Source organism: Sciurus vulgaris (assembly GCF_902686455.1).
Source record: "Sciurus vulgaris genome assembly, chromosome: 9".
NCBI lineage: Eukaryota > Metazoa > Chordata > Mammalia > Rodentia > Sciuridae > Sciurus > Sciurus vulgaris.
In genome coordinates this window covers 120,805,767-120,949,945 of record NC_136469.1, presented here as the reverse complement: position 1 = coordinate 120,949,945, position 144,179 = coordinate 120,805,767, and the positions used below count along the sequence as shown (strand labels likewise).

Here is a 144,179-nt window from a genome sequence, read left to right as displayed (position 1 = left end):
CTGTCTTTCCTACTCCTATCCCTCCTCCCTTTTCTTCATTCCCCTTTGTCTAATCCATTGAACTTCTCTTCTCTCTCCTCTCTTGTTGTGTGTTAGTATCCACATATCACAGAGAACATTCGATCTTTGGTTTTATGGGTTTGGCTTATTTCACTTAGCAGGATAGTCTCTATATCCATATCAATTTACTGGCAAATGGCATGATTTCATTCTTCTTTATGGCTGAGTGATATTACATTGTGTATGCACACCACATTTTCTTTACCCATTCTTCTGTTGAACAGCACCTACTTTTCTCCCATAGTTCAGCAATTGTGAATTGAGCTGCTATAAACATCAATGTGACTGTGTCACTGTAGTATGCTGATTTTAACACTTTTTGATATTTGCCTAGAAGTAGGATGACTGGGTAAAATCATGGTTCCTAAAGAATCTTCATACTCTTTTCCAATTTGCAGCCCCCCTAGTAATGTATGAGTCTACATTTTTCCCCACATCTTCACTAACATTTGTTGCCACGTGTAATAAATGGAAAGATATCAAATTAAAAATCTTCCCAGCAAAGGGAACAATCAAGAGTGTGAAGAGAAAGCCTACAGAATGGGAGAAAATCTTTTCCACCTGCACTTCAAATAGAGAATTAATCTCCAGCATACATAAAGAGGGAAAAAAAGAAACTTCACAGAATAAGAGCAAATAACCTAATCAACAAATAGGCAAAGGAACTGATCACCTCACTGAAGAAGAAATACAAATGGCCAAAAGATAAATGAAAAAATATTCAACATTACTACAATTACAGAAAGGCAAATTAAAATTACACTGAGATTTAATCTCTATTTTTCTTATAAAGTCACATCATTCAGTCCTGCGACATTCATGGAGATGGTCTTACCTTCTTATAGTCGTATCTCAAAGGTTCCAGCTCCAAACACCCTAACCAGATTAGGTTTCCACCTTGATACTTCATAATGAGAAATAAATTTCAATATGAGTTTTGGAGAGGACAGCCATATGTTAAACATAGAAAAGGCTGAAAGTATTTGTTTAACTAACATAAATGGATTTAACGTAAAGATTATGTCTACTAACAAATGATAGTTTATTCTTGTAAAATTATAAATGGTATACATCTAACAGTATGTATTTTATTCTTTATAATGGCTTATATTTTATAAATAAGCTTTTATAGTATATATTTATAATTTTTCTTCTAAAAATTTTAGAAATTTTATTCATATTTTTATATCATAAATTTTTGTGTTTGATGAAATTGTCTATAAAATTTTAGGGGTTTGGAATTTTTAAAAATAAAATGGTTTTCCTTTTTTTCTCTATAATTTTGTCCATACAGCTTTTTATTTCAAATCTTCACATCGATTATTAGAGCTATGAATTCTAAAAGTATTAAAAACTGAAACAATAATTACAGATTAATCAAAAATAGTTTATTTAAAATCTGAGGTCACATGACTTTCTCTTGCCAAGTGAAGTTATTTTCATTTGAGTTTTTTTTTAAAGTTTTATTTTATATTTGATTGCACATACTAATTGCTATGGTTTGGATTGAATTGTCCCTCAAAAGCTCACATGTGTGACAATGCAGGAAGGTTCAGAGGAGAAACGATTGGATTGAAAGAGTCTTAACCCAATCAGTGAATTAATCCCCAATGGGCTATGGGGTATATATTTTGTATCTGGAAAGCACAGTCTCTGCTTCCTTATGATGTGAGCTGCTTCCCTCTGCCACAATCTTCTGCCATGATGTTGTGCCTCACTTTTAAGTCCCGAGGAATGGCACTTCCTGTCTATGAATTGAGACCTCTGAAACTATGAGCCCTCAAATAAACCTTTCCTCCTTTACAGTTGTGCTGGTCAGATCATTTAGTCATAGAAGCAAAATAGCTGACTAAAACAATAATTATACATATTTATGAGATGGAATGGAATGTTTTAATACATGTATACATTGCATAATGATCAAATTAGTATAATAAGCACATAAATCACCACTATCATTTGTAATGTCTTTGTGGTGGGAACAATCAGAATTCTTTCTTCTAGATATTTGAAAGATACAATGTATTACTATTGACTACAATCATCCTCCTGCACAATGGAGCACCCCTATATGTCATTATAACTTTGTATCCAATAAGTGACTTTGCCCCTTCCCAGCCTCTGCTAATCACTCTTCTACTCTCTGCTTCCGTGAGAGCAGTTATTTAAGATTTCACAGTACAGAAAAGAAACATCTGAAGGTATAAAACTCCATGCCAAGAGTAAGTAATCAGACAAATTCAGAATACTCTGTACTAAAACCATGGCATATAAGCATTTATATCTTTAGTATGAAGACTAAAAGATGAAACTACTGGAATAATTAAAACAATAAATTGAGAAATGGGCCACATAATAAAATAAAAATTGACATTCAATATTCAAAATGTGGGAGAGTGCTGTTAAAGTGTACACTTATTTTGCTTCTTTTCTTTACATCTGTGTGTATGTGTGTGTGTGTGTGTATGTGTGTGTGTGTGTGTGTTTATCAGGTCACCAGAGTTTAGTTAGCGATACTCATCTTTTTCAAAGAATCACTCATAGTTTCATGTTATGGTTTATACTTTGAATTCTCTTATTTTATACATATATATATAGAGAGAGAGATAGATGGATAAATACATTCTGATTTTCTGGTTTTTTTTTTCATATTTTCTGGCATCATTCTTTATATATATTACTATTTCCTAATATTTTAATACAAGCTCTTCTAACATTAATTCTATGAATTTTGTCTCAAAAAAACTTAAAGCAATGTATATTTTGTTCTAATAAAGCTTAGACCATGTACCATGGTTTTTAATATGCAATGTCTCAAATTTCATTAAGCAATTCAAAAAATTAATTTTGGATACCTTTTACAATTAAACTGATACTTAGAAAATAATTGAATATTTTCAAATGATTATATTTCTTACAGTTTTGGATTGGTAATGATTCCTAGTTTTAATGCATTTATTGTCATAGTAAGTCACATAAGTTTCATCCTTTGGGGCATGTTAATATTTTCTATGTTAAATAATGTATGTCAGTATCTATAAATGTTTCCACACACTTAAAATGACCTTTTTTGGTGGATTCATTTTTGATTTTTGTCTCATCCATAATCACACCTACAATAGACTTCACCTAACCAAAAAAAAAAAAAAAAAAAAAGAGAGGGAGAAAATTAAAAAAAGAAAATTAATAGAAAAAATAGAAGTACTGAATATTTAATGGTTTTAGAAAAAGTGAAAAAGTAAGTTAATAGTACTTTTTATTTTTCTTTTTTCACTCAGAATGGAATTCAATGAATATATATAAGGAGAATAATTCAATAAACTAAATTACAACACACAAATATGATTAATATTTGAAAATATAATAACTTGTAAAAAAAAGAAAAAAACCCTGCTTAATTAAGCTGACATCTGGATAAATGGTTGCTGGTGTTAGGTTCACCAACAAGCCTGCCTTCTCCATGTCTTTTCAGTCATACAACGAACACAGATCTGAGTATTAACTTTTGTTCAAGGTGTGAAAACTATCAGCCCCTTTTAATTATTAGCAAGGCTATGGATTCTAGCATGACTGTAACATAGTGATAATTAGGCTCCTTAGGCCAGAATTATGGTATGGATTTTCTCCTATATTCAAGTATTTCACTTTTTCAGACCATGTGTTGAAGCTGTTAAGGATGAAGAGAACTAGAAGTAGTATAACCAATATCTGTTTGTCGATTTTTTTTAAATATGTACTGAACTGAACCAAATTAAAATGATTTCTAGTTATTTGTGTTTTTGAAGCCTATTATAACCTTGTAGAAATGAAGAGAAAATTAGGAGGAGAAGCTTTTATTTCAGCACAATTTAATAAATACTCATTTAACATGCACCATTACATTATGAACCATAAATATATTTATTTTTGTGTGGGCAAAAAAGATAACTAAAGCAGGTATGTTAGTTCAATTCCCTAAATGACTTTCCTTTTGCAAACCATTTCACATGGGGCATTCTTTTTAAATAAATAAGATTAAAGAAAGTTTCTTCATATTTTGTCTTTATTTCGCCAAAACACATTAGTGAAACAAATAGAGCTCATAACCCAGTTATCTTACTTGAATGCAAAAAAGTATGTGATGTCAACACAACATAAATGCTTAATTTCTTTTTTGTCTAGAAAAATACAAGTATGGTTAGAAATTCATTTATTCTGCCTTATGGGTATATAAAAATCTGTTAGAATAGTCAAAACTCTCTCCATAACTCATTGCTTAGTATAATAAATTTTTCAAAGACACATACATCAAGTTCAACACCAAATGGCAAACTCAGACAAAGAGGAAGTATTAGAAGGGCTTTTAGAAGTATTTATCTACATATAAAACTACTTCTGGTCTATAACATCATTTTGGTGAGTTGCTATAAATACACATACAGAGATCCATTCTAGAAGAGCAGATTATTTTACTTCTGGTAAGATTTTGAGCAAGCAGGTGATCATTTTTTATTTTGGTGGGGATACTTGGGATTGAATTCAGGGTACTCAACCACTGAGTCACATCCCCAGCCCTATTTTATATGTTATTTAGAGACAGGGTCTCACCGAGTTGCTTAGAGTCTCACCATTGCTGAGGCTGGCTTTGAACTTGGCTCCTCCTGTCACAGCCTCTGGCATTATAGGCATGCACCACCATGCCTGGCCATGTGATCATGGTTTTTAATTCCTTCAAGAGGAATGGATTGAAACCCTCTCTTAGTCTAAGAAGTAAACTAAGACTCAAAGAAGAAAAAGATGTTGTCATGATTCCTAGGGACTGACAATTTTGGAGAACCAAGAATTTGAAATGAAGAGACTAGTTTGATAAATATGATTCCAGTTGATCAGTTAAGTCCTAATTTGACAAATGACTGAACATTACTAAATTCATCAGTTTAGTAAAATGAAGGCATCTTTGTAAAACCTGAAAGTTGATATAGTTATAGGGTATACAAAGAATCTACTGTTTTAATTTTATCTTTTTAATCCTTCCTTTTTTTCACATATGATTTAACATCATATGTGAAAACAAGAGATCACAGATGGTTCTCCATTTATCACATATTTACATATTTTTATATCAAAAGTTTTCAGTAACATAATTTAATTTTTATTGTTTATAAAAATCCTCTAAATCTCTTTAAGTCATATTCAGAGTAACCAGTCATTCATCTGTTATGTAGTCTATTTGTGACACTGGCTATAGAACTACTCTTAGAACTGAATATGCAAAAGGTGACCTGGATGAAAACATCAACCTGGAATTACTTATTGTCATCTATGTGAGTTTTTTTTTTTTTTTTTTTTTTTTTTTTTAAAGAGGAAAATCTATCTAGAAAATATAAAATTGCTTTGAATTCTTAGTTTCTTATGAGGGAGAAATGCTGTAAAAATAAGCATGATAAACATTATTTGACAGGCTGGGATTTAAAGATTTTCCTCAAAAGGGTCACCTTATATTGATTTTCACAGCATTTCCTTTCCACAGAAAAAGAGTAAGGCATGTCTTCTGATTATATCCACACATTCCAGACCTAAAACCATACAACACATTCTTCAATTCAAGAAACCTTGAGATAGGCACTTGATTTCTTTCCAACAGAAATAACTGTCGAAATAAATGTGTTTAAACTGATGTGTTCACTTAAATTAAAGACAGGGTTCCAACTGATACAGATAGTTATTCTGGCTGGGATGTTTGATTGCTCTTGTGTAGGCAATTACAAGGCCACAGGAGAAGTACAAAGTGTCTGACTTCCAATCACAACCTGAGGGTGGCTTGCCCATATCTGACAGTCTTTGATGGAGGAAATCTGGAATGAAAGACTGCAAAAATCAACCCTAAAAGGAGGAAATAGTAATCCAAGTATATAGAAGGGAACATACATAAATGTGCATGTGCAGGCACACACACACACACACACACACACACACACACACACACAGAGAGACAGAGAGAGAGAGAGAGAATGTGAGTGTGTGTTAAGGAACAAGGTGCACTAACTGAAAGAGAAAATACAGATTAGATTTAGTTTTATGCTCAAATACCTTATAGAACCTCATTTTTTGCCTGTTAATTTCTGGGCTCTCTGTCTCCACATTTTCTTCCTCCTCACTTTTCTAAGGCCCCTCCAGGTTTACTGCTTCCACACAGAAGAGCTAATTGAGCTGTTGAATCAGACATGGTATGAATAAGTGATTTTACCCAACATTCATTTATCAATGTCCAAAGAATTGATGAAAGTTTAGTATATTACAAAAATTGTTTTGATTTCTTTTGTTTGTTTTTCCTTTGAGGTTGCTATCTGACAAACTGATAGAAAAGAAGTAAGCAAAATTCTCTGAATTTTGTTTCTAATGTGAATTTCTGACCAATTTGCCTGTACAAATGTACAATTGTTTAAAATACTTTGTAGAAGATAATGTTGCCATGTATGTTCTACTCTGAATTGGCAGTGATTTTGAGTTTTTAATACATGTTTTATTGTTTTCCTGACATGGTTTTTCTATATGTTATTTTTAATGTCATGTGAGAATTTTTTGTCTTCATTAATACCAATATTTCTTCTGCTGGATTTAATGAAAGAAACTCCACTTCATAAAGCAAACAAAGGTAAAAGGTTATGGATTAATAACTTAACATACAATGATATAAAACTTACTTTCAGCCTATCACATAACCTATTTTCCTTAAATTAAAATTTGTTTTAATTATCAGTACCGCTTTCAAAGTGAACTTTCATCCAATTAAAAATGAATTAAGAGATGGAAGGTGGTCTTGATCAAATGTCTCTTTTAGATTGGGAAAACTATTTGAGCTAATTTTTAAAATTTCATTTCTCACTTTCACTGGGTTTACTGAATAATAGTAAACAAAATGAAGACATTAGTGGAATGAGGAGAATTTTGTATTTTTCAAAAGTAATCTTCTGATTAAAGTCAAATGCAAAAATACCATAATGTCAAGTAAGTTTTGAGTTTATAAGAGCCTGAAAGTATAATAATCCATCAAAGACATGAGATAAAATATTCTCGAAAGATTAAAAGATAGCTCCTTCAGCATTTCCTGAAGGCACCTCATGTCTGGGCATATAAGAAACCACCAAAATGAACAGGACCCACATGTGTCAGCCTAAATTAGTTGGCCATATCAACTTTTTTTGAGTTGTCACTCATTATGAACTACATTTTCCATAGTTTGCAACTGACAGAAAACCAGAATTGACCTCAATATGTTTGTTTGTGGAAACCACAGACCAGGAAAATACCAGCTGGTGCTGATTTGAACCAATGAGATGCAATGGAGATAAGTGCTTAAGTTTTAATTCTTTGGCCATATGTAGAAAAAAAGTTCCAAAGTTTTCAACAAAGCTAGAGGGAGAAATAAGCAGACAGAAATATGATGTTATGAGGGGGAAATAACACTTAAAATCTCATCTTATTTCAGCATAGTAATCTTCTAATATACCTGTGGGTATATATCCCAGGATTTTCAGCATGCTTAAAACAACAAAATATTCCTGATTTTTTCTGTGTATTTATACCTATCTGTATATTATGGTTTGAATGTTAGATGTCTCCCAAAACCTCATGTGTGAAACAATGCAAGAAGGTTCAGAGGAGAAATAATTGGATCATAAGAGCCTTAATCCAATCATTGCTTTGATCCTTGATGGGATTACCCGAGTGATGATTGAAGACAGGTTAGGGTGTGGTTGAAGAAGGTGCATCCCTTGGGGTGTGACGTTGGGGTATAAATTTTGTATCTGGTGTGTAGAGTCTCTCTCTGCCACTGATCATCACGTGAGCTGCTTCTCTCCAGTATTTTCGACCACCATGATATTCAGCCTCATCTTGAGCCCTGAGGAATGCAGTCAGCTGCCTATGAACTGACACCTCTGAAACTGAGCCCCCGAATAAACTTTTCCTCCTCTAATATTGTTCTGGTCTGGTCTTTTAGTCAGAGCAGCAAAAAAAAAAAAAAAAAAAAAATTGACTAAAACACTGTATTACCTATCATACAATTTAATCTATAAATTTGTCACAGAGATTATCAATAATGATAAATGAAAAAAATATCAATGTACTGTAATAAAAGTTATGTGAATATGGATTCCCTCAGAAATATGGCAATACTGAGAGAATCCATTCAATATCCAAGACAGCTACTAAGTAACTAATGGAAAGATATCTTATATGGTGTGGATACAATGGAATAAAATGTATGATTCATACGTTCAGTGGGATGCAGAAAGGCTGCACAAGACTTAATCATGCTGCTGGGAATAGTGTGCAGCTTAAAACTTGAGTTATTTGTGAAATTTTACATTTAATATTTTTTATCATAATTAATTGTGGTTACCACGAAACCCTGAAAACAAAAATGTGTATAAAGGAAAACTATTACCTTCTTCCTGCAGATTATGCTCATTCGATGTTACTTCCATATGGAAATCAACTTATAAAGAGAAAAAGTTGATTCTGGCTCATAGTTCAAGAGATTATTGTTCATATTAAGTGACCTCACTGCTTTTAGACCTGTGACAAGGCAGTACATGATAGTGGGAACATGTGGGAAAGTACAACTGCTGACCTCATGGTCAGTAAGAAGCAAAGAGGAACACACTGGGGTCCCACCATCCCCTTGAAGAACAGTTCCCCAGTGACCTAAAGATCTATCTACTAGTAGGAACCAACTCCTAAAGTTTTCAATATCTCTCAGTAGCACTCAGCTGGGACCAAGACTTTAATACGTAGGTCTTGGGGGATATTCAGGATCCAAATTATAGCATTTCACTTCTGGCCTCTGAAGTTTCATGTCATTCTAACAATATGAAACATACTTTGGGTATTCCCATGAAACTCAAGGCAAATTCAGCTGTAAGTCTCTGGAAAAGTAAAATAACAACAACAACAACATACTACTAAGACATGATTAGGACACAAGAACAGGGTAAAAATTCCAGTTCCTAAAATAAATAAATAAATAAGACAATGATAAGCAGAGATTGGACCACAGCAAGATGGAAACCAAATAGCACAAACTTGAAGTCTTAAAGATCCATTTGTAGCATCCACAGCACACTGTGGCAGGATGCGAACTTCCAAAGGCCTTGCAGCTTGTACCCTATGGCTTTGCTGGTGATAGTTCACAAAGTCAGTCTTTTGAGCTGGCTTCTCCTGATGCGTGTAGCTTCCCTTGGCAGGTGTTCCACACTCCTAACATCTCCGTCTCCCTGAGTCTCCACAGTAGCTTCAGGTTTACTCTCATGGCTCTTTTCAGGGCCTCTTTACAAATATTCTGACCCTAAAGTACATAGCCTGGAATCCCAGTCTTTCTTTGATATCTTGGTGGAAGCATCCATGACCCTACATCACTTGCATTTTTCATGCCTGAAAACCAGCCTGTGGACAACACCAAAGCTGACTACCTGCCGAAGCTCTACTTGGGACAGCTTGAACCTCTGCTGCTGTGGCCTCTGAGTGCCTCACCTGGTGCCACCGTGCATTTTTTTCTAAAATGAATTTCTTTGTAAAACAAATTTGCATTCCTACACCTTTAAACCTATGATAAATGAGGTGGCCTTGCAAATTCCTAAAGTTCCCTTGAAGCATCTTTTCTATTGTCCTAGTACAAAGCACTTGGCTTCTTTTTAATATTACTCATTACTACACTTCCCTTGGCTTAAATTTTACACATTATACATGTACTACTTTTCTGGCCGAGAGGAATATCTTTCAAATCTTTTGGCTCTACTCCTCTTTGGTCCCAATTCTTATTGCACATTTGGCTAAAAGCACCCGTAATACCTATGCCACAGCCAAAGTGCTTTACTGTCTTTTAATTTCCTCTTCCAGGTAAACCAGTCCATCACCCTTAAACAGCTTCCTACAAGTTTCTGAAAATGTACAAAATGCACCCAAATCAATTAGCACTGTATAACAAGAGTGGATTCTCGTCCAATTGCTAACAGTGTCTTTATCCTCATCTAAAATCTCAAAAATACAGCCCTTAATGTCTGGGTTTTCAACAACATTCTGATCTTCTGAGTCCCCATTACAAGTGCTCATTAATCTCTGCTTATAATATCTAAGTTTTTTCTAGCCTACTGATCTAAAAGGTCTCCTCTAAACCCATCTGAAAATCTTCTCAACATTTTCTAAAAAATATCTATATTCAGTAGCTTCACTTCTCAATATCGATTTTATGTCTTGGTCAGTTTTCCAACACTACAACAAATACCTGAGCTAATCATCTTATAAAGAAAAAAAAAAAGACTTATTTTGGCTCAGGACTTCCAGAGTTCCAGTCCATGATCATTAGAACCCATTATTTTACGGCATGTGATAAGGTAACATATCTTGGCAAGAGTCATTACAGAGCTGAACCACTCACCTCATGACCTGGAAGTGAAAATGAGAGAGCAAGACACTAGAGTCCTGGTGCTCCTTTAAAGGCATACTCAAGTCACTGGAAGATCGCCCACTAGGCCACACCTCTTCAAGTTTCCACCACCTCCCAAAAGCACCTAGTTGAAGGCCAAGCTTTAAACACCTGTGCTTTGGGGCAAGGGGTAACTACATACCTCAGAGCCAGAAAAATTCCATAAAAATATTTTTCTCTAGCATTTTTCTATAACTTATTGTACTACTAAAAAAAAAAAAAACATAGAGATTAATGTACAATAGATACCCAATGTGATTATTACTATGGTGCAACTGAGATCAATGTCCAAATGCCATAAATTGTCGACCAGTATTTTTGTATGGCATCCTGCTGCTTCTCTCCAGAAAATATGCCTATAATAATTTTCACAAGGAGTTGTCAAGAAAGTATGGAGTCTTTATATCCAATTAACAGTAAGAGCCACTCTTGGATTTTAAACAGAAGGATATTTACATTTATCTACTTGCCACTGTAAAACTTTGAATCATAGCAATTTTCTTCACTTTAGATTTTCATGATCATGTTTACTTCTATGTTTTAACCAATATTGTAACTAATACTGTATTTTTATATATTTCTGTTTACCCACATTTTTGTTTTGATGAATGGATACTATCGTGCTTACACTGAAGTTTTAGTTTTTTACTTATACCTCAAAAAGAACTTGACATATATTATTTCATCCTTGTTTGACCTTGAAATTTTTGTAATACAGTAATTAAAAAATGTTTTGAGGATTAAAATACACTCAGCATTCTTAGGTCAACATATTATTTCCATTTAAACCTATTTAAAATTTTAACACATGATGCCATGGTATAGAAATTATGGGAATTTCCCAAGGAATTTAGATATTTGGTAGTAAAAATAAATGATCTGTCATACTGCCATTGCATTATAATTGAGGGGAAAAGTTTTCTGAAAATTTTGTATGGAGACCTAGTGTGATATTCAATAAGACAATTTCTATTAAATGTTTTAACTTAGAAAAGATATAATTTTCTGTATTTTATGTATTTTTATGAATAGAATAATAGTTGAGATAAAATAAGATGTCAAAAGCAAAAGAATAAATTTATCAGTGGCTACTAAATGAAATATGTATTCTTTTATTTTGGAATTGTCCTCATATTTCTTTATGTGTTGTCCAGTTCACAGAAAGGCAAAATGTTTGTAAAGTTGTGAGGAGGCAAACTTCTCTACACATGCTTTTATGGTTATTGACTTGGGTATTTTTCATATTGTTGTCTTTTTTCTTTTTAATGACTCTGTGGGCAACTAATGTAGCCTCTCCATACATGACTACTTAATGAATCACTGTATTTGATTGACCTTTTTGTTGCTTTGTTAATATCAGAATGATATTTTGCTTTTCTGAATTGGAATGTTCATAAAATGCAAATAAAGCATAAAAATCAAAGAAACAAATGGAGCCTAAAACTAGTTTAGACAATATACTTTGCAAATCTGAGTGTCATCCTAAATCTTCTAATTCTGAGAAGTTAGGTTAGCCATATCACCTTTATGCCTCTTGGGTTCCTCATCTTTGAAGTAGGGTAAAAATCACTACCAGACAATGCTGGGACAAGGACTCAGCTGCACAATCTGCATATAGGTAAACAGTGCTTTCATCAATCTGGGTAGCAGGGTATACAGAATTAATATGGTTCCAGCATCTATAATCGTTCCATTATACTGTGAATGGTGCATACATAGCACCTCACTGTTAGTTAGCATCAGACCATTACCAATGTCAAAGTGACCTTTTCTGATGAACTTTACTATATATAATACTAGAATCATTTTCTGGAACTATGAACTAGAAAGAAGGACCTAGTTAGTAATGGCACTATGCCATGCCAACTTACCCCAAAGCTTCCTCCTCTCTTCGTATATAAAAATAAGCTTTCCAAATGGAAGAAATGTTGAAGCAAATGTAATCCTTAATTAATCCCTAAATCATTCCCCACCCTTCCTAAACAAATTCCTTTTTTCCTATTTCCTAAACCCCAAAAGTATTTATTGCTGCTAGGTGTTGTGGGTCATTCAAACTCTTAATGTTGAGGTATAATAACTCCACTTCTAAAGAGCTTAAAGGAAAAAAGAATGAATGTGTTTGCTCCTGATATACACAGATCAGGTATCTGCAGAGATGTAGAGGTGGCTTCATACACTACTTATCTCAGGATCTGAAACAATATTAGTAGGGTTCTCTCTCTCTCTTCCCATCACTCATTTGTTTCCTGCTGGCTGCTTTCTTCTGGTAGATATTTTCCTTTAGCAGATAGAAAAATTTCAGAAAATACCAGGCTTTTATAATCTTTAAGAGCTATGGCCTAAATAGTACTCACCTGTTTTATAACTTAAAAAGTTCTTATAAAAAAACCTTATTTTCCTTATAATAAATATAAAATCATTATAAATACTTGAAAAGGGAATTTGACCCTTTTGAGATCAATTTTTATATAAATATTTTTGTAGTTGTTTTTGTGGTACTAAGGATTAAACCCAGGGGTGCTCTACCACTGAGCTTTATCTTCATCCTTTTACACTCATTCTTTTGAGTTGCAGACACTTCTGCTTCAGCCTCCTGAGTTGCTGGGGTTTCAGGTACTTATCACCATACTTGGTTTTCTATATTAACGTTTGTGTTCAGGAGATAATGTTCTCCTGAGCCTGCTACCCACCTTTATGACTAACCCAAAACACATACAGCATTTCTCATCTACCCCTCCAAAAAATGAAGGCTGTTATTTCAATATGAGAAGAAAAATTACCACTGTTTATACTTTGCTATAAAATTTCATTACTATTTTATTTTTTATTAAATAATTAGGAATTATTATTATTATTATTCGAAGCCATGTAAAAAAGCAATAATCGGAAAATAGAACTTTCTAAGCCATTCACTTTATCAATTTATTTATGACTATTTCCCTTTACAAAATATGCAAGTATCCAGTGAGAAATTGCCTTACTATCATAATATATGCCCTGCACTGCACCATTGAAAGATTATGAAGTATAATATAATAAAACCCATTAGTCACAGGGTTTATAAGTACATAAGTTTAAATTTTCCCTATAATTGAAATACTAAATAGCTTTTATAGTACAGAAGTAAATTCACATTCTGTATGTGTCAAAAATAAAACTAGATCAAATTTTTAAAAATTGAAGTTTATAACAAATTGGGAGAGTCAAACCCAAAGTGTAAGAAGCCCAGCTCAAGGAAGTCACAACACAATTTATAAAGCATGAAGAAAATTTTGGATGATTGACTGTTGCATGCTAACTTTCTTTTTAAGGCAAGTAGAGCTTTCTTTTAAAGGCAAGTGGATTTATTTTTAAGGCAAGTGGATTGCTTATAGCTGATGAGTTTAATTGCACCGAATAATATTTATGAGGTTATAAAGTTCACAATTCATGTTTTGTTTATGATTAGAGGTAGGGAAAGAAGGGTGTCTTGAGTTTTAATTATGTGGCCACTGGACATTTGATTTTTGAGGCACATCTAAACTGTGGCCTCCATTTTATTTTTAAGTATACATATTTAAATATGTTCATACATATTCATGTATATACAGTCATAAATTTTTATATATATTATGTGAAATAGAATAAAAGAAATTCTATTATTTTTAGCTTTGCTTTATTATTTATTTACTTATTTGTGGTACTGGAGACTGAACTCAGGGATGGTATACCACTGAGCTACATCCTCAACCTTTTAATTTTTTTTTTTTTTTTTTAATTTTGAGACAGGGTCTAAGTTGTGAGCATGCCTTCAAATTTGGGATCCCCTTGCTCCAGCCTCTGACTTTGCTGGGATTACAGATATGCTTCATTATGCCTGACTTAGTTTTTACTTCTTGAGATTTTAGAGGTATTATAAATGACACTTCTACTAACCTGCTGCCCCCAACCATAAAAGGGGAAAAAAACAAAACAAACAAACAAAAAAAAACTCCGAACCAAATGAGAGATAGAAAAGAGACAATAAAATGGAAAACAAAATACTAATTCCAGTGCTGAAAAAGTGGATATATAATAAATATTAGGTTTGTAGACCAATAGGTCAAAGTTAGACATCCTTAATTCACAAGTCACAGGCAGTCTTAGTCTGCACCTGCAAGGGCAGAATCTGTTCTGGTCTGGTTACTTTAGCTGAAGTCCAAGACTTTGGAGGAGTTCATGACCTTGCAACCAATAAGCAAATGTGTTGTCAAGTTCCTTCTCCCAAACTCACTAGTCAGGCACATCACTGTTCTGGTATGGAGAATAATCAATCCTGGCATCACTTCTCCATCATCACAATACGATGCCAATAGAAGGTAGGTTGTCACCTTACAATTTACAGAGTTAGAGCACTATAAGCCTGAAAGAAAATTAGTTGCCCTCTAGTTTAAAACTCTCATTATGTAACTTAAAAATTAGAAGCCAAGAGAATAAGGGAGTTCACCTAAGATTTGGGTTTTTTCAATTTTCTTAGTCATTGCTTTATTTAGTAAATACATTTGCATGCTGGGAAATCAAACTGAATTTAATGTGTAAGAATCTGGTCCAGAAAAACAGTGCCCTAACTTCACGAATCTTTGTTCAGAAGAGGATACTGTGAACCAAATAAGCAGCTAATTTCTTAAAATGTTGTGATCCAGAAAGTTCGCTGTAGTTAGAAAACACATGAATAATTTCAGGGAAAAACTGCTGAAACACCATTCTCAACTAAGGAATGAAGGACAAATTGAATAGATGAAAGAGATGGGGGATGAGATATGGGGTTGTGAACAGTGATGAGGGAACAGGACACATCTGAAGATTAAGTTTGTCTTTTGTAAGGAGAGACAGGAAACAAATAATTGATGGCAACTGGAGAAGTAAAATGTATAATCTTTCATTAACTTTCAAGTTTGCAAGATTATTTCTCTAGAGAATATTTATTGGAATATATGAAACAAAATAATCAAGTAGAGCAGAAAAGCCCAGTCTGAAAGTTCAAGAAAGTTCCTGAAAAGTCAAAGTGTTGGCAAAAACAAAAAATCAAAATCAAAAACAACAACAACAACAAAAAAAAAACACACTGACACATACACACACACACACACACACACACACACACACACACAAAAAACCCACACAAGCACACATTCATGGGGGATAGTGAAATGATTTGTGTCAATAAGAAAATGACAATAAGTAGAGAGAAAGAGTTGTAAACTAAATGAAAGAAATGAAAATATGCATTATTTTGTGTCTGTTACATAAATAGGTATTTAGATAAATTGCACTAATAGTTTCAAACAAATTCCTGACACTTATATTTCCTGGGACTACCTATTTTCTATTTTGCCCTATTTGGTAATAAGTGCCAGTATATGCTTTCTTGGGAGAAGCCATCATTTTTCTTTTCATTTGAATGGGAGGTCAATCTTTCAATATTTCTATTGTTTAATAATCAAGAGGGCGTACGTAGACTCAATTTGATTAATGGGTTTTAACAACACAATAATTATGTTGTCTAACTTGAAACTTTATTCCATCATTCAACCAGGTATTTTCAGTCCACACTTCTGCAATATAATTTGAAGGTCAGATGAGGTTAGATGAAAGACAGTGAGAAATAGATTTATATCACCTGCCTGAAATTTACTTCAGCTCTGATTAATGAAAATCAAAATCAAATTCTCAAATTTGCAAAACAGCATTTGATTCCTAGCAGGGTCCTTTATGATTCAAACACAGAGCTCATTGCAGGCTTTTCTTTTCTATTTATGAATGTCGTACAACAGAAACCCTTGAACTCACCAGGCACCACAGGCCTCTCTGAGTTTATAAGCAGCTATCTTTCTGCCTCTCCCACCTTTCTCTGAGTCAGTTCAAAGATCATATTACCTTAAAATGATTTTTAACCACTCTGGGCAAAGTTTTGTGTTCCTTCATTTCTGTTCTCATGGCATACTACGAATAATCTCTTTACCTTTCTTAGTAGTCATATTACTTGATTACTTTAAAAATTGATTACTTAGGCTCATAAAGAATATGGAATTTGATTAACTACAGTCATCCCTTGTTACTGGTGGGGATTTGGTTCCAGGACCCCTGTGGAAATAAGACCTGAAATGCTCAAGTCATATGTACCAAAAGGTATAGAATTTACAGATAATTTATGCACATTCTCTAATACACTTTATATTTAGAATACTTGTAATACATATGCTTTGTAAATAGTTATGTATATGCTAGGTAAATAGTTCTCATACTGTATCATTTAGAGGAAAGCTCAGAAAATATAGAGAGTGGTTGAATCCACATCCAACTTGCAGAGTTTTTGACATACAGTAAGGATCTGTGGGTTGAATAAATAAATGAATGATGACATCAAAGAAACATGAAGTAAAACTTAACAGATTGCAAACTGGAAAAGTGTCAGTGGTAAACAAAGACTGAAATTTCTATGTATATATGTTATGCAGCACTACACCTGTAGATTTGTGGCTCACAGAAAGCTATGCTGAAGGTAATAAGATTGGAAGAAGTCAACCATTTGTGAGATGAAGATGTCTTACAAAGTTGAGGAAACCTGTGACCAGATTCTTTTTTCTTTTGGCTAATCATACTGAATAGAAAGAAAACAAGTTAGGAAAAAAAGTGTGGGTTTTACCATGACCAAAATAAAAAAAATATATAGTTCCAGATTTTCTTACTTAAATACATGACTGTTTTTCAAAGGATAGGCCTCTAAATAGATGTTTATCTTTCATGCAGCAGGCAATCTCCCACAGATGGATAATCAATACACAAGTATAGGACTCCCTTTATGGAGCTTACACAGGAATATGGATAAGCTTAAGATCAAACTGATGTTTTGGAACCCTTTAAGGGATTTAATATCACAATTTCAATCCATTTTTCCCAGTAATATAGAATTCACTCAAATCTACCAATAGAAGATAAAGCTAAAATACTAAATCTTTTTCTCATATCCTATTATAAATATGCTTCCTTGCACTTTGGTCTGAAAAGAACAGGTGCTCTAAGAGGGCAGGGTCAATATAAAAGTATAAGAGCTAGTCTACCTGAAATTTATATCACAGATTTCATTTATATTACACTTAACATAGGCTTTTATGCCTCTGCCTAAGAAAGAGTGTGACAGGTGTGCTATTGCATGACCTTGCAAGTCTTTAGCTGTAATGATATCTATCAAGAAGAAAAAATATCAAAGTTTTAAAAGAATACATGAATCAGGTTTCTCATATCACAAAAATCATGCAGTTTTATTTTAAGAAGTCTTGGAAATGCAGGAATTCTAGTCACTTTGAAAGATAACTTCAATATCCCTGAGGGCATTTCTGCCTCCTGATATGTCCTTCTCTCCTGATCTGTCCCCTCAGCTTAGCTCCACATGAATGCTACCACTCCAGCTACTTTGCTGCATCCACACGAAATAGAGCCACAGACCACAAACTGATAAAGCATATAAAATATTAACCTTGATCTAGCCATATTGTAAGTATAAAATACACATTAAAAGTGGTTAGTTACATATTCAGCACCTAACTTTATGGTCCTCAATTACAATAAATGCAGAGGAAAGCCATGGGGAATATTTGGTGTAAAAATTTACTGGAGTAGGTTTTAATTATGTTAAAAATAACTTATACAATGTATGCAACAAAATGCAATGTAAAAATAACACATGAAAGTATATATTTTAAAATATCTAATTATTTGATAAATGGTATTATATATGAAATATATATTATTGAACTACATAAATACATAAGATATTTTATGTTTTATTATTATCAATGTAAATGTTTTTGGTTGCCTTTATTGGGCTCACCTTGTTTTTCCTTTTTCATGAACCACAATTTTGTGCTGTCTACTTTTAATATCTGCAAGCAATTATTTTATATAGTTTATTCAGCTATAGAGTTGTCCACAATAATTGGGTTACTTTAGTATAGAGACTCTATCATAACTGGCATCAGAAATTCCACATCTTGTGTTTTCTCCTCTGCTGTAACTACCTTTACTCCCGCCTCCCTTCTTGTTTATCTGTTATGTCTTTTTATATAAATATACAGTCAAATATAGATGCCTATGTAAAACTTTTAGAACTAGTCCACTAACAAAGTATTTTATTCCCTCATGTTCCTCACCATTTTATTCAAAAGGAAATTTTATCTTACATAATCATCGATTTAGTTCTTCTTATTCTTACCCTAAGAGCAAGAACCTTAATTATTTACCTTTCCATGCAACTGAGCTTATGGCACTCTTAAACATAATAAATAAAAGAAAAAAGAATACTGAATTGTCTCATTCACAAGCATTGAAGATTGTTTTCTTCTATGACATTTTTTCAGTCACCAGGTGTCTGGTGAAAGTGAACACAAACTTATAATGTGGCAGCTAATGTTTAGGTATCATTGTTTAAAATACTATTATATTCTACAGATAACATTAAATATAATAATGAAATTTATGAAGAGAGAGAGAAAACAAATTCATAGTCAGACAATTATTTTCTAAGATGACTGCAAATTATTTGCATGTGGATCATCAGTAGTTTTATAAATATGCCACATTCTCTGTTGTTCACATGCCTTCTCTTCCTTTCTAAAATTCAACATAGGTGTGATTCCATTTACAAACCATGAAACACATATACACCATCATCATCATCATCACCTTCCCCCTTTATCATATTTCTGAGACGGTTGCATTTTATACTTATCGTGATGCATTTAATTTGCTGTTTTGTATCTATATCTCTACAATTTGAGCTTTTTGGGTATATAAATCATGTCTTGCTATTGCTTTGATTTATAGACTCTGCCATAGTGTCCAAATCACAATAGGCAATCAAAACTGAAGTATTTGGTCAATAAATAATTCTTACTAAATTAACATATTTCTTTGTGACTATTTTCTTCCTCATATTTATTACTATCCATTCTTAGTATTCCTATTGAGTATTAATTTTTCCATGGGTTTTAATTATCCTTTAAGAATTCTTTGCCACTTCTTTTTGAAATTATTCCAAGAATTTTAATCTCTTTTTTCTTTCTTTACTCCTTTGGTATTGACACTCCTATGTATTACATAGGACTCACAATTAGTTTGTGAAGTATGGTACCCTTTAACCCCACCACCCTGTCTGTATTCAATCACCTATGCCATTCTATGCTAATTTGTATCAGGGAAAATTTATAATAAAACATAGCATACAAATTAGGAATCTATGCCTGGATTTTAGTTTTCCAGGACCCACTTTGCTCGAGGGATATTAAGGTGTCGTGACAGAAACAAAATATTTATAAGGATTCAGAATGTGTGAAAGCAATACTTTCTTCCCTACATCCTTTCGACACTGGGGAAAGCTCTTAATGACTTGAGAAAATGAAGAAATTCAGATATGCTTATAAAGAAAATTTTATGTTTTTCTACTTGTTCAGAAGCCAAAGGTAGCAATGCTCCAGCATGGAATTGTTGGCAAGGTTTGTTATTAGCAGACTGAATCTTAAATGCTATTTCCTGGATTTTGCATGGTATGGAAGGCAAATGATTCAAATATTCAAATACCTATATTTGGGCAAGTGAATAATCAATGTACCCACAAATCTTTAAAAAAAATGGAAAAACCAAACATTTCTAACTTATTTTCTGCATATTAAAGACTAAAGTCAATTATAGATGTTTTCAAAGAAATATTATAGTATAAATACTTACTAACAAGACTTAGTATTTACTTTCACTTATTCCATGACATAGTTCACTCACCCAGATCTAAGCCTATGAGGGAAACCTATCTCCAAATTAAAATTTTATTTCCATCCTATTAGCAGAATGAAGTTTTGAAATGCATTTTACAATAAGATTTATATTCACCCCAAATGCTGATTATTTTTTGTTGCTTAATAAAATGAGGTATCAAAATGACAGAATATTATCCATTGTTGTATTTTAGCATAAACAGATTAAACCACATATTCAAAACAAAGATCAAGGAGACTCTGGACGGTACTACAGTTGGCAGTCTCTTTTTAAACATAGAATGTTGGGCAACACTGCATTTATCATAGCATAGATTTGCTAAATTTCTGAGATCCAAATTTTATCACATGACATTGGCTTTGTAGGAAGACAGAAAAGAAACATTGAATTCTAAAGAAATCAAAAAATTTTAAGGAATTCATTACATTAGCGAGACAATTTAAAAATCATGAAATATGAAAGGTCTTATAGGAACGAGTCTGTCCTATGTGATTTTTTAAAATTACCATTTTGATCTATTTATATGAACCCACAAAACCCAGGATATAATTATACGAATTCCCATTGCCTCCCAAAATTGGCAAAATAACCTGCCCATTAATATTAGTACCAAGAAAATGTTTGTATTGTTTCCCCCTTATACAGCTGGAGGAAGTTAGGCCTTTTTATTCTGTTCATTTTGAGTCTAAGAAGTCATCTTACAAGCACTCTTAAATTAGTTTTAAATTCTCCCCTGAAACTATTTCTATTGCTAATTTTTGGTCAAGAGACCATAAGAGCAATGCCCATTTGTCTTTGCTTTTACTAATATTAGACTCTTGCCACATCTTGACCCCCAGGCTCTACTAGTGATACTAGTGATACTAGTGATAACTAGCAATTTTTGCAGTTTTAAAATAAAATTAAAGTCAGGGCTGATAGCAAACACCTGTAATCCCAGCCACTCAGGAGGCTGAGGCAGGAAGATGGTGAGTTCAAGTCATCTTAGAAAATTAGTGACACTCTGAGTAATAGCGAGATCCTGTCTCAAAATGAAAACCAAAAAGGATTAGGTTTAGTGTTCAAGCACCTCAGTACCAATAATAATAATAATATAATAATAAAAATAAAAATATAACTCAGGAATCCATGGTCTTTCTCCATCGTTTTGCCTCTGCTCTTTCATCTTTTAACTGCTGATGGCCTCTTACACATGCCTCTATTATGTTTGAACACTAAAGGAACTGATTTAATTTATTTCCTGTGGAGCCTCTTTTGTCCACTATATATACTTCTCCTGATACAAACATATGCTAGAAGTGAAGAGAAAGCCATAACTGACATAGCTAAATAATTTTGGATCCCAGCTCTAATTGAGTTATAGAACCTTATTGTATAATTTTATTGTCTTGTTTTTTCTCCCAGAAATATCTATCATATCTATCACCTCTATAAATATAATCTACTATAGTTTCTATTTATATCATCTGTATTAAAAATAACTAATCAAAACTATATCATTAAAATTCATTGAGACAGGTGTAGAAGGGTTTAGACCACCAGGGCAAGATGGCAAGTGGGGAAGTCGGGGGCAGAGCCAGAACAAAGGAGCATGGAGAGAGTCTTCTGATGAGGTCAAATTTCTGCTTGTCGAAGGCACTACTGGTCAAAAGTTGGGGACCCAATCAGAGAAATACTTCCTTACTTGTGCTCCCAAGTGGGGGATCCAATAGGAAAACTAAAACAGACATGTGGACAGAGGGTACACCAACCAGTAATAGTAAGGAGCATGTGGACAAGGAAGGAGATAAGGAAAGGAGGAAACTCCAGAGATCATAAAAAGAACAGGACAAAACTCCCCCACCCATTCCCAGTTCTGAGTCCCCTTCTCTTTGGTGAATTCTACCTCTGTGTAGCTGTCTCTTCAATAGACCTATTTATTGCTTGCTATCTCTGTGTCCTGTCCTTCAATTCTTTGCTGAATGGAGACAATGAACCCAAGAACCCTAGAGGGTAACACTATAGCAGGTGAAAGTTTGATAACAGAAAATAAAAATTAATAAATACCATGCATATAATATTACAGAAATTTAGTTTGTTAATCTCTTTCTCTGAGAAGTTCTCTAATTTAAGTAATCCATAAGTTTGTAACTGGTGTGTATTTGAAACTTATAAGAATGATTCTAGATTAATAGTAGTCAACAGGAAAATGATATTTAGCGCAATGAAGTGTTAACTGAGATAATTTAAACTGATTTACAACTTTCTTTGTAGGAAATATTGTGAAAAAACATATTACAAATTTAAGATATATTGACAAGTGATCTGATAGTTAAGCAATTAACTAATTTCAAATTAATAAGCAACAAATAGATTTGAATTTCTTTACAAATGTCCCTCAGATTCATGCACACTGTTGCTTTGGCTCTGCAAATATTGATGACTTCTAATTTATGTTCTGTCATTCCTTATTTAGCTTTCCCTGTGTTTATTATCTGTTTGCCGTGACCATATCTTTAGATTATAACATTATTGTAGTCCATGATTGTTCTAGAAGACCTCACTGCCCCTAGTTATGATGACACAGAACTTTGGAAAAATCATAAAAATTTCAAAATAAGGCAGATGTGGTAGCACACCCAGTTATTCCAGTGACTCCAGAGGATGAGGCAGAAGGATTGCAAGTTCAAAGCCAGCCTCAGCAACTTGATGAGGCCTAAGGACTTTGTAAAATCCTGTCTCAAAATAAAAAATAAAATAAAATAAATAAAAAGAGCTGAGTATGTGGTTCAGTGGCTAAGTGCCTCTGGGTTCAATCCCTGGTATAAACAAACAAACATCACACACAACCATGGAAATGGAAAGATGTATCACTTTGTGTACAATGAATCAAAATGCAGTCTGTAAAAATTGTAAAAAATAAAATAAAATAATTTAAACAGAAAACAAAATAAATAAATAATACAATTTTCTCCTCTAAAACAATACTCATCTGACATAACAGTAGTATAACATTCATATAGATAAGTTATACACAAGTAGTCAAACTAGGTACATTCACTATTTATATAATTATACACATTATATGATAGGTGATATTTTATTAACATACTAAATTTCAAATTACCTAAACACTGCACTTCAATATTGTTGCTCTTCCTAGAATCATATACCTAAAATATTAGTTATCTTAATAATCAGGGTTCTTTTAATATTGCAATTTTGTTTTTAAATAATAGTCTTTTAGTCAATAGATTATTTTCTTAATAAATGATAATAGTAGCTTTTTCTTCATTGATTTTTTTGTCCATTGAGTATTTGAACATCTTTCCATATTATAAAAATTTTGAGTTCTATTCTGGGCTCAGAAGAGAAAAACAGTTCATTTCTGTGCCCCTCCCACTTAGCAAAATTATATAGCAACTCTGTGGTAAAAGGGGTTACCAGGGAGGAGCTGATTTGCCCTGTGTGGACTATTGTGTATATCCAGTACACTGAGGTCCCTTTGAAATCTGCAATCTTGCCACTCAAGGAACTCACAAGAAATTCTTTGTCCCAGAACAGCTCCACACAAGCAAGATGTTATTATTTATTTTTCAGGTGGCACTCACTCTTTCTAATAATCCATGACAGCCAATGGATCAGCCTCCAGGCACATGTCTTCCAGAATTCTGTCATGTACTCTCCCCAAAGGCAGATCTGAAGCACATCCCACCAAGGTATCAATAGCACCAGGATAGCCTTTGTTTTTTCCTAGTGAAAAATGTGAATGACTCAAGTCTTCAAAAGTGTCAAATGCTTACTATGAGTAAGAGATCATTTTATATTCTGAAAGGGATGGTAGCATTGCAATTTAATAAGCTCTAAGTTAGTGAACTAGTTTGTTCTGCTTTCCTTTTGCATGTATGTGAAGTACAAAGTACATATGCATGAATTCCAGAACATTTATTTTTCTTTTACCTAATGTATAAAATTCCAAATTTTCTTCTTAATGTGAACTTACACTTTGAATATAAAAGAGCTAGTTTAAAACAGAACAAAATAAAATAAATTCGTTTCTTAACAAAATAAAGACAACCTATAACTAGGTCAGCTTCAAGAACAATAGAATTGTTCCATGGATCACAGATTCAGACATACTTTGTCATATGCTCACAGACTTTATTATCTTTTTCTCAGGTTAACAAAGATCTGTCAGTTGAATTCATGAATAGAATTCCCATCCACATCATTGCAAATGCACTGTCTAAGAGTGTTTGCAACTACATTCTTTAGTAGAGCAACACAGATAAACAATGAGGCATTTGCTGCTTTCTTTATCAATTCTATTTATCATCACTTTCTTGCTTTCTGTTCTGCAGCCTTAGATAAAAAGTCACACTTATTGAGTCATTTCGGCAACTATGAAATCCAGATATCAAGATCTAGAATCAATTTTTTAAAATAATCTTCCCAGCCTTTTGTGATTTACTATTAGTCATAAATCACTTTTGATCTATGAAGTGAAAACATATTCTGAAGGTTCTTACATACTAATTTATTGATTTCCAAAAATGCATTTTAAGGTGGTCTAGACTTTGTAATAACTCAGGGAAGTACTAGTGGTATATTAAAAATCTTTTAAATTTAGAACTAATGCTTACTTATATGCCAATGAAAATAAAATATAGTAGTTTGTATTATTAGATAATGTCATTCTACATGTAAATATAAAAAAAGTTAGATACCAATAATGTAAAATTGGTTAATTTAACCTAAATGTAAGAACACAAAAAAAGCTACCTGCCCAAAACTCATGAATGTGATCCTTCATAAAAAGGAGTTACTACTATATTATTAACTTATTCAGACATTGCATATGATCAGGATAATAATCTAATTCACTCGAGTAGAACGTCATAATAAAAATAATCTAAAAAAAAAAGAAAAAGTAGCCATGACACTAAGGCAGAATTGATGTGTTGATTTTATTTTCTAGTTGTGATTTTTAGAGTATGCATCAAGTATTAGAACATAATTTACAACTCATGAAATTTTCAGACTTCTATTGTAAGTAGACAGTAACTTATGGAAACACTTTTTAAGACTAAGTTGATGTAATTTGTTAAACAAAACACTTTTGTGATTTAAAATGATTTTTTGGCTTCCTTTCTTATAATGAATGCAATGAATATGTATGCCATTTCAATGCCTATAGCTGTGCTCTACAGCACTTAATTATAGTCATTATGAAATAAAATTTTCCCTTCAAAAGTAAATAAGATCTGATAGGTTCTTGCTGTAATTATTTTCCTATGAGACCTGATACTTATTTTCTCTGATTCTAAATTCTATTCCATAATTCAATGAACGTTCTTTATTTTTTGACACTATCACTGAAATATAGGATCCCTGAGCCAAAACATATATTAGTTTCAATCACCATATTACACTCCTTGCCAAGAGTTGTTCCAGCCTCATAAATGGTGCTCAATGACCAGTTGTCAAGAGAATAAACAAGGTTAAGCTTTCAATACATGATAAAAACGTGTATATGCATATGTGGACATCTTAATGTCTATTTGTAGTAAGCATGCTTAACTTGTTAGTTTTCAAATGTAAAAGAGCTCCCATTTGAAAATAGAAAACTGAATATAATTTGACTCAAGAAATTGACTCTTTGCTTTGTATACTGTTGTGAAGGGACCAAATGATTTAGAAGGGAGTAAAAAAAATCGTAATGTTAAGTGTTTTACTCTGGGGTGACAGATCAGGAAAAACATCCACAAAAATGCAAACCTCAGGAAATATATTAGAACATTGCAGGTCCATGATGATTTTAAAATGGCCTCCAGTGTTTTTATCTTCCTTCTATCTAGAGGTGGATCTAATTGCCTGCCCCTTGACTTTTAACTGAACCCAGCTGACTCTTCTGTAGCAACACACAGAACTCCTGAAACTAGGCAGAACACGACCTACAGTTTCCACTTTGTTTGCTGACACAGTCATTTTTTGAGCTCTGAATTGCAATATGAGAACTGAAGATCCTGAGTATGGCATATTGAGAAAACACACCTGCAGGAAGTGGAGCCCAATCTTTGTTCATTCTAAGACAGGTGAATGAAGTTGCATCCAAATAAATCCAGTCCTTGACTTTTGAATCATTTCCAGCAAGACATTGAAGTCTCTATCCTCAAGTCCCAGACACTGAGAAACAGAGATAAGCCGTGTCCACTCAGTTTTGTCTTAATTCTTGACCACAAAATTCATGAACGTATGAAACAGTAATTTTGATTTTGATGACAGTATGTGGATATTTTCAGTTATTTAGTAGAAACTGTAAGTAGATACTTTAAAATTTTTTCCAAATAAATGAGATACCAACTACTTTTAAAAAATTATGGGAAAGTGCATGAGCAGTTAGTTAACCACATTAGTAGTCTGTGATTGTTGCTGAAGAGTATTTAGTAGTGAAAATGGGAAGTGATATTTATAGTGATGTTCACCCAAAAGTAGTGATACAGACTGATTATAATGTAGGGCACACATTGGCACTTGTGGAAAATAAAGTCAGAATAGTAATTTGGAACAAAGTTGTGAAGGTCTTTGGTAGTAAATGAGTTCTAGATATGGTATAATATAATATAATGTATCTTCGAGTACAAGTATTTCAATAATTGTAAGGATATAAATATATATCTCCACATATTAACTTCTATATACCTATATATTTAACAAAGGAAAAACATACAAGGAAGTCACACATATATATCAACAAAGACTATACATCAAATTCAAAACTAAAAAAAAAAATTTAAATTGTTATGATGTTTCCTTCAAAAGCTCACAGGTGAAACAATGCAAGCATTTTCAGAGCTGAAATGATTGAATTATGAGACCCTTAAACTAATTACTGCCTTGATCCACTGAGAAGGATTAAGGATTAACTGCTGGTAACTACAGTTAATCTGTAGCTAGAAGAAGAAGGTCTCTGATGGTTTGCCTTTTGCATTTATATTTTTTCCCTGGTGAGCAGAGCACTCTCTCTCTGCTTCTTTATTCCCATTTCCTGAACAGCTTTCCTCTGCCACACCTTGGCCCCAGGGCTATGATGTCAGTTCACCATGGATTGAACCTCTAAAACTGCAAGCCAAAATAAACTTTCCCCACCACAATATTTTTGTCAGGTCTTTTGGTCACAAGAATACAAAAGCTGACTCAAATTTTAACTAAAGGGCTTAAATGAATGTCTCATACCAGATATATTTTATTTTCAAACAATAGTTTTTTTGACTTTTGCCAATTTTGGTTAATTATTATGCATACAATAGAGCTTTTCTTAGTCATTTTTAGCAAGTCAATATTTTACAACTCAGATAAAAATCAGTTAATATGTGATAATTGTTTTAAATTTTACTACATGATTTTTTTACAACTATGAATAATCATAAACTCAAATAGGCATGCATTCATACACCTAGATCAATGCCTTCAATGGCCATCCAGTTAATTTGTTCCTTTCACTCTATAAGCAATTGCAGAACATTACTAAAATGAGACAAAAAAGGGAAGACTTGAGGAATTTTACTAGAATATTCATTAATTTTAACATGTATACAAAAGTTAAGAAAGGTAGGAAATTACCATAGTCTCAAAATCTAAAGAATTTTTTCAATGTTTATAGAAAATGAAAATTTGTTACTTCTTCAGTTTATCTTTCTTGACTTACTAAACATCTCAGAAGCATTTACTATAAAAAAACAAATGCAGTAATATTTGTAATTATGCTAAAATATGTGAAGACGATACAGGAAGTTAGTTGAAATGAAAAAATTAACAATTTCTACAAGATATATCTTTAGGGTTAGAAGAATTTTATTAAGAATTCTTATCATTTTTAACTTATATGCTTTCAAATACAAGACATAAAGTTTTAAACAAAGAAAAGTTCAAGTTATTTTATGTCATTGGGAAACCAGCATAGCTTAAAAAATAAAAAATAGTACACAATAGAAGACACTAACTTCAAAGATGAAAATGAAAATCTAAAGCCTGCTTTTATTCTGCAGTAAATAAAACATGAACTTGGGAGAATTTCTTTCTCCTAAATTGGAATGTTTTATATGAAATAAGAAAGAAAAGATGTTGCATAAATATTTATGTTATACTTGGGTATAAATACATAAAATCTGAAATGTAATCACCCAAATTCTTTCTTAAAGAAGACCAGTGATGGTATTTTGCTGTATCTTTGTTCTTGTTTTTTTTTTTCAATATATATTTTTTATATTTGTATAGACTTTGGAATATATTATTTTTAGACTTTGGAATATATCATTTTCAAAATAGTATGACTACTTCTCATAGTATAACTTAGTTCTCTATAGCATCCTTTAATGCCCACAAATTTTAAATTATGGAGATTTTTTGAAAATAAATTTCATTCTTTGCAAAGCTCATTTCTACCAATAACTTAGGTGAGAAATTTCACATCAATAATAGAGGATTATATCTGATATAATTTATAAGGACTAAATTAAAAATTGTTTCTAAGAATGTGTTGTAAAATTAAAAATTAAAAGTTTCATAAATGTCTGGAAAATAACAAGTGACAACAAAATCTTATCCTGAACTGCTGTTAATTATTACCTTGATGGTAAGAGCATGATTTTGGAACAAGAAAAAAATGCAAGCCTAAACATAGAAGGATTTTTTTCAATAATTGTCTTAAACATATTAGCTTAGGAAGACTAGTATTTGGCATATCTATTAATACACAGTAGTATACATATCATACATGTAGTCTAATTTGCTCTGTGAATATTATTCATGTCAAAAACATATACATCTGACCTATGCCTGTAATCCCAGCAACTCTGGAAGGCTGTGGTAAGAGAATAAGAGTTGGAGACCAGCCTCAGCAACTTAGGGAGTCCTGTCTCGAAATAAAAATAAAATGGTGTGGGGATGTGGCTCAATCATCAAACACCCTTACCAACAAAAATGTATATACATATACATGTGTATATACACATTTACATACATACATACATACATACGCACATACATGCATACACACATTTGTTCTTTATGATCTCAAAAAGTACAGGAGAACAAATAAGCATCAGTTCTACAATTAATGGAAGATTTTCTTGGTCTCAGAGGTGATGCATGACTTAAGCCTCTAACTTAAACTAAAGCCCAGCACCTCCTCAATCAGCAGCAGGAAAATAATTGCAGATAGAATTCTACTGGTATTATTAAAAATAAAATTGCAATGTAATTTCAGATATAGAAGTTTTTCCTATATAATACATCAAACTTAAAAAGTAACAGGTATGAGTTGGGCACTGTGGCACATGACTGTAACCCCAGCAGCTCAGGAGGCTGAGGCAGGAAGATCCCAAATTCAAAGCCAGCTTCAGCAAAAAGCAAGACAGTAAGCAAATCAGTGAGACCCTGTCTCTAAATAAAATGTAAAATAGGGTTGGGAATGTGGTTCAGTGGTTGAGTGTCACTGAGTTCAATCCCCAGTACTTCCCTGCAAAAAAAAAAAAAAAAAAAAAAAAAAAAATTAATAGGTGTGGATATTTGTGGACAAAAAGTAAACTAAAAGGAGGGCACATGTCTCACATTTTTCTTTTCCCCTGCTTAGTTCTTATTCATAAACACTATCTCTGATTATAAAAACACTGATCAGATTCACTAGGATTCTTATCATGCTATGGTAGGGGAAAATAAACAAGGCTCCCAGACTAGATAAGGCCTTGCTGCTTTAGACCAAGCATTTGTAAACTTTTTGTCTAATGACCAGAATAAACATTTTAGGTTTTGTGGAGCAAATGGTCTCTTGCACAATTTGACTCTGCTGTTACCACAGACAATAAAAGCTATAAATGATCATAGTTGAGTTCAGATAAATTTTAATTCTAGAAACTATTTAAATTTCACATGATTTCCATGTGTCACAAGATAATTTTTATAAAGAAATTTGATGGTTAAATATGTGAAAATATTCTTAGTTCATAGGCCCTATAAAATGCAGCATTTACCAATCCCTATTCAACTGCTACATCTAAAAATTTTCTTAATAGAAACTCACACCTTTTCCTAACATATTTTATGTTTTATTTATATGCATGAACTAAAATATTCATATATTTACATTCAATTACATATATATATAAGATTCATTGTTATTCATTGTTATTTTTCACTAGACTAAGCTCCCTGAGGGTTGTAAATTTTCTTTAAATTCATTGTCAGGTATGCAGCAGGTTATCAATAAATATTTGCTAAAAAAATGGTTGAAAATGAAGAAAAATACTTGCACTTTGACCTAGAGACATATTGAGTCCCTTCCATGTGTTTTTTTCTATAAAAAATAATAACAGAAGAATGTGGATAAGTTTTTCAGAGCATTAAGGATAAATGTTGGCGATAAATATATGCTATATTCCAATGTGCTATTATCCATTTTAAGGATAAATACAAGAGAACCTTTTGCATAAGCAAGGTTCTTAATAATATACTAAACATATATCATTATGAAAACATTCAGAATATGTACTCAGATGACTCAAAATGGAAAAGATGACTTTAGGAGATACAGTGATAAAAATAAAGCAGTACATTTAGAATTAATATCCAAAATCCTGAAGGTCATATGTATATGTATATTGAGAGATAATTTTATTCTCTTATTTTAACATTACTTTTTTGATTCCAAGGACATTTTACCCTTAAATTTTGCTATTTTCCCTATCTCTGTACTCAAATCCTAGAACATGTTTGCTTGCTAAGATCATATTTGCTCTTTATTTTATAATAAAAATACCAGTAGTATTGACATCAGTGAAAATTAAGGAATAGGGAATTCTGAAATTCTGTCCTTCCACAAAAATAAAGGATAAACTGGCCAAAACAATCAGAATAAATGTATGCTCTGGAATCTGATCAAAAGGTTATAAAAACCAACTGAATGCTTAAAGAATAAAAAGAGCTGCCAAATTTTGTAAGAGAGCTCCTGTGACTTACAACTTATTCTATTACTACATTCTAGTCCCCAGTCTAATAAGTGGCCTTAAAGTCCACACTTCTTGTGTAGTTTGCAGATACCAAAAGGAATAATATAACTAATTCTGGATGAACTGCAGTCATGTGCCATGACCTATATAGTGGTCTTTTGAAGATCAGCTCAAAGGATTGCCTTCATTTTATCACCTTGGGCATTTTTCCAAGCTGAGGTGGCATCTCAGATGACATTTGCCAAAATATATCAATGAAAATACATTAGCTGCTGCTGTTGGAGGCAAGAAATAACAGTTGGGGAAACTAATATAAAGATCAAGGAGCCTGGAATGGAAGAGTTCAGGGATGGCAATAAGGACACAGTCTTACTATCAGGTTTTGGAAATGTGGATTCAACCAACTAGAGATCAACAATGTGTTTTTAAAAATGTGTCTGTAAACAGCATACACAGATTTTTCTGATCATCATTCCCTAAATAGTATAGCATAATAACTGTTTCCACAGCTTGTTCACATTTTAATAGATTATTATAAATAATCTATAGGTAACTTAAAGTGTAAGAAGAATATGTGTAGGTTATGTGTGCAAATACTATAGCTCTTTATATAAGGTAATTGATCATGGTGGACATTGGTACCTGTTTTGTCAGCTTTTTCATCACTTTGGCCAAAATATTCAACACATAAAATTTAGAAAAGAAAAAGTTTATATGGGGGCTCACAATTTCAGAGGTCTCAATCCATAGATGGCCAGTTCCATTGCTGACATCATGGCAAAAGAGTGCAGTAGAGTAATGGGGCTCAGAACATGACCACAAGGAAGCAGATAGAGAGAGCATTCTTCTCTCCAGAGACAAGTATAAATCCTATAGTCACAATGATCCACCTCCTCCAGTCACATATTATCTGCCCACAGTTACCACCATTAATTGCTATCAGGGTATTTAGGCACAGATTAGGTGAAGGCATTCAAGCCAATCAGTTCATTATGAAAATTCTTGCATTGTCTCACATAACAGGTTTTGGGGAATGCCTTATATCTAAACCATAACCATACCCATGGAGTGATCTGGAGCCAATTTTCCACAGATAATTAGGAAAGAGAATTAATAAAGGTTTTGGAAGTCTTCTGACTACTCTGAGAATTCTTGAAAAGCAGCACAGTTCCAAAGTTGGAGGCAGGCTCAAAAAGACATGAAAAGAGAGGAAGCTATCATTGTTTATCTTCTAAATGAAATTCAGGATGCCTGTAAGCAGGAAGTGAAAGCTAAAGCATGTCATATATAGGTTTGCCTTTTTCAATATGGGCAAAGGTTTTTTTGTTGCTGCTTTTGTAGTTACTTATATTTAATTTATTCCAGGTGTTTAAGGAAATCTCTGTTAAATCATCAAATGATCAGTAAATTAATGAAACAGGAACTTTTGGAGACTCCACATCACAAAAATGTACTGAAAAAATTATTGCAGAAAATCACTTCAGAAACAAATAGCAGCAGAGTTCACTTCCTGCGCTTTTTCAGAGGCATGACGGTTGCCAGTCGCTGACTGGAGTTTCTCTAAGGCCGTTGACTGAAGTGAGGGAACTGGAGGATTCAAGGTTTGGTCAAACAGCTTCATTTTGTGACTTTAGAATGCAGTAGAAAAATTATAGACAGATATAGAAGAAAATGAAGAGAAATTTAAATGAAATTTCAAGTTGAAGTATAGCAGGACATATTTCCTTGAAAGGGTAGTTCCACCTTTAGTTTCTCTTCCCTGGAGAAGTGAAGATTCTGTCTCTCAATCAATTCAATCAAATAATGCAACAGGCCAAAGTGGGTGGAGAGTCACCTCAAGTTCTGCCATTCAAAAGATCCAAGATGGCGGACTAGAGGGTGACTGCATCTCCCATCGCTCCAAAAATCAGAATTTAAGAAGGGGAGGTATTGAGAGACTCAGACCAACATAGAGCCACAGGGTGAGTCTCTCCCACCGGGTGAAACTTGGCCTGGGCAGCAGGCCCAGATAGGGACAGCTTCTTGGAGCAGGACAGGGCAGCAAGAGTCTCCCCAAGTAGCCCTGCTCCCTCCGGCAGCAGGCTGGACCTACGGCCAGCTTCTAGGGGCAGGGCCGCCCAGTGAGAGCTTTTCTGCACAAAGCCAACCCCAAGCCCCAGACCCAGTGGCAGGCCCCGGCCCACAGGCGGCTTCTGGGACCAATGCAGGACAGGGAGTGGCTTTCCCCTAGCAGCCTGGCTCCCTCAGATGGGGGCAGGCCCTGTCTATAGCCAGCTTCTAGGAGCAGGACCGCCCAGTGAGAGGACTTCCACCACACAGAACCAGCCCCCAGCCTAGACCCAGTAGTAAACTAGGGGCAGCATTCTTCGGAAGCACTGCATTATCAAGTTCCTCCAAGACTTCAGGCTACTGAAGGCTGGGAGGTGATATACTGGAAATCTACAGGGACACTATAAGCCAATAAAGGAAATCTGCAATATCTCAGAGTCCCATTGATATCTGACCAATATGAGAAAACAAGAGAAGAAAATGTCCCAAACAAAGCTAGATATATATCAAAAAAACCAAATGACAGCACAGCAGAAGGAATGTCAGAAAGGGAGTTCAGAATGTACATAATTAAAACAATCAGGGAAGCAAACAAGGAGATAAAGAGCACATACAGGCATTGAAGGAAGAGATGAAAGAGCAAGTGCAGGCATTAAATGATCACACCAATCAAAAGTTAAAAGAGCAAACACGGGAAGCAAAAGATCATTTCAATAAAGAGTTACAGATACTGAAAAAAAAACCAAAAACGGAAATCCTTGAAATGAAGGAAACAATAAACCAAGTTAAAAACCCCATAGAAAGCATAACCAATAGGATAGAACATCTGGAAGACAGAACCTCAGACAAAGAAGACAAAATATTTAATCTTGAAAACAAAATTGACCAAACAGAGAAGATGGTAAGAAATCATGAACAGAATCTATGAGAATTATGGGATATCATGAAAATGCCAAATTTAAGAATTATTGGAATTGAGGAAGGCTTAGAGAAACAAACCAAAGGAATGAACAATCTATTCAATGAAATAATATCAGAAAATTTCCCAAATCTGAAGAATGAAATGGAAAACCAGGTACAAGAGGCTTATAGGACTCCAAATAGACAAAATTACAACAGACCCACACCAAGGCACATTATTATGAAAATACCTAACATACAAAATGAAGACAGAATTTTAAAGGCTGCGACAGAAAAGAATCAAATTACATTCAGGGGGAAACCAATAAGAACACCAGCAAATTTTTCAATCCACACTGTAAAAGCTAGAAGAGCCTCGAACAACATTTACCAAGCCCTGAAAGAAAATGGATGTCAACCAAGAATCTTATACCCAGCAAAACTTACTTCCAGATTTGACAACAAAATAAAATCCTTTCATGATAAACAAAAGCTAAAAGAATTTACAAAAAGAAAGTCGGCATTACAGAACATTCTCAGCAAAATATTCCATGAGGAAGAGATGAAAAACAATAATGCAAATCAGCAACGGGAGGAACTAGCCTAAAGGAATAGCCAAATAAAGGAGAAACCAAATCATGTCAAAAAACAAAAATGAGTCAAATGACTGGGAACACAAAGCATATCACAATAATAACCCTGAATGTTAATGGCATAAACTCATCAATCAAAAGACATAGACTGGCAGATTGGATTAAAAAGAAAAATCCAACAATATGCTGCCTGGAAGAGACTCATCTCATAGAAAGAGATACCCACAGACTAAAGGTGAAAGGATGGGAACAAACATACCATGCACACAACACAGCAAAAAAGCTGGAGTATTCATCCTCATTTCAGATAATCTGGACTTTAAGCCAAAACTAGTCAGAAGGGATAAAGAAGGACATTACATACTGCTTAAGGGAAGCATAAATCAGCAAGACATAACAATCATAAATACCTATGTCCCCAACATTGGCTCATCCATGTACATCAAACAAATCCTTCTCAAATTCAGAAATCAAATAGACCACAACACAATAATACTAGGCAATTTTAACACACCTCTCTCACCACAGGATAGATCTTCCAAACAAAAATTGAATAAAGAAACCATAGATCTCAATAACACAATCAACAATTTAGACTTAACTGACTTATATAGAATATACCATCCAACAAAGAACGAATACACTTTCTTCTCAGCAGCACATGGATCCTTCTCTAAAATAGACCATATTTTATGCCACAAAGATACTGTTAGCAAATACAAGAAGATAGAAACAATACTTTGTATTCTATCAGATCATAATGGATTGAAATTAGAAATAAATGTCAAAATAAAAAAACACAAACTTCTCTAATAACTGGAGATTAAATAATACACTATTATATGATGAATGGATAACAGAAGATAACAGGAGGAAAATAAAAAAATTCTTAGAAGTAAACGAGAACAAAGCCACATCATATCAAAATCTCTGGATACTAGGAAAGCAGTACTTAGAGGAAGATTTATTTCATGGAGTGCATTCAAAAAAGATGTGAAAATCAACCAATGAACAACCTAACCCTACAGCTCAAAGCCCTAGAAGATAAGAGGAAACCAACATCAAAAGTAGTAGAAGACAGGAAATAGTTAAAATCAGAGCTAAAATCAATGAAATTGAAACAAAAGAATCAATCGGAAAAATTAACAAAATAAACAGTTGGTTCTTTGAAAAAATAAACAAAATTGATAAACCCTTAGCCACCCTAACAAAGAGAGAGAGAAAGAAAACTCAAATTACTAAACTTCGGAATGAACAAGGAAATATCACTACAGACACGAGTGAAATACAAAACATAATTAGAAGCTATTTTGAAAGTCTATACTCCAACAAAGCAGAAAACCTCGAAGACATCAAAAAGTTTCTAGAGACATATGAATTACCTAAACTGAACCAGGAGGACATACACAACTTAAATAAATCAGTTTCAAGCAATGAAATAGAAGAGGTCATCAAAAGCCTACCAACAAAGAAAACTCCGGGACCAGATGAGTTCTCAGCCGAGTTCTACAAAACCTTTAAAGAAGAGTTCATTCCAATACTCCTCAAAGTATTCCATGAAATAGAAGAGGAGGGAACCCTCCGAAACTCATTCTATGAAGCCAATATCACCCTGATACCTAAAGCAGACAGAGACACATCGAGGAAAGAAAATTTCAGACCAATATCCTTAATGAACATCGACACAAAAATTCCCAGCAAAATTTTAGCAAATCACATAGAAAAATATATTAAAAAGATAGTGCACCACGATCAAGTGGGTTTTGTCCCAGGGATGCCAGGTTGGTTCAACATCTGGAAATCAATAAATGTCATTCACATATCAACAGACTAAAAGTTAAGAATCACATGATTATTTCAATAGATGCAGAAAAAGCATTCAATAAAATACAGTATGTCTTCATGCTCAAAACATTGGAAAAAATAGGGATACTGGGAACATTCCTTAATATTGTAAAGGCCATCTATGCAAAGCCCATGGCCAATATCATTTTAAATGGTGAAAAACTGAAAGCATTCCCCCTAAAAACTGGAACAAGGCAGGAATGCCCTCTTTCACCACTTCTATTCAACATCATCCTTCAAACTCTAGCCATAGCCGTTAGACAAACCAAAGAAATTAAAGGGATATGAATTGGAAAAGAGGAACTCAAACTATCCCTGTTCGCTGATGACATGATAATATATTTAGAGGAACCTGGAAATTCCACAAGAAAACTCTTAGAACTCATAAGTGAATTCAGTAAAGTAGCAGGTTACAAGATCAATGCTCACAAATCCAATGCATTTTTATACATAAGTGATGAATCTTCAGAAAGAGAAATCAGGAAAACTACCCCATTCACAATAGCATCGAAAAAAATAAAATACTTGGGAATCAATCTCACAAAAGAGGTGAAAGACCTCTACAATGAGAACTACAGAATACTAAAGAAAGAAATTAAAGAAAACCTTAGAAGATGGAAAGATCTCCCATGTTCTTGGATAGGCAGAATTAATTTTGTCAAAATGGCCATACTATCTAAAGTGCTATACAGATTCAATGCAATTCCAATTAAAATCCCAATGATGTACCTTACATAAATAGAGCAAGCAATTATGAAATTCATCTGGAAGAATAAGAAACCCAGAATAACTAAAGCACTCCTTAGCAGAAAGAGCAAAGTAGGGGGTATCGCAATACCAGATCTTCAACTTTACTACAAAGCAATGGTTACAAAAACGGCATGGTATTGGTACCAAAATAGACAGGTAGGTCAATGGTACAGAATAGAAGACATGGACACAAACCTAAATAAATACAATTTTCTTATATTAGACAAAGAGGCCAAAATTATGCAATGGAGAAAAGATAGCCTCTTCAACAAATGGTGCTGGGAACACTGGAAATCCATATGCAATAGAATGAAATTAAACCCCTATCTCTCAGGCTGCACAAAAATCAACTCACAATGGTTCAAGGACCTCGGAATCAGACCAGAGACCCTGCATCTTATAGAAGAAAGTAGGTCCAAATCTTCAACATGTTGGATTGGGATTAGACTTCCTTAACAGGACTCCCATAGCACAAGAAATAAAAGCAAGAATCAACCACTGGGATAGATTCAAACTAAAAACTTTCTCTCAGGAAAGGAAACTATCAGTAATGTGAAGAGAGAGCCTACAAAGTGGGAGAAAATCTTTGCCACTCATACTTCAGATGGAGTGCTAATTTCCGGAATCTATAAAGAACTCAAAAAACTCTACACCAAGAATACAAATAACCCAATCAACAAATGGGCTAAGGAAATGAACAGACACCTCACAGAAGAAGATCTACAAGCAATCAACAGATATAAGAAAAATGTTCACCATCTCTAGTAATAAGAGAAATGCAAATCAAAAGTACCTTAAGATTCCATCTTACCCCAATTAGAATGGCAATTATCAAGAACACAAGCAATAATAAGTGTTGGCAAGGATGTCGGGGGAAAAAGGTACACTCATACAATCCTGGTGGGGTTGCAAATTAGTGCAACCACTCTGGAAAGCAGTATGGAGATTCCTCAGAAAGCTTGGAATGGAACCACCATTTGAGCCAGCTATCCCACTCCTTGGCCTATACCCAAAGGACTTAAAATCAGCATACTACAGAGATACAGCCACATCAATGTTCATAGCTGCTCAGTTCACAATAACAAGATTGTGGAACCAACCTAGATGTCCTTCAATTGATGAATGCATAAAGAAACTGTGGTATATATATACCATGGAATATTAATCAGCCATAAAGAATGATAAAATGATGGCATTTGCAGGCAAATGGATGAAATTGGAGAATATCATTCTAAGTGAGATAAGCCAATCTCAAAATACCAAAGGTCGAATGTACTCACTGATAAGCGGATGATGACACATAATGGGGCGTGGGAGGTGTTAGTGTTAGGGTTAGAGTTAGGTTTAGTGTAAGGGTTAGAGAGGGGGCCAAAAATGGAGGAAAGAAGGACTGTATAGAGGGAATAGAGGGGGGAGGGAAAAAATAACAGAATGAATCAAACAACATTACCCTTTGTAAATTTATGATTACACAAATGGTATGCCTTTATTCCACATACAAACAGAGAAACAACATATATCCCATTTGTTTACAATAAAAAAGAAAAAAAATTTAAAAAAGAAACAAATAGCAATAATGATCCATGATAATAGTAGAGGATTTTATTTCCAAAGTTGCCATATTAAAATATTCAAAATATGCATTTTTAAACAAAAATTATGATGTATACAAAGAAAAAATGTGTGGTCCATTAACGGGGGGGAAAAAAACTAATAGAAGTAGTTGTCCAGACTTTGGGCATTTGAGAAGAAGAATTTGCATCTGATATTTTATTTATGCTTAGGAAGTAAATGAAGCTACAGGAAAAAAAAAACACTAAAGGAAAGTAAGAGAAGCTTATTTATGCAAAAGATAAAAAATTAGAAAAAGTAATCAATAAGAGACATACGAAGAATACTTCACCCCACAATAGACAAATAGACCTTTGCAGTTACGCATAGCATATTATCATATTTTAGTTCACAATGAAGTTCTTGATAAGTACAACTGTAAAATTTACATATAATTGCAAAAGACCAAACTGAGCAAAAAAAAACTTCTCTGACTACATGGAATGAAACTGGAAACAAAAAAACAGATGAGAATTTAGAAAATTCACAAATATGTGGAAATTAAACAACATCTTTTAAACAACCAAGAAAAAAATACCCTAAGACAGATGAAAACAAAACCACAATATGATAAAAGATGCGGAATACAGCAAATGTGGGGAGCACAGGAAATTTATAACCATAATTTAAAAAGAAAATATCTCCAATCTAACTTTCTACTTTAAGAAATACAGAGAGAGAGAGAAAGGGGTGATAAACTCATGTTAGTCAAAAGAAAAAAAAATGATGAAATTTTGAATTGAGATAAATGGTAAATAATAGAATTAACATAACCGAAACTTTAATGCTTGAAAAGATCAACAAGTTCAGAAAATTCTAGATAGACTGACCAAGAAAGAGAGAAAGAGGTCGGGGGGGGGGGGGGCCTCAAATTGCTGCAATTTCTTCAAACTGAATGTGAGGCAATATTTTCACTCTTACAGAAATGGAAAATATTAGTAGGCAAAAGTATGAAAAATTGTTTATTAAAACATTAACTAACCTAAATAAAATAAACTATATAGAAAAAAGTCAACTACCTCTTATGAACCAAATAGTAACCCCCCAAAAGTAATGTGGTTAGTTTTAATCCCAATATGTTTATATTAGAGATATGGTCATGATGAAATAATTAAACATAAATGATGTCATAGGATGAAGTTCTCATCCAATGTGAATGAGCTTTTCATAGGAACAAGAAATATCAAAGGTGTGGTCTCTCTCTTCTCTCTTGTCTTCCCCCCATCCTCGTGCACATACTTAGGAGAGACCAACGGACTTCATAGAAGGTGACTGTCCAAAAGTCAAGTCATCACCAAATAATCACTCTGTTTATACTTGACAATGAACTTTCACTTTCTAGAATGTAATAAAATAAATTCATGTTCTTTAATTCACCCAACCTGAACCTTGAGCCTCTCTGTCTCTTGCTTGGTCCACTGTACTCTACCTTCTGAAGGCTACTTTGATCTTCAACTGAGACCCAGGCTGATCTTCACCTTCAATAAATATGGGCTTCTAATGTTAAAATACAATCACCGAGCCTGTGGTATTTTGTTGTAGAAGCTGAACTTGATTAGTATGCTATTAAAGTGCTGTCTCAAGAAAAATAAGAAAATATGAATAAACTTATAAAAATAAAGATCAAATTGGTAATCAAATATTCCCAAAGAAGAAAACACCCAAAACAGATAAATTCATTGGTTAATTCTATTAAATATAAAGAAAAATGTAATCCCAAATCCTTTTCAAATTCAAAATAATTCTGATCTCTATTTAAAAACGATTTATTTCAAGTATTTGTTACAGTAATAGAAAGCTTACAAATAACTCATCAGTCTAAACAAAGAGAGCAAAGAGAAACTATACTTCTTACCTTATTCTATAACATCAGTATTTCTCCACTTCTAAAGTTAGACAATGATATAACAGGGAAAAAAATCAATAGAAAATATTCCCTGTGAAAATAGATGAAAAATTCCTCAAGAAAACACAAAATGAATTAAGCAGCATAGTAAGAGAATTCCAGAGCATGTATTTACTCCATGGTTGCAAGAATGGTTCAAATTATGAGTATTTGCTAAGATAATACACCATGATAATAAATTAAAAAAAAAGACACACAATTACTTAAAGTGATACCAAAAAAGATTTTAAGAACATCCCAAGAGTTTTATGATATCTTAGGAATGGAAGTGAATTCTTTCAATATGAAAAGGGCATTTATGAAGAAAAAAAAAAAAAAACCCTCCAATTCATTATACATAACGATGAAAGAACACAAGCATTTTCTTTTAGATTAGGAACAAGAAAAGGGTGTTTGCTTCTGCTGATTCTATTCATTATTGTACTGGAAGATCTTGTCAAAGAAATTAGACAATAACTAACTAAATAAATACTTATCCAATTGGACAAGAAGAATTAAAACTATTTCTATTTGCAGTTTATATGTATTGAAAATTCTGAAAACAACACAAATCTATTAGACAAATTTAGCAATGCTGCAAGATATGAAATCTACACATAAAATTAATTATATTTCTACATACTATTGAGGAAAATCTAAAAAGAAACTTTTAAAAATCATATGACAAAAACTAGAGTAAAATGTTTAGGAATAAATATAACCAAGGAGTTCCAAAATTTTTGTACTCTGAAGATTACAAAACATTGCTGAAATAAGTTTAAAAAATTTAAAATAAATGTAAAGAGATACTATGTTCATGGATAGAAGAATTAATATTAAAATAATATTCCAGTGTGATCTAAGAATTCACTATAATTCCTATTAAATTCCCAATTGACTGCTTTTATTTAAATCAAATTTAGGCCAATTCTAATGTGAACATGGAATTGAAAGAGACCCTAAATATCTAAACTAATCTTGAAAAAGATCAAAAAACACACATACTTTACAATTTCAAGACTTACTATAGGACTATAGTACATAATATTATCTATATGTGTATATATCTATGTCTCTATAGAGACACACACACAAACACAAAAATGTTATTGTTACAACTCAAAAAGAAAAAGAAACACAACTATGGGTTGGACTTTGTGCTTCAAATTCACATGCTGAAGTCTACCGGCAAGTAGGTTAGAATGCAACCTTTTTGGAAACAGGGTGATTAATTAATTAACATGAAGTTATACTGGAGTATGCTGGACCCCTAATCAAATGTGACTGAAGTCCTCTTATAAAGGGAAAACTTGGACCCAGACATACGCACAAGGAGAAGGGCATATAAACACAAAGGCTATAAGGTCTTTAATAGATCTTTTTGTTAATAGCTCTCAGAAGGAATCAACCCTTCCAACATCTTGATTTCAGACTTCTAGCATCCAGAATAGAGACAATAAATTTCTTGTTTATTCAGTTCTTTGTTATGGCAGCCCTTTAAAATCAATGCCCAATCCAATTAACTAGTTTGCAAAGGATGTAGATAGACATTTCTTCAAAGAACTGCAAATGGTCTATAAGCATTTGAAAAGAGTAATAATATCACAAGTAGTTAGGGAAATCAAAACCAAAATCACAAAGAAAAAACACTTCATATCTACAGGAGTTTTTAAAAAATAGGAAATTAGCAAGTTTTGGTGAGAATGTGAAGATATAACAGCCCTCACACATTGCTATTGGTAGTGTAAAATGTTAGACCCACTGGGGATGACTGTTTTTCAAAAAGTTAAATATGGAATTACCATATGGTCAAACAATTTCATCTCTAGTTATAAGCTCAAGAGAATTAAAAAGAAGTGTTCAAACAAACCCAAAATTATCATAGCAACACTCTTTACAGTAAGCAAAATATAGAAACAGCTTAAATATTTATCAAATAATGAATGAATAAAAACATAGCTATACAATAAAATATTATTCATTCAAAGAGGACTTTCACTTTTACTTGTGACTTTCACAGCCCAGAGTTTCAATTTCATTAAAAGACTGAGACCTAATTGTAGGATTTGGAAATGATTATCCTTCCCAAATATCTGATTTTCCTTACCTTCATCTCTCACCTTTTATTACTATAGGCTAGTTCCTTTACCAAGTACATTATATATGTCTACTCAGGAAAAAAAATCATGTATATGAACAGATTGAAAACACATCTTGAAGAACCAAGAAATCATCAAAAACACATGACAGAGATGTTGGAAATTCAGACTAGGAATTCAGAACAATAATAACCAATATGCTAAAGGTACTAGTGAATGAAGCATATAGTATAAAAGGATAAATGGGCAACCAGGTGCAGAGACACACACCTGTAATTCCAGATTCAGAGTGAGGCAGGAGGATTCCAAATTTGAGACTAGCCATTGCAACTTACTGAGACCCTCAACAACTTAGCAAGACCCTATCTCAAAATAAAAATAAACAAACAAATAAATAAAGCACTGAAGAGTGACACAGTGGTAAAGTTCCCTAGGTCCAATTCAATTACCAATACTAAAGAAAAGAAAAAGAATGGATTGGCAATGTGAATAGAAAGATGAACATAATAATAAGGTATAAATCAAAAACAATGATAGATTTTTATAACTGAAAAAAATGAATAACGCCTTTGATTTGCCTGTTAGTGTACCTGACACAGGTAAGACTACTTCTCTGTGCATGAGACTAACTCAGAGGAAATCTTCAAAAGTAAAAAGCAAACAACAAAAACTGGGGATAAAGGAAAATCAGAGCAGAATATCCAAGGAGTGTAGGACTAGGACTAGCACTGAAGGTATAAAATATGTGTAATAAGAATATTAGAAGGAGAAAGAAACAGGAACTACCAGAAAACAACAATCACTGAGATTTTGTCAAGATCAGACACCAAATGGGCAAGGAACAAATGCATGAAAACATTCATACTCCTTCTCGTTATTCTTCCACACATAATGTAAAAATGCTTGGTTTCCATGACTTGATCACCAAAGTATTCAAAAACCAAAGCATTAATTGATTAAAATAGACTGGTTGAGAAACAGCATTCAGACAGCAAGTATGTTTAGTACTGAGTATGCTAGTTCTTTCATAAGGAATACAGTGGAAAGAGATGATATGATTTTACTTATAATTGGATTTCCATCATGGTGCATGATATATCAAACAATTGCTACAACTTACATGGTAAATAAAATTTACATTTTAAAAAATTTTTGGTGAACCTAGGTTTCCAATCATTTTTTTGACACAGTTCTTTGATAAAACATATATTCAATCATAGCTATTTAAACTTTAACACATCAATATTCCTTGTGCATCAGTTACTATCGCTCTTCTCAAATGTTGTAATGGAATACCCAGGAAACCACTGTGCAGCTGCCTTTCTTTGGTGTACCATACGCACACATTATTAAGCCAAGTCCATCCTTGTTATCTGAAATATTTTATACGACTTCACCCCTTCGTTCTCATGTCCTATTCTGAATTCCATTAATTCTCAGAACTGGTGCTGTAAAATTATTTGATTAATAGGAATCATCAACTATTTAATTTGTATTGAAAGGAAAGCAAGTGAGACGTTAATACCAGAAAATAATAGCTACTATTCGGGAAATGAAATATATATATTTTTTTACTGAGCCAGTGCAAAAATGGTTTATATTTTGTATCAGCAGTATGTAATAAAACTTTGCATTAAATATTAAATATGTTGTAATTAGATTAATGGCATCAAAATCTAAATGATAATTTATAAATATATGTAAAACTATTTACTAAATTCAATAAAAATTCTTTAAAGCTTATTTCATATTGTTCCACAGTGAAAGAAATATGAAAACACAAGAATATGTGACTATGTGACTATTAGTCATTCATCAATATGATCCTGTAAAGAGACTCATTATCATTTTGCTCCCCCAAATTATTAAGATTATCTGAATATAATTGGTCTCAAAAATTCTTAAAATATACTGGAAGCTTTAATTTCTCTTAGGTGTTTGTAAATAAAATGTATTTTAGTATTGGATGACATTATGTTAAAATCTTTTTTCTGAAAAGAAGATACAAAGAAAAACCTGTTTAAAATTAATAAAATAAAGGTGAAATAAATAGTGCACGTATCAGAAATATCTATGTAAATACAATTCATTGAATTTCACCTTTAAACACAGTTTTAACTATTTCATTACATAACTGAAAATCGAAGAAGCCAGAAAGTTCTAAAATCCCACAATTTCCAAAATTAGGTATCATCATATTAATCCTAAGTAGAATCTTTAAATCTTAGTCCAATTTTCACTTTATGTCTGTTGCCAAAAATGTAGAATAAATTTACAGAAAGATGACTACCACTTGCTTCACATTAAAATGTTCCCTTAAAAAGAAAGACTTGATTTGAATACCAGAAAGGAAGATACTAAAGCACAAAAATTGCAATTTTTAGAAAAAAAAATGTAACTAGAAAATGAATCTCAAGCAAAAAGACCACCCAAAGAGTAGGAAAAATATTTACAATCACTATCTATGCAGATAAGTGAAAAAACAAAGGCAGGTATATACACTACTGTATTATTTATTCAAAACTTACATGAAAGTAGAGATCAGAAATGTCAAATGTTCTATAAATCTGAAAAACACACAAATACAAGCTTTTAAAATAAAATTCAGGTAGTTCGAAATTCTGGATTAGTTAAGTGAATTTGAAACATGATGTCTTAAACTCTGCAAATGCTTAGAAACAATATTTGTAATAAACTACAAATATATATTTTTATCATTATAGGCTAAATTTAAATTCAATATTTTTGGTGATAACTTAAATATAATTTACTTTATTTGGTACCAATATGTAATTTCCAAAATTAAAATACTACCTTTTTTTTTTTAAAAGAGCTGAGAATGTAGGCCAATAGTCAAGTACTTGCCTAGCATGGGTGAAGCTCTGGGTTCAATCCTCAGTACCACAACAAACAAACAAAAATAGATAGGGTTAAAAAAAAAAAAAAAAAAAAAAAAAACCTCAAATAAAGACATATGCATGTAAAAATATGCCACAATGAAAGTCAATATTTTCTACAATTAAAATGCACTAATAAAAAGGTCAATGATTTGTTCACAAACCAACAATATTTAAACATGAACCAGATAATTAAGTTCTCATTAATAGGTTTTAATTTAAGAGTTTTAGAATGTATAAAAGAGAAATTTTATGTTTTTCTAAATTCTACCACCTAGAAATAAACATTGGTAACTTTTGGCTGGTATATAGCCTTTATTTCTCAATACGTATTTCTAGGAAAAGAAAAATGATCATTGAAACATGGAGAAAGTAAGTTTCAAATAATTTTAAAATAATATATGCAATAAATACTGTTAGAATACAAAGTAATTAATTTATTTTTAAATTAACCAGGAATGAATTAAAGAACTAAAATTTAATGAGAAAATTTGACTCATTTTCAATAAATGATCAAAGATCTATCATCCCTATTCATTTTTGTGTTGCTGTAAGGGAGAGCAGTATACTCAGTAATTTACCAAAAATAGAAAATTATTTTCTCATGTTTCTGGAGCCTGGGAAGTACCAGATAAGTGCACCAGCCTCTATTTTTATTTTATGGTATTGTATTTGCAGTGCTGTGGATAAAACGCCTTGTGTGTGCTCAGTAAGCACTCTACCACCAAGTCACACCTTACTGCCCAAATGAGTGCTTATATAACAGCACCAGTCCCACTTATGAGAGTGGAGTCCTCATGGTCTAATGTTGGGGGCTATGCCATGCGGACTACACCAAGATGGCACCTGGCAACCAGCCAGAAGTTGTTTTGATCACATCGGTGGTGAGGAAGTCGGTTAACATAAGCACACTCAGGTGCTTTATCATTGGCCGTGTTCAAATGAGTCCACACACACAACACGTGCACAGGTGTTCCCGAGTGCTCCTGCTTCAGCCTGCTCGTTTTGGCCTTGCCATGATTGGGCAGCTGGCTCTTTGCCTGATCTTTGCTTAACTGGTGTGGCCCTGCCCTCCGCCTCCTGGAGGGAATATAAGCAGGCAGTAGGCGAAAGGCAAGAGGAAGCAGCAGCAAGCAGAAAGCAGCAGCAGTAAGCAGCAAGCAGGAGGCAGCAGGCAGAAGGCAGATGGCAGATCTCTGGGTGGAGAACTGAGAACACACCTCTAGGTTGCAGATCACAGATTGTAGTACGCGGGGCATCACTAAGAAGCACCTCAGATAGACAGCACCTTTAGCACGCACCTCTAGTATGCACCTTTAGTTCACAGGATGCAGGACGCACCTCTAAGAAGAAGCAGCAGAACTCTAAGAAGAAACAGATCTCTAATAAGCATAGAAGCCTGTCTTTCTCTAAAACTTCCTCTATAAGCAAAGCCTATCTTCCTCTCAAACCTTTCTTCCTCTAAAAACAAGTAAGCCTCTTTTCCTCTATAAGTTAGGGAACAAGCAAACAAGCAAGGAAGCAGCACAGGAATAAAAGTAGTTTATTTCCAGTCCACCTCCGATAAATACCTGCTCAATTGTTGCTGCAGGTGGTAACAAATATCCGGGGGGGTTGTTGCTGTGGGCCGGGACAGTCTACTCATGTCCTAAAGGTCACACCTTGCAACACTGTTGCAGTGACAACAAAAGTGTCATGTAAGTTTTAGAGTGCCAGCATTCAACCACAGCTCCATTCCTTAAGTAGTCTGTTTTAAAACCTGTTTGTTTATACTTACTCTACCCATTATATAAACATATACTCTATTCATTATATAATCATATATTTCAAATCAATTATGAAATATGTGGAAAATGACACACTTACACTTTCTCTCATCCATTTCTACCTCACCTCCTCCTTTGTCTCAGCAGTTTTACAATGTTTAAGTGCACAGTATTAAAATAACATTTTAAACCATAATTTCTAGCATTCTTCAGTTTGTGTGCTGGTGTACAAATGGATTGGATTTTCAACACCTTCACTCTTTTCATGGCTTCTCCATCAGTGGAACTTCTTTTTCGTGCATCCTTCAGTTCTCAGTGTTTTCATCAAATTTTTCTTTTCATCTCAAGCATGGCTCAAGGTAATTTGTTTTCTTATTGATCAGAGAAGAAGACAACTCAGCTACTTATAAACCTCTGACAACATTTTCTTTTCTGGAGAATTTGGGAGAAATTATCTCTACTCTTTAAAATTTATCATTGTACTGAAAAAAATCTAAAATTTTCTAAATGACTACCAATATCCTGAATGCTTAGTCATTTTACAACAATATATCTTGGTGATAAATCTTATGATATATATTAATATTAGTAGCATGGTATATAAATGTTTCTTCAGTAAGCTAAAATTTGAAGGTTTACTTTTTTCTGTCATCTTCACTGCAAACCCAATTATTTTTACATTGTATTTCTATTATCTATGTTACATAGAAATTATCTCATATTCAATATTTTAGTAACATTTAATTTCAAATAATAATTTTTGGGGTGATTTTCTAAAACTAACCCACCATGCTACTCAATTTGCTTATAGTAATATTTATTTTAATTACATTGCTTAAAAATAGCTTTTATATGTCTCTTTAAATTCTTCCCTGAATTCTACATGATAAAAATAAAACTTATTTTAAAAGATTAACAGCTATGGTAAAGCTAACCCTCATTAGATTGTAATTATTATTTAATATTGAAAGCACAAAAATGTATACATTTATTAACTCAGATCTATTGAGGTAGTTTAACACAAAGATAGAAATGACAGATACTAGGCCATACGCTGGTATATAACGCTGGTATGCCTTCAAAAATACATAAACTATTAATGAAATTAAGATTTTCTATCCTTATAAGGCTTGGAATAGCTCAAAATAGAGCTATCATGTAAAATCTATCAAGGGATTAGAAACTTTGTAATATTTCTTACAGTAATATTTAAAATGGGAATGTTTTGTGTTGGTGATAAACACAACTGTTTTCACTGATGTGTGTGTGTGTGTGTGTGTGTGTGTGTGCGAAAAGTGATCAACTTAGACATGTAGATGTGTGTATGTACGTCTGCATGTAGATTTATTTTCTAGTTCTGTCCCTTGAGAAGGATTAGAAGCAATGATAGTAGAAGGGAAGAAAGACTTTTTCTTTTAACCTCTTATGTTCTGTGTCTTGTTCATAGACTATAAGAGAAAAGCATGCACATTTGATATTAATATTTTCACATTTCCCACAGGCCTTTATATAAAGATGTCAAGATACAAAAGAAATGGATAGGCCCAAGAACTTCTGTATTATTTTACTCTAATAAAAATTGTGGGAAAAGTGACCTTTATGGTTTAGATATGTGATATCCACCAAATACTCCTGTGTGAGAAAATGCATGTTCAGAGGGGAAAAGATTAGATTATGATCTGTAACCTTATCAGTAGATTAATTCACTGATATGGATTTACTGGGCAGTAACTGCAGGTAGGGTATGGTTGGAGAAAGCAGGTCAGTGGGAGTGTGCTTTTGTGTATTTTATTTAGTTCTTGGTGAGCGGATCTCTTTCTCCTCTTCCTGGCTGCCATCTGCCCAGCTGACTTCTTCTGCTAGGCCCTTCTGCCATAATATTCTGCCTTTCCTCCGGCCCAAAGCAATGGAGCTGAGTCTACGGACTGAGACCTCTGAAACTGCGAGCCCCAAATAAACTTTCTCTCCTCTGAGTAGTTCTTGTTGGGTTATTGGTTATAGCAATGGAAAGCTGACTAAAACAGTGACTACAATATATATGGAGGAAACTAATGGAAGATAAGTTTTATTTTAGTATGTTTTATTCTATAGATTAATGTGAGCATTGGTTTCCTGTCTCCAGTGATAAACACGTCCTCCTTTTTCTGGTACAAAAGGGGCAGCATTCTTAAACAAAAAGTATGTCTTATTTTGGGTAAAAAAAAAAAATATGGAGTTCAGAAATGATTCCCTGCATTTGCTGTTTCTTAATAACCTTTAGCTCAAAATAATCAGTATGTCAAAGTGGCATGTTCTGGAGTTCTAATCTTCATCAACATTCAGAGGTAATGAACAACATACCAAGTACTACAATCATTGTTTAAATAAGTGGATCCAATAAGTGTTATAATAAGAGGATCTTGACTACTTAGTTAAATGTTTGATTCTCATGTCAGATGAAGAAAAATACAAAATTATTCTGTAACAAAAGTACAAAATTAGTCTTTGTGCTAGAAAGCAGGGAAAAGTTAAATGCATTGTGGTACATGCCCAAAGCCTAGCCTACAGTATCTGAAATCTTTTGTTGTTTCATCATAGTCCACAAGTACTGAGCCAATAACAGTTTTTTAGGTTATTTTGTGTGTTCCGTACTACTTCCAATAGTAAATTCTATTTGTCTCCATAGACAGACAACACAACATACTCATAGTTTAGAACAAAAGTTTGTATCCATCTAAAGTAGGTGATCCAATACAGTAGTATCAATCTGCAGTGTAAGGTACAGGATCTTTCAGTCATAGTCTCTGTTGAGGTCTATGTCAGGAAAGTCATGCATGATCCAAGATACCCAATCACATCTCTGTTTCATCCAGAAAAAAAGTTACCCTTTGCTTTAATTAATTAATTTATTTATTTTTGTAGCACTGATAATTTAATTTTTTCCAGAAGTTATGCTTCAGTTTTCTACATGATTCTTATTTGCAACAACTTGGTTATATGATCATACACAGTTACTAGTGGATAACTACTACTGGAGGTAGGAAATACACAGATTTTATGCTAAAAGATTAATTTATTTTTACTAAAAGATGATTTTATTACTAAAAACAATGATGAACAGTGATGTTAGGGAGAGTGAATAATGATACCTACTCCAATATTTATTCTTCATTTACTCAAATTCTTCAACATCATTTATTTAGATCTCTCAATTTATTAAAATCCATAAGGTGGCACTAAATATCCTTTTCTCAAAGATAGTTCTGTTATTCAATCTTCTTTAATTGGGTTGTTGTGTATACCTATTGCACAATTGTACCCCTGGGATCTTCAATGTCAATTATCCTATTTGTTTTATTTGATCAGCTTGCTGGTTTCATTGGGAAATGTCTGTTGTCTGTATCATTGCAACTTTTCTTATGAACTGATCAAATTTTTAAGAGAAATAATTTCCAAATTTTAGCTGTTTTTGAAATGATACTCTTTTCTAATTAGATTTGTTTTTATTTATTTTTAATGAGAATAATGGATCTCACCATTTTCTATCATTATATAGAAAGAAAGGAATAGTCACGTTTTACTATTTAACTCCTTATCAAACAGGTTTTCCATAATGCTCTTTTCTCCCCTGGAAATCTCTTCATCTGTTTCCACATAGTGTAGATTTATCCAATCTCTGGGGCATGTGAGTGTTCTGTGGAGTGTATTTTATTCCTTCTTAATGATTACCATTTTCAAATCTGAATTTAACTTCCCTAGGATGCTTAAGCTAATAATATCTTTAACTACCTTTTTCTTCCAAAAATTATTGCTATTATTTTTGCTACTATATTTATCCTTGGAGATGTATAACTTTAAAAGCATTCCTTATACTTATTTTATTGAGGTTTAGAAAATTAATAAAGATAAATGTTCAAACTACTGTCTTTAACTTGAAGCTATTTTTTTCTCATTTCTTAATTCAGAATAACAAAATAAAAATCATTACTGTTTAATAGATCAACACAAAAATCATAATTTCATCTAAATGTCAGTTGACTATTACACATATGGCATGAGTCATCTGGATTGGAAATGTTGTATTCCAAGCTATATCAAGTCTGAGAACAGAGGTTATACTCCTTCATCTTTTCCAGAAAGTTTGAGATATGTTTCTTATTCATGTCCTGCTAAGTCAGTGACATGATATCATCATAGATGACAAACAGATTACTACCTTGCAATTTGTCTTGAGGTTAATAATGACCAAGGCATTGTTTTTGAAACAATCCAAGATTTCCTAGCAACACCATTTTTAAAAGTTCTCAAAGATGAATATGAATCATTATAGTGTCTTTAATGAAAAAAAAGAGTATCAAGTGTTGGCCTTTGATGATGCCTATCCCTTAGTGGTATTTTCCTCCATTATTTATAAATGCTTTGATTCCAAGCCAAATAAATCAGGTTTACACCTTTCTGTGGAATACCTGTGCTTACCATGGTTTAACTGCACAGCAACATTATCTGAAAAACAAACACTTGATATTTTTCGGCTAGTCTAACTTGAAATTGGAAATTTTTGTCTTAGTCTTCCTTTTGAAAAAGCAAATCACAAGGTATTTGCTGTGACTTTGAGGCATTCACATCTGGGTTGAGGCATAAAAAATGAGAAAAGGAAGCAATTCTTTCTTCAGAAACCTTTATTTTCTAAACTATTTATCTATCTACTTATTATTTTAGAAGAAGGAAGCAAAGAAGACATTATTATTATATCTCATTATCCAGCCTTGGTCACATATATAATTAAAGTCCAATTGAAAAACAAAATAAATTAGATTGCATAAACTCTTCCTGAGCAATTACAATTTACCCACTAGATTGGAGTAGGAAAACTTGCTGCATGAAATGAAAGAATACCACCCTCTCTCAAAAAAACTTGAGACACAATGAAGTGTAAACAAAGCAGGAATATCTTCTGAGATCACAGACAACATATTACAACACCCAACAGAATTTTGAAAAAAATATACATTTTTAATCTATGTATTCAAGACAAACCTAAAGAGTAATTATGCTTAAAATACGTAAAAAGTGGAAATTATGAATTACATGTTTATTACTTTATTTTGCTAAAATTTTTGTGTATCTCTCATATTTGCTGATAAGCATATTTATTAATAAAATATATTAAAAACAAAATATGAAATATACCAATTAAATATATACTTAAGTAACATTGTGAATTGTGGGGAATAAGTATCCACGTAGGAAAATCAATCTCTGTGTAATTGGTAGATTGTATAAAAAAGTACCATGATTTAATAAGTACAGCAAAGACTTTACATTTGTTTACATTTTGTAACTTTAAGAATTATGGTTTATTTTTGGCTGTGACAGTCATTAAACCAAATGTTGAAATAAATTAATTTTAATTCAGATTTTGAGTATATTTCATCACAAAGCATTAAAGATTTTAATAATGAAGTCTATTCAAACAAAATGTTGCTCTGAAATGTATTAAAATACAAATAAACACTTGTAAACTATAAATATTGTGATAAGAATATTGTGATATTGTGAGAATAAGATTTTGTTACATTAAAACTATTATAAAATAGCATTTACTTTATTTTCTATGCACCTTACATGATGCATGATATTAATTCAGTCATAGCTAAAAGAAAAAAATAATATATGAAGCCAGAAGGATCTTTATGCCCTAATGTGAAGTTTAATACCTAACCTTGAAAGAAAAGGTAACAGTTTATACAAGTGATTGGAAGAGGCAAATGCATTAACCAACCAGTATCTATTATTTGCTGTGAAGGAAAGTTCTATTTATATTATCAGGAGAAATTTTTTTGAAATCTGCTAAAAGACAAAAGGTTTTTTTGAAGAAAATGTATCTGTGTTCAAAAAAAGTTGACACTTCAATTGACTTGATACCATAGGAGTCTAAAATTTACCTAAAAAGATCCTGCACTTTACTGAAATGAATCTTTTAGGATACATTTCCCCATAAATTATAACCTGTGGTTGCTTTAGGAATTATTTTTACCAATCAAGTATGAGCTCCTTTATTTATTGCTGAAAATTCTATTAGTATGAAAGAATTATTCAAATCCTGGTAGAATAATTTAAATAAAATGTAGAATCTTAACTTGTCACTTTATATATGTCATGTTCTAAAAACATATTTTAATAATATACTGATAAAACTGTAAATGCAAATTTTTTATTTAAAAGTTACACATTTATTTTGGGCAATGGAAAATTTATTTTGGCCAATGGAAAATGTTTTCTAGTGAAATGTACAATCAAAATTCTAAAACCATCAAACTGAAAGAATTTGATTTTTTTTTCATAAAAATAAGCAAATAATGAATTACCTGAAAAAAAAAAAAAAAACAAGAACACTAGCTCATTTCCAATGGCTCCAAAATAAAATAAAATAAAATACCAAGGAGAAATATAACCAAAGAAGTGAAAGATATCTACAGTGAAAATTGTAAACATTAATGGAAGGAATTGAAGAGGTAACAAAGAACTGGAAAGATAATTTGTATTTGTGCATTAGGAGAATCAATATTGTTTAAAAAAAATTAATGAAAGCTGAATCCAGATTCAAGCCATCCCTATAAAAATAATATTATCATTCTTCATAGAACTTAAAAAAATATAAAATTCATATGAATGCTCCAAAAATACCCTAAATAAACAAAGCAATCTTGAGCAAACAGAACAAAGCAGGAGACATATTATTTGACTTCAGAATACACTACAAAGCTATATTAATTAGAATAGCATGGTATTGGCATAAATAGATGCATAGACCAATGGAATGCAATGGAAGACATACAAATAAACACAGATGTCTTGAGTCAACCAATCTTCAGGTGATAAGAACATCTATTAGGGAAAGGATTGTCTTCCATAAATGATTCTGGGGAAATTGGACATTCACACGCACAGCAAAAAAAATTGATCCCTATTTCTCACCAGTTAGAAAAATCAACTGAAAAAGAATCAAGGCCCCAAACTATGAAATGACCAGAAGAAAAAAGAATAAATGCTTCTGGACATTTGAGTAGGCAAGAATTTTCAACTAGATCCAAAAATTAATATTGGTAAAATTGCAAATACTTCAGGATGACTAAAATCAGTAGTATGAAACTCTGTGAGGTATCAGTTTATTACATACTGCTGTAAATTGAAAGGAAAAATAAAAGTAGTTTCCTATTAGAATTTTTTACCTTAATGTGATGAAAATTTTTTGCCAAATGTTCTGGTTAAATTTTATGCATCAACTTTGCCAAGGGATCATAGTCAGTTTTTTGGTCAGTATTAGACCAGGTTTTAACATGAAGATATTTTAGAGATGTGACTAATATGTTAAAACAAAATAGTTTATTTCCACAATCTAGGTGGAACTCATTCAATATACAGAAGGCCTAATGGAGAAAAAAAAAAGCAAAAACAAAACAAAATTGATTTTTCTGAGAGAAGGAGGAATTCTACCTCAAGACTATAACATAGAAATCCTTCCTGAGTTTCAATTCTACTTCCCTACCTTACAAGCTTCAAATTTGAGAATGAAAAATTAACTCTCATCTGAGTTTCCAGTCTGCCAGCCTTCCCTAAAGAATTTATACTTGCCAGGGCCTATTAATGTGTGATCCAATTCCTTAAAATAAATATATATGTATATTGATATATCTATCTTTATCCGATTGGCTCTGTTTCACTGTAGAATCTTAACTTACAGATTTTGGTACTAAGATGGATCTAGAAGAACAAAACCTGAAGAATGAGGGTTTTTGAATTAGTTCTAATATTTCTGTAATAGACTCATTAATCTGATTCTTTTTAAAGACATCAATTATTCTATTTTAAATGGTAAAGGGACACCAATAAACTATGACAATAGAAAAATGCATCATCATTGGATAATCTTAATCAAATACTTAAGGAAGAAGGTTTTGGATGACTATGTATTTCGTTTCTTAGAATATTTTATTTTCAATCTAATGAGCATAATGCAATTGGTTTTTGACCCCTATCAATGATGAACAAAGTGTTGAAAGGAAAGAATAAACTCAGGGCTTCAAGTTCCCAGCATGAAAGTCTTTATTTCTGCCCAGAAGGCAAACCTTATCTCCTGTAGCCATGGAGATGAAATTTCTAAAAACAAAACCCAGAGTCTCATCCTGCCAGTGGCTGAAGTACAAGGCAAATTGAATTTGTTACCTTGCAGGATATCTACTTTTAAAGTAACTACACTGATTGGGCAGGGATGTGGTCCTGAAAATGGGAATGGAACACAGAGGCAGATTCTAGTGTAGGATACTGAAACTATAAATTCTGCTGAGCCCCTGTCTGATAAAGACAAACCTACTCAGCTGAGGAAATTGTAATGTCTTTCCTTTAGATAATTGCTTTATGAGATGCTGCTAATCTTTATCAGGATGCAGCCTTACCAACCCTCTTTCCTGTTGGACCAATAACTAGACTTATGACCCAGACTAAAATGTGAGGTACAAAGTATGATTCATGAGGAACTGTGCTACATGACAAAAGAACTACATGATATTTCCAATTCATACAGCCAGAAATCTAAGAGATGTTCGTGAGATAATATTGGAAAAACATAAATTTGGATCTGACCAAAATTTTTGGTATGGGCCTACTAAACGGAGATTCTGAATTTCATGTTGCATTTTGAAGGACTAGAAAGGTCTGTAACAGCTTGTTTTCTTGGAGGTTAAACTATAAACCAAAGGTAGCCTACACCAATTATGTTGAACTGACCTAACTATTTTAATAGACTGTAGAACAAGTTGTACAAAAGCTTAGGGAGATTGGGATATTAGAGTGGATTTGTTATACAAGCCATGTATACAGACCCTGGGAGAAGACAACTTTCCTTATAACTGAGAAAAAAGTTGGTGAAGGAAGTAAGAAATTACGATGGGGATTGCTGTCACTGAGCTGGTCTCCTTAAAGACAATGGGGATGATTGCTTGTCAGGTTGGTAGAGGTAAAGTGGTGACACCTAATTACAAAAGATAATGCAGATGTGTTTACCATTCTGTCTTTAGCAGAATCAAAGCAGCAATCAGAATATTTTGGCTCATGGGACTGTATGGCATTGGCTAGTTAGTTGATCATGGTATTCCTAGGAGAGAAAAAGATGGGTACCTAATAAATTCTTACTTAATCTATATAAGTATAAGCTCTGATCAAGTGAGCAGAAGTCACACTTAAATCTCTAAAACAAAGCCATAGTCCTTTAATCAATCCCCAGATTCAAATCTGTTATGTAGAACTGAGCACCTTGAAGCACAAGGAAAACAGGTCCCCTTAAGGAAGAACCTTAACACAGAGAACTAATTTTATACTGCTAACATTCTCCACCTTCCATACAAGCTCCTAAAATCTTTTACCAGAGTGACTGTAAACTGGGGAAAGAAAATAACTGGACATTCTGGGAATTTTTAAACTGATGCTAATTCCAGAAGATCTAAAATATCATGATGATTTACTAGTCAGACTAAGAGCTTAAGGAAATCAGGTACTCAATGGAATTTTAGTCCAAGTACATCTTATAGTAAGATTAGTTTGTCCTCAAGCCCATCCTATGATTATTTCCAGTTGCAAAGTGCATAGTTGAAATACTCATACTCAGAAACTGACAGAATGCCCAACATAGTCACTCTGACCAGTACAGTGAGGATTATTATGGTGGAATAGGTCAAACCAAATCCATTAGAACTGCATCTCTATAGAAAAAGAATAAACAAAAAATAATGTCTTTTTCCTAGTGGGATTGCAGAGATCAATGCCACCATCAAGGCCTTGAAGAATACAGTGGTGATCCCTATCACATCTCCACCCATTATACCTTTGGGGCCTGTGCAATGGAGTTATGAAGAGGAAGAAAAGAAAATGAAGTGACAAAGGTATGCTAGGAAAATACTATATAACAAATTATCAGCAATTTAGCACATGAAAACAACACATATGTATTATCTCAGATTTTATGCATCAGAAACTCTGTCATATTTTCACTTTACTCTCTGCCCAAGGCTTCATGATGCTGCAATCAATGTGTAAGCTTTTATCTCCTTTGAGACTCAGAATTCTTTCAATGCTCCCTTGTTATTTGCACTGACTACTAATTCCTTTTGGTGATATTACTCGGGATTGTATATTTTGCCAGTTCTCACCTGGGGTTTTCTGAGACCCTTTGGACTCTCTTTTTGCCATCTGTCTCATTCCATACATCTCTAAAGCATAGCAGAAGGATTTCTCTCTCCTTAAATCTCTGACCTTTTTTAAAGGCTCACCCAGAATAATCTTCATTCTGAATAACTCAAAGTTAGCTGGCTAAAAGCATTAATTACTTTTGCATAATCCCCATGCCACATAATGTAACAGAATTCTGGAAGTGATATCCCAACTTATCCAAGAGTCATGTTCACACTCAGTGGGAAGGGGTTGCATGGAGCATGTACACCAGGGGCTGGGAATCTCAAGACTTTCCTATATTCTGTGACAGAAAAATATAATGCTGAGATAAGTATTTAAAACACAATAGGAAAATAATAAAATCAATTTTTTTCTTTTAGAAATAAGAACAGTTAAATGGGTAGAGCTATATCATTGTCCTAAAGAAATATTTGAAAGTTTGTGATAACTATGACCTTAAGTTCTGATAGATTTATTAAAATAATATCTTTTTAAATATAAAATTCATAAAAATAAGACAATATTGATTTGCAGTAAGATTGCTTACTTCAGAAATAATGTAAGATGATGTGAGGAATTTCAGTAGCATTGATAATTAGGGATGTGAATGGAGGAAAGGGATAAAATGAGTTATCCAAGGTTTTATGGCACACAGAATGACAAGAAGAGAGCAATACAGAAAAAAATTGTTGGTATAAAGAGATATTTAGTGTATGGGTGGAATAAAATTATCATAAAATGTGTGTGTAAAAATAATACAAATGTATTATCTCATGTATTCTGGAGGTCAAAAATCCAAAATGGTTCTCACTAGGCTCAAACCAAACTGTCATCATTTCTATGTTACTTCTAGGTGCTCTAGGAGAGAATCAGTTTTATTTCCTTTTCAACTTGTTTAAGCATCTACTTCCCAGGATAAAATTCTCTTCCATTTTCAAAATCAGCAAAAGTAGTTTGAGTTCCTATTATACCCATTTATCATAACTCCATCTTCTGTCTCTCTTCCAAAATAAAGAACCCTTATGATTGTATTGAATCCACTTGTACAATTCCAGATAATCACTGATTAGCAAAAAATTTGATCTGCAACACTAATTTCCCTTTGCCATATAAGATTGCATATTCACAGCTTCAGAGAATTAGGCTATAGGAATCTTAGTGTGTTTATTATTCTGTCTACCACAAAAAAAAAAAAATAGAGAAACCATTCATATCATAAATATTTTGGTTTATTTTACTTTTTGTTAGTTAACTTTATGTGGCTGTGACGAAAATATCTGACAATAACAACTTAGAGACTGTGTCTTCTTTCTGCCTTGAATATATATCACTTGTTTTACTCTGAAACCTTTTCACTCTCCATGATGTCCAACATTCTCCTAGAATATGTATTTTTTTATTTTACCCCAAATGGTGTCTCCCCTTTATATAGTCCTCATTGTTCTGTGAATTTGTATCTGCTTTCCAAAATAAATCTATTTTTCTGGAAAAAATAAAAGAACAATTTAGAGGAGGTAAAGTTTTCTTTGACTCACAGTTTCAGAGGTACAGTCCATGGTTGACTGACTATTCTTCTGAGGTGAGAGAGTAGATGATGAGGCAGGGAAGCTTTGTGCTCATGGCAGCCAGGAAAAAGAGAGAGAGAGAGAGAGAGAGAGAGAGAGAGAGAGAGAGAATATAAGAGAGAAAGAAAGGAACAAAATATAACCCACTAAGGCATGCCTCCAATAACGTACTTTCATCAGCCACCTGCCTACAGTTACCACCCAGTTATCCATTCCAATTATTAATCCATCAAATGTATTAATCTGCTGATTATGTTACAGCTCTCATAATCCAATAATTTCACCTCTGAACATTTCTGCATTGCCTGACTCATGAACTATTCTGGGGACACCTTGAAATGGAAGTTTTGAGATGAAACTCAATTCACTGCTTCTGCTGGCAAGTAGGGTCTACACCAGCTGCAAGTCTCTTCAGTGGAGAAGTGCTGCAGCTCTTAAAGGTAGGCCATGCCCTCCAGTGCTGCAGGAGACCCCAGTGGCTCAGCATCAATGTCTTCTTTTTTAACTGTTCAGGGTTCTTGTCTTGTGAATTTGAACAATGAACACCACAGACTAGGATGAATGAGTATAACAGCAGAATTTATTAAAGAAGAGAAACAGGAACAGAACTCTTGCAGTCCATGGGGTTTATACAGCACTCAGTTCATTGCTATTGATCCAAATTTATGTTAATTAGAGCTTGGAAATATACTAAGTTTATTGGTCAATTGTTGAGTCCCAACTTTCGTTTGAATCTGCCCCACTTCAAGTTTCTTATGGCCAATGAGCAAGTGGGAGGTTGAGGTCATCAGATGGGGATGCACTACTGGTGGAATGTGCTTCTACAGAAGATATCCTCACTGGGTTGCAGGGTGATGACTCAGTGCCCTTCAGTCCTGGCTCGCTGCACCTCAGGCCCACTGTGTCAGTATGGCGGGCTCCATACTGCCACATGCTCCAACCCATTTGGGCTGCACTCTTCCACCATACTCCACTGCTGCTTCTCAGCAGGGACCAGTGGGCTGGCTGCATGCTTGCAGGGAGCCCTATTGTTCCTCACTTTGAAGAAGTACCCCTAAGTGCTGTTAAGGGAAAGGGTTCAGGCTACTTTAGGCTGAAAGGGACTTTGACAGGAGAATCATAGTCAGTCTCCCACAGGTCACATCTGAGGGCTTCAAGTGGAAAGGGAGCTTGGTTTTGAATTCCATGTGTAAGGCCATTTGAAGTTAAACTTCTGATGTATCAGGGAAGTCCTGAGTTCCAGGGCAGCAGTTGGTGGATGACAAGGTGATTCATACATAGGGTAAATATCATGTTAAGGCAACAATGAACACAACAGTAACAACTACCACAAAAGCAATCTATTAGTCTCTGAAAACCAAGACAGGTAGCTTATTAAAGAAATGTGGTACATATGAGATGGACTATTACTCAACTTTAAAGAAGAATGAAATTATGGCATTTGCTGATAAATGGATGGAGTAGAGAATATCATGCTAAGCAAAATTAGCCAAACCCCCCCAAAACCAATGTTTTCTCTGATATGTGGTTGCAAATTCACAATAGGAGGCAGTGGGGCATAGTAGGGAACAATAGAGTTACTTTATATTGGGTAGAAGAGAGTGAAGGGAGGAGAAGGGGTATTGATCAAGGAATGATAGTAGAGTGAAACACATTATTACCTCATGCAAATATATAACTGTATGACCGATAAAACCCTACAATATGTATCATCAGAAAAATGAGAGATTATACTCCATTTATGTATAATCTATCAAAACGTGTGAATGCATTCTCCTGTCATGTACAACAAATTAGAACAAATTAAAAACATTTAAAATAAAACTTAAGCTGGGTTCTAACATGTCACTGATTTGAGTGGAGATCATATAAGATTTTAGAAACATTAAGAGTTGTTGGATATATATATATATATATATGACAAATAAATATATGAAATAAATCTTTACAGGAAATAAAAATTTGGTAGATTTTGCCAGATATAGCTGACAAAAAGGAAATTACATAGTATCTGTAACACTTTGGAAATTAAAATATAGATTATCCCAGATTTTTATGTTATGACTTAAACAGAAAGAACATGTTCAATCGGGAATATTAGGACTAAAATCTGTCAGCCATTGGTAGACACTGAAATTAAAGGTTCTGATAGCCACTTGTCAGGTATGGGGTCAAGTTCACTTCTACAATCACCACCACTGAAACTCCAGTTAGACAAAACAAGACTGATGGAAAAAATATTAATTTAGATGTGTAAGATTAATGACAAATTCACCAAGAAAACTGAGCTCAAAAGATAGGGATTTCCTAAGAAAAGAAATCATCATAATTACTCTAATAAAGGAGTACATGGAATGTATATCAGATCAGATATATTTAGTTCTTTCCCTTGGTCTCCCCTTTGCAGAATTCCAGAGTACAAGAAAGTTTATAACCATTTGGATTTTAAAGTAACACCTTTTTCTTTGGTCTTAAATTACTTTGGGTAATTGCTTGTGCAAATCTAACTGTAAAATGGTGTTCTAGTTTGTTTCCCTTGGGCCATCTATCCCTGTGCTCCAACTGGTATTTGGATAAGACTTAGAACAGAAAAATATTGGCATTTCTTCCCTGGGTTGGAGAGTCAAAACAATCCCAGTATATGAGTGCTTGTGCCAGATGGTATATTACCCATTTGAAAGGCAAGGGGGAAGAAGCCATCCTTTGACATCCCTCCATTTTCTGAACCAGATTGGGTCATCCCTTGATCCCCTGGGTATCTCAAAACCATTGGCAACCTTCCCTTGATGCCTGTTGATTGGATTAGTTGCTCTTACCAATACAATATCCTTAAAGTTTCCTGTGATTATCAAAACATGAGTGTCCACATAGCGAAGACTGCTAGCTGTATTAGTCACTTTTACCAGCACGAAGTACTCAAAATTTCCTTTATTTCATGTAATCCTCAAAATTTAAGTGACCAAGTATTGCAGACTAATGAAGATTTGGGATGGCACCTTACAAATGCATACTCCAATCCCTTTTCCTTCTGTTATTTCTCTCTTAAAATGAGAGGCACTGGTTTTTCTGTACTGTGTTTACCATAAATTATGGAGGCTATAGATGGGGTTGCATGACCTGGGTGAATTCAAATTGTACTAAGGGAGAGACATGTCACTGAGGGTCATGTGCCCTGGACAAGTTCATAGTCTTTCCTGATGTATTTGCCATTATACTCATTCTTAGAGCCACTGAAGTCCTGTTCCATTTGCTGTAAATATTGAATCTTAAATTGCTTGAGAGTCTTTGTTTGAATTAAATTTGTTTTTCTTTCAAATGTCACAGTTTGGAAACCCAGATAATTGGACATTCCTTGTGGGTAGATGCTTACCAGACACATTAGGATTTGGGTTCTAAAATCTTCTTAAGAACTTGGAAATTCTCAATGACCTTATCCATGGGTGCTGTTGAAACAGCTGGGGTTCAGAGGAGTATAAGAAACTTGAATCTATATGATTCATACTGTGCATGTGAGAGAGAGAGGGGGGTGCAGAGAGAGAGAGAGAACAGGAACAGACCACTTGGATGATGCCCTGGGAATTAGTGGGTTGCCTCTTTCCTAAAGAACTCGGATCAGACTAAAGCTTTGTTTCAGAATTCAAGATATGATGGGTGAGGGCACCTTCCACCATTGAACCAAATCATTGTGGAAGTGAAAGAAAGAAGTGGACACTTGATCTGGTATGTCGATCTGCTTCTTATTCTATGGAGAGAAGCTGAAGAAGAGCTTGACCAACATTCCTATGTAAGGGACCAAGGGAATTAAACAAGCCTTCTTCAGTAAGCTTGTCCCTTGTGCCTTTAGACTGGTGGCTGATGGGTGCCTAGTATTTTTGATAGAGAAAGATGTTTCTGAAAGAAGTATAGAATTATATGGCGCTGTGGTTGTGGCTCAGTGACAGAGTTCTTGCCTACCATTTGCAAGGCACCGGATTCAATTCTCAGCACTGCATATAAAAATATATAAAATAAAGGTCCATTGACAACTAAAAAAAAAAATAAAAATAAAAAAAAAGAAGAATAGAATTCTAGAAAAAAAAGGGACAGTTTCTCTGGTACATTTCACTCATCCTTCCCAAGTGTCCCTTCATGGTTGCCAAAAGATGAAACTAAAGTTTTGAGATCAAACTCAATTCACTGCTTCTGCTGACAGGTGGGATCTGCACAAACTGCAGGACTCTGCCCTGGAGAAGGGTTGCAGATCTTAAAGGTAGGCCATGCCCTCCAGTGTTGCAGCAGAACCCAGAAGCACACTACCACCTTCTTTCATAGTTCAGGGTTCTTATCTTCTGAATTTGAACAGTGCACTCCACAGATAGGTTGAATGTAACAACAGGATTTATTAAAGAACAGAAACTGGAACAGAAATCTTCCAGTGCAAGAGGGGAACAATAGTGGATAGTCTCTCTCTGAGTGTGCTAGTTTAGGGGTTTGTATAGTACTTGGCTCACTGCTATTGGTCCACACAAACTACTTAGGGCTTGGAAATGTATTAATGCTATTGGTCATTTCTTGAGTCCCAACGTTCGTTCAGGTCTTTCCCATTTCCATTTTCTAATTTTATTTAATTGTTTAGACATACATGACATAAGAGTGTATTTTGACATAATATACATACATGGAATACAACCCATTTGAATTAGGATCCCATTCTTCTTGTTGTACATATTGTGGGCTTACACTGGTTGTGTGTTCATATATGAGTAAAGGAAAGTTATATCTAATTCTTTCTACTGTCTTTCCTATTCCCATTTCTCCTTTGTCTAGTCCAATGAACCCTTTATCTTTTCTTCACTATCCTCCTTTATTTTGGGTTAGTATCCATGTATCAGAGAGAACATTTGGACTTTGATTTTTTGGGGACTGGCTTATTTTGTTTAGCTTGATAGTCTTCAGTTCCATCCATTTACATGAAAATGTCATAATTTCATTCGTTTTTATGGCTAATATTCCATTGTGTATACATAACAAAATTTCTTTATCTATTCATCTGTTGAAGAGCACTTAGATTGGTTCCATGGCTTGGCTATTGTGAATTGAGCTACTGTAAACATGCATGTTTCTGTGTCACTGCAGTATGCTGATTTTAAATCCTTTGGAAATATACCAAGGAGTGGGATAACTGGATCAAATGGTGGTTCCATTCCAAGTTTTATAAGTAATTTCCATACTGCTTTCCATAGCAGTTGCACTAATTTGCAGTCCCACCAGTATGGTATGTTCATTTCCATTTTCTTATGGCAGATCAGGAAGCAGGAGGTTGAGGTCCTTGGATGGGGCTGCAGCACTGGTGGTGTGCACTTCTGCAGCAGGCATCCCTACTGTGTTCTTGCTGTGCTACGCAGGGTGACAGGTCAGTGCAACTTGGCTCACCTCAGCACTGGATCAATGCACCTCAGGCCCACCATACCCATATGGTATGTTCCATGTTGCCACTTGCTCCAATCCACTTGGGCCACCACTTCAATGTTCCACCATGTTCCTCTGCTGCTTCTACACAGGAACCAGTAGGTTGGCTACATGACTTGACATACAGGGAGCCATGTCAATATTCAAACTCTAACAAACTTATTGTGAGTTATTTAATGTTGTTTTGTTGTACTAGTTTATTCTCATGGTACTATGACCTTCCTTCTCACTCATCTTAATTCTATATTAATATATTTGACATGTTTTCCATCATTTTAATAGTTACTATGTACTTTTCATAGAAAAATTACTATAATTTTGCCTCTTTAATGTTGAAAACAAATTCATAAGAAAAGCTTCAAAGTCTAATAGTTGCATACTAAATAAAAAATAAATTTCCAGTATGATTTGTGATGTCTATCATCACATGATATATCTTATCTTTTGAGTTATCCTCATGGAATCTTTATATAAAACAGAAAAAATATGTGAACAGTCTATATGTCACTCAAATTCTTTTATTACCTATCCTTTTTTTTTAATAAGTAAGTTACTGGTACTACAAGTTTATATTTTGTCAACATAGGAATTATTTTTGTGTGGGCATTCACCTCTGAACATAAGCATCACAGATGTCGGCAGGTGAATTTTTAATGTTTTATATTTTTATTTTTATTTTTGCAAGTGAACAACTCTATACACAAAGTAAGAGCCTCATTAAAATTTATTGTTTTTGCAAGGTCAAAAAGAAAAACCAGTCAATTCAAATTATGTCTATTGTAGACTAGAAGTAATATGTTATTAAATAACTCCTAGACTCCTTCCCTGAACATTTTATTTTGAAATGTTAAGTGTAAATGACAAAAATGCACATATTACCTGTTCCCCAAACCATTCAGTTATAATTTTAAAATCTAAGTATGTGTTATTTATCTTAAAAATAAAAGAACATCTTTGCTATCAAAATGATTTTACTCCTATATGTTTTATTGAAATGATAACCAAATAGGAGATTTTATAATACTCATTCTATGATATTAGTTCTTTCTGGTATCAAGGGATTTCTGAAAATCCAATTATTAAATGTCTGTGAAAATTTGTGATGATATAAAGGGGACTCTTGAGGAATTTCTTTGACATCCAGGAATTATAAGAACCAAGGATTTAGGGACAAGAACTATAAGTGCTTTTAGAAGAAATAATTTTAAAATCTAAAGTTTTTTCCTCTTGTGTCTCTTTTTATGTGCATTCCCATCAATTCTTTCTCTGTCTCTGTACTTTTATTTTTTTGTCTTTGTATATCTATATCTTATACAAGCATATTTCCTTAACCTCATCCAAAATCTCCATAGTTTCATGTTGCATGTATCCCGTGGTAACTCCTGAGCAGCATCATAACAATTACCTTGAATATATTTGTTCATTCAATTCCTTTGTGTATCTATCATATACTAGTAACTGTTGAAAAGTTTTGAAGTATGTTAATGAAGTAAAACTAGAATCTTGTTCCCATACCTTTTGTTCCAATGGGGAGAGACAGGAACCCAGCAATAGACAATGAATATCAAACCATACATTCTCTCAGGAAATAATGAGCACTATGAAAGAAACTAGAGAAGGCTTTGGTCATCAGCAATGGTTTGAGAGTAAGGTACTATTGAAGTCAAATGATTAGGGAAATTGTCATTTGTGTGTATGCTCAGGTTACTATAAAATTCCTTATTTTGCTGAGATATTTGGGTAGTTTATATGGTACTCTCCAAGAAGTCATGCCCCATCCACATATCTATGAATTGTGAATTTATAAACATACTAAACCATGCATTTTCTAATAAAGGTACTCTTTAGAGGAGACCTCTCCTATAACAAATATGTGTGTATTCATCAAGATTTTTTGCAAATTTACAAAGAGATTGAGATTATATTGAGTTATATAATCTAGTCATACAGGCTAGTCTTTTTGCATGTTTGTATGTGGACATATATTTTCAATCATCTGGGTAAATACCTAGAAGCAGGACTGTTTACCATATGGTAAGTAGGCATATGCCTAAGTATGAGCATACTCATTTCCAGTCACCTACAAAGAATGAATCAGAGAAAATTGAGCATTCTGACTGGTTCCTTGTTTCTCTGAAGTGCTTTTGCTGAAACAAACAAAGGACTTTTAAGTCACCTTGTCAGTAAATTAAATGAGCAGTAGCTTCCCATGCCTCCTTAAGCATATGACCTTGCCCCTGAAAGTTCCTGCCTAAAAGTCAAGAGTGTATTTATGTTGATGTGATTAACAAAATTCTTGGTCACTGGCAACTGAACTCAATCTCCTGCCCCTCTCTCCACTCTCTTACTGTCAATTCATCTCCCCCAGGTCAGGAGATGAACTGAAAGTATAACCTATAATAGACATGTGCAATGGGGATATAAGGTTAAGGGGATATTGTCACCCCTTTTCCTTTTTCCTATCCCATCTAATAAGTTCATGCCTGTTACTATGTGTGATTCATCAGGAATCTCTCCTTTGTGATGGGAAGAACCAGTAACCAAGGACCACAATGGCTACATTGATGATGTAGGCCCTTGCTTTGTAATAGCTGAAGGATTTTTTTTCCACACAATAATTTATAAGTGTGAGTGTTTTTTCAAGTTATTGTATTTAATTTATGTGGGTTTGGGTGATACTGTGATTATTCTGAATAAAAATTATTATTTAATATTCTTACTAAAATATATCCAAATATCATTCTAATTATGAAATGATAAATATATCTCTCTGATCTATTCATCTTCTTTCCTCCCCTCTTCTTCTTTCCTTCCAAACTATCCTCCCCATCTCCTTCTCTCTCTCTCTCTCTCTCTCTCTCACTCTCTCTCTCTCTTTCTCTTTGATCACCTAAATTATTGATCTCCCTCTGTGATCATCTCTTTATCTTCTAAGTTTGGGTAGGTTTTTTTAGAGTCTTTTTATGTGATAAGTTGGAAACCATTAAGTACTTACTCTTTTATTATAGTATCTTTAAGTAATGTCAATATATTCTGCAGGGTTAAATTTCACATTCATATTTCATATTTTCTTTGTTCATTTCAAATGCCTCAAAAATAATTCTTTCTTCATTTATTAGTTTTAATTTAATCTGTAAATGTAAAAGTTGTCCTCTAACCTGTTTATTCTTGTTTTATGCATTCAAAAACCTGGGCTGCTTTGGTAATTTACATAAAGAGATTTTTTATTCTCATTTCTAAATGTAGCTCCTTATTTTTAATCATGTGATGTCTATATGCTTCTTGAGAAGTTTATCATTCTTTCTTTGGTAGAACTGTTTTTTTTATTTGCCTTCTAGGTAGGGGAAGTCCATTTGCTTATCTTTTTTCCACTATAATTTTTTTCTTTTCTATCATAAGGGCACTGAGCTAGGTTTAACAGCAACTTCTAGAGTTGCATCTTTTACATGCAATAAAGAAAAATAAATAAAACCTCAGGTTTGTTTTTAAAGCCACTTGATATAATTTTCATAATTTAAAATGTATTTTATTTCTACTCATCAAACAAGAACGAAGAAAAAACATAATGTAGCACAAATAATAATTATAGGCAAATTATAATGCTGAATCACACATGATTATATACAAATCACAATATTTATTAATACTTACAAAATATATTAAATGTCTACACAAAATGATCCCTAAATTTTCTGATTCTATGGAAACACATCAAAGATGGAATTTGAGAAGCATAAGGACCAGTGTTATATGTGAGAACAGCAAGTAAATTTACAGAAAGGAAAAACATACTTAACATATAATAACCTTAATTAAGATGGCAGGATAATGAATCAATAATAGAGCATTAATGATACATGAGAAAATAGCCCTGAAATGTATGTAAGAATAGAATTTATGCAGAAAGAATTCTCAAAATAAGTAATATATTGTTTATTAATAACTTTTAGAAAAAAATTATCTTCATATGATCACCCCAAAGATATTCCATTTACTTGAAAGTGTTAAATGTAAAACTTTGAGTCTAAAATTACTAGAATTAAATTACTAGATGAAATTTTAAGTAACAAGTTTCATTACTACAATATATTTGCTGAAACTTTTTAAAAAATCAATAAATCTTAATTCCGAAAATTTATGATTAGATGTATCACTTATTGAAATGAAATTAACAATGATGACAGGTGCAGGACTCACTACTCCAAAAAATGGCATTTGTGAAAAAAGCAGATCCAGAAATTTCTCTCTAGAATCAACTCTCAGGCTTCACCCCCAGACTCAGGTCATGAAAGAATTATCCCACCTTCCATCACAGTAGATCACAAGACCTGTATTTTCTTCCTAGACGTGGATGAAAGACATATCTTTATCTCTGAAGACAGAAGGAAATGGACAAAACCTGAACATTCACTATTCACCACTTTTTTCTCAATTTATTGACACTAGATCATACCCGCATTATGCAGTCAGGCTCCTGTACAACTAACTATCTGCTCTTTAGGAACCTTTAGGCTGAGATTTCTTTGAACCATCTGTTTCTTTGGTTCTTCATGTCTGGAGGTTCCTGTGTTACGTAAAACTTACATGAAATAAATTTGTATGCTTTTTATCCTGTTATTCTGCCTTTCATATAGGTTCCTCAGATACAAACCTTGAGATGGGTGAGGAAAAATATTATTTTCTTCATTATAATACATATGAATATTATTTAATTTCTTAGAAAATTTTGTTAGAGATGTTTTTTCTTAAATGAAACAATTAACTAGAAAAGACATAAAGTAAAAATTGAATGAGTTAGGGTAGATTTTAAAGTTCTTATTTCAAATAAATGCATTATTAGAAAAGAATGTGATATTATGATAATATATAGGAAAATAAGTGGATAGAGGCTTTCTATAATTTAATCATCAAAATTTTGGTGTGAGAAAGATATAAAATATACATATATCTTTACATGCACATAAAAATGTCACTGTGGTCATAGTGAGTGTTTGGGAGAAAAAGGAAAAATGAGACAAGAAAATCATAGGGTGAGAAAAAAATCATGTAGATCTTTTTATTTATTAATTTTCTTAGGATTTTTGAGGATCCACAAAAGGACATTGCTAATGAATCAGTCAATATATTTAAATGTCACTAAATAGTGAAATGCAGACCAAAATAATTATATATTTGACCAACTTAACAAGATTTAAAAAAATAGCAAGTACCAATATAGATAAATATATTGACGGTGCTGTCTCTTTGAATGTGATTTCAATTACAATTTTAAAAACATGGGGCAGCATTCCAGTGGTGGGTATGCATGGGCAGTTCTCCAAGGCGAATGGTTGAGAAGTGAACTGGGGGTTTCTAGCTGGGCTCTGGGTGGAGCAAGCTTAGCATGGACAAAAACATGTTGACAACTCTGAAGACCCTCATCATTGGTGAGATTGCGGTGGGCAAATACATTCTGCTCTTTAGGTTTATAGATGATACTTTTGATTCAAAACTTGTAGCATCAGTATAATATTGCAGGTCAAGAGAGGTGTTATATTAGTGTATGAAATCACAAAAAGAGATACCTTTGTTAAAATGGATAATTGCTTAAATGAACTGGAAGTATACTGTACAAGAAATGACAGGATAAACACAATAGTTGAAAATAAATGGCAAGGAAAATAATGCAGTCGATAGAAATTAAGACTTGAAATTTCCCCCAAAACATTTCATGTTATTTATAGAGGCAAATGCAAAAACCTGTGATGGTGTACAATGTGCTTTTGAAGAACTTGTTGAAAAGATCATTCACGAACCTGGACTGTGGGAAAATAAGAACCAGAAAAAAGAATTCAAACTGTCACACAGAGAAGAAAGCCATGGAGGAGGAGCCTGTGGTGGTTATTGTTCTGTGTTATAAATTCTGGGAATTTCTATCTTTTGCACATTTAATCAGACAGTGACATCTTTCTGCCTGTTATTTTAGGATCTTTGCAGTTTTCACGTAACTGTTCTGCATTATGGTCGTAAACATATGCAAGAAATCTTACTCATTGGCTTTCCCAGGTGAAACTCTATGGTAAGAATGCAGTTTGCAATCTACAAATTTTATGTAACATAAAATAGGTGTACATTTATGACTATATTTGAATGATACATTTATCATGTGTAATTTTTTAAAACATTCATCTACCTAGTATCTCTTGATACAAAGTCTTCTTTGTTTTTTTTTCCCATCTTTTTTTTGTTCTACCAATTACTGAATTACTTGGTATGTAGGTGGAACTTCTAAAATTATGGCAGGCATACAAGTTTCCTCAAACCTGTTAGATTTCCTTTCAAGAATAATGAAGAGCATGATTCCACAGCTCTTCTAGGATTTTTCTGGATTCTCTTTTGGTACTAAGTAAATTCTCAGTACAACATGTAGATCAGGTTAATTAATTCATAATTAAATCTCTATTTATTCTAATTATGATTCTAAACTAATAATGATATGCTAAAATTTTTGGCATTATATATTATTGAATTAAATCTATTTATTCATTGATTAGCTCAGTTATTTAACTGGAGTTTTAATCCTCTGATATGTACATTGGTTTCATGATCCTTTGCACAGAGCTTTTAGTTACGTGGCATTTGGCAGAATGTCAGGTTCTACCCTACAGTGGGTTTCAGAAGGACATAAATACTGTATTTATTGTAGCTCCTTTTGACTGACCACTTTTAAAATCAACGTCTTTTTTCATAAACATTGTAGTGCTTCCCCAGGAAACTCAATTGTAGCTTATGTAATGTGAATGAATATCCATACCGAATGACTTCCATATATGTCTAGTTGATATTCAAGAAATATTTCTGTGCTTTGTGGTGTGGTGTGGGAAAAAACAAAACAAAACAAAACAAAGACAACAACACTAACAACACACTAAAGGACTATTTGAGCAAGGCAAACTGCTTTCAGATTCTAGCCTGTGTGGGAAAATGTTACTGCAATGAAACCTTGATAATTTACTATAACATGTAACCAGTCGTTTATCAAAACCACTTACACACACTAATAAATCTTTTCTGCAGGATTCATTTTCCTAAACTCTTGTTATTGTGCGTTGTATATTTTCCACCAATATGTTATATATCTTATATTGATCTCTCCTGGTTTAAGCCCCCTGATATATAGTATGTCTTTTAAGGATGGTCACTGCAATACCTGTCAGTTATATTCTGATATTCATTTCTTAGCACTTTATTCTTTTTTTTTTTTTTTTTTTTTGGTGGTGCTGGTGATTGAACCCAGGGCCTTGTGCATGCTAGGCAAGCACTCTACCGACTGAGCTATATCTCTTGCCCCTTTATTCTTTATGTGCAATTATAAATGATATGCATGTTTACAGTAGCACAATTCAGAATAGTCAAACTAAGGAACCAGACTAGCTGTCCATCAACAGATGAGTGGATAAAGAAAATGTGGTATAGATACAGTATGGAATTTTATTCAGTCATAAAGTAAAATAAAATTAGGTCACTTGTAAGAAAATGGATGGAACTAGTGACTATTGTGTTAAATGAAATAAGACAAATTCAGAAGGTCAAGGGTAGTATGTTTTCTCTCATACTTGTAAGCTAGAGAGAAAAAAAAAAAGAAAAGTAAAGAATGGTTGGACTCGATTTCCTAAAAATCAAAGAGAGATCAGAAAGGAAAGGGACCAAGGAGTGGAAGGGGCATGGGAGGGGGGAAAGTGCTGGGGAGTGATATTGGACAAGTTATATTGTTCTATTGTGTGTTTGTACAAATATGTAACAAGACACCCCAACATTATGTGCAACTATAATGCACCAATAAAAAATGTGGGAAAAAAAATAAAAAGTAAAATACCCTAAATACACTGTGCCTCCTCAGAGAGTCAAATTTAAATGGATACTTCTAAAGCATATCCAAATCCAGAATATAATCAATAATCTTAGTAAATAAAATCTCTCTTGATATGGAGGAAGATAATTTCAAACTATTCATTTTAATTTTTCAGATGATTGGAGATTGTCAGAAACTCTTAGAGCAAAACAGTCAAAACCAACAGGATACTTCAATGTAGAAAGGCAAAAGCAAAGGACAGGAATTAATTGGATGTGAATGGAAACAAGGTGAGGAAAAGGAATCACGGATTAAATCTATGTTCAGCCCAGAGTCAGCTCAGAAAAATTGAAAAAGGCTCCTCCACAGATTTCAGTATTCTATGTTGTGGAAAGATGTTTTGACCAGATAACATCTAAGGTTTTGTCCAGCCTTAAAATCCTATTTGTAGCATTTCAGTTCACCCAGGAAAAAAACTCATTCTTTTTCTTTTTTCCTTTCCCTTGCCTTATACAGCTTATGATACTTAGAAGTTTCAACAAATTTAAGGTGATATACTATGAAAATTAACATATTAGTTCTACATTTCCAAGTATTTACATTTAGCTATTGAAACTAGAAAAGACAGGACAGGCAAAATAAAGGAAGGCCAGTTTTCCTAAAATGAAATGAGGAATGTATTGTTGACTTCTTACATAATAAATATAAAACAAGTTAATTCTTGAATACAACCAGAAATGTTAGTCTTAATGTATTTCTGCCAATTAAGAAATAGCAACAGATTTGACTCTGATGTTCAAAAACTTATTTTTCAATGCATGCATTTTTATTTAACCAACACCTGTGTCTACTAGTTGACAGACCACAGAGTAAATACAGATATATTCCTAAACTTTGAGAATTTATTTACATGATATTAACCTGAAACAATTCTGAGAAATGTGATTATTATCTTCAACTAATCTTGAATTATTTAGAGTTTCTTCTTAACTTATTAATCAAACTTATGAGCGAATACTTAATACCATATTAATAAACTGAGAAAACCCAGGGCAAAATATTCCCCTTTCAAACCTTCTAATAATATTTCCGAATAAGTGTATGAGCCTATTAAGGACCAAACCAAGTAAAAAAGCCATGGCTGTTATAAATAGTTTTATAAAAAAATTATAAAAACAAATTATTTTAATAATCCAACAAAGAATACATGTACTGTTAAATTATTCTTCAATAAAATATTTGTGATAAAGTATTTTGAATTATGGCAAAAATAGGAAGAAATGAAGAAATCAAGCAGAAATCCTTAAAATGAAGGAATCAATAAATGAAATTAAAAATACAATAGAAAATATCACCAACAGACTAGACCATGTAGAAGTAGACAACAAAAGCAACAAAGACAAAATATATAATCTTGAAAATAAAAGTTAGCCACACAGAGAAAATGGTAAAAATCCATGAGCAGAAATTCTAAGCCTTATGGAATAATATGGAAAGACCAAATTTAAGATTTTTTTCAGATTGGGGATGGTGCAGAGATACAAATCAAAGGAATGTGCAATCTCTTCAATGAAATGATATCAGAAAATTTCCCAAAATGCCCAGCACACAGAATAAGGATAGAATTTTAAAGGCTGCAACAGAAAAATATCAGATTACATACAGGGGATAACCAATTTGGATCTCAGCTGATTTCTCAACCCAGACCCTCAAAGCTATGTGGTCCTGGAACAACATGTACCAAGTTCTGAAAGAAAATGGACATGAAACAAGAATTTTATATCCAGCAAATTTAAACTTCAGATTTGAAAATGAAAAAAGGAAAAAGAAAACCTTCCATGATAAACAAATTTGAAAGAATTCACAACTAGAAAGTCTACACTACAGAACATTCTCAGCAAGATATTCCATGAGGAGGAAATGAAAAAAAGAAAAATGGAAACCAACAAAGGGAGGAACTACACTAAAGGAAAAGACAATAAAAGGAGAAAGTAAATCAAATTAAAAATCAGAAATACACCAAAATGAATAGGAATATATATCATATCTTAATAATAACCCTGAATGTTTATTGCCTAAACTCTCAATTTAAAGACATAAAATGGAAGATTGGATGAATAAAAAAAGACCCAACAATATGTTCTCTCCAGAGACTCACCTCATAGGAAAAGATATCTACAGATTGAAAGTGGGAAAAAAAATATATCAATGACTTGGACTGTGCAAACTAGCAGGGGTTTCTATCCTCATATCAGATAAAGTGAACTTTAAGCCAAAGTTAGTCAGAAGAGACATTTCATAATGCTTAAAGAAATTATACATTGACAAGACATAATAATGGTAAATATTTATGACCCAAACAATGGAGCATCTACATATTTCAAACAAACCCTTCTCAAATTCAAGAATTGAATATACTTCAAAACAATAATACTTGGTTACTTTTAACACACCTCTCTCACTATTAGATAGACCTTCAAAACAAAAAAACTATAGAACTAAATAATACAATCAATAATTTGAACCTAACAGATGCATATAGAATATTTCATCCGTTAATGAGCAAATACACATTCTTCCGAGCAGCACATATTTACCTCTCTAAAATTGACCATATCTTACGCCAAAGAAACTCTTAGCAAATACAAAAAATGGAGATATTACACTGCATTCTATCAGATAATAATGGAATTAAGTAGAAATCAATTATTAAATAAAAAAATGGAAGTTACTCCAATACCTAGATACTAAAAAATACTCTATTGAATGATGAATGGATAGCAGAAGAATAATGGATAGCAGAGGAAATTTAAAAATACATAAAAGTAAATGAGAATAGTGATACAACATATCAAAATCTCTGGAATTCTATGAAGGCAGTTCTAAGAGGAAAGCTCATTGCTTTGAGCTCATTCATTTAAGGAATAGAAAGTCTATAAATAAATGATCTAATATTACATCTCAAAATCCTAGAAAAAGAAAAATAAATCAACATGTAAAGCAGAAGACAGGAAACAACTAAAATCAGAGCTGAAATAAAAATGAAAATAAAACAAAACAAACAATTTGCAAAATTGACAAAATGAAAAGTTGGTTCTTTGAAGAAACAAATAAAATCATGCTAATGAAGAGAAAGAGGGCAAAAACTCAAACTAAAATTGATGATGTAAAAGGAAATATCACAATGGATGTTACAGAAATGCAGAAGATAACCAGAAATTATTTTGAAAATGTATACTCCAATAAAATAGAAAAATCTCAAAGATTTTGACAAATTTCTAGAGAAATAAGACCTAGCAAAACTGAACCAAGAGGACATACACAATTTAAACAGATCAATTTCAAGCAATGAAATAGAAGACACCATCAAAAGTCTACCAACCAAGAAAAGCCTAGGTATAGATGAATTCTCGGTCAAATTCTACAAGAACTTCAAAGATGAATTAACACCAATACTCCTCAAATTTTTCCATGAAATATTAAAGGAGTGAACCTTTCCAAACTCATTCTATGAGGCTAGAATCACCTTGATGCCAAAATCAGGTAGGGGAGTGGTAGTGGGGTAGGAAGGATAGTAGAATGAATTGGACATTATTACCCTTTGTACATCTATGATTACATGATCAATGTGATTCTATATAATGCACAACCTGAAGAATGAAAAGTTATACTTTATTTATGTATGATATGTCAAAATGCATTCTATTGTCATGTATAACTAATTAGAACAAATTTTTTAAAAAGTGCATACTTTCTCCTGTGTGTGTGTGTGTGTGTGTGTGTGTGTGTGTGTGTGTATTGTTAGCTATCAAATCCTGGAACTCTCACATACTAGGCAAGTACTCCATTACCAGTCCCTCATTTCTTGACCTGTTGGGTTGTTTAAATCTCCCCAATGCTGAATTAATAACATTGGCATTGATATCCAATATTCTTGACTGATTTTGACCTGAAAGAAAAATTTGCTTAGGTTTTGCCATATAGACGCTACTTGTGTGTCATTTTTTGCCTATCATAATAAATGCTCTGTTGAGGAAAAACAATATTAATCTAAATGGAGGATATTTTTGTCACTTTAAGTAATCTCAGTAATGAATATTTGACAGCAGTCCTAAAATTGTATATAGAAATATTTTCCTAGTATGCTCATAAAATATGTTTTTATAAAACCTTTTAGCCAAAAGTTGTACCTCATTTGTGTATGATGAATCAAAATGGAGTTTGTAAAAATTTAAAAAAATAAATTTAAAAAATAAAAAAATATTATAAATATATAAATGCTCCAACAAAAAAGAACAAAGTGATCCATATGAGTGATAACAGTCATTTTCTAAAATCACTTGTATCTGCTACTTGAAAACCAAGTTATCATGAATTTCAATGTTCAGCATAAGATTTCTTAAGATAAAAATTCTAAAGAAGTAAATTCTTACCACATATGGCTTGATTGCTTGAATTCTGACACTTTCCCAACACTTGAAGAATTTGTTTCTCAATATTTTATTGTAGTGCATATCTAAAAACAATGAACACATTCATTTTTAGGACAGAAAGAAGTACTTCCTGAGTCCAGTGACATCAAAGGCTGCATGAGGATTCTATCCATGGATGCTTCCATGCTGAAATGTTCAGCTGTCTTATTTTTGAAAATGCTATGCTTTTTGACTCAGCGTCAGTCAAAACATAGTAAGACTGTGAGGAATTTCACCACAATTTCTGGATCCATGTTTATTCTGAATATACAAAAGTGGCAATATCACCAGAATTGCTACTAATGTTTTAACTTAGCATTAACTTTCCTTACTTAGCAGAATAAAGAGTAAGGGGAGGAAGGAAAGGAACCCATTACATGTGAAACTTGACCTGCCAGTAAACGTAGCTGCAGTCAAGTTGGATATGATTATTTTGACAAGCTGGACTATTTGAGAAGGCATCAGAAATACAAATGCTTTTGAGGCACAAATACCTGAAACTGAAGGGGAGATGGTCTAAGTGTTAGCAAGGAAAGTCCTTGGAGTTCCAGGGAGGAATGCAACCAATGCAGCCAGAGCTGGAAGGAGAAAAGATTTGCTATGAGGAGCCTCAGACACCAGGGCTCTCTCAGGATTTCTCAGCCAGGTCAAGAAGAAGATCCCAGGGCAAAGGCTGGCCCTCAGTGGACCTGACACTCTTCTTAGAGGGAAATAATCTGAAATTGAATATCATTGCTTCCTCTATCAACATAAAATCTCACACAAGTATTGTCTTGGCCTGAATTCTGCAACTTGAGGGTGTTAGGAACTACCTGAATCCCAACAAAATCTTTCTTGAAAGAATATAATGATAGCACAACTCTCAGTTGCCGTACCAAAATACACATTGCTTTCATTAACATGAATTATTAAAATTATTTCATATGTTCTGTTTATTACTTACAATTATTTTGTTGTTGTTGCTGTTGTTTGGTGATATTAGGGACTGAACCCAACAGCCTTCTACCACTTAGCTATATCCACAGATCTTATATTTTTTAAGACAAGGTCTCATTAGTTTGCCTAGACATGCCTTGAACTTGTTATCCTCCTGCCTTAACCCTCAGAGTAGCTGGGATTATAGTCAGGGCAAAATGCTACAATTGCAGTTTTAAACATTAACCTTAAATATTGTTTTACTAATTAGAGACTCTCTAGGTTTAAAGAAATAATATAACACATATTAGTAGTCATTAGAACCTTCCTATCCACAATGAATATACTCCAGATAAATTAAGTCCCCTAGTAATACGATTAATGTTTTTCATATAATAATGATGTGTCAATCTCATAATCAAATTTGCAGTAGTTGATACATTCACTTTAATTGTTTTTGTAGTGTCCCTGAATTGAAGAAAATATAGAATAATGCAAGAGAAGAAACTTAATTAGATATGCTATTTCTGAAATCTCTGTTATCCATGCCTTGTACACAGGCTTTCTTTTTTACTGTCTTTGATTGACTTCCCCAGATGCACCAATTAAAATGAGAAAGCAAGTAACTCTAGTGTATTAAGAAGTCTTTCCAAGAAAAATTTGGGAAGGTAATAAAGAAAGGGGGCTGAAATGGGAAAGAGGCCAACTCAATAACCACAGAGCAAAGTTCACAAGAAAAGTCCCACCAGGAGTAATTTTGGTGCATACACCCCAGGATGACGGTTTTCTAGGAGAGAAAGCTGAAGTCTATGCTGTTCTGCTGGGTCCACATCCACCATGGACTGGCCCTGGGGCAGCATCATCTCCCAGAACTCAGCCTCCTCTTGCACACATTCCAGGCAGGCTCCCCTCACAATGAGGCTCTTGGATAATGAAATTGGAATATGTTAACATTTTAAACCATGAGATGTGACGCCAAAGGCAAAAATGACAAAAATTATGATTTGCTTTGCTTGACATATTGAACACCTCTTTTAGATCCATATTGAGAAACCCTTGATCTAGGGTATCATTTATTTTAATTTAGATGTTAGCTATAAAAACACACCCACATAGAGCTATAAAAGATAGGCTTTTGAATAAGATTCTTTAAAACACATATTTAGGCACTATAAATTTTGTTGCATCCTAAACATATACCTGGCTTCTTATGAAAACAATATACTATCAGAAAGAAAAAAAATTCATATGCTTGGTTATTTACCATGGCTAAGCAATAAATACATCTAAGTCATTTATAAAGTTTAATAAAATTTGAATATATTACCAAAAGCATACATTCATTAAAAAGAAGGATTAAAGAACCACATTGTTTTGTATTGGAAGAGTCTGTTAGACTTTTAAAAATTAATAATCTGAAATTGAGAGATTTATATTAACTAGATTACCAACATGTGATTAGATAATATAAATTGTTCTTTTAATATCTTAGGTCATACCTATTTTTCATGAAAGCAAATATGAAATCATTCAAACCCCAAAATTTTTTGTAGAATTCAGGATAAAATTGATAGCCTATGGAAGGAATAAATGCTTAAATATTTATTTTGTCCGCACATTCATCAGAATTTTTCAGTACCTTCTGATTTTATGACATTTCACAATTTGCTAAAGAGTTCTTCACTTTTTTTTTTGGTTTTTGGTTGTGCAGTGCTGGGAATAGAAACCAGGGTCTTATGCTTGCCAGGTAAAGGCTATACCACTAAGCAACATTCCCTGGTCCTTTAAAAATCAATTAATTGATTAATTAATTTTAATTGAAAAGTAAAGGGTGCCCCAAAACTCTTCATTGCATTAATTGCTACATTCTGGAAGCACATGAATTTGTGGTATGGTTTAGCCTTCTGCAAGAAATAAGATTGAGTCACTTTCATGTGCTTTCACTTACATGACTTTCCTTTTCTTCAAAATTGAAAGCGTATTCACTGCAAGGATAATTTTGTATTGTGGGGAAGTAAGGTTATATTTTTTTAAAAGATGTATACTGTAGATCAAGCTGAAGAAATCAGACTGAAATTCATACTTTGAGAATATATTTGATGAGCTAATTCCCATAAATAAGAATTAGAAGCTCTGGGCACTGAAAAAATGACAATAGATCTAATTATTTTCCAGCTTTTGCTATTCAGGTAATTCAAAATGGATGAGGATACTGGAACAAATGTGGAGAGATTTCTAAGATTTACCAAATGTAGATATATAATGTACAAAAGATAAATTTGCTAATCAAAATGAGTATATGTTTCAAAAATACCTCTTGTGATATTTTATTCTTAGAATCAATATCCTGGAAACTGCCTTTGTTATTATTTCAAACATGAAACTGTAGCACAAAGAAATCCATTTTAGCACAATACTGGTTAAAATATGTTGTTTATAGAAGCATTTGAACTGAAAATATTGAATGCTTTCTCTGAATCAATCTTGAAATATTATCTGTTGAACTTTGTCAGATTAGTTTATTGGTAATGGTTTACAACTTCCTGGCAGTCTTTTAAAAAGATGAAGTGTATATAAGTTCTCAAGTATTGGACCAATTTCAAAATTCCTGTTCTAAGGGTTGTATTTAAAACTTGATAATCCTGTATTTACTGAAAATACATAGCTTTAGCTCAGACGAAACAAGGGACACTACAATTGAGTTCATTGCCAGTAAGAACATGAAGTAACATAACCATAAGGCTGTACCTATTACCAGTGTCTTGGCCCTACCTATGGATTGTGCAGCCTCATGAGACAGGGGTATAGGTCTTCATGACTGAAGAAGGACCACATAACTATCTTGTCAGCTGTGCTACTTACGTATAACAATTTTATTAGTTCCCTGTTTCATATCTCTATAGCGTACTTTTAATTAGCTTTGAGAGATTAGACTGCAGTCATTAACTGTAGTTGTCGTTGCTGTGGCTTTCTTGACCACACAGCAGATGGTCCCGTGTGCTGCTTCAGCCCTGCTTGCTCTCTAGAGGCCTGAAAATCTCCATAGTTCAAGTGGGTCAGCCTGGCTTCTGCTTCATCTCCTACAGCTTGCTGCTGAGCATAACCATGAACTTAGGGATTTAGTGGCCAGAGTCCACAATGGTTTTTCCACAGAAAATCATGATTCACATTTGAAAATTGAAGGTGTCATGGGTCCAAGATATTCACAAATTTTTCCTTTGATGTGCCGTTTTTGGTTCAAGCACTAAGCAATAATAGACGAAGTACCAAACCGAAAAGTCAGATAGATGAAGTCATATAAACATATTGAAGAGCTGTAGAAGCAACAGAAGTGAAAAGAGGGAAACAGGGCTGAGCTGAAAGTCTGCCAGTTTGGGGATCAGGGAGCAGCCAATGATAACTCACAAACTGGCATCTGCAAGATGAAGAAAATACATTTCTTTAAAGGTAAAAGTGAGCCCAAAAAGGGTATTTGCAAGTCATAGAACATATTCTCATGGTGAAAAAAATATCCCTGATGAAAAAATAAAACAATCATTTCCCAAAACCTTAGACCACAGATTGTAGGAAGCTGTTGTCTATTGAAGAAGGAAGACCTACGCACAGCCAAGTTCAGGAAGTGAACCCAGATGCCCACAGACTGTGTGATTAGGTTGACACGTCCCCAGTGTCACGGCAGGCAGGAACTGTAAAATGCCATCTGGAATGACAGGGAAGAGCACCAGAGTAACAGGGACAGCCTCGAATTTTGTTATCTTTGAATAGTTTATTATAGAAAGAGAAAAAAAAAAAGACAAAGGAAACAAAATAACTGTTTCAAAAGAAAAATGAGAAAGGATGGCTGTGGATTTTTTTAGTGAGTTCATCATGAGAATAAGGTGAGCATAAAGACAGAATCACTGTGTGGCTAGTGTGTTTGGAATGGGTCTAACACATTAAAGGAGTAACCAAATTAAAATGGTTGTTGCCCTCAGAATATCTCAGTGGAAGTGATCCCAGAGAGCAATTCCAAGATGTGAAAAATTGTGCTCTATAGAAAAGCAGCCAACAATCTCCACCATTTGAACACCAAATCACAACTTAATGGTGAAAGAGATGATATTAATGGGAAATTTTTAAGATCTCCAGAATAAGTATATTTAAGATGATTAAGCAACTAAGTGATTTCCATTCATAAAAAAGCAATAGGCCTATAAAATAAGAATAGATACACTTTTTATAAAAGTCAATCTGAATTAATTTCATTATGAAAGTATAGTAATTTGAATAAAAGTTCACATAGAAGGGAGTCGATTTACAGCAAAGAAAATATAAGAGAAAACCTGTAAATTAATCCTCCTGAGAAGTCCATACACAACAAAGGGCTAGAAAATTGCAAAGGAGCATTTATAATCAACATGAATTAATATGAAGAACATAACAATTAACTAATACCTTTTAAAAGTTTATCTCTGGGTCACATAAAAGTTACCTTTTTAACTATTGATGGTATCGGCTACTGTCCCGCAGTACTCTTCTGGAAGACAGGAGTACTAGGAAGATCAGAGCAAGAAATTTCTTTTGTTAATTCTGACCCAATGCTAGGAAAAAAGTGTTAAGAAAGAAAAGAAGTGCAATTTTTCCTGTGGAGATCAGAATAGGGAAGATATCACATTACCAATTCACCCCTTTGATTGAGAGGGAAATTTTTCATGTGCTTGAGTATCAGATGGGCTTAATGTGGTAACATTAGTTCTGTTTTCTTTTTTCCTCTTTTTTCTTTTCTGTTTTAGGTGAGAATACAACCAAATCTTGGCACTAAATTCTATACCAGTGTTTTTTGAATTGTACTGTGGTTCAGACTCACCTGTGGGACTTATTAAAAGTCAGTGGAACCACAACCTGAGTTTTTGATGCAGTGTAATTGCTGGGAGGTCTGAGAATTTGTATTTCTCCAGGTTCCTTGGTGAAGTTGATGCTGCTGCACCAGAGACCACACTTTCAAAACCACAGTGTGTATTATCACTCAAACTTAGAGTTGTGGGAAACGATCGTGCCCAATGTAAATTCACTGATGTTCTTTCCACTATATGTTCTGTCTTTTAACCATAATCAAGTCATTTGATATTGCTTATTTTCTTTCATTTGTACTGTGAATTTGGAAAACATGCAAGTGTTTTTGTTTGGTTGATGGCAATTGGTGTACTTAATTCAACCAATTTTAATGTAATTAATTCAACCAATTTTTAAATTTGTTTTTGTGTTTTCTAATTAGTTGTACATAATGCAACAAATTTTAATAAGAGCAACAAAAGCAGTTGAATCTCTTCAAACTTCCTCATCTCTTTCTCCAAATTTTATCCATTTCACACAAAATCTGAAAGAATATGTATATCTTTGAAAAATCTTGTTTTAAAAGACTTGTTCAGCTCAGTGTATCTCAGTGGTAAAGTGCTTGCCTAGCAAAGGTGAGGCCCTGGGTTTCACTTCCAGTACCACACAAAACAAAAGCAAAATCCTTGTATGATATCATATAATTAGGTTAAATGGTATAGATTACCATAAAAAGTCTTGAAAACACTATTTTTTTCATATATTTCTTCTTATTTTCCTATTTTTCCTTGGTTAACTATTCATCTTTCTTCAAATATTTGGAGATCTGTCTTGTGAAAAATATTCTTTGGCTTAAAAGGAAAAGGAAAGTTTCTCATTAAAAAAGATATAAAATAATATCCCTGTGTGAGCAGGAATAAAGAACTACTTACTGTGTGGAGGAAGGATAGAAAGACTCTCAAGGCTGGTATGGTGATGCACACCTGTAATTCCAACTACTCAGGAGGCTGAGGCAGGAGGATCCAGGATTAAGGCCAGACTTAGCAATTCAGCAAGACCCTGTTACAAAATGAAAAAAAAAAAAAAAAAAATATATATATATATATATATATATGTATATGTACATTACTATATTTTTTATTTTACACACACACACACACACACACACATATATATATTATATATATATATGGGCTGGGGGCATAGCTCAGTTGTGGATATCTTGCCCAGGATGCCAGAGACCCTGGGTTCTATCCTGGATTCAATTCCTATTTCTGCAAATAAAAAATAAAGGGTATCTCATATGGTAAAGGAGTGGTCTGATTAAAGAATTCTTGCCTTCAAAGAAACTGGATAGAAGTGGTTTAAGTGTTGTGAATTTAAGTATTTCAGGAAACATCTTCCAGTTTTCCCTTACATGACCTACTGAAGGTTCAAAAAAGATTGTTAAAATTGTTCTAAAAAACCAATAGTTCTGAAAATAAACTAGTGAGTGTCTTAAGTTTCTTTGAAACAAAGTATCCGTTACTGTAGTAAAGAAATAAAATAGTTTTTTTTGTTTTGCTTATAATTGTTCAGATCTATAAATTAGAGATACTTTGGACAAAAATCATTGAAGGTTATTGGCACTTCAACTATTGAACTGATATTTCTGGAGTCTTCTGTATTAAATCCTGTATTATTCTCCCATAGCAAAAATAAAATATATTCCTTTCTATGCCCAGAAATTGAAACTGCCAGTAAAGAAATATCATAAAATGGGTTGAACTGGTTGTTGAACATTACATCCTAATAAGTGCTTTCTCAGCTTATAAAAACTCACTGTAGTCTTAGGGCAAGACATGGTACTTTGTCATTCATGAGTTTCCCTGGTCCAGATATAAATTTGAAAAACGTAATAATGTGAGAAATAAAAAAAAAAAACCCAGAGGATAGCATATTACTTGAGCAAAGTCACAGAAATTGTACATACACATTCAAACAAAGGCTTCTGATAGAAGAAGATCAAGGAACAGAATTCTTCCAGCTCCCAGAGAAAACTAGGATTAAGTCAGGTGTGTCTAATACACACAACATGCTATTGATTATAGCAGGTTGTGAATTCCTAACCTAATTCAAAATTAGTAAATACATTTTAAATATTATTAAATAAATCAATAAATAATGACAATGGAAATACTACCCCAAATTAAATATCCAGAGAATGTATCTAAATATGAAATGTTAATATGATGAACATATTTAGATTAGTCATTTTTCTATAATTGTTGATCAGGAAGACATAAATCACCCTTGGTATTTCAAATACAGGAAAAAGAATACATAGAATTTCATATATATTTCTCCAACTGTTTAAGGAGCAAAAAGTAAATGTTATCCATAGGCTGCTAACAGATTAAGAGTCAGAAAGAGTTAGAGGATGTTGACCTATCTTGTCTTTTTCTTAGTGCCAGATATCAAGAGTTTTCTTAAGATGATTACACAGCTTTTCTACTCTCTGAACCAGCATATCCACACATTTCATTCTTCTGACCTGAAGGAGAAGCATTTTTGTCTGTTTATAGAATCTGAGGTCACATAGTCATGTACAGTTCTCCAAATGGAATGAGCCAGGGGACGTAGAAGCCATTTTAGAGATCACATTCTCATCATATTTTTAAATCCTCTGCTTTCACGTTGGACTACTAATCTTTCCTCTTGTTTTTGTGTTATTATTTTGACTAAAAGAAACTGGAAAAAAGCACCTGATTTCTATGTTCGATTGCTGTCTGTCCTTCAATACAGAAGGAAAAGACTTGACTCCTCAGAATCCATAATAGTAGGAGATCATCTTACACTCTATGGAAAGCCAAGTAGCAATTGTTAGCACAAAAAGACCCATCAGGACGCAAACCTCATGAGTCATATCAGTTGTTTATTCAGGAAGGGGATCAAGTGATGAGATGGTGCTGGTGAACCCACTTTCTTGGTGGAAAATGAGCCACTGAACAAAGAAGAGACCAGTTTTATACAGGTTATTTTTGAAGGGTGGTCCAGTGAGCATATCAGTTTGGGCACTCAGGAAAATGGTTGATGAGAATTTAAAAATTTGTTCTTGCCAGGTAATATTTTTACCTGGAGAAGAATGGAAAGTACTTATCTCTTTCCCTTCAGGGTCCCATTGTACTGTTACCGGGAAAGGATGTATTTGGGGAAGGATCAATGCTTTGACTTCCTTTCTAGGGACTGTTCTGTCATTGGGAAGAAATGCACTGAGAAAGCTATTGATGTATGGCTTTCTTTTTTACTTCCTTTTCTCAGGCCTCATTATTTTTTGCTTTTGTTTTTGTTTTCATTTTTTATATTTAGTAGGAATAACAGAACGTAGAAGCCAGGATCAGGGTGTCTAAGGGAGTCAAAGAATTATAAATGTGAAACAGAAAGAGGAAGAATAAAATAGCCATTCTTTCACACAGGGACCCTTAACATGGTTCATTAACAGTAAACAGATACATGAATGGAAAGAGAAAGTAGGATAAAATACTAATACCGTTAAGTAAAGGTGTCATTGTGAAAGGTCTGGTGACAGTGTAATTGAAGAAAGAAGGTCAATAGTGAAATTTATATTTGGAAGGTGGACTTCTCCACCTTCTTTTCATTTTATATAATCAATAAATTTATTTTGGTGGGGAGATAGCAAAATAAGAAGAAAATCTAATGAGAATATTACAGTAAAAAAGGACAACACATGTAAGGAGATGCACCATAAACTGAACAAATTCAGTGGAAGGGACTTTGACTCTGAGATGATTTCAAAAAAATGAAAGAAAACCTTTATTCTGCAATATGCCCTCTATGCTAATGATACATTCTGAGGCACTGGGACAAGATTGGGTCTCAATTGATTCAGAATTGAGGTATTTTTTCAAATTTTATATTTAAAAGGCAGGGGTACCAGTTTTACATATTTACATCTATAACTATGTCTAAGTTCATGTCTGTTGACTTTTTCTTTCAACAATTGTAGGGACTACAGACAATTGTTTCTACTTGACTTTTCTTTCCTCTTTTGTTACACAGTGAAGATAATTGAGATTTTCTCATTTCAGATCCTTCAGATTCCCTATTCCTTTTTAACTTTCATCATTCTGTACCTTCTTTTATTACGTATGCTTCCCTTATTCTTTCCTTGCTCCTGGTTTTATATTAAAAAATTGAAAGTAACTATTCGGGAAGTCAAGAAATTCCAAAGAAAGAAAGACTTCAGTAGAAACTATAGTACTGAGTTTTAGGCACTCCAGAATAGATTCTCCATTTAAGGGTGAGAGAAGGATACACTGAGAATACTCACACTTTAATATTGAATATACCTGGGAAAATTTTGATATATTAAAGAATTATATATATATATAAAATATAATTATATAATTATATTTACATAGGTGTCCCAGAGTGGCTGCACCAATTTGCAACTCTAAGGAATGGGCAGACACTTCACAGAAGATAAACAGGTGATCAACAAATATATGAAAAAGTGCTTATCTCTCTAGTAATTGGAGAAATCCAAATCAAAATGACACTAAGATTTTGTCTCACTCCAATTAGAATGGTATTATTAAGAACACAAGCAACAATAAGTGTTGGCATGAATGTGGGGATAAAGGCACACTCATACACTACTGGTGTAGTTACAAATCGGTGCAGCCACTCTGGAAAGCAGTATGGAGATTCCTCGAAAACTTGGAATTGACCCACATTTGATCCAGTTATCCCACTCCTTGGTTTATACCCAGAAGATGTTGAATTCTTATATTGTGCTATAATTGTTCTAGTTAATCCAGAGAGGACATGATATCACTGTGTGGTGGTAAACAGAAATGGACTTTCCTGAGAAGACTCCTGCCTATTTCAGCAAGTGAGCATGGAGAAGTCTGTTGGAGTAGAGGATGTAGAAACTAACTTATTGCCTGAAGACCTCCTTTAAATTTTCCTTAATGTAAGTCTAGACATTGTTGAACCTTCCTTGTGATGAACATGAACTTGGTTTTACCAAGAAGAGTTTCAGTAGGAGCTAGAGTCAACACACTGGACATTGGAATATATAAGGAGAATACTCTAGAAGTTAGGTTATAATACCTGTTAGCAATGAATATTCAGTGAAGTCTTAATAAAAGCTACAATCTAATTTCACCTCTGTTGCAGAGACATACGATGAAGGCCTGCTCCATGCAGTTGATGCAATAAAAAAGAGATATGAAGAGAAATGGAGCCAAACACAAGTGGTTATATCAGCTTGAAGAATGCCATCAATCATGTGCAGAAGGTTATCACCAGACTGGGATCCAGAAGTCACAGGAACTGTGGCATGTGCCCAGAGACAGAAAAGAATCACTTCTGTGAAAGCATTACTAATCTATACAGAAGGAATTCATGGGGGACTCTGAACATGCTAAAGGATTACTGTGAGGGAAGCTGTCACTCTGTACACTATTTCTCAAAAAATGTTTTAGATAATGATTGTTTTTTCTATCACTGTAAATAAATAACTAGAGTGATGGCTGATGTGTATAAGAGAACAAATATATATTTGTGAATGAATTTCCAAGGGAAGAAAAAATAATTGGTCTGTGAATAGATATTTTAGCTGCATGCTGGTTAGAGATAATAGATATAACTGCTATATAAGAAAAATGCAGTTTTTGTATGATTCCTTGTTTCCTCTTTGGCTGAACACAATTCTAGATGAATAATATTGGACTCTTCCAAAGATTGCTTCAGGTACATAAATGGATAATGTCGTCTTCTGGAGATATTGACACAGAAATAAAATCATTTATCTTTTATTGGAAATATAATCTTTCATAGTGGTAAAGTCTCCCATTTTACCTTTTGCAAAATTATGCTATTATTCCTGGTTTTAAATATTATAATCTATCCCATGAGATTTATCCTAATGTTTCGGGTTAACTTTAGTCAGATGTTATAAAAGAGTGTCCTATCACAGATTAAATGCAGAAGTGCCCAAAACCTATTCATGGACAGATTACAACCTGAATAGGCAAATGTAGGATTCCATAGGGGAAGATTGATAGTTATATAGGCATCCACTTGACCTGGGAAAAGGAGTAAAATAAGAGCTTTTGTATTACACAAGTTTAAAAAAATAAAATAAAATTTTCAAAAATTAAAGTGTAGACTAACCCTTTTTACAAAATTTGATCTCAGGAACTGCTCCTGTCATTAATGGCTCTGGGATGCTGTGTTTAATGATATTGGAACCAAACTTAATTCAGTTTTCTTTAATTTGGTTGTTGCTCTTAGAAGGAATTTTTACTGCAAATGATTTGAAGTTAAGCATTGTAAACTGTAAGTTTGGAAAACTTATAGATTAGACAAACTTGTTCAAGTTTATCTTTGAGAAAGTTCAATATTCTGCTTGAAGAAGTGGTATGTTGGGCAAGGGATGGCCAATATGATCATTTTCTAACTACTTGGATCTTGGCTTTAGAACTGAGACTATGTGGAAGCGGAATAGAATGCAGGTAAATAACATGCTGTACTCTGAATCAAATTCTCTCCATTTGGTCTGGAAAAGAAAGAATAATGCCTTTGGGACCACACAAGGCTATGGGTTTTGCAAATTTATGAGATGGATAGAATTCAAAGAGAGAATATATATCCTGCTAACAAAGAATGCAAGTTTTGAGTAAATAATTTGACTATATCATATTTGTTCAAGGATTTTCAAATTTGTATCAATGAGTTTAATACTGTCAATTATAAAAATGAAAGCCAAAATGATGTTAAAGATAAAAAACATTAATTAAATATCTTACAAAAATAATCTATACAACACAACATAAAAGGGTTTTTTAATTATTCATGAATGCTTTATTTGTATTTATAATGGTGCATATGAAATATAGCAAGATTAATGCCTGGATAATTTAGTAAGATTTTAGCATTTCATTTTGAAGAGATTGAAGATTGTTAGGAGATGTAACAATCATGTTTTCTGCCTTTGAGACTGTGGAATTCACTCAACATATAGTTTATCAAATACTTACTATGAATCAAGTATTTTCATGGGAAATGAGGATATTTAATTCAGATTATACTAAATGCTGTAGTAAGCTATGTAGAGTTCACATTTGAATTTAATTATGGTAAATTGAAAAGGCATTTGTCTATCAAGTGTTCATAAATAATTCTCCTTATCAGCCTGAACTACAGGAAATAAACATCATCATAACATAATGATAGGGGTATACATTGGAGTGAAATTTTGAAAACATATCAGCAAATATTTTAATTGTTTTTCCCTTTCACATAGCATTTCCTTTGATAGAAATTTATCCTAAGCAATAATCAGAACCAGTATATATACTTTTATATACAAAGATATTTCAAATAGTGGTTTATAAATTATTTTAAAAAATAGGTAGCCAAAATTCTAAAAACACTGGAACACATATTTTGAAAATATCTAAAGTCTAAGAAGAAGAAATTTATAAACTGCATTACATTGTAATCCATAAATTGTTAGGAAATAGATATATTATGTGTGTGTGTTCGTGTGCGTGTGTGTGTGTGTGTTTTCACCTAAAGACCTTCATAAAGTTAAAGATATAAACAAAAATTGTAAACATTACTTCTGAATACTATTTAAAAGGTTTTTTCTTTACATGTATTTACAGCATTTTTGTAGAAACAAAATGCTTTCAGTTTAAAAATCAGATTTAAAAATCAGATTTAATGTTTTTTAAAATAACATAGGAAATTGAAATTATGCCATTCAAGTTTAAAAACAATTTTAAAATAGCTTCATTATTAAAATTTCATAGATCTGGACTATTTATCTTTATATTATCCCTATGGAAAGTGTTGTGGTCTTCTTTAAAGATAAGAAATCTTGACTAGGGATATAGCCTAGTTGGCAGAGTGCTTGCCTCACATGTAGAAGGCCCTGGGTTCAATTCCTAACATCACAAAAAATAAAAAAAAAAGGAAAGAAATCTGAAATTTACATCAATTGCTTAAGTTTATCAGATTTAAAGATTATTATTTTGATTTGTTTCACATATATTTTCACAGTTCATTCAATCCTTAGCTAACATTTCATAAGTAGCAATAGAGATCAAACTATTATTTATGGATTAATAAATAAAATACATTAGCTCACACAAAATAGGAGTTTATTTTTCTTTTATGTGAAAATCCAGATAGTTGGTTCATAATGTCTGAGGTCTTGCTTCCCTCTTTCTTCTTGTTCTGAAATCTCTGGATGTGGCCCTAATTTCCAAGAATAATGATGTCCACAACCCAGCCCACCACAGGGTAACATGAAGTAGAGTATACATTATTCTGATCAGCTATGCCATGGAAACTGGAACCCACTGCGTCCATTTGCATGCTATTGACCAGGTCTTAGTGAAATGACCAAATTTAGTTTCTAAGAGAGGCTGGAGAAGCCTAGTCACTTCACAGCTGAAAGCCAGTGTCAAAATCATGAGAGAAAATACACATTGTAAGCAATCATCTTTACCAAGCACAAAGATTCTGGAATGTTCATCTTGAGAAAAGCTCTGATTCAATTTTTATTTCACATTTAATTAGGCAAATTAATTATTTTACCACTATTTGAAAGTTCAAATATGTATGTCCCATTATTGGGCATTTACATTTGTTTCTAATATATCAATATATTCTAATGTACTGATAATTATTAGTGAATTTAAAAATTAAAAAAAAAATTGTATTTGTTCTAATTAGTTATACATGACAGTAGAATGCATTTATGCACTTTGATATATCACGCATAAATGAGGTGTAATTTCTCATTTTTCTGATAGTATATGTCTTATAAGGTGCTATACCTATAGACAATCAGAATAAAAATCCATATTGAAAAAAGTCTGTTATTATAAACTTATTCATATCTTGAATAAGTAATTCATGTATGTAGTTGAAAATTTAAACACTCAAAATTCTCAAAAAAGGCAGTATTATACAATGGGGTGTAGTAACTGGGAATAGTAACTGTTATACTAAGAAGGATTGGAACTGAATCAAGTTGTGCAACGTATTTGCTAAGTCACAAATAATACACACTGCTGTTGAGCCCTAATTTTACCATAAGCACCTACTTTAGATCTTTATTTCAAGTATCCTGTCTTCTTATGCATTAATCTTTTGCTTAGCTATTCTTTCCTTACCATCTAAGGGTCTTTGAGGTCTATTTCTACCTGCTGCCTTTTGTTCATGATGTCTTCTTTCCTTGTCTATTGTCCATTTTCAGAGTCTGAGCCCAGATTTTGTCAGTCTTTGGCAATGAGAATGTGCAGGTGACTATATCAAGGATTCTCATGAAAACCGAACTACATATTGTGAGTTATCTTTTAAATTTTTAAAACTATGATTTTGTTAAAAATCTGCTTGCATGAAGAAAAAAATGACAGGATCATCTAGCAAGAAGAAGTCAGGGTCTAATTTGTCTTGGTTTTTAACACCTTAATTTTATGGATTCTTTTTATTTTATTTGTTTGTTTTTTGGTATCAGGGATTGAATTCAGGGGTGTTTAAATACTGAGTCACATCCCCAGCCCTTTTAATATTTTGTTTAGTGACTGGATCTCACTAAGTTGCCTAGAGTCTAGCTAAATTGCTGAGGGTGACTTTGATATCATGATCCCCCTGCCTCAGCCTCCTGAGCTGCTAGGTTTACAGGTTTACCCTACCACACACAGCCAAACTGAAGGTCAGGTTCTTTTTAAGACATGATAACAAATTAAGATTGTTACCTGAATGTCTGATGCAACACACACACTTACACTTGACTTTTTCAGAAATTGTTTAGGGACTCATAGAAGGAGGTTCTTAGATTCATAAGTAAACAAATGAAAAAAATTTATTTGAAAAGCAACTCAATATATATTTTGAGGCTGAAGGGAATAGTAGAAATTATAGATAAATTTATATATCTGAAAATAAATTCAAATGCAATGTGGAAATAAAGAGCATTGTACAGTATTTTCAAATATGTTTAGCTAATATAAACTGGATATAGTTTTATGTTTTTTTTTTTCCAGACAAAATTGTTCTTCCTAAAACATTTAAAAATAAGAAAATAAGTTTTGATTGGGGGACTTGGATATTACTCACTATTCCTCCTCAACTGCATGTACAAATACCTACACTTACATTTGTGTGTGTGTGTGTGTGTGTGTGTGTGTGTGTACATGTTTATGTATACATGGAAGGGAAAGAGAGTCTTTCTAACGTTTATCATAGACTACAATTGAGTTCAATCTAATTACAAATGCACGCTGAAGCTGATGTTACTCCAGTGACTCCTTGATGTGGACCACTGATCCTGAGATGAGTCTCTATCTCCATGTAGTTTTTTCCAAAAATGTCTGTGTTTTTTATTCCATAAACTGCAAATTCCATAAATAAAATTTCTTTTCCTTTCCAGTCTAGCTATGAAGCATTGCGAAAAATACAGTATCCTTTCAAGTTATCAGGGATTAAGGTGCCCTTGGTTATTTGCAGTAAAAGCATATTCACCTTGTTTTGAAGGCAATGTTGACTTTCCAGATGATTAGCTCTCATATTGAATGATAATGGCCAAAAGTGGGTTAAACTGATCTTGGAGCTTTTACTCTTTGTTTTTGGCTCTGAAGCCTAAATATGGTAACAATTTGAGAATTTGTAGGCTATACATAGAAGGATTTTTCTTTTTTATTACTTTCCTTTTATTTATTTATGTTTTTATTTTGGCAATCACTTTTATCTGTTATCAATACAAAAGTTGCTTCTCATGTACTTTGTGTGGAACTTAGGATCTATTGGACCTTATGTTTTGTTTTTATAGTTTGTACCCTAATTTCACAAAAGAATGATCACTATCTTAGCCTATTCTCTCAGCCTGAAGTTGTAAACATTACTTACCTGGCTAATAAAATATTATTCTGCCACCCACATACTTTAATTCTTAAACACATGTCTTTCCTCTAATTCTAGATGTAAGAACTCTGTGAGATTCTAAGAAAAACAATTTTTAAAACTTAATGGAACTTGGTAAAAGAAAATTGTGTACTTTCTTATTACCTGATTATATGATGTTGAAAGAAATTTAAAGTTACATCAAATTGAATTTGATATTTTTGTTTGACCTGGGATAATCACACATGGGTTATTCTATTAAAATGTCTTAAGGAAGCTGCCTATGTAATTATATTTAATTTCTCTGTTCTTCATTAGTATAATAAATGATTCAAGGATAGTAGTAGAATTATTGAATTTAGTTCAATCACTTCACTTTTTCTATGTTTAGCTTTCCACATTCTTATGATAGTTCAGATTTATGCCAATCAACTTTTCCCAGAAGTCTTTTTTAGCCCTAAATTGTCTTTGCTTTGACTAGGAGAAGTCCCTTCTTCACTGACCTTTGGGTTCTTTCAACATGACCCCATTAATCATTGAAAGCCTCACTGTTTAATGATACAATAAAGTATCAGAGGCTCCCCTTGTACCTTTCATATCAAGAGACTGAAATAGTCAATTTCTTTTACCCCAAATCTACATCCTAGAGAACCTCAAATGAGTAAATGTCTTTGCAACAAGATTTCTGCAAACATATACAAATAAGAAATTTTAATTGACATATTTGGAAGTTCACGCATTCACAATGGTATTTCCAATTCAGTCCTAATAAACACATTGTGTGTGTAAGTTCTTCAACATAAATATTCTTCTTCTGCATTATACTGACAGGGTGGCTTCCTAAACAATTTTATGATTACATTTTTGTTCTTCAGTAACTGAAGAAAATAATAAAAATACAATATTAAATAGAATAGTGAAATTACTATGTAAAATGTGTGTATTTTCATTTATGCTATATTTGAATATGATTTTTACTTCAAGTATTTGTTCTTAATCTACATGGTTATATGCACAACTAAATATGTGATAATTTGTTGCTTGATTCAGTTTGCTATCAACTTAAAGTCAATGGTATTCCAAATGTTTATATTTTTGAGTTCATAGAGGATAGAAATTTAATGCTTCTAGTCTAAAGGAAGCAATCAGACATAAGAAGAAAAAAATTCCATTACATTGAAATAATAGAAACAACTTAGTTTCCAAAATTACCATATTGACTTCAACATCTAGTATATCTCAGAAAACTTAATACAAATTTATAAGAAATGGATTTATATATATATTGTCTGGTTAACTAAACAAATTCTTCTATTGATTTGTTTCTGGCAGTATTAGAACTCAGACATTTTTATACATGTAGCTAATTATGTGATGTTAATTATGCTAGACCCTGTCCTGACCTTTCAACATTTGCATTCTATCGTGCTCTGGGTCTGGAGTTACAGTTTCTTCTTTTCCTCTACTACATGGTATTATCTACTTAAATATCAGGTGAAGTATCAGTGTGCCAAAGGTTAGAATGTATAAAAACAAATTGTTCTTCCAATTAATATAGCTTGCCTTAATTCCAGTCAAATATTTAAAACCTCCTGCATGGAACCACAGAAATAGCTAGTCCCTTAAAATTCTGTCTGATTATCAAAGAACAATACTATTACATATAGGTGTTTGAAGTTTTGCCAAAATCTTCTGACTTCTTGGTAAAAATCCAAATCTTACACACACACATACTGAGTATATATTATATCAAAGTCTTTGGTATAAACAATCTTTATTTTAATTTTAAATGAAGCTTAGCCACCCAAATTCTCAAAAGATTTTAAATAATTGTATATAATTCTTATACAAATTTACCTTTCAAAGAAGAAAAGCAAGAATTTTATAAAACAGCCAAAATACATAAAAATAAAATTAATATAATTTTAAAAGTAAATGAGAATATAACAAATAAAATTCATTGATGCCTAGAAAGTTTAAGTGGAATTTATATAATTTGCAGATCATCCTTGGTCTTACTAAAATCATTTCATGAAGACAAAATTTTTTTAATCTTTAGAATTTAAATGTAGTAACACAACTTACATTACATTATATATTTTGGTTGTAGTAATATATTCATATTTTAAAAGAATAAAATATGCATAGTTAAAATTTTACTTTTATTCCAACACATGATCATTTTTTTTTTTTTTGCTTTTTTTTGTTTTTTCAAAAGTTATAATTTGATTCTTATTCATCTCCAGATCATCTTGCTGCATCTTTTGGGTAAGTAGCTTCTTCTTATTTCCCATATTCTCTATTCCAGCTTAAAAGACTGATATGAAAATTAAAATAATTATAATAATGGTAAAAATTACATAATCAAATTGATATAAATTTTGCCTCATATTCAAGAATTAAATGTCACCCTGTAGTTTTTAACCAAGTATCAACAAACCACATCTATATATTCCAGTACAAATTCATCATACATCATATATGCCATATTTATTTGTTTACTCAGAGGGCTGTTTGTCTTCCAAACAGACATTCCTTAAAAGACATGTATCTGAAATTTTTGACTGTAATTATTCATCCATCAAATAAATTATGCTTTAAATACTCGCCAGTTTTAGCCAGAGTATTTCTCTGTAACATAAAGTGCACCGGACAAGTTAAATGGGAGCTTCTTGCCATTACATACACTCAAATTCAGTGTCTCCTCAATGCCTCTTGTTAGGCTGAAAATAACACTTAGACTTTTTTATGCAAATGGTCCCTCATTATCTAAGTGACTCTTAAGAGAGTTTCCCTAATCTAGTTTCACTCACAGCATACAGACAATAAGAGGTTAATAACAATAAAATGGACTTTCCTAGGATGGAATATTTTCTCCATTTAATGAAGCAGACAGCAACCAAAGAACATTATTTCAACACAGCACTCTCCTAAAGGTTCAGAATATTGAGAGCTTAATTCTGCATTAAAGTAATTTATTAGATAATTTCCTTGACCCTAAAGTGAGTAGAAACATAAAAGCTTATCAGAAATTGGCACAAAGGTGCTTTTATGACTAAATACAAACTCCAGTTTACTGTGTTTGTTGGTGCTATCCATGTTCTCATGTACAATTTTTCTTTCTTGTTTTTCAATAGTTTTCCCATGTAATGAAGTAGAGAGATCAAGACTCACGTTTCTTCTAATGAAGTTGGGGTGAGATTTTTAACTTGTTATCCTTTTGAAAAGGCATTGAAACAGTTGCCTCTCAAGTGTTCATTTTTCCTCTCAAGATATTGTATGTAGCTTTGAATCTAATTGAGGTATATTTAAAACAGACACTTTTGGAGTTTGTCCTTTTAGAAACTTCATCTTTCTATAGTTGGAGAGGTGTTTGTTTATTTGTTTTTTTTTTAAACAACAACAACAAAAATTTACCTTTGAACTCTTTCTATAATACAAAATTAAGCATAGGGTTTATTTTATAGTTCAGATACTATAATTGTAACATATAACCCAGGTTGAATTTTTTTTCCTGCCTTCCTAATCCCTTCACTGAAAACCACTAATTAAAAAATTCTTACACAATTAGTGATGCAAACAAGTAATGCAGATTAAAAAAAAAAAAAAAAGGAAGAAAGAAATATCCTTTTTTAAGCAGCAGAAATGCTAACAGAGACTTAAGAATCCTGCAGGTGAGGTCTGTGATCACTCCTGAATGATCAAAGCTTTGAAGCAACAGAAACAGTTCAGCATTGAATCTGCTGTAGAATTCCTTTTCAGTACAGAAGAGAGAAAAATAAATTAAAAAGAGTGAGAATCAGAATACAAAAAGTACAATGCACAAGTGATAAGAGAACTGTGACCCACAATTTCTTCCTAACCAACCCAGGAAGGCAAAGGGCCACCTCTCTCTGCAGGATGATTCTCTGCTCTGGACAGTCAGGATGTTCAAACGACCATCAGCCTTCCTACTGTCTGATTTTACTTCCTAGCTTTATCCAGAGAAAGACAAATATTGTTCCCTAAAACATCCATCAAGATTCTGTTTCTAGTTAGCCCACATCCAGCTGCCCACCGCCACCAACCACACATCAGGGCACACCTGAAGCCTTCCCCTTTTTTTACTGACTATCTTTCCCACTTTTGACAGTATTTGAGTCTCTGTCAAATGCAAGTGATAGGGGCTGATTCCCTTGGTAAAGCCAGTTCTGCATAAATAGTCTCTTTGTTCTTATTTGGATACTTTTCACAGATTCTCACAGGAGGAAATGAAAGTCAGACACCAAGTGCCTAGACTAAGTGCAGACCCCTTCCTTGCCCTGTAACCAATTCACTCCACTGCGTTTCATATGTGTGTTTCATTAGATCTTGACAAGATGGCACCACATTTTGGTGGAAATCATGTTACACTCTTAAATATTTTGAAATTATGACTTTTGATATTTACTAAAAATTCTTCATGTATAAAGAAAAGAGGGCCACATTCATCAGATAAAAGTTAGGTGGCCACTTCACCTTAGTTTTGAAAACATCATGTTACAAGTTCTCATTTATATATAAATATATTTAAGGATCCACCCTAGCCTCTTTACCACTTCCCCAAAATTGCTTAAGAATTCATAAGGAAGAATGCTCTTGTCTGACGAGAAGAAACCAATAATACACATTTGGAAAGAGATTCAGTTGAACATTTTGTTTATAATAGTACTGATATTCACTTAAAACAGATTTGCAAACTTTTTCTGTAAGGGACCAGCTAATGCATCTTTCAGGCATTATGGACCATAGGGTCTATGTGGTAGCTACTAGATTGTTGCATACTGTCTCCCTAAATGTCTCCAGTACAACCTAATAACAAAACAAACTGAGTTTATTTCTTACCTCTGTGAGGGGAAGACTGCTTCCACAAAACTTTGCTCAAGTGAGGGAAGGGAAGGTCTGAATTTATTAGGAGTTGGGACTTGGTTTATGGTCGGTCTTCCCATGTAAAACTTTGATTAGGATTAAGTGAGTATGACTATATCCAGTCTAGAATTGAGGAAAACAGTAGGGCAAGGGATAGAGGTGAATAACTCAAAGGATCTCAGGGAGCCAGCTTTCCTCCTTGTTGATGTTTTCCGTTGAAGAGCTCATGGTTCTTGAGATTCCAAAGGTCCTAGAATAGCAAAGGAATGCTGTAAAGAGAGTGGAATAGCAGCCCATATCAACAAGGACCGTAAAGTTGTCATTTGCCTTTTCAGTGTCCAAGCTAAGAAGACCAGATTTTCAGTCCTCAAAATTCTGATGTTATAGCACAAAAGTAGCCAGAGACAATACACATTCAAATGAGAAGGGTTGTATGCTAATACAGTGTTGCCTACAGATACTGAAATTTGCATTTCATACAATATACAAGTCACACTTTATCAATCTTTTGATTCTTTTCAAACAAGTAAAAACATGAAAAACATTTTTACCTTTCAGGCTGCAAAATCAGTGATTGGATGGTAGGCCAAAGGGAGTCTGATATTATTTGGACTCAGAGAACATCAACCCCGCCCCCCCAAATATGGTATTTTGGGCATCCTGAGCAATTTGATCTAAAGGAAATAAAAAAAGGTCTTAAAAACAGGCCCAAGATTAAAGTCCCTTGGAGCTTCCCTTGTGTCTCCCCCTCATAGTGCAGGGTGAGGTTTTCTGCTTTGTCTACATCTACTTTAAGCCTGGATCCTTGAGAAAGAAAGTAATGACCACTGGTCCCTTCCCTGGGTTTCCTTTAACTAAACTCATATTACGGAAGGAGATGAAAGTCTGTCAAAACACTAGGACAGACTTTGGCACATACCATTGTTCTCTATTATCTCATAAGGATAATTTACAAACCCCAGTTTATTCTGTAGGCCAAATAGATTTCCTCTCAGGCTATCCTATGTTCTCCAAACCCACAAAGTTTCTCTAAAATCATTAACCATTCATTGGACAATAGACTTTCTCTATTGTCCCTGATGAGAAAAAGGTTATATGAATTTCTGAATAATTTTGAGCAAGGGGATGATCAAGCTTGTGTGACTTTCCTCCATGCTGGGATTTTGCTCTTTTTTCTTACATTTCTATGCTTTTCTCCTATTTAATCTGTGTTACTTTATCTCAGTGAACCTTCAGAAAGCAGAGGACAAATTCCTCTTCACCCTTATAATAACAAGGAGAAAAATATTGATAGTATACTTTAAGTTTAATTTTACTTTTAGAGCCTATGGCATACAATTTTTCCAATTATTAGGAAGAAGTGATACTCATTTTTTTTTTTTTTTTTTTGTCCTGTGATTGAACCCAAAGGTACTTAACCATTGAGCCACATTCCTGGCCCATTGTTTAAGATATTTTATTTAGAGACAGGATCTAACTAAGTTGATTAGGGCCTCACTAAGTTGTTGAGGCTCGCTTTGAACTTGCAATCCTCCTGCCACTGGGAATTCAAGTGTGCACAAGTGTGCCAGGCCATTATCTTTTGAATATCAGGGCCTAAATGATGCTATTTTCCCAGGAGTTGCTTTTGCTCTATCCAGGTATTTTTAAGCACTGTGAACATGGGACCATTTAGAGATTGTGTGTCAGCTTGAGTTCCCCAACACTCATATAGTGCCAATTTTGCATTTTTGAAGGTATAGGGTACTGATTACAACATTCTATTGACAGCTATTTATTTTACAAATGGGAATGGATCCTAAGACCATGTGCATTTTTTAACATGTATGTGACAGGTAAAATCATAAATGTAGGTCACTGGTCTGAAGTTTACTCTTCTTCCAATACCCAGTCGTGTTCCATACCAATAAGGACCTTACACACAATTTTATGGACCTGCAAAGAATGTTACACATATGTCTCAAGCTCTATAAATTGCATTCCATTTCCAAGACTGGCAAACATCCAGCCACATTTTGGCCAACATCAAGCCAAGACAGCAAGTTCTGATCATGGACTTCACCTTGAGAAGATGGAAACAGGAAGTTCATGAAAGACCCTGAATGCAGCCCTATGGCTATTGGGAATGGAATTTTGGAGTCCTGATTTTCAGAATGTGTCTAGAAGGATTCTAGGTGATTCAGTTGTCTTGGTCATGTGGCCTTCTTGCTTCACAGGTGAAGAAACTGCAAGGGCCAGTGACACAAGGAAATTTATTGATTAACACAATTATTATAATACCTATTTTTGCTGTCAGGCAAGTTTCAGCAGTTAAAGGTCCTGTTTGTGCATTCGTACATCCCCATCATAAATGGAATCCACGTATTTCTCTTTTCTCCAACAAAGAACCTGCAACTAAAACTCAAGTTTCAAGATGTCTGATGTTGGTAAATGGCCCTGGGTTTGAGTTCTCAACTAGTATCGATTTCAAACTTGATGATTTTTGCACACTGCAGATATCCCACAAACTTTGTTTTGTTTTGTTTGGTTACGAATTTAATAGAATGCTTATTGCAGTATACTTGCAATGTGTAGGCATATTTTAGAGGGAAGTTTTAAATGTTCTTTTCAAAATAGGGAGCTCATTGAATAAATAAAATTGTAAGGCCTGACTTCCTGTTCAAACCACCTTTGATATACCTGTTATAAAATGCATAGAACAATTATTTTTTGTACACTTTTGTTTTATTCTTTGCATTTTCTCTTTCCATCTGAAATTCAGTTCCAGAGATTTTTTGGGGATGCAAAGTAATAACTGTTCTAACTCAACATTTTCATCTTTGTTTGGCAGAAGATTATTTTCAATATTGATTATATTTCCAAATAATTAAATACAATAATTTATTTTCAAATATTTCAGGTCTGGTTTCAGTTTAATAATATTCATCTTCAGTTTCTTTATCCTTGTCATGCCTTCCTACTGGAGGAAATTAGATTTACTATATTTTATAAGGATAAAATTGGTTTTATTATCATTTTCAGTTTATGAGGATTAATGGTTTATTTTATTTTTCTCATAAAGAATGAGATTCTAGATTTGTCTATTGGAAGCAGCAAAGGTAATTATAACAAGAAAATATTGCTTAGAAAAAAATAGTTTTGCAATAACTCCCAGTTAACATATTTTTATGCCTCTATTTCACAGCAAGGAACTCTTTTCCTTTCAAGGTTTGTAGTAGCTATGTGAAAGCATGTGAATTTCACTGGTATAAGAATTCATTTGTGTGCATATTGAAAAATAAAGATGTGCTTTATAAAGCAGCTGGAAATGTACAGCTATATGTAAATATAGAAACTATTCAAAGGTATTCTATATTATTTAAAGATATGTATATTTTAAAAATTAAATAAAAGATAAGCAGACTTGAAATCAAAGTAGAAATACATAGATTTTTATTTGGGAAACAAGTTTTAATTTGTATCTATAAAATTTACAATAAAATCAGTGAATCATACAATTTTAGAGGAAAGCTTTTAAAACATAGCAAATTATTGGGTCATGATCTAGTTTGATATCTTAATAAAAACCAACGCTAGAGAAAAAAAGAGCATATTTTAGGAAATCTTGTATTTTTTCCTTTATTCTATTTTTTAGGTAAACTAAAAAATTAATACTTTTTAAGAAACTATAAAAGTTTTCCAAGCAGAATTCTTAATTTATCAATATACTTAAATTATCAATTATGACTTTTTATGGCTTGTTGATTTGGGAAATATCCATCAATAGTCATCATTGAATCTGATGCATCTCTTTCTAAATTCTTTTTTATGCAGATATAATAATAAAGCAATATTCAGGAAGTCAACTATTACGTAGTTATGAAACCTTTGCTTATAGCAACAATGACAACATGTTTTGATCTTTTGATCTGGTCCTGTCTCATCGTTTCCTGCTCTCTGCTTTGTTCTTTAGGCTCCAATAACAAAATCTTCAAATTCTGTTTGATTTCTTGCCAATACGCCCAACTCCATCACCCCATCTTCCCTATGTTGTGTTACTTTTCTTTCAGTCTTCCTGATTCCTCATTCATATCTCTCTCCTCCCGGTTTCCTTGAGGCATATTTTAATTGTTCCGCCTAGTATATTACCATAAGTTACAATCTAAGAACCTTATAATATTTATTTTAACAATTTTTGATATGGAATGACAAACACTTGACCAGATCAATTTTGTTACACAAAGATTGTGACTGTGAAAACAGAAATATCATCTCTTCCCAAACCCTCAAGCTTTCAAATGCAATATTTGATCACCAAGTTCAAGAAATCAAGAAGGGGAAGGAAAAGAAAAAAGAATGGCAACAATTCAGAGATATCTTCCTGTGAAAATGTTCAAGATCTGTGATGTTTTGGGAAAAAATATTATCTCTTCACAAAGACATTTAGGAACTTTTTTTTTTTTACCATTTACCAGTATAATGTGATATGAATATATAACTGATGATAATTTTAACAAAAAATATGTAATATTTTTGTAATATATTTGTAATATTGTACAGTAAAAGGATCCATTCAATTCTTGCAAGTTAAGATATTTAAAATTGATTTGCTATTCATCAGGGCTTGAAATCAAAGATAGTCACTTCAGAGGTAATGTTATAGGGAGAAAGGAGGTGGGGAAAACATCAGAAATCAAACTTACTGATTTCTAAACTCCTGTCATTAATTCACAATTCTTATGTTTCTCCTGGTGTCTGTGTTTCCAAATCTTCATTTTGGTCACAAAGAAGAAGATTAGAGTAGTATGAAAAGGACATATGTATGGAGAAGAAGGAGAAAGCCTTGAATATGCTGCATCCATGGGTAATACTGTTTGTATTCTCTTCCCTCCTTGTTTAGTGTATTTCATTGAATATCTAATTATGTCAGATAAATGAATTAAAGTTTGAAAAATGTTCTTTAAATTTCTGAGGATTCAGACTATTATCTGAAAATAAGCACTAGATTTTATTGTGGTGAATAGACTCTGATCTTGATCTCCAAAAAGTGAACAAATTATATGAATTCTACCAAATACTAACTATATTGAAATTTATGTAGGTCTAAACATAGATATGTAGCCTATATGTACTATATGAACTAAGATGTTCTAATGATGAAAGTGTTGATATGATTATTAAAATCAAACATCTACCTAGACATAATTGTTTTGTCTGATATTAATAGAGGAAGAAAGGACATGATATTTTCTTCAATAATCTTAGCAATATAGTTTTGTCATAATCATTATGACTTTGCATGAAATTGATCACAAATGTAGTCACAAAAATTCAGAGTTGTTGTGAGCAATAGGTTAATAAATTTTAGGAGTTGTACAATTTAATTTAACAGCAGAAATGGAAACTGGTAACTTGAAATACAGTAATTCTTAGAACAAATATGAAAATTTATTGGGTGTGTGTACATAACACAACTATGTATAGTTCGCACTCAGGCACACATGCAATTAGCAACAGAATTTTTAACTCAAATTTTTCATAATATAGGAATGAATCATGTATCCATTGTCTTAATATACTTTAACTTTTACCTGTATCAGTTTTTTCTATATAGATTATTTTTCAAGTACTCCTGTAGAGCACAATGAATTACAACATCTTAATAGAATCTATATGGCAAGCACTGTTTCCATCAACATAGAATCATATATATGGCAGAGGTACTAGATAAATAAGACTTCACACTTCAGAAAGGAAGCAGACAATACATCTAATATTAGCAGGCAGAAATTTAATAATACCTAGAATGGATGAAGTAATATTCTTTTTATGATCTCAAGTGCACAGGTACAAGAACAAGTAAATATTGTGAGTTAGTTTCCTTGGAAAAATATTTTTTAGTTTAATTCCAATTTTTTCATGGAGCTTGAAAAATACAGCTGAAACTTTGCATTAGATTATGTTTCCTGGGTACATTAACTTGCTTATTTATATCTCACATTCCTTGCTGAATTTTATTTTCCACAATCTTTTCTCCCTCATGGTCCAATATAAACAAGTTACCTTTTTCCTCTGGGCAAGCTTATGCCCAGGGGATCTTGCTTCAGGAGAATAATAAAAATTTGCCTTTTACTTTTTAGAACTCTAGAGGAATATTAAAAACCACAAAGAGCTAATCATAGAACAAATATTCCAATTAAACTACAATTAAACTAAGGTAAGATACATTCCTCCATCTATTACATGATCATAAAAATATTTTCTTTCACGGTATTTTTCACTTATAGGACCATAAATTTTCAGAATCTGTGTAAGTATTTCATAGAATAAAATAGCAACATTATAGAATCATTGATCCAAAAAATGATCATTATAAAACAAAATAATTGTTAAATGGCTTACCACAGTCTGTAATGGGTGATGTACCAGACAGTCAACATTTACTCAGTAAGCCATTTATTCTGTCTAATCAGTTGTTATAACAAATGATTCCGGATACACATGGAATCATTGCTATTTTAAAATTCTCATTCATGATCATAAGACATGTCTTTATTGGGAATTTTAGTGGTAACAAGATTGTTTAATTGTTATTTGAGGGATTATTTACATAAATGAAATGCACAGAAGAGCACAGCTCTGTGAGATTTGCCAACTGTTTGCACTTGTCTAACGCTAAGCTCAGTTAAGATATGGGACAATCTCATAACCTCAAAAAGTTCACTCAAGAGCCTTCCAATATAATTGTTTTCTTTCCCTCAATGGAGGACACCACTCGTCTGATTTTTTTTTTTCTTTTTAATGTTAAGAGGATACTGACCACGGGCTGGGGATATAGCTCAGTTGGTAGAGTGCTTGCCTTGCAAGCACAAGGCCCTGGGTTCAATCCTCAGCACTGCAAAAATAAATAAATAAATAAATAAATAGAGGATACTGATCTTTTGTATATAACTTTATTTTAATAGGCCTTAGATTTACATTTTTATCAAATTTGGAAAATTCATCCTTTATCTTTTAAATATTTTCCTCCAATTTCTCTCTACTCTCTGTCAAGCCCTACTACACATACATGAATCTCTTTTTACTATTCAGATTAAACTATGCTTTTCTTCATATTTTTCTGCCTTTTATTCTCTCTGTGTTTCATATTAGAATCTTCTTCTGGTGACTTTTACTTGTTAGAATCTAGTTACTACATTCTATCTTCAAGTTCACTAATAAGGTTTGGGGAGAGACTAAACTTTTATTAGGTCTATTCTGTGATTTGTTTTGATTTTTACTGTTGGTTTTTGAGCATTAGATATTATAATTTATGTTTATATCAGTATTTTGTCATTAATTTGAATTTTTCATTAAGTAATTGAAAGTACTTGTAATACTCATTTTACAAACTGATCTGGTATTTTTCCTTCTCTTTTATGCTCTGTTTTTATTGGCTGATTATTTTCTCTATTTATTGGCTGATTATTTTCTCTATTTATTGGCTGATTATTTTCCCTACCTAGGTATGGGTCACATTTCCTGCCTATTTGTGGGTCCAGGAATTTTTGACTGGATAGTGCACCTCGTATGGTTAATATCCTGTCCCCCTTTAAATGACATTGGACTTTGTTTCAGCAGGTAGAAGACAATGCCAAGTCGATATGCAAAAGCTTCCTTACTCTGTGCAGCAGTCCACAGAATGATTCAGGTGGAGAAGCAGGTAGCTTACTTATCACAGTCAAATGCTACTTGCTTTCTGATACCTGAATACTTATTGTTTTGTCAAACTCTGTAATTATACACATGTTATGACTAGTCCATTATCAGTTGTTTCATCAAAGCTATATACAGGCAATTTGGCTTTATGTAAATATTAATTTAAATCTTCAATTCCTGTTGAACAAAATTAGAAGACCAAAGAATGTATTTGGATTCCTCATATGTTCCTCTGAAGAATATATATATATATTTTTTTTTTCTAAATTTTAAATAAAATTTAATTAATTTGGAATATCACGAATTTTCTGTTACCCCTGGGGAGGGGATAAGTAGGAGGGATGTTTTGGTAAACCCCTTCCATGCCCATTAAATACTCTTATTCATGTAAGTTCATATAAAATACTACCTTCATAAGGCATTCCTCAAGTTTCTCAGTTTCTAGAAATTCACTGTGACTCTTACACTCCTGATATATTTTACAGTTCTATGACCATAACTATCTTTTTACATTTTTTCTTATGCCTTATTCTACTAATTTGACTGTTTCTTGCAATGGCAGCATTGAAATATTTAAAAAATATTTATGTCCTACACATAAATGAAAGTGATCTAGACAAATCTCTTAGGAACTACAAAATTAAAACTCTGAGAAGGAAGACCAGTTTGTAACTATGATTTAGTTTAAAATGGGATAATGCAATAAGACTCTGTACTTGAAGCATTTTCCATTTATCTGATTAGGAGGCAGGGCTTAGAGAAGAAAATAATATAAAAGGTATATTTAAATAAATTTGTGTCATATGTATTTTTCCAAAAATTAATCTGGATATTCATTAAAATTGGAATTAAATAGAAAACAGGGCTCAGAAAACTATTTTTAAATTACAAAAATAGAATAACTACATAATACCTTCACTTTGGAAGGAATAAGTATAACTCTAATACTTATAATAAGTAATTATAATACTTATAAAAGTAAAAATCGTAGTTAACCAAAAAATGACAGTTCATTTTCAAAGATATAAAAAAGGCATTGTCTAAATTTGAGAGTTTGGAAATAGCAGTGAGTAGTATCATGTGCAGTTTCTGTTCATTTAATGTGACCCCTTGGTCATTAAAAACATCACCGTTTGTGGCACTTATTTGAAATATGCTGAACCATTTGAAATTTACCAATTGTTGTAGACTAACTGATAGTGATCACAATTCACAGTTTGAAATCCTAATTCCCATTTGATCATATTTGGAAAGATGCTTTAAGCAGGTAATTTAGGTTAAGTGAAGTCCTACTGTTGGGCCTTCATCTAAGAGGACTGCTGTTCTTATGGGAAGAAGAGGTACTGCAACCCTTTTCCATGTCCACAGAGAGGGAGTCTACATGAGGACTCTGAGAAAGTAGTATTCTGCCAATCAGGAAGACAGGTCTCTCCAAAAACCAATCCTGCCAGCCTCTGGATCTTGGATCCTTACTTAGCCTATGGAACTGTGAGAAAATAAATTTATGTTGTTAAAGCTAGCCACTGTAGAGTATTCTACTACGGCAGCTCAATCAGATGCATATGCCAAGTAGAATCGGTTCTTTGATTTGCATACTTTGCTCCTTAAGCAAATAGTAGCTTTCAGTTGCTATTTCATTTGTTCAGTTTCTTCTGACTTTATATCTAGCTCGCAGTACATACAATTCTACATTAAAAATATTCTAAACTTATTTTTTTCTAGAATATGCTACAGTCAACTTTATATCAGTTAAAAGTAACAATTTTTGTTCTTTAGTGTTACTTTGTCATGTAACTACTGAAAAGTTTTCTCCTTAATACTAATTTTCCAGCATAAGGCCATATGGTTGTATGCCTTCTCTGTGTAAGTATCTTATTCTCGAAAAACAAAGAAATGAAAATGAGTATTTCTCTTTTCAGTTCATTGAATTCAGAATCAAAGACAATGAATTAATCCTGCTGTTTCTAGAATTTATAGCCAAAGATCCTAGAAAATAGTTTCTATTACTGGAGACATAGTGACAACTGCAAAATTTTCATCAAAATGACCACTAAAGACATCTCCCACAAACAGAGATTTTCAGTAGAGAACCCCTGTCAATTGTGTTCTCTTAAAAATTCAGCACATTATTCACTCTTAGTGTACTTGTACATCTTATAATCAGTGATCTTTAAAAAAAAAAAGTAATAGAAGCAACTAGCACAGAGAATAATAATGTTCTTCACAAATAAAAGGTTATAGAGGAAATTAGAATAAACATTGAGTTCTAGATTGGCTATTTTAAATGTAAATTTTTGGATTGTGAAGTGAACTTAGCAGGCTTAGTCAAATTGTATCTTGCAAAAATAGGTATTGCAATTTAATTTGGAAAACATAAGCAAATTTTCAAAATCATAAAACCCACGAAAATGAAATATGAAACATTATTATACATTTTTGATAACCATACAAAACTTAATTTTCAAATTAACCTTGTAGTCTAATAGTATGGCATAGCCAATCTCTAATAATTCCCCATGCATCATAATAAGAATATATATAACCTTGATGGACAAGGGTTATGGAAAAAAAACCCCAGTTCATTATGATTTTTTCTTTTGCTTCTACCTTGTCTCACTCCTGCTCATCTGGCCAGCTCCTATTTTCTCAGAGGCGAGCTTAGCAATAACCTGTACTAAAATGTCTCTTCTTACCCTGATTTTCATATCCTTACTATAATATGGTTCAAGTACCACATATTTGCTTCTTCAGAGACAAATATAAAACACATTTCCTGCAAATTGATGTTTATTTGTTGATTCTACAACTCATTCTTATCTGGGATCTTCCTGAACAATATAGTACAAGAGTTTTGCTTGTAAAATTGACATTGACCTACGTTTTAACAATTTCAAATGATACACTTTGTTAGCACACTTTCTAGAATTCTCAGGGGCCTATGAAATACTTAATGCTGCTCCACATCTTGAAACACTTTTATCTTGTAGTTTCTGAAACACTAACTCTTCCAGATTGCCCCCAAGGTGGCTAGTTTGCCTGCACTAAATCATCTGAGAGATAATCTGTGCTTCTCTCCTTCCTCTCATTCTCTCTCCTGGTGATCTAATCTAATTTCTTCACTTTGCATGTAATTTAAATATTGACACCTACATTTGTATCTCATCTGTGACATTTCTGCTTTGCTGCAGGCATAATTATTAAACAACTTCCTTCTCCTTTCCACTCTTAGTCTTTTCTTACTCAATTCTCCACAGAGTAATAAGTTTAATGGTTATAAGTTATTCATCACATTTTATAATCCTATATTTTAAAACTCTCAAAATTTTCTCAATGTTACTCTCAAATAAAGCCAGTTTTCCTGTGTGAACCTGCTCTGATCTTTTCTTTCTTCTATGAATTCTATGAATTCGTGCCTACAAGTGGCCTCCATGCTTCACCAACTCATTCCATGTCATTTGTTTTTTTTTTTTTTTTTAGGTCTTTGAAGATAACCAGATATTTCTTATCTCTTGTTCCCTCAACCTCCAATTCTCCTTCCCTTACTCATCATATAGCATAAAAAGCAATTTTAAATAAAGCTGTTTAAAAGGAAATTTTCAACTTCTTTGCTTCTCTATAGCTGATCTTTCTCTTCACAAGTTGTTCATTGCTTTTAATCATTTGTGACAAATTTCTGTTGTAGAAATTTCAGTTTCTAATTCCCGGTTTCCCCATTAAACTGTGATCTAAGGATTGAGATAACAAGCACTGTAGTATTTCCCAAAGTGCTTGCCTCAGTACCTGACATATGAAATGCATACATTGTTACTCCAATGAGTATACAATGTGAGGAAAATAAGCCAAAAGTGCTGAAATCAAAGAGTATAAAATTTCTTTTCTGGGCAATAATGTGAAACTATGCTACTTTATACATTTGGTAACACTTCAGCTAACTTCACTACTATAAGAAATCCTACCGCTGAATTGCATATTTAAGAGATGGTTAAACACTGTCATAAATCCCATCTTTATTTATTCTTCAATAGTTATAGACTAGCTACTCGAATGTACTAGGGATACAACTATGAAGAGAACAAAGACCATGTACAGGGATTCATGCCTGCAATTCCAGAGAAATATCAGCTTTAGAAGCAAAGAAGTGAGTAATCACCTGTTCATCATCTTCATTTAAAATTGACTGTTAACCTCTATGAAGAGCAAAAGGAGAATTTAAACTTGAGGTGGAAGTTCTCAAATTTGAGTCCAGCTTGGACAACATAGTTAAGAACCTATCTTAGAATAAAAATTTTTAAAAACGAAGAAAAAATAGAGAGGAAGAAAAAAAGAAAGAGAAAGAAAGAGAAAAATAAAGAGGAAAGGAAAGGCCAAGACTGCGGATACAGCTCAGTGGTAGATAACTTGTCTAGCGTACACGAACCCTGAGGTTGAGGCCAGAACAAAGGCACTACCCTCAGTTTAACGTGAAACACACAAATATAAGCACTGATGTAAACAGTATGTTATAAAGTGGGCATATGAAAAATTTCCATGAGCCCCTGAGAATCAAATCAATTTGTCTGCTTGGCTGGATGAAAGGATGCAGTGAAGGATACTGAAGAGAAATGGTGAGGGTCTGGGTCTGAGAAGAATCAGTCATGCCTCAGTCTGGTTCCTGTTGTTAATAACACAGCACTAGAGATGGGTGAGTTATACAGAAATGAGGTTTATCTCAGCTCACAATTTCAGTCAAAGGCTGAGGGCCTGCATCTGATGACGGCCTCTGTGCTGGCAGTCTCAAGGTGGCACAGGGCAGCACAAGTTAAGAGGTTGGGAGCGTGCACATATGTTCTCTGTTTCTCTCTCATGAAGCCACCAGGACCCAAGGGTGGAAGCTCCACCCTGATGACTTTGTCAAATCCCAATTGCTTCTCAAAAGACCTCAGCTCAAAACAGCATAGTTAGATTATGTACCCAGCATCTTAATACTTCATGAGGGCATTAAACTAGGACATGTCTTCAGAAGAGACAAACCATATTCAAACCTTAGCAAGTCTTTGCATAAAGACAATAAACAAAATGCAGAAAGGCCAAGAAAATGAGAATTACTGATGGATTGTGAGAACATCGTGTGAGTTTGTTTTGATTGTGGTGAAGTTTAAGCTTTGTGTTCTTGTGCTGAGTATCCAGTGTGTATGTTGAAATAGTGTTTGCTGGTGGCAGGAAATAATATTAAAAAATATATTCCAGGGATCCTGAATATTTTGTGCATTACATTAAAGACCTAAAACTGTATTCCATGGATGGTGACAAAACATAGAAGTATTTTAGACCTGTTCATTTTTATGTTGCTTAACTAATAAAAACAAATAAATAAACAAAAGCTACCGATACGCGTAGCTTTTCACATATAGACCAGCTTTAATTGAGAGTTAAGAGGTGATTATCTTCAAATATATGCTGCCATTTCATCTCACAAGATTTGCTAATTTATCTAGGGTTCTTCCAAAAGCAGAGACTGGTAGCTCTAGTAGAAAGGCTGGCAGATTAGCTAACCTAGTAGACTAACAGAAATAGTAAGAATGAGAGAAAAGGGAACCAAAATATTATGTGCACATAATTACTGAGCATTGTGCATAACTCAGAGGAAGGTAAGAGAAGCATTATGCACCTGAAAATTATTTTCCTGGGTACAATATTTGCACCAAGGACTTCTCCATGACCTCTCTTCCCATTAGTCAAGGGTGACCCTCATATGTTCACTTGCAGGTTGTCCTTACTGGTACATGAAAGGACACCTGCAGAGGTTTCACACAGCAGCATCTGAGGACCTCAGGCACAGGAAGTAGGAGGTACTGAGTACACTCCTTAGGAAAGCCAAAGTCAAGTCACAACTGCGTGTCACTGGTCAAAGCCTGCTGGGAACCAGTTACTAGACCTGATGTCAATAAGAGGCATCCTCTACTCCCACATTTTAAAAGTCATTTTAAAAGCTTATAATTTTTAAAAATAATTCTCTTTATATCCATACTAGCTGAGCTGGCTGAGTATTTGATAGAAATTACAGGGATAAGACAATCTCATGGCTGAATTTTTCACTTTCCACCAACTGCTGACACAGCCTCACATACACACGTTCTGTCTTGTAAGCACACTCTGTCACAGCAATTCAGATTCAGATAGCAACTTGCTGGCAAGGTGAAACTCTCACTGTCTTTTATCCAGCTCCAGATTGGCCTTGGCCCCAATGAGGGTTTGTAGCTGGAAAATACTGGTGTCCCTGAAGAGCACTTCCAAAGTTGACTTTCTCTCAACACAGGATCATTCTGCCTGGACATAAATAATCCCATTTATTTCCTCTTTCCTTTAATGCGTTTTCATTTTAATCTTTTTGTAGAAATCATCAACATGTCTGTCCATTGGTATTTAAGAAAATGTTTGTCAAGATCTCTAAAGTTAAAACAATTTTTCTCTCTTTCTGTGCCAGGAAAAGGATAATTTTTGGAATATGAAAGAGAGAGCTGATTCATGTAGAAGGATAATTCCCATGGGAGCCAAGGAGACTAATCTTCCTTGAATGTTCATGACTCCTTATAACAAGGATCAGAACTATTCTCTTTTCAAATGGATTTTTTTTTTTTTTTTTTTATTAAAATAGCCTATTCAGTTGCATGGCCATATGCAACTTTCTTGATTTTCAAGCTTAGAGTGAACCCAATTTATCTTTTGAAACATTATTCCCAAATTGCATGTTTGAAAGGCAGAGAGAGAGAAAGAGACTACAGATGGATTTGCTAAAAGAAAAGTAAATTTACTACTCATGTTTACAGATTGAAAATAAAATGGAACAGTAGGTGGTCTGATTATATATTTTTATTTTCAGTACCAACAACCAAATATCTAAATAAGCTAAGTTGCAACAACTACAGAAAATACAATAGCAATAGTGAAAAAAAATAATAACTGTTATTTGGCTGCTATATAGAAAGCAAACCAAATCAGAGAACAGCTGCTAGAGTATAACTTGCTTTGACTATTTCACTGGTTAGAGAAATACATAAAATCAGTTACTTCCATGCACTGAATGCTATGTTGCTCCTGTCATTCAGGAAATTGTGCAAAAAAAAAAAAAAAAAAAAAATAGCTTGTACATTTTACACTCGACCAGCATTCAACTGCTGCCAAACTATCTGTTGTGTGATGTTTATATCTCTTAATGCAATATATTTAATGCAGTACAATTCCAGTTATTTCTGAAGCTCTTGCTATATTCAGCATAACATGCAATTTTTTTCCTTCTCCTTTTTCTATCCTCAGAAAGGATCAAAAGCAAAACAAGTGTATTCAAAGAAGAGCTTTTCGAATGTCTCACCTTAAAACCTCACTACTTCCACAGTGGATAACCTCCGATTCCACTACACTGCCATGGTAGCAAAATTTTAGTCTTTTTACATTCTTCAAAGGAATTCTAATAACTCCTTTTTAACTTTGATTCTTTGTGTTCATACTTGGTTTTAGAGTCAAGGAAGAGTTGAAATCCTCTTACATTTTGGAGAAATTCCATGCTACAGATTTTAATAAAATTTAATATGTTTAATATTAGATTTTTATAAGTAAAATGAATCACATGTTTTTTCTGGTAGAAATAGTTAATCATGTTACACATGTATTAGGATTAAAAATTCTTATATCTTCAGAAAATCTGTATATTTTAAAAATTAAATATTGAGTAGATTTAAGTGCAGAAAAATTAAATACCAGGTTTTCATAACCACCACTATAAAGTACACAAGTGTAAGACATTCAGGAAAGATATTGACTTGACCTGCCCTCTGTCCTGATGTAATTAAACCTTTAATTCCTCCACCTTCCTGATTTGGTCAGTTTTCTTTAATATTAAGTACAGGTCACATTAACCTAAATTATTTCAATGTCAACACAGACAATTCACATATAAACTGATCAGAATATAGAGCCTACCTGTTGACAACTTGCTTCATTAAGGGCATCAACCTAACTTGATTAAATAATTAAGAATCACAATAGCTTTTGTTTTACATGTGAGTTGTCTACACTTTTGCAAGTATAAGGCCTGATCAGAATTTTCTTCCTTTGATCTTGCTTTTTCACCTGTTAAGCATTGTATTAATAATAAAAATTGCACACTTTTTTTTTTAGTTTTTAATATGTGTCCAGCACTGTTATAGATGAAATATACCAGTATCTTTATAGATTATAAATGCTACTTGAAGATCTTCTTCGTCAATTAGTAACTGCTACAAATCCACTTGTTAGAAAGGATAACTGCATACAAATGTAATTCTGTCCACCTACTTCACAGGTTGAAAGGGTGAGGTTTCAGAATCAATAAATCTAAGTTAGAACTTTGAATTTCCATTTTTTTTTTTTAACCAGCTGTGTTTTCTTGAGCACTCTACTCAAATTCTTTTAGTCTGTACCTTTATTTATAAAATGCTTAGGTGGGAGTATATGTCTGTCTGACACTAACTTAACATGCATTACGGAATTAGATGCCAGAGTGTAGTCAACAACTTTGGTATAAACTTGTCACTTAGCAAGCAATGAGTAATTAATTGCAAGCTACTACTACTACTACTTATTCTCATTCATTGTTTTCTTTGTTTATTCATTTTCATCTTACAGAATGTTGTTTTTCTGCCTATCTCATGTGTTTTAAAACATATATAATTTTTTTAAATACTTATAATTTGAGAGGAAAATCATGCACATTTTCACATTGGTTATTCCAAAGTGGTATTTAGATAAGCTGTTTGCTGAGTGCTAATAAGTATAGTTATCTGCTGTTGCTCTCTTCAGCTCCTTTCTGTGATGCTCTCCCTTTGAAGAATTACTCTTTTTAATACCTGTCTCAAGGACTTATTTTTTCTCTGATAATTCTGTTTAAGGTTTTTCGACTTCAGTGAGAGACAGTCATGTGAATGATCAGGTGCCTTATTTCTTCTGATACTTAAACTAAAAGCTGTTACGAAGTACATGTCATTTAATGCAAACAGAAATCTGGATTCTAAAAGTCAATATTTAAACTTTCTATTTGAAATCATAATATACGGAATGTTTTTGAAATAAGTGTTATACATGCTTCTGTATTAAGCCACTTGCTCTTGTGTGACTCACCTAGGAGTCTCAAAGTTTCCGCAATTGATTTAGAACTTCAAAATATTTTCACATATTCAATGTATTGAATTAATGGCATATACTTTTATTTAATTTTAGTTTAAATTGTTAATAATTTTAATATAGCCAAAATGTCTTGAATGGAATTTTTAATTTCATGAATGTTAGGATCAGAAGTAAAATAGTTTTTCATACAAAGGGAGCATAAGAAGCACTACGAAAACACAACTTTATAAAATTGCTGTTGGAATTTATTAAAACTAGATCATAGATTAGGAATGAGATTTTACATAGAGGCAGCAATGAAGCATAAACTTAAGTATTAGATACACTTGTGGAAAAAAAAAAATAAAACTCTTTTAAAATGCTGTTTCTGCACCCTTAACATGCAGAAGCAATTTTTCAATACCTTTTCGATTGTCAAAACTCATGAGAAAATATATAAAAAACATATGAAAGCAATTAATTGAATATACTTTTTGTTCCAATTTGAAACATTTCAACTGCAAATATATAAAGATTGCCTTAACATTTTAATTACTTTGGTGAATTGTTTTATGTGATAAAATGTTTTATTTTTCTTCCTTTTAGCTGGATAATCGTAATTGCCAGGGAGTGTTAATTTACTTCCTTCCTATTACTATATATTTCATAGATATCTTCCTTTATCACAGTTTGGAAGTTTTCACTTCTATGCTAAAAATAAAGCAAATAGATAAATCCATTGCTTTCATGGCTGTAGCTGATTGAATCTTAGCTCTCAATCAATAGAATGCTAATCAAAATAGACAAATGCGCACATAAAATCTTTACAAATATTCTTAAAGTCCTTGAATTCCGTACTTGAAAATCTTATGAGATTTCCACAGGGGATAACTAAACTATTGCTATATACTTAAATATGCTTTAGTGAAATAGTGTTCAAGAAGGAAATATTGAGTTGACCTCTATGACATACCAATAGCCTGCCTTATAATTTTAATAATATGAAATTAAACTAAGCAATGTCCCTCAAAAATATGAATATTTTGACTGCAAAGTTATGAGGTAAACAAAAGTGCTTATAGTAAAAGGTAGGATTAAAAATTGAATTCTAGCAGAAAGCATGATGAGAATATAGGAGGAAACGGGTGAATATGGCCAAGAACAATTGCACTTTATTGGACCTAAGAGATGGAAAAGACTTAAAGTAATAACAAAATTGCAAAAAATCATAGGATAAAATAGGTAAAGAAATAAGGTTATGTAAAGAATTTACTAGTTTGTACCATATAGTAACGCTTAGCTGTTTCAGCTGGCTTGTGATAAAAGTTTATATTTATCTTACAGACTAAATGCTATACAGAAAAATTAATGTTTTTGTGTAGAAGACTGATAGTGTTGGTTATGCTTTATGAAATGAAATGGAGCAATGTATAATGAATAAGAAGTGTAGATGTAAAGAAAGGTGTAAGTCATGGGGAACAATGAAGGTACTGTGTAATAAAGAAGAATGAGTTTCTTAGCAAAATAATAAATCAGAAATGTAGAGAAAAAAATGTATGGTGTTAGCCTTCCAAGAAACAGAGTAGCTAGCTCCAGTTAGATTCTATCATGCAGAAAGTGGTTTCACAATTCAAGTTTTTTTCTTAGCTTCACTTTCTTTAAAGGTAATTTGTAATGGCTATTGCTTAAGAAGTTTAGTCCACAGTAACAGTCTCTTCAATGTCCCACCTGATATAATAGTCCTTATAAACATAGATTCCACCTTTAGGACACACATTTTGGTGTCTTCTTTGTGCCCATCTGTTTCCATGGCATACTGCCTACTCAAGAATTGGTAGAACCCTTGGCAACATTTGCAGAAGTCTGAGGTGCCAGGTAATAGTAAGTGTAAGAAAGTCATCTTGTAGAAATTCCCTTACGACGTCTGTGAAATTGGAAATGTGTAGAGAAGTCTATCTTTTCTGACAGCCTTGCCACATTGGCTCCACATGTCTGTTCATTTAGTGACACCTGCTTAGACTAGTATGCCAAAAGATAGAATATACTAAAAAAACAAAAAAACAACAACAACAACAAAAAAAACTCTTTAAAATTTATGGTCCTGTTTACACACCCAAATATACTAATCAGTGCTTTACACTTGGTGAACCAAATTACTTTTTGTTTGTTATATATTATCCATGTGTCTGTGAGAAAATTTTTCTCATAAATATCTTCTATGTTGTACATTGTATGCATTTTGTTTACCAACCATGACAAAAGATATAAAAGACAAAAAAATCCTGAGATAAGAGTTTTACTGTGAAAGTTCAGCAGATATTCTCATAGTAAATCAATGACACAAAATAAATGAGAATAAATCAGATGTTGTTAAATATAAAAAGTAAGTGGATTACTGTGCTATGGTGTATTTCGGGTTTTCACTCAGGAGATAAGTTTAAAGTGGGTACACATTAACAACAGAAGAGGATTAATGGCTGGTGTCATAGGGGTGAAAACACACACAGAACATTTTGAAGGTCAAATTTCCTAAAATAGAATGATAACATTAACAAAATTAAATAACAAGTTTTAATATATACTTTAAGGCAGGAAAGATGCCAATAATTTTAGACTTTTAGTATTAGTACTTTCAGCTCTGATATCTCACCTATTTGAGGAAATTGAGGTTCATGAAGTAAAAAGTAGTTTCAGAACGAAACTTTGTACTCTCATTAAACATTTGTCTCCTCACTTCTTTTCTGCTTTTCCTTTCAACTTGATGTCAGGTCAGTTGGTACTGGGAGATTCATTTGGAAATAAGTTTTCTTGTGTAAGAATTCAGTTTCCATTCATAGCCTAAACTTAATAGTCTAATAGCAAAACTCCTGCTTAACCATGTTATTGAGGAGATCAAGAATTCACAAAATTTTCAAAATTCTTTTGAATGTCACAGAAAGATAATTACTCCCTTGGGTATTTTAAAATAGTACATTTCAAACATTTCAGAAAAATAAATACTTTTGCATTAATTATAATGCAAAATCAGGCTACCAATTATGTTTACAAATAGCCAAATATAATATATTAGTTTTATTTCTTCATATTTACTGTGCACTTTAAATATATTGAAGATTTAATCCATTGTATTTTTCTTTTTTCAGAACATTGAAATGATCATTTTTTATATTTTCTATATTTAATAGTTACATCTGACTTATTTTGTGGTGCTTTACAAATTTTCTCAAAAATATCTTCCTATCATTGTTGAAGTAGTTCTCACTGAAAAGTATGTAAATATATTAGAAAATTTAATCTAAATTTATTCTTTCCCAAGACATATCTACAGATTAGAGTATATCAAAATTATGAATAATTAGGCAAATAACTAATTGTATAATTGTACTTCTAATATAAATAATATTTATATTAACATAACATTATTTATGTTATAATTATTAATCAATACATATATTTATATGTGCAAACATATATGTATATACATACACACATATGTATGTATGCATACATAAACATGCATACATAAATTTTGAGAGAATGATCACAGTGACATTTTTAAATGTGAATGACAAGTGTAGCATTAATATGGAATTAATTGCATATTTCAGGCAATTGTTAATATGGAATTAGCTAAAAAGGCCAAGGACAATCTTTAACTGTCTTTGAATATCAAAGTGTCATTGGGGTTTATTTTCAGTTGGTATCTTGATTCTGAAGAATCTTTTGGAAGATCCCTATGTACATGATACATCTGTATTTAAACATACTATTAATAGGAAAAATCTAATTTAGTGCACCTAATTGTAGAGCACCCTAAATTCTGTTAAAACTCACAGGTCAATCTCTCCTCTGTCCTATTATTCCTTAAATAATTTCTGCATATTTTGCTTAATTGCCCACTCAGTCCTAGGTCTTAAGAACCCTGAGGTGAACACACTGATATCTCCAAATTGACAGAAATTAAGCAAGGTGAACAAATAATAGTGGAAATATTAGAAAGATGTGGAATTATCCTGCATAAGATAGGTTTTAATTTAGGTGAAATATTAGATTCTATATATGTTTTAAGATGATAGTGCTACTGTGAATATGGATAGTGATTGAAAGAGCAATTTTTTAGTAGGAAAATTGCAATCTATTTTAATAAGTACTGATGATTAGAACATTTCTTCACACTAGAAATTTTAAGTTTCTTTTTGAGATGTGGAAATTTTCACTGAACAATAATGGTGTCTCTTGAATATAAAGGATATCTAAGTAAAAATACAATGGAAAAAGAAAAAAGTTGTTTTACTGGAGTATAAGTTTTATTTAAAAAAAAATCATCAACGTCCTTAATTTGTAAAGGATAAGTAAAGGGCTTAAAAAGTGGAGAAAATTCATGTTTTTAAAAAAAGGAGTGACTTGGGCCCTGATTCGAACTCAGGTAAAGAAACCTCTGCTCACCATTCACCCTTCTCACTCAATCTCATCATACACAAATACACATAATATGTAATCATGGAAGAAAGGCAGCCAACCATAAAACTGCTTAAGATAAAATAGAGAATGACAAACTAAGAAAGGTGTGGATTCTTTAGTCTAATTTGGGGCTTCAATAAACAATGAATAGATAGTAATTATTTACACTCACACCGAGTTCAAAATAAAGTTATGTGGCTGGAAATACCATCTTGTAAAGGAGAAGACAAAAGGATTTGCAGTTAAAAAAAAAAGGTAAGGCCTAAGATAAACTCTGAATGAAGACTGTTGGCATGGTAATCATGAGGTAAGCCAACAAGAAGTAAGCAAAGTTTATTATAATTTAAGTTTAGAGAACATAACCTGTTCTTCTATAGTTGATCCAGGGCTAGATGGGAAGTTGAGAAGAGGAGACAAAATTTAGGGAAAATGTCCTTTTTTGACCAAATCTGGACTTTTCAGGGCCAATTACTGCAGAGATGGTTTGGGTTCCCTAGATGGTTACTGGATCTGATCCATATCCATTTGTATTGCTAAAAATTGCAGGTGGTCATTTTTGTGGAGTAGGAGTATTGGGTCCCAACAAACAAGACTAAAAATAAAAATGGATTCACTATGTTAAAATTCCTCATCACTATATAGAAATCAAATTGCTACCGGACCTTCCAGAAATGGTCAAGTTTTTCAAAGAGGCCAGTTGACAATGACAATGAAGCTCTCTAATTTTTACATTCTTTAATCCTTACAAAAAATAACTTGAAGTAACATGTTGTTAACCAATCAGTTGTTTTTCTAATGTCCTGTCTCCCTGTCCGTGTCTTATAATGAAAGTAACTTTGAAATGACTGATTCACTTTTTCTTTTTTTCTTTTCTTCAACCCTTCTCTGTCTACAAAACCATCTCTACTGCTCAGTGCCTCTGAACACTCTATTTATAAAATAAATGTTGGTTGACTCTAGAATCAAAAAGGCAATCAACATCTTTAAGTTTGTTGTAATTTTGCCTTTTGACAATATATTCAGAATTCCATGGGGAAATGGTACAAATGACATGAGTAGAAAACAATATTACTCTCTCCCTCTCTGTTTTTTTCTTTCTTTGAGGTTATACAATGGATTGCTCTTCTTAGATCTAAATATTTGGGTATTGCAAGAAATTAAGGCAGAAGTTTAAGACTAAAGTGTGAGGTGGTGCATGCCTATAATTCCAGCTACTCCTGAGGCTGTGGCAGGAGGCCAACCTTGGCAATTTAGTGAGATTCTTTTTCAAAGGAAACATTAAGAAGAAGATGGGAGAGGATTGCCAATGTAGCTCAGGAGGGGATCAGTAGCCCAGTCATGGGTAACGTGGTGGGGGGGAGGGGGCAATCACTAGTAATAAAAGAAGAAATTAAAGGTTGAAAAATACTTTCAAAATCTTTTTTCTCACTTATATCTTATGCTAGGAGATCTGGTCATTAGCATTCCTTTGGAAAACATTTCCACCATTTGATTGTTCTTTTGTCTGTAAATTTTTATTACTTTGCCAAAACTTTTTGCTGTGAAAAACCCTTTGAAATTAAAAAAAAAAATAAATAGGTAAAGTAGCAGGTCCTACTAATTTTCATTTTTACCTTTTGTTTTTAAATCAAATGCTCACAGGAACTTTTGTTTAATTATCATACTGAAGTTTCCATATTTTCTTAACTTTTACTCTTATGGCTTAAGCTGTCTGTATTCTTTTAAAAATATGGCTAATCAAAAATAGTCTTCTTTAATCCATAGGGGACACAGTTTTTCTGACACATAACCAGATGCAGGATGATGGATTTCATAACTTGAAAGATACATGCTCATTCCTTTACAAATAAAGTTATAGATAACCTCAATTCAACATTTCACATTTCTGTTTTCTCCTTTATTCTTTTGAGTACTTTCTTAAAGACAGGAGTAAAAATGGTTTATTTATATTTACTAATATATACTATATGCAAACAGGCAATAATTCCAGATTAAGGATATTAAAAAATCCTTATCTAATCACATGTCAATATAACTTTATTTTGTATATTTAAAATATTCTTTATTGAGTCATAAACCCAAAGGTTAGACTACAGACTGTATTGAAATGCTTCCAGATTGTGGACAAGAGGATAGTTTTAGGATATCAAATTTTGGATCCTATATGTAAAAAATTTCAATAGTTCTATAGATTTTTCACCTCAAAATACTTTCGTGTTACATTATTTATATATTACCTTATATACACTCCTGATATCCACATAGACTCATCACTAGTCTTTTTTTCTTTGGTTAAATGTCACAACCTTAGTTAATAACTATACATAATTGTTGAGATTAGTGCTGTTTCAGATAAAATATTTTGGAATAAATCAACCTTGCTTTGGGGGAAACAAAGATCTTCTCATGATGTATCAATGATTTTGATTTATAACCAAATACCTGCTCAATGATACTTTCAGCTTAACATATTATAAGTGCAATTTATTTCTTCTGAAACATCTATCTCCCTCTGACAAGATTATAGAACAAAATACTGAAAGCCCTAATAGTTCTGTCATAGAACATTTAAGGTTTCAAACTCAATTTGCATATATCTCCTTTTAAGAGAATGAGGAACCACAAGTCTTGGCAATATCTGGACAGACGTCCACTCACATCACATTTCTAATGCATCTATCTTTATCTGTGAAAACCTATTTTAAGTGAGGGATCCACCAATTAGAAGAATGTTGGTTCCCAAAGTTGGAAACAAGTTTTGTCTTTTACCCTTGCTTAAGGTCACAGTCAAGATCACCCCAGAAAATTGCTCTCAATTAATGGAGGCTTAAAATTTCATATTCTCTATTGTTGGTGCTGGAAAATGTATCTTAACTAACTCATTAACCCTAATAGATTATGCACAAAGGCCCCTCCAGTTAAAATGTTGTGACTAGTTTTGGAGTCCTCCCCCATTTTAAAGTCCTATTTGAAGAACGGGCCTGCAAGACTCATGGAAGTCTGAGAGGTCATAGTAAACTAGGAAAGTTAACATTTTTCATAATGATGTGTTATTCAGAGATAAAAAAACAAGTAGGATATAAAAATTCTATTTCACTTGTGATTATTATGAGCATTGGCTTATGTGATTATGGAAGACCAGCAGACCTATAATCTGTCCTCTGCAGGCTGGAGACCCAGGAAAGCTAGTAATGTGATTCATTCCAAGTCTGAAGGCCAAGATCAGGGGAGCGAATAGCATTAACTCCCATCCAAGACTGAAGGCTCTAGAACCTGAAATGCAGGATGTCTGAGGGCAGAGAGTGGGTGTCTGAGCTAAAGGAGAGAGAATTAGTCCTTCTTTCACCGTTTTGTTTTGAGTCCTACGCAGATTCCATGATGATTACCCATATGATTGGGAGCAATCTTCTTTATTAGTCTACTGATTCAAACACTAATCTCTTCCAGAAATAATGTTTTACCAGCTATCAAGTTGATATCTCAAAATTATCACATCATTGTCTCTGTGTTTACCACTTTTACACAGATATATATGTTTCAAAAATATTTCCTAAAATGTAACATTGTCTAACATATTTATGTTTTCCTTCTATTATTAACACATTAATCCCTCAAACAACATTCAACATTTTTGCATTAGTGATTAAGGCAGGTGCTAAAAAGCATAGAGAAATAGTAAAATATTAACTGCTAAGGAAAATTCTGTGTTTCAGCTAAAAGAAATTAAAATGAACAAACTGGATATTTTTACACAACCTAGTACTTTTCCTAGTCAGCAAAATGCAGAAATATAGAATAGCAGCAATCATGTGCTCAGCTGTGTTTTTGTCTGACAAATATAGACTATTCTTTTAAAAAAATACAATGTTGGCTTTCTAGAGATTCCATTATGTTAAATGCAGACAAGAAATTTAAAAAAATAGTCATATTTCAGTACACTATCAAAGCTTAAGTGTCAAACTGAATTCACAAAGGAAAGGGTTTTTCCAATTTCAAATCATTTTTTAAGATTTTAAAGATACCCCTGTCGTTTAAATCCGAAACTCATTTGATATATTGAACATAAAAATTAAGCAAAATTAATAATGCAGTTTAATATAGAGTTGAATCAATTGCTTTGGTTTGCATATATTTTATTATAAGCTCCAAAGCAAAGTCTTAAACAAATAGCGTTTAAGATGTCATTTTCCATGGAGATTAGTAATTACTGGAATGTAAGGATTTGAAAATGTATGCCTGGGGGCCAGAAGTCTAGGTAAACAGCATAAAATAAGTGGAAGATACTAAATCTTATAAATGTATTTTTACAACCTTTATTTATGAAAAAAATCATTAGTATTCAGAAATCTCTAATAGTGTGAATTAAAAGAATAAATGTTCACCTCATTATATTTTCAAAAGTGGTAAGAAAATGCTAGATTGAGCCTTGGGGAACTAAATATATTACAGGCATGAAAAATGTTTCCTTTCTGACGCTGCTTTCAAATGACAGCATAATATGTTATGGATCATTTGATTTTTTTGTATGAAAACGCTGTTCAGCACCCAAAAGGCATATGCTGCTAACGGCATGTGTTGCAGTCCTTTTGACGACAGCTGGCAACAAGGAAATGCCAGTCAAAACACAAAATGTCAAGCAGAAATTTTCCCAATAAAAGTATTAGTTTGTAAAAATCATTCATAAATAAGCTTCATTAAATTGATTTCATTAATTCTATTCGTCATTCATCGAAAGCAGTTTCAAATAATGTGAAATTATAAACTAGAAGGTTAAGAGGAGCTAAGAAAAACTGAACTGCATGTTCTTCCTCACTTGTGCAAGGTGAGCTTTGCTCTGTGAAATCAATTCCTACAAAGCCCACATACTAACGTCCTATTTTAAATATCCCAAGTTGTGAGACTTCAACCTGAGCCTTCTGAGAACATAATAACAATCTGAAGAGCTATATATTTTATTTAATATTTTTTAAATTTTCTTGATACTATAAAAATAAGCTTAAAGCTTATATACGTATTTTTGCAAAATAAGCCTCTTCCATACACATATTATAAAAGCAAATTTATTTACTTATTTTTGCTGAGTTGTTTGGCTTTATAGAGCCAAGGTTTTTTTTTTTTTTATCAATTCACACACTGGTCCACATTAATTTATGAAGATTCATGGCTATTTGGGGGTTTTATAATTCATTAGAGCAAGGCACAAGAGAATTCCACCTGGTAAGTGAGATTATTGCTATTTTTTACTTCTACTTCAGCACATTCTTTTATAACCCATTTAATTAAAAAGAACAGGGGAGTTAAAAAGTGAAATGCTGAAAGAGTCAGGATATAATAATACAGTATTAGCTAACCAAGAAATTATATTTCCTAGTTATCATTCTCCTTAGTGAGGAGAAATTTTATTTTAAATGCTTTGAGCATTTTTACATAGAGAGCTAAATGTGACTTTTTGAAATATGATAGCCTCATTCTAGTGGATCTGAATTTATGGCAGAGCTTCTTGATCTGAATTGGCTAAATACAGATGCATAAGTTCATATAATAATAAAATAAACATGACGTGCAATATGTACTATTTCAGACAATAATTTAAATGAAATATCAGATCAGAAAAATTTAAAATAAGAAGCATCTATGTTCTCATAAAGCATCCTTATGACTTATTCTGCAGCAAATAAAATAAAAATCATAACATTAAGACACAAAAAAAAAACTAGGGAAAAATGAAAACAAACAAAACAAAACAACACACACACAAAGCAACTTTGAGTGAAAATGTGACAGTTTTCGGATGTGAACATCTGACCATGCTGTTGCTACTTTCTGGAAGCGTTGCATCTTTCACACTGTGCAGCTTTCTTGGAGTGAAGTGGCTCTTGGTGAAACACATAGGGCCTCTTGGGGCCTAGATTCTGACCTGGCTTGCAGTTTCTTCTGCCATATTTTATCAGCCAAAGCAATTCCTAAGGCCTCCAGGATTCAAGCTAAGGGGAAACAGACTTAGTCTTTTAAATAAAGAAAAAACACAAACAAAAATAGTGCCCTCAGAATGCAAAGAACTGGAGGAGTGAGGAATTGTGGATGCATTTTTGCTTTACTATATAGAAGGTTGATTCTCCCTGCTACCTGCATTTATAAAATGCTGAAGAAATAGTCTCTAACACTCAAACGCCAGGAAAAGAAGAGAAACTGTATGAAAGTGCATTTTTGTAGAAAAACAGGTATTTCTGGAATCAATCCTATCAATTTTGTAGCAGGAATATTTTAAAAAGTCAGAAGTACTTCCAAAACAGAGATTTTTTTTCTAGTTGTATAACAGTCATATATATATCATAGACTAATGAAGTGATTTTTCCAAATTATAAAAAGTAAATGTCATGAAATATGAAATAAAATAAATGATTTTATTATGAATGCCTGACAAGGATAATAAATAAATGTGAGTTCAATATTTATTTGAGACATCAATTCTAAATGTTTCTTTTAGTGGAGTGCAATAAAATGCATAATGGATGGAGCATTATTTCATTTATCTAAATATCATCATAAATGCACGTCACACTACAATGATGAGTCTTAGACAAATAGCAATTCCTGTTGACAGAAATTATGGGAATATATAAATATTTCTCACAGAGAAGAGGCAAACACATGTTTTAATGGAGGTCTAAGCATCTGAATTTTTAGGTTTTAAATATAGGCAAAGTTGTAAATATTATGAATAGCAACAAATATGTTTTGAGTTGGTATGTATAGGTGACCAACATGTTTGTGTATTTCCAACATTTATTACAAAAAATGTTACCAATAATGAAAAAAATGTATGGAATAACTCCTGTATATGAACTTATTATTAACATTTGCCATTTCATTTCATGTCTCCATCTTTCTTTTCCTCCTGTCTTCTCTCTTCTATGTTCCTATTGGCTCTACCCCTCTCTATGTTCTTGATTTTTACTGAAACATTTGAAATCATTCACATCTAATTACAAAGAAAAAAGAACAATATATCAAGAGTGTAATACCATTTTCACAAAAAGAAATTAATTATATTAATATGATACAAACATTGTTTATATTCAAAATTTTCCAATTTTTTATATTTCTCACATATAGTATATTTTCATATCTATTTTGTGATATAATCAGGTAGAATAATTTCTAGCGATTTGGTCAAACTTCAATAAATTAGAAGGAAGAGTAAAAAGTTAGCCACTATTCATTGAATATATTATTTTGCCAGATTCTGACTCTGTATCAAAAATTATAAGATATTAACTTTTTCTTTAAGGCAACAGAGTCTATTTTAGGTGTGATAGAAACTGATAATGAGAATTTAATAATAGATGGAAAACTGCCTATAAATACAGGTATACTATGAAAGATAAGACTGGGTGGATTTAGGCAAAATTTAAGTCCAAAGAAGGCTTCCAAGATAAATGTCCAAGATATGTTTTGAATTTCCAATATTTTACGTTTGATTTCTAGTACTTCACAATTCATTTAGACTTACTATTGTTATCCTACTCATTTCCAGTTAATCAATATGCATTTTATCCTCAGAGCTAGTTCCTTTGTTAAGATTTGGATCTGACATTTCCCCCCAAAGTCTGTTGTGTTAAAACTTGGTCCCCAGTGCAGCAATGCTCAGAAATGTGGCTTAAAAGTGATTTGATCAGAGTGGCTCTGGCCTCATCAGTGCATTAATCCATCTATGGCCTTATCAGTTGAGTGGACTATTGGTAGATGGTGGAAGCTGTAGGAGGCGGGACTTTGTTGAAAGGAGTATGTCCTTGGGACTGTGCCCTTGGGCACTGTATTTTGCCCCCTCCCTTTGTTTCTCTTTCTGTATTTCCTGGTCACAGTGAGGTGAACAGCTTTGGCCTATTATATTCTCTTTGCTATGATGCTCTGCCTTACCTCAGACATAAAGCAATGGAGCCAGCTGACCTTGGAATGAAGTCTGAGATCAGGAGCCAAAATATTTTTGTCTTCCTTCAAGTTGATTTTTTAAATATTTGTCACATCAATGAAAAGCTGATTAACATGACTTTTATTCCACCTTACAATCTAATGCTCTCTTAGATTCAGGGTAATGAGAGATTTTAGAAGTTTACATTTACTTCCAAATTATACATATTTCAGTTATATAGAAACAGTAGAGAACATGTTTAGTAAACAATAGAGCATTTTAATGATTATGATCCTCCATATTTCATGAAATTCATACTATTTGTGACAAAAATCCTTATATTTTGTGGATAAGAACTTACAACAGATTAATTAATTAATTAACCTCTACTTGGAGATATTTAGACATCTCACAAAACATAAAATGACAATGGAATTAGTTTGAACTTGATGGGGTAACATTTTTACAGTATCCAAAACTTATATTTGTGCCTACATAAAACATATTTAATGAACTCTTTTCTTAGATTTTTGAAATAGCATTGAAATAGCATTTTGAAATAGCATTTCACCTTCAAAGTTAAATCTAGGAACACTTAAATTCTGCATGTTCACACTCCAGTATTTTTTGACAGTAGCAAAGAATTCACAGTCCAGTCATTGAGAACCCTCTTCAAGCTCCACTAAAACCTATCAGCAGCTTTAGACTAAAGCAATGTCATGTTATTACATTTGGGCCTTGTAATGCTGTTCATTTATCCATAATATCTTTACCTTTAAAGTAATACATTGGTCACTTGCTTTATTTTCACAAAACTTCTTCTTTTTTAACAGAAGTAACCTAAAAAAGACTAAAACTGTAACTTCAACTTCTTGTGAATTCTACAATTATGTAAATATAAGGAAATACGTGGAAAGATTATGTATTCTTTGTCATTTTAAAACATGTTCCATGATAATACCAAGCATGTTAAGGTACATTTCACCTTTTGTAGTGTTGTTTTAGTATTAAATAAAACATACACTAATAAATACTGAAACACTTTAGGAAAAGAGAGTTGGAAAATTAGCAAGTCACTTGTGATAAAGAAAAGTAACCTATAAGCATCAGTTCCCTGGATGAGTAGCTGCATCTGTTGAAGTTGAGAGAAGACCTAGTAGAGAGTTTCTAGTTTCTAGATATTTAATAGTCTCCTTAACTCCATTCAATTTTATAAGTACAGGAGAAAACAAAAACAATTGTTTTGTTTCATTTTTCAAGCATTTTTTTTTTAACTTTTGGTGATAGAGTGAACGGTTTGGGGAATAAGCATGCTTTTATTTGTCATTGTTTTAGTCAGCTAGTTCGCTGCTGTGTTTAAATGACCTGACCAGCACAACTGTAAAGGAGGACAGGTTTATTTGAAAGCTCACAGTTTCAGAGGTCTTAGTCCATAGAAGGACAGCTCCATTCCTCAGGGCTCAAGAGGTGAGACTGAACATCATGGTAGGAGAGGGTGGTGGAGGAAGCAGCTTACATCACAGTGATCAGGAAGCAGAAAGGGAGATTCCACTCACCAGATACAAATATGTATACCCCAAAGTCAAGCCCCAATTTCCACCTCCTCCAGTCACACTTATATGCCCCCAGTTACCACTTGGATAATCCCAGCAGGGATTAATTCACTGATTAGATTAAGACTCTCGAAACTCAAATCAGTTCTCCTCTGAACCTTCTTACATTGTCTCACACATGAGCTTTTGGGGAATACCTCACATCCAAACCATAACAGTCATGATCTATAAATTATCTGTTAGCCAAACATAGCTGAATCAAGTGTTATATTTTAATTAAAATCAATGTGTTCATTTAATTCTACAAGTTTTAACATGATCAGTCATTATATGGATATAAATAGACCTGCAAGAAGCAGCTTGTATACTTAGTTCCTTATAAATTAATTATAAAATATGATATTATAGATAAAATTGGATGTGTTATCTAAAAATGGGACATATTTAACAAAATTCTAAGAGATAAATCATGTATAGTGAATTATATGATATTTTGATCTCCAAAGAAAAATTTCAGAGAAGGCAGGCTAAGTTAATTTTTAGTATTGATGTGTCCTTTAAATTCAGGGAGTATACATATTACTCTTCTGTGCTGTATAAATGAGATCTAACCTTCTATCAACAAATCAGCAGCAACAGAGCTGATCACCTACTAGCTTGAGCAGTGACCTGCAAAGTAAAATCAAATACGGATTATTCCAAGTTACAACATTCATTTATTTTCCTTGTTTATTGATATAATTGAGGGTGTTTGTTTAACTCTTTCATCATTCCTGAATTTTGTTAAAGACCATTTTCATTACTTACAAAGACCTTGAGCAGGATTTTATATACATGGAAATCTTAATTGACTTCTAATTCCCTGAAATATTCCTTGAAAAATCTACCTTTGGGTCATATGCCAGTATAAAGTATTTTTTGCCCTATGATTATGTCAAAGAAAAATTTCATTAGAGGGCATTAAACTAAGGAAGACTGTATTCACAACAACTTTAATGGGGCCAAGAGAATTGCAATAGTTTGGAGGAGCTGAGCTAAACTCTCCTGAAACAAATGTTACTGTCTAGGGGTGTTGGGTTTGTTGTCTCCATTCAGCAAAGAATTGAAGAACAAGATACAGAGAGAGCAAACAAGAAGTAGGTTCATTACAAAAGTGACAGAGATACAGAGAGAGACTTCTTTGAAGAGAAGGGGACCCAGTGCTGGGAACCCAGTGGGGAAGTTTTGGCCTGTTCTTTTTATGGTCTCTGGAATTTCCTCTTTTCCTTGTCTCCTTCCCTGTCCACGAGCTTCTGATCATTATTGATTATTGCCCCCTTATCCCACACATCTGTTCTAGTTTTCCTATTGGATGCCCTGCTTAGAGGCACTAGTACGGAAGTACCTGACTGAGTCCCTCATTTGTGTCCTGAGCACTTTTGTCAACCATGAAGTTGATCTCATCAGGAGACCCTTTCCATGCTCCTTTGTTCTGGCCCTGCCCACTACCTCCTCAGTCGTCAAATTGCCCTGGCTGCCTAAGCCCTTCTATATTTCCCTCATAAATGGCAGGAGACTTTCAACCCTGAGAGAGTTAGTGAAGTACTGGATGATGGTGGTGGAAATGGTGGTCAGTTGAAGCAGGCCACCTGTGCACTTTAGGCTGAGACCTCCCAGAGACACTAGGAGATAGAGGCACCATTTTCCTTCATGATTACATCTCCAAGATATGGATCCCAGGTCCCTGAGAAAGATATTTCTAGGCTGTAAAACTTTCCAAAGGTTTTCGAAAAGATTTATATCTCAGAGGAGCTAAGGAAAGAATTATAATTCTGTTTTTTAAATTAAATATTCTAATAAAATTTGATACTGAGCCTATTAGGAAGAAATTTCAATGTGTCTGAAGTTTAGTCAAGTTGAGGATAGCATTAAGATTATGATGGTTAATTGATGGTTATCACACACTGATCATAAAAAAAGAAAAAGAAAGGAAGATGAAAGAAAGAAAGGAAAAAAGAAAGAAAGGAAAAGTAAAAGAAAGAGAGAAAAGAGAAAGAACAAAAGGAAAGAAATGGCACTTGGTAGCAATTTATTTAAGGTTATATCACTCAATCCATATTAAAGCCATATTAAAAAGCAACAATTCTTGTTTTTTTTCCCTGCAGAGGGTAGATTATCTTTCACAAAGTATTTCTAAAAATTAATAATGACAGTGATAGCATAAATGTAGCTAAATCACAAAAATTTAACTCTGCATCTTATTTTCATTGATCAGTTCATGATTCAGAAATCCATCTGAAAGAAATACAACTTAGCCATGTTAAGTATTTCATAATCGATCCCCTTTATGTAATGAATGTAATGGAGATGACAAAGGGAATGCCGAAAAAGGCAAAAGAAGCAAGAAATATCACATAGTTGAACAGATCTGATCACTTCCACAGTATCAGCCCTAGAAGTCTATCGCATTATTTTGCACATCTGAAATTCAGTCGTTCATGGTATATTGGTTAGATATTGTTACATTGTTATATTGTTAGATATTGTTATATTGTTCATTGGTATATTGGTTAGACTTCAAAGCACTTTTCAGAAAAATCAAAATGAAAGTTGATATACTGTGCAGTTCTTTCTTGCAGGACATTATCAGTTCTTTCCCATTAAGGACTTTATAGAAAAAAAAAAAAGAGATCATTTTAAACATATTAAATTAGAATGATTAATTTAAAAAGAAGTAGCAGACTGAGATGATTTATCACAATGATTTTCTGTGTTTTTCTTTAAATTTGTAAACATTCTTTAACAGATTCACTAATACTTAGTTGTTTTCTCATTCTGTGCAAAAATGAGGACAGGCATCATTCTGTTTAAACACAATAAAAGTCCTGCAAGGTTAAATATTTCATGATGTTTATTTTAAAATAAAATACAGGCCTTGTACATATTAGGTCACTCTTTCATAACCTCTCAGCTGTTAAATGGTAGAGCCAGCAGTTTCATTTCAGAATCCACATCTTTAACACAGGCTACGTTGACCCTGTTACCATGCTAGCAGAATGTGGTAAATTAAACCTATGATAAAAAGTGGCAAATGAAAACATCAAGGATAATATAATGAGAAGGCTTTGACAATATACTGGGAAAAAAGTGGAACATTCAATGAAGTTAAAATATAGTGTTTGTAAAGATAGTCAAATAAGTAAGTTAGATGACAAAAATCTAACTATTTTTCTACACATAATACCTAAGGCTAAGTGAAGAATTTGTAACTTTCTTGGACAAGAAAATCCAAAACGAACAGGTAATTTGGTTAAGCATTGTAGAGGGTTTATAAAATCAAGTAAAGTATAGAACTTGAAGCTGGAAAAATTTGAAAATTATCAAAACATGTATACATTATTATACTGAACTCTGATACCCATATAGTGGCAGAAAGAATGAATGTTGTTTTCTTATGTATCTGAAATAACTTGAATAATTTGGTATAATAAAGAGAACATTCATTTGAAAGAAAAATATGAAGGCTTATTTTAGTTTATATACTACACATTTTAATAAAATATAAATTAACTTTGAAAATCAATACCTGCTGTAAATGTATGAGGAAAGTAAAATCTAATGTAATCCTTTCATGAATGTTTTAGTATAAATGTTTATCTTTAATAATTATGTTTTGCTTGTCAAACTAAACTCCCACATATCAAAACTTTATTCAAAGAAAAATCCATTTGTATTGTAAGAAGAAAAGAGGAGCTATAAATTTGTAACTAATTTTTAAATGTCCTTTAAATACTGTAGCTGGCAAAATCCCCACCCAAGTATAAAATAAGCTAAGCTTCCAATTAAAATGTTACAAGTTGGTACTAAATCTAACTAACAATCTGAAACCTTCAGTAACACAAAAGTTGTCACTGTTTTTTTTTAAAGGTGGTAGACAATGCCTCACTAAAAAGAGATTTTATAAAGCAACTCCCCTAAGAGCAAAAGAATTCAAAAATAGAAACAATGAAGAAATCAAGTATACAGAATTAAAATATATTCTTAGCTTATCCCATTTACTTAATGACAAATTAAAAGAGTGTTAAGAAAGGTCTTAGATGTATTAAATTTTATTATTCCTTTAAGTGCTTGATAATTATTCCTTAATTATGATTATAGATAATAAAATAATGGTAATTTAGAAAATTGTATGTGTGTGTGTGTATAAAATGGTACATTTTAATATAACTCATCTTGAAGTTCTTTATTTGCTTCTTCATATTCATTGAATTTCAGAAGCTTATTGTAATAGTTCTTGGACAAATAATATGAAGTTTCTTTGCTTAGGCAGGTGACTTAATCTAAGCCATGAGGACATTCCTGGTAATAGAATTAGTTAAATCTCACTTGCTAACACTGGCAATGCCTCAGTGGGAAGTTGAGTTTCTCCCATGGTCTGAAAATTTCAGGATCAAATGTGGACAGTTTTGTTCCCAAAGAGACATTTTGCTGGACGTTTCACAAGTTCCTTAGTACAATAGAGTTATGGGAATTTTGGAAAAATCTTCTACTTCAAAAGATATGCTGTCAGTGGCCTTGAAACTTCATCTTTTTCGTGGGATGACTGGAAGAATGGTCAGGATCCATCCAAAGAACTGAGAATACTTGTAATGGACTTGGTTTCATGGTGCTGGGAATAAATGAGCTTAAGCTTAATGGGAAGGGTGAGGTTACATTTCTCTTATGATATGCGTAGTTTTATTTCTCCTTTTCAACTGCTATCTTTAAAATAAGTTTGTCTCCCTAAGAGAAAGAAATTTTGCCAATGTATTTTACCTGAGCTTTGTCTATAGGCATTGAGGAGTCCTCCCATTGAAAGTGGCACCTCCCACTCAGAGATGAGTCATTCGGAAATGTTTCTAAACATTGTTTCTGAAATGGAGGCCAACGACTGCCTGTGTTTCAAATAAAGCATTCTATGAGTATCATGATGCTTAAAGAAGATTTATTTTAAATTGTCATTTATCTTTTTCACTATTTTGCAAATGTATGTTTCCTTAGAAATGTATGGGTAATCAATTTTTAAATGTTGCTTAATTAATTATGATTTACTCATTCCAAAACTTATATACTGTGTTCCAATTATGTACCCTCCTACATAGTTCCTTGAAATACTGATGATAAAAGGGAAAAAAAAAAGAGGAATGAAAGAATGACAAGGCTCCTGTGATAGACTGAATAATGACCCCCTGATATCCACATCCTAATTCCCTGACCTATGAGTGTGTCAACATGCTTGGTAAAGGGAACTTTGCAGATGTGACTGAGGGAGATTTTCAGATAATCTTGAGGGAGGGAGATTTTCCTATAGTATATGTGTGGGTTCAAATTAATCATAGAGTTTTAATAATAAATAGGCAGGAGAATCATAGTCAAAAAAAAAAAAAAAAAAAAAGAGAGACCAACAGAAAGGAATGTCAGAGAAAGTAGAAGATGCTACAGCTGAATTTTGAAAATGAAGTGTCCCCATCCTGAGGAATGTAAGTAGACTCTGGAAGTTAGAAAAAATAAATAATAATAATAATAATAAATAAATGATGACTATTCTTGTCAGTCTCCCTTCAGAAAGAAACATACGTGACTTCAGACCTTATGAAATCCAGAACTGTAAGTTAAATTTGTATCATTCTAAGCCACCATGTTTGTGGTAGCTTGGAACAACAGTAATAAGATGATAATATAAATATTTCCTGTATTAACAGACTTGATATGTGACTAAATGCAAATGTAATTAATAAGTAAGCACTAATTTATCTCTGTGACCTAAATTTGAGGAGAGGAATAATTAGATGTACTATTGTCAGGGACTTTTCTTTGAAGAAGTTATGTTCACTTTATGACCTGAAGTATGAACAGAGATAGCTTCCAAAACCAGAGGGAAACAATAACAAAGACCAAGGGCATTGATGAGGCCAACTACAGCAATTCAGGGAGGCCCTCAGCAAGTTAGTGAGACCCTTTCTCAAAATTAAGAACAAAAGGGATAGGAGATGGAGCTCAGTGGTAAAGTACCTGACTTCGATCCCTAGTACCAAAATAACAACAACAGCAACAACAACAACAATAGCAATAATAATCTGAATTGTCATTTTACCCACATGGAAAATGATCAGCAGGGTTGGAGTATAATAAAAGAGAAAATATGGAAAATGAGGTTTAAATATGATAGGAGGTGAATAGTATAGCCACGGTTAAGAGATTTTAGTATATGATCAATTTCATGAAAACCTCTAACTAGTTAAAATTGGGGAATATCATCTCATTGAAACCTCTAAATGTTCAGTACCTCTACCATATAGTGATTGGGTTAGAAAAGAGATGAAAGGGAATCTAGAGAGGAGACTGATTGACTAAACCTGAAGGAGACATTGGAATCATTAATTAGGAAGTTGTCAGGGATAGGAGAGTAGGAAGAGATGTATAAAACATGGGAAGGACTAGTAGCCAAATCAGAATGTGAGGGTCAGGGCAAGAGAAAGAAGGAAATAAAGCACATCTCGCAGGTTGTTACCCAGAGACGTAGGGTGCATTTTGGCTTTATGTGAAAGTCTCAAAGGCAAGGCTTAGAAGAAAAGGACTAAGAAAATATGATTTGGATATAGTGGATTTGACAAGCTATTAGGGATTCTTACTGAGATATATATTTAGCAGTGGAATATAGAAATATACAAGCCTGCAATTTAGGGGGCAGGTCTGAGAAGATAAAAATATAGAACTCTCTGTATGGCAGATTAAAAGAAAAGTTTAATGCACTATGGAATACTTTGTGAACTCATGTAAAAACTTTACTTTTTTTTTTACCCCTGAATGATAAGAGAAACTTTTAAATAAGTTTCAAACATACAAGTAATGTGACATGAATTATCTTTTGACTAGTATGCTGACAGCTCAAGTGTAGAAAATATGGAAACTGGGAGAAAAGTCAAGGGAGCAGTTGACGGGATCAGTGACTGAGAGATTGAATACCAATTGTAAGAGACAGAAGAGTATTGTAATTGTGAGTCTAGATAGAAGGAGAGAGTTACACATTTCTGAGAGGGGGGATATCGTGGGACAAGCTCAATTTCAGAACAAGAAGTCTGAGAATCCTATTGGACATGAAAATGAAATAGGATAAAACACTCAAGGGAGTGAGCACATAATGAGAGATGTTAAAAAATCAAGAACTAAATTTGGGGGGCAACTCAGTATTTATATTGTAGAGAAACAACAAGAACTAGCAAAGGGACTGAGAAAGAGGATTCAAAATGTTATAGGGAAAACAAGGAGTACTGATCAACTCAAATTCTACAGACTTCTTCCAGAGTAAGAACTACACCTATTGATCACTGAATCAATTTTCCTGGAAATCACACAGATACTTTACATGTCTAAAGCCACTTCATTGTATCGTATTGTGAAGTTGTGAGTTTTCCATCTTAGTGGATGTCACCATGTCTCCCCTTCATATTCCCATCAGAAATCTGGGATTATTTCTGTTCTCTTAACAATTTTCTTTAACTTAGTTCTTGGTCTTTACCTTCTCTCAGTATGTACTCACTCCCTAGGGTATTTCATTCTATCTCAGTCCTTAAAAAAAAAAAAAAAATCTGTGAGCTAATGATCCTCAAATACAGATCTCTACTCTGGCTACCATTTCTGTACTTCAGGCTTCTATCCTACTTTCTCCTTGACATCTCATTTGCATATCCTATAGACTTCTCAAACTTCCTTTGTCCAAAATTAGACTTCCCTTAATAGCACAATTAATCTGTCCTGTGCTCTTCCTACTTCTGAATGATCTCTTTTTCCCATTATAGAACTGATTCTGTAATCAATTATAGAATTGATGAAGTAAGCTATCTGCTTTTATCTGTATTACATTAATCTTTTAAAATAATTATGTTTCCTCTACATTTATTGCACACAGATTTATCATAGCTAAATTTTTACACATATTGATTAATATCTACTCTTGGGCGAAGGATAGCTGGACATTATTACATAGCTTTCACAGCAGCTGATTTCCCTTGGTCTTTGCTCAGTGTATCCTCTCTTTCTCTCTCTTCCCTTTGTCTCTGTCAATTTTATAATAGTTTTCTCTTTCAAGGGGACTAAATATTTTCAAGATAAACATTAACTTATGTTGGGATTTAAAAGTCCTTTGTCATTCTTCCCTGAGTTACCTTTCTGATTCTATGTCTTGAGATCTCTCTTACACTATATAGCAAATATTGTGAAAAATTTGGGGTTCCCTAAGTGGTACCATGCTCCATCCAATCAACATGCTTTGCATATTCTGTCCCCACAGTCACCTTGTCTTCCTGCTCATTTTTTAAAAATGAATTTCTATTATCAATAAGTTTCTGAAGAATTCCCTGAAATTTACAAAATTAGCCTTCCTCTTAATATACTTTATCACTAGTCATATAATGATACATTTTTATGGTAATAAAAATACTTTGCATCAATTTTCTAAATGTGAATTCTTTAAAGGAAAATATGATGCAATTTCACTTTAAAATCTCACATTAAAGCATATTGCCTAGTATGTGTGAGGCCCTGGTTTTGATATTCAACACTATTTTTGTTGTTGGTGTTGTTGTAGTGCTGGGGATTGAACCCAGGGCCTTGAGCTTGCAAGGCAAGCACTCTACCAACTGAGCTATCTCCCCAGCCCTCAACACTATTTTTAATAAAAGGTATTAAGCACATGATTAACACTGAATAAATCTTTTAGAAAGTAGGAAATGAAGAATGGGGAGCTGTGACGGAAAGGAAGGGAAGAAAATCTCAGGGTGTACTTTAAATTTATTTGAATTAAATTGAATTACAAAAGTAATTTATGATTTCATATATTGGCTAGACTTTAATCTCCAATGTGAAGTTTCATACTACTTGCTTTTTTTATGACTAGTTATTGACTATCAGGATGCTAAAGTCATTGTTATTTGCTTTAAATCATGCCAGACACACACACACACACACACACACACACTCATGTGTGAGCATGTCTATAAATCCATCTCAGTCTGGACTATAGTGATTGCAACTGGCTCTAATTAGGAATTTACACACTGTCAGGGGAGTTGGTTGCCATTCAATCAGAAAGCATGTACTCCAGAGGGCAGTATTATACATATTTTAACTACTTTTACTACTCCCACCAAAGCTTGGCTCATTTTATAATAAATACTAGAAATCAGTTTTAATTTGCGATATCAACAGCTTGTTAATTATCACAACACATTTTAGAAATGGGTTGTCATTGGTAAAATTATTAGTGTTCAGGGCATGTGGAGTAGTTAAATTATTTTAGAGTTACTTTCTATTCTTGCACATAATCAGCTTAGAAGTGGTGCATAAGGATTTATTCCAAAATGTTTTTAAGACTAGCTATTGATTCATGGGTTTATGGTTGCTTCATACTGTTAGCTAAACCCTGTTTCCAAAATAGTGTTGTGTCTGGCACAAGTTATTTTTTCATGAAGCATGGTGGGAGATTCTACAACACTAAAAAGATGGATCTCTGTCACTTTTATTGGACACGCTGTAGAAACCTTCTCTCTGGTAAACGTGTGTGTGATAATTGTCTTATGTGCTGTAAAATTTAGCTGGTGATGAGAATTTTAAAAAGTGACTACCTTGCACCCAGCTCTTACTTTGGCCGCCACCATTTTTAAGAGATGTTGAAACTAAATCGGCTTGAGTCAGCCTGAAATTCTGGGCTTGCCTACAAATTCCTGAACAAAGCCTCAAAATGCTGTGGTGTAGGAAAAGCAGAAAGGGGGAAGACAGACTAGGAGACAAAGTGCTTGACTGTCACTGCCTCTGTTGATGAAGACAAGTGGTGCTTGCCAAAGTTGTTTTACAAATGTGCTGAGGTGTCCCAGAGCAGACAAACAGAACTTTCATACAGTGAGGCAAGATAGAAAACCCTTCAACATAATGAAAATAAAACCCTTTCCCTTGATGAAGCTGTATATTCTCTTTCCCCTCAACAAATGGCAGAGGAAAAGTGTTCAAAATAAAAACAGACTTTGAGCATCCAAGCATGTTTTATTCCTGGTATATATCTTTCCCTTCACATAATGTTTCTCAAATTTGCAGTCATTCTAGTTGTTAATAGAAAGTACTTACTCTGATTGCTTATTTGTTGTAACTCCTCTCCAAAGATATCACAAAATACTCAAGTTTAGGAGCTAGGATGTTAGGACTCCTGAGAAGCAAGTGGAATGAAAGAATTTGATAATGAGCTGACCCTCCCTCTCTGAACCCCAGTAGGAAGGGATTTTCAGAATATGATGCCTTAGGTTCTTGAGGAAGCACTGCTTCAAATGGGAATTCCACACTGCAGTAAACCAGACACCCTGAGGAAATGGAGTCTGTACTGTGATGTCCTGGCATCCTTCCCTTGACTACACTCACGAGCCCCCAGGTCACAGCTCCTGCAGTGTCAAGCTGCTGGGTGTAATGGTGTTGCTTAGAGTGCTCTATGAATCCCGTGGCTCTTTTTGCTTGGGATTCTCAGTTCTCTCCAAAAAGAGAAATGGCAAAATATTTATTAGCTACTACTTGATAAAATACCTAGTGAAATTGAATATTACGACGTTTTCATAAGCATGTCCTGGTGTTGCACAACGTTCTCTAGTTTAAAAAGAGTATACTTTAGTGTACTAAAAGAATATAACATAAATGCTGAGGCACAGGACTCGACAACACATAAATGAATGGAAATCATACACCATAGAGAAGTATTCTTTCCCTATCCAGGGTAAACTCCCTCAAGGCAAAACAGGATATCCATTGTTAAAACAGAAAAATCTCCTGTCCACTGAGGAGAAAAGAACAGTTAGACCTATAGAAGGAGGAAGATAACAAATGTCTGCCGTTTCAAGTGATTAAGTCTCAGGTAATTTATTTGTTACAGTTAGTAATATAAAAGTAATACAAGTGCTGGCACAAAGTGGGAAATCAATAATTATTTGTGGGATGAATGAATGAATGAATGAATGAATCCACTCACAACAGCATGGAATTCTTCAGTATTCTAAGCACAATCTTGTAGTGTCTAGTGTAATAGAAAACTTTCCATTGTAAGTATCTAATGTATTTTGTGTAATTGTATTTATCTAATTTGTTGTAGTTATGCTGCTTTAATTATAACTTTATTTAATTATATTTTCTCTTATTTTTAATCCAATTCTATTATATTTTGGTTTGACTAATAGAAATTGTTCTTCTCAAGCACAGAACAAGTCTTGCATGACAATTGTAGAGCATTATTCTTAAAAGTATGCCAGGATTCAAAACTGGAATCACTTAATGCTTATTGCAAAACTGATTAAAACATTATTTAAATTTCCTAGGCAGTCATTTTAATCACCGCCCCCCATTATACAGGAAAGCAACCCCTTGACTTCACTCAGTTGTTGCTGTATTCATACAGCCAAGCCTCAGCTCTATTTAAGTCTAATTATCCACCTGGTTACATATGCAACTGGTCTCACTTTAATTTCATGTTCATTTGTCTCAAACAGACTGTTAGTATTACCTACTAAGAATCCATTGTTCCTTGGTGCATTCAATCCCAAAATTTCTTAAATATCTATGTCATAACTATGCTATTCTCCCCAACAATTCAACATCAAGTCCATCATCCTCAGTCTCAGATGATAACTGTACTTCTTACTTCAATGATTTGGTTTTCCTTTCAGGAGAGAGAGAGAGAGAGAGAGAGAGAGAGAGAGAGAGAAGGGAAGAGGAGAATATTTTCCTGTTTAGAAATTTATTTACATACCTAATAACATGAAAATATTATAGTAATCAAACTGAGTTCTTCCTCTCTGCCTTCAACCTTTTGACTCATTCTTGGTAATGTCATTGTTATAGATGACAAGGCCCCAAACCCAGAAGTCAGTTCTTGCCTACATTTATATCTTTCGCCTCCAAACTAATCAATCAAAAAACATGTTTTTGCTTTGACTTTCAACCATTGACAAAATTTGACCATCCTAACTCAAGTCACTATCATCCCTTGATTTGATTCTGCCATTAGTTTCTCAACTAACTCTTGGCCACCCTCCCTCCCTCCCTCCCTCCCTCCCTCCCTCCCTCCCTTCCTTCCTTCCTTCCTTCCTTCCTTCCTTCCTTCCTTCCTTCCTTCCTTCCTTCCTTCCTTCCTTTGTTGTCTTCCTTCCTGCCTTTCTGCCTTCCTTCCTAGCAGTGATATAGATAAACCCAGGGCTCTTGCTCCTTTATTTTCTAATGACTGGCTTCTTTATGCAACATTGCAATTAGGGTGAAGTATTAACATTCATTTAGTTTCTTTGATAGTTTCAGGTCTTTCCTTCCATTTTATTTTCACTCAATACAAAGACCTAACAATATCTTCTCCTTCCTCTGCCTTCATTTGCTACCTTGCTAATTTTATGCCTTCTTTTTCCCTCTTCCTCACAATTTTTATGTTCCTGTCTGCTTGATTGTCCCTTAAAAACACTCATACACTTCCTACTTCTGAATTTTTTGATTTCGTTTTTCTCTACCTAAAGGTTCTCAGTCTACTCTTAACCTTCTAAAAGTTGTAAAAGTCCAATGAAATTGGACCAATGAAATTTCTTCTGTTCATGCTTTGTATAATTCAAACCTACCTCTAACACAACTACTCCTTTTCCTTGCTTTAAGTATTTATTTACTTTTTTCCTTAATATGTCCACCTAATTATCTAAGCAGTTTCTTGGACTTATCATCTGACTCCCCTCATCCAACTCCAAATGACAGAGAAAGCTTTTGAAAAAGATTACATTGCAACAGTGAATAACCAACCCAAAAGAATAATGTTATGCCCACTTTCTCAAACATTTCCTATTATTTAATTGGCAACATTCACTGAAACAGAGACTATGATTCCAACACTTTTATAACATCAAAGACTAGTTTTAATCTGTCAATGAGAAAGCTGAATTTCTCTTAGTTTTGGTTTTTTCACCTTTATAATGGAAAGAATCACATCTTTCCAACATTTCTCTTATTTTCATATGTATATTATATAGGAAATATATATTATATAGGAATATAAATTACATAGGAAATATAGGAAGTATTTTATTATAATAAATGTATACATATATATTTTTGAAATATACTTATTTAATCTTCATAAAATCATTAATTCTTTAAGTCAGTTATTTCAGTGTAAACTTAAAAAATAACAATGAAGACATGAAGAATAACTATTATCACCACCACTTAAATAATGATTTTGTGTAAGATATTGTGAAAGTCCCTTTACACATTCATAAAGAACATGCACATTTCCATAGTAGGTAGTTACACAATAAAGCTAGAATCTTGTCAGATTCAAAAGGAGCAGTCAGGGTACTATCCTCTTCAGCGTGGATCCACCATAGTCAGAGGAAGCTCTTAGGCAAAAATGAGATACTTTCTTAACTGTTAGTCTATGGAGAGGCTTACTGGTCCCAATTTCCTTGGATAAAATTATATCTCCATCTTAATGATAAGTCCTGGGAAAATCTGATTGTCAGAGTCAGTAACAGAGAGCTGGGGTAGTGACTGATTTGAGTGCAGAGATGAATGTTCACTGAGTAGGCAGCATGCTGTAATGTTTTAGATTTTGATTAGAGCAGGGTAGACTGGAGTTAGACTATCTTTATCACATTGGAGCAGGATCTACTTTGTGGGTAATGTTTTTGAAAATACAAGTATTCTTTGTGGGGATGCTTGTATTGTGTATCTCTTTGAATTTTTATGAGGACAAGAAACAAGATTCTCAATTAATAGGAATTCAAACAAGTTAATATGTACTAATCTTCAGCAAATGGTAAGTGACAGAACCACAACTCTCAACATGTGTATTCAAGATCTTATTTAATTATCATCCTAGCTTAAAAATACTGATTGTTCCATAAAGAACTAACCATTTAACTTACCAAAAAGGAACAAATTGTTCTGAGTCTTACTTCTTCTTCTTCTTTTTTTTTTTTTTCTTTTTTGTTTGCAGTGCTGGGGATTGAACCCAGGGCCTTGTGCTTGACAGGCAAGCACTCTATGAACTGAGCTATATCCCCAGTCCCATGGGTCTTTCTTCTTACTCATACTTATTATTTGGATATATAAATATATGTGGACTTGTAGCCATATTCCAAAATAGATTTAAATTCACATTCATCTTATGTAGGAAAAAATTAATGTTCTATGTGGTTCAAACACCATATTTGTAGTAAGCACCACTCACTATAATTAGTTTATTTACAGAGCACAATATGATGTTTACACTATTAACAAGTCCTGCTGTAACTACAGAAGTTAATGCAGTCTGCAGACAGAAAGAAATGTTCACATTGAAAATACTATATATTATTGAAGCAAGATGTGTCATTATGGAATGTGGTATGGAACGTGGTATGGAGTTCAACCTCATTTGGCCTCCTGAAATTAGGATAGACGTGCTCAGATAGAATATATATGCATCCATTCATTAAGCATGAATTGATTCTTATATTTTATGCAGTTTTCTATATACCCAAACTAAGAAAGAATAATATATAATGCCTGCTCTGAAGTTTCTTAAATATCTGGAGAAGAAATTGATATAGAAATTGGTGAGACAGGAGTAGGGATAAGGTACAATGACAGATCATGTGTGTTGTAAAACACTCTGCTGAGTCTAATTTGCAACTTGACTTGAGCCAG

The 144,179-nt window shown here is 33.1% G+C and overlaps 1 pseudogene across 1 annotated transcript; it reads left to right on the top strand.

The window, feature by feature from the left end:
- The first annotated feature begins 70,293 nt into the window (after nucleotides 1-70,293).
- On the top strand, nucleotides 70,294-70,809 carry LOC306670241 (ras-related protein Rab-18-like; annotated as a pseudogene). Its single transcript has one exon. The product of its transcript is annotated as a ras-related protein Rab-18-like (transcript).
- The last annotated feature ends 73,370 nt before the right edge of the window (nucleotides 70,810-144,179 follow it).